The sequence below is a fragment of the Mixophyes fleayi genome, chromosome 7 (genome assembly GCF_038048845.1).
Source record: "Mixophyes fleayi isolate aMixFle1 chromosome 7, aMixFle1.hap1, whole genome shotgun sequence".
NCBI lineage: Eukaryota > Metazoa > Chordata > Amphibia > Anura > Limnodynastidae > Mixophyes > Mixophyes fleayi.
In genome coordinates, this window is record NC_134408.1 from 154,484,455 (window position 1) to 154,606,350 (window position 121,896).

General features: G+C 45.0%; 2 protein-coding genes and 1 long non-coding RNA gene across 6 annotated transcripts; 1 reads left to right on the forward strand and 2 right to left on the reverse strand.

Annotated features, from left to right (window-relative positions):
- Window positions 1-44,645: 44,645 nt before the first annotated feature.
- LOC142098414 (actin-related protein 3-B) lies at window positions 44,646-68,485 on the reverse strand. The gene is made up of 12 exons (XM_075181256.1): window positions 68,378-68,485; window positions 64,669-64,724; window positions 63,799-63,923; window positions 61,032-61,142; window positions 60,159-60,254; window positions 57,898-58,005; window positions 55,326-55,469; window positions 46,894-47,067; window positions 46,589-46,681; window positions 46,381-46,506; window positions 45,538-45,621; window positions 44,646-45,240 (listed from the first exon to the last, which is right to left on the reverse strand). Exons 1-12 carry the CDS (start codon window positions 68,419-68,421, stop codon window positions 45,145-45,147), a joined length of 1,257 nt encoding a protein of 418 aa, XP_075037357.1. The 5' UTR covers window positions 68,422-68,485; the 3' UTR covers window positions 44,646-45,144.
- Window positions 67,833-68,073, reverse strand: LOC142098415 (uncharacterized). The gene is made up of 3 exons (XR_012678351.1): window positions 68,024-68,073; window positions 67,938-67,966; window positions 67,833-67,857 (listed from the first exon to the last, which is right to left on the reverse strand). It is a non-coding gene; the product is annotated as an uncharacterized LOC142098415 (long non-coding RNA).
- A 10,976-nt stretch (window positions 68,486-79,461) lies between the features above and the next one.
- Window positions 79,462-121,292, forward strand: SLC35F5 (solute carrier family 35 member F5). 4 transcript variants are annotated; one of them, XM_075181259.1, is made up of 17 exons: window positions 79,467-79,718; window positions 80,165-80,215; window positions 80,852-80,934; window positions 81,039-81,183; window positions 84,382-84,525; window positions 85,960-86,022; window positions 87,159-87,249; window positions 101,185-101,375; window positions 104,191-104,272; window positions 105,063-105,150; window positions 105,275-105,339; window positions 111,085-111,189; window positions 112,778-112,937; window positions 113,390-113,480; window positions 120,565-120,719; window positions 120,800-120,889; window positions 121,151-121,292. In XM_075181259.1, the coding sequence occupies exons 4-16, from the start codon at window positions 81,049-81,051 to the stop codon at window positions 120,882-120,884; spliced, it is 1,455 nt and encodes a 484-aa protein (XP_075037360.1). In that variant the 5' UTR covers window positions 79,467-79,718; window positions 80,165-80,215; window positions 80,852-80,934; window positions 81,039-81,048; the 3' UTR covers window positions 120,885-120,889; window positions 121,151-121,292. The 4 variants fall into 4 exon arrangements, with proteins under 4 accessions (XP_075037362.1, XP_075037360.1, XP_075037361.1 ...); XM_075181260.1 differs by having other exon boundaries at window positions 81,042-81,183; window positions 120,800-120,904; XM_075181258.1 differs by having other exon boundaries at window positions 79,468-79,718; window positions 120,800-120,904.
- Window positions 121,293-121,896: the final 604 nt, after the last annotated feature.

The following is a 121,896-nucleotide window of genomic DNA, read 5'->3' on the forward strand; positions in this document are numbered from 1 at the left end:
CACCTCTTCAACCTGTCTCTATCCACCTCTTACTCCCACCTACAAGACTTCTCCCGTGCTGCTCTCCACTTATGGAATTCCCTACCACGCCCAATCAGGCTTTCCCACAGCATTTAAATCTTTAGACGTTTTCTAAAAACCCATCTCTTTCTCTGTTTTTTTAGTGGTGACGTTATCCCCGATAAGACTATTCACACTACTGCACCCTCACAGCTATCCCAATCTCCACTCTGAGCCACACTCGCTCCTCTTGTTCCAGCTGTGCCCTCTCCCACTTAGAATGTAAGCTCTCCAATGAGCAGGGTCCTTCATACCCTTTGTTTTCATGTCTGCATTTATTTTATCTGCCTTGTATGTCCTTGATTTATGTATGTCCTGTTTTCCCTACTGTACGGCGCTGCGGAGCACTGTGTCACCTTATAAATCTATGATAAGAATAGTAATAATAAAATCAGTCAGAGCCTCATATACAGTCATGGCCAAAAGTTTTAAGAATGACACAAATATTGGTTTTCACAACGTTTGCTGCTTCAGTGTTTTTAGACCTTTTTGTCAGATGTTGCTATGCACAATTTTGCCTAAGGACACAGCCATGAATAAAGAATGGAACCAAAACATCCTCCAAGAGCAACTTCTCCCAACCATCCAAGTACAGTTTGGAGCACCTTGACATAAGGCAAAAGTGATAACTTAGTGACTCTGGATCAAAACATCGAAATTTTGGGTCAGGAAATTCCTCAGACCTTAATCCCATTGAGAACTTGTGGTCAATCCTCAAGAATCGGATGGACAAACAAAAACAAACAAATTCTGACAAACAAGCATTGATTAGACAAGAATGGGCGGCCATCAGTCAGTATGTGGCCCAGAAGTTGATTGACAGCTGCCAGGGCGAATTGCAGAGGTCTTCAAAAAGAAGGGAAAACACTGCAAATATTGACTCTCAAAACATTCTCAAAACTTTTGTCAGTGACTGTAGACCGATCAGCCACAACTTTAAAACCACCTGCCTAATATTGTGCAGATCTACCTCATGCCGCCAAAATAGCTCTGACCCATCGAGACATGGACTCCACAAGACCTCTGAAGGTGTCCTGTGGTATCTGGCACAAAGACGTTAGCAGCAGATCCTTAAAGTCCTGTAAGGTGTGAGGTGTGAGGTGTGAGGTGGGGCCTCCGTGGCTCGGAGTTCTTTTTCCAGTACTTCCCACAGATGTTTCGATCAGACTGAGATCTGGGAATAGAGGCAAAGTCAACACTTTGATCTTTGTCATGTTCCTCAAACCATTCGGGACTATTCAGGACACACAGACACACACACTATAAGGACAAAGGTATTTGGCCACAACTGTTAATTATTGAATTGTGGTGTTTTCAATTTCCATTGCCAGAGATGTATAACATCCAGCACCAGCCATGCGGTCTCCATTTGTAAATATTTGTGATGCAAAATGGGTCGTTCTGAAGAGCTCAGTGACTTCCAGCGTTGTACTGTGATAGGATGTGTGGTACTGTGATAGGATGTGTCATACTGTGATAGGATGTGTGATGCTGTGATAGGATGTGTGATGCTGTGATAGGATGTGTGATGCTGTGATAGGATGTGTGGTGCTGTGATAGGATGTGTGGTGCTGTGATAGGATGTGTGGTGCTGTGATAGGATGTGTGGTGCTGTGATAGGATGTGTGGTGCTGTGATAGGATGTGTGATACTGTGATAGGATGTGCGGTACTGTGATAGGATGTGCGGTACTGTGATAGGATGTGCGGTACTGTGATAGGATGTGCGGTACTGTGATAGGATGTGCGGTACTGTGATAGGATGTGCGGTACTGTGATAGGATGTGTGACACTGTGATAGGATGTGTGGTACTGTGATAGGATGTGTGGTACTGTGATAGGATGTGCGGTACTGTGATAGGATGTGCGGTACTGTGATAGGATGGGTGATACTGTGATAGGATGTGTGGTACTGTGATAGGATGTGTGGTACTGTGATAGGATGTGTGGTACTGTGATAGGATGTGTGACACTGTGATAGGATGGGTGATACTGTGATAGGATGTGTGGTACTGTGATAGGATGTGTGGTACTGTGATAGGATGTGTGACACTGTGATAGGATGGGTGATACTGTGATAGGATGTGTGGTACTGTGATAGGATGTGTGGTACTGTGATAGGATGTGTGGTACTGTGATAGGATGTGTGGTACTGTGATAGATGCCACCTTTGTAATAAGACGGTTCGTGAAATATCATCCCTGCTGGATATTACATGGTCAGCTGTGATATTATTAGAAAGTGGAAGTGTTTAGGAACAACATCAACTCAGCCACGAAGCAGAAGACCACGTAAAATCACAGAGCGGGGTCAAAGACTGCTAAGGTGCATGGAGCGTAAAAGTCGCCAATGCTCCACTGATTTCATAGCTTAAGAGTTCCAACTTCCACTGACATTAATGTAAGCACAAATACTGTGTGGCCGGAGGTTAATGGATGGGTTTCCATGGCCGAGCAGCTGCATGCAGCCTCACATCACCAAGACCAATGCCAAGCGTCGGATGGAGGGGTGTAAAGCACACCGACACTGGACTGTGGAGCAGTGGAAACGTGTTCTATGCAGTGACGAATCACACTTCTCTGATTGGCAGATGGGCGAGTCTGGGTTTGGCGGATGCCGGGTGAACGTTACCTGCCTGACTGCATTATGCCAGCTGAGAAGTTTGGTGGAGGAGGGATAATGGTATGGGGCTGTTTTACAGGGTTTGGGCTGGACCCCTTATCTCCAGTGAAGGGCAATCTTAATGCTTCAGCATCCCAAGTTATTTTGGACAATGTTATGCTTCCAACTTTGTACCAACAGTTTGGGGAAGACCCTTTTCTATTCCAACATGACTGTGCCCCAGTGCACACAGCAAGGACTACAAAGACATATTTTGATGAGTTCAGTGTGGTAGAACTTGACTGGTCCGCACAGAGCCCTGACCTCAACCCCATCGAACACCTCTGGGATGACCTGGAACGGATATTGTTAGCCAGGCCTTCTCGTCCAACATCAATGCCTGACCACATAAACTCTCTACAGAATGATTGGGCATAAATTCGACACAGATAAGACCATGGTCGGGAATCGAACACATGACCCCAGTGCTGTGAGGCAGAAATGCTAACCAGTGAGCCACTGTGTTACAAGTTAATCACTATAAATTCAGGTTAATAATGCCCCTGAGGCATGTTCCTTGTCATACTAGTCTATCAAGCATTGTATATAAACTTGTATTGTGTGATTCCATGCAGTTAAGTAATGGATTTATGCCATCAGTACTCTATTATTACACTTTATGGCCCTATTTGGTATATTTGACCATGATGACATCATTTATTGATTTATATTCATATCAATTGTCCGTGGTAATATATGTAATATAATCACCATTATGCCAACTACACTTCCATTATTTTTAGCACTTTTACTATTTATTAATTTCCTTTTCTATCTATGGTTCATTACTTTATGAGTTTGTTAATATTAGAGCATTGTGTTTAATATGCTAATTACATCCTTGGTTACCTTATGTATTGGGATAATCTCACACACTCGCCTGATTAGACACACACCCCCTTTTTATCAGACCATGAATACGTAATGAACGATGTGGATATATTGTGTTTATACAATGCAAGTTCCATCTCTCTTGCACCCCATTCTTTACATTAATTAATTCTAACTTGTGTCAGGTGAGTCCCAGGTCTCCAATGGCTGCTAGTGCTTGGTAAAGACTTGTCTATAAAAGCTCTGTGCAGGTAAGCCTTAAGCCCAGAAAAAAGCATATCATCATGTTAGGACTGACAAGAAGTGGAAGACTTTGGCATGAGTCGGTCAGCTTAACATGTGTTGCAATATGTGGAACTAACATTCCCTGTTTTTAATATAGAAAAGTAGTTAGTACAGCAGTATTTGTGTGTGTGTGTGTGTGTGTGTGTGTGTGTGTGTGTGTATATGTAATATATATATATATATATATATATATATATATATATATATATATATATATATATATATATATATATATATATATATATATATATACACACACAAACACTCAGCACCACCAATTTATCCTTGAGAATGTCCCAACTATGGGTGAAACGCGTTGAATGATGCACACTTTTGCTACTTCGACACAGAACGCAGGAAGTTACAGATGGCGCGTGCATTCTGCGATGGAATGGACGCGATAGTCCTCATCGTTACAGCAAGCTGCAGTGGATCACTGGGTACCCAGCTTCATAATACCATTCGGACAAAACAGCAAGTATATTTTGTGCCATTGGATTTTTATCATTATTCCAACTTATGAGACTGTTCACTGAGGAAGATGTTACAAGGAGAGTTTGGCATTAGCAGACTTTTTTGGTGAAGTTATATGGAGCATCACCTTTCTATTAAGTAGTATTGTAGCAATCTGAATTAGGGTGAAGTACTGTTAAAATATCCGTCATCTTTGCTACTAGTCTGGTAATTGAGAAACGTAACATGGGACTTTCTGGTGCTATTTATTTCTGGTATTTATTAGCTGGGACTATGTCATTTAAGGAGTTATCACTGAATTTCACAGCAGTTCATGTGTGTACTCTCTGTTGATTGAAATATCTGTATTTACGTATAGATTTTAGTATTTTTAAGATGTTTTAAGATTTTTAAACAACATTGTTTTTACGTATTGGAGTTGTGCAATAGTTGGTCTATACTGTGCATTTTATAGTACTTTTAAATTTAGTGTAATAAAAATGTGATTTTATCCCCATATTAATTCATTTATAGAACATCACAAGGCTTCATAGTCACCAACACAAACCCAATAAGACTTCATTTAAACTATCGGGTTTGGTGTGAGCGTAGTTTTATATGTTTATCTGTAGTGACACCTCGAAATTTACCTGCTGCAACAAACTAGCATGTTGTGAGTTTTGAGCACAGATCACTAAAACAAGTAATGGATTTATATCATAAGGAAATCACCAAAAGTCCAGAAAATGCTCAGCGTTTGGTTGTGAAACCGTTTATCCAAAAATAGGATATGAAGACTTTTCTTTACAATCTCAAATAAGAACAAGAATCCCTGTCTGATTTCCTATCTGTCCTCCTAGTAATGCTGTATTTCACATGTCTGGTTTTATTCAGCTCCCGGCATTAATCACTAAAGTCAGATAAAACTATTGTCTGAGTAATTCATCAGTGTGGCAGCTGCTGACATCACGCCACATATTAAATCTTCTTTCTTCGTAGGTTTTGCGCTGTGATGATGGAAACAAATGGTTTAATTACAAAGTGGGAAAGAAAAATCCTTCAAGATAATAAAGAGAGCATAGAAGCAGATGACGATTGCACCAGATCCTGGTCTACCAATATCAGGGGCAAATCCTGGTCTACCTATATCAGGGGCAAATCCTGGTCTACCGATATCAGGGGCAAATCCTGGTCTACCGATATCAGGGGCAAATCCTGGTCTACCGATATCAGGGGCAAATCCTGGTCTACCGATATCAGGGGCAAATCCTGGTCTACCGATATCAGGGGCAAATCCTGGTCTACCGATATCAGGGGTAAATGCAGGGTTTTTAGACGGGGTTTACACATATATGTCACAGCTGCACCCTCTCATAGTTACCCTCAATCCCCTCCCCCCTTCCCTTGCACTTACTTCCCCTGTGAGCAGCCTGGGAGAAGAGCGGCCTGGGAGGGGGTAAGAACATATGACCACGAACACGTTACCACTCGAGCGTATCTAATGGATTTCGGTCCAGCTTGTACACCACACTATACGTCATGTAATAACCCAACTAATAGCCAGTCCTATAATTATTAGGTCAGCTTATAAGTGCTCCCAGATTATCAAATACCAAATAATTACATTGAAATGAAACCCGCACATGTGTTTGGGATATAGTGATCTTTAAACAACTGCTCTGGTTCTACACAGGTAGAACGAACTGGAAAATGATAACAGTAGGTGCTGATAGAGTAACACAGGAGACGTGACTGGACACTTCTGTCGCTGTAGTTCAATATGATAAATTGTACAATACTAATTGTGCTGCTCTGTGTGCTGGGTCCAATCTCACCGTGTTTTCTTATTATTTGGACTTTATGAATTAATATTTAATCAAAAGACATGTTTATGACTATAATGTACAACATAATGATTAACAGCAGGTGACAGACACAGGACACACAGAAAGTACTGAACTTACTCACACACCAGTATGTACATAAGTACCTACTGCCCCTTATGTTTACATTCAGGCTGGTCTGTCTTCCGGTTCCTGAGCATCGTACACTGCGCCCCTGTCCTCCTCTGGTCTAGTCACTTCTAAGCTTATGTTATTTTATGTAAATAAAATAATAAATAAATAATAATAAATAATAATAAATACTTAGCAATAAAAGCCATTGTTACGCAACTGGAAAAAAAAAAGAATTCTAATGTATAGAAACAAGATGGATTGAACTTTGTTTAACATAGAGATGTGTTTGAAGCCATCATGTATCAGTGTGAAAGGAGCCTCACATCCCTACTCTGTGCTGCTGGGGGATCCTGCTACTTCCACTGTATAACTCTCAGTCCGTGGCTTCCTAATATCACTACTCTGTGCTGCTGGGGGACCCTGCTACTTCCACTATATAACTCTCAGCTGATGGCCAGAATGACATCAAGGAGAAACCATCTTGGATGCTGTTCCCTGTTTGGGCGTATAATAGGCACTTCCTGGATCAGACATGTGCTTGACTATTCTGCCTGCTCAGCTCCTACTACTTGCTACACTTCTTTGCATCTGTGACTACCTGTTACTGTACCGACCCGGCAAACGTCTGACTTCCCACTTGTGTACCGACCCGGCAAACGTCTGAATACCCGCTGGTGTACCGACCCGGCAAACGTCTGAATACCCGCTGGTGTACCGACCCGGCAAACGTCTGACTACCCGCTTGTGTACCGACCCGGCAAACGCCTGAAAACCCGCTGGTGTACCGACCCGGCAAACGCCTGACTACCCGCTGGTGTACCGACCCGGCTAACGTCTGACTACCCGCTGGTGTACCGACCCGGCAAACGTCTGATTACCCGCTGGTGTACCGACCCGGCTAACGTCTGACTACCCGCTGGTGTACCGACCCGGCTAACGCCTGAAAACCCGCTGGTGTACCGACCCGGCAAACGCCTGACTACCCGCTGGTGTACCGACCCGGCTAACGTCTGAATACCCGCTTGTGTACTGACTCGGCAAACGTCTGACTACTCGCTGGATATCTACTCGGCTATTGGGCTTCATATAATACCATCAGTATCGTTACAGGATATTCAAGCCTTGAAATGGATCCTGTTGTAGATATACCTGCTAAGGGGCGCATGGCAAGTTTAACCACCGTGCTAATTGAATGCCAGGCGGAGCTGAAATTCCTGAAGGACAGTTTGTTTTAGCTCTCGAATTACAGGTGAAGCAAGAAATTCAAGTTATCTCATAAAGGCTTGTGACGCACATAATGGTTTCCAGGAATTTCTAATTAGGATCTCTCAACATGAGAACCGTATTGCACAGTTGGAGAATCACCACAAGTGCCTGTAACAATACTGGTGGTATTATCTGAAGCCCAATAGCCGAGTAGCTATCCAGTGTTTTCCGGGTCGGTACACAAGCAGGTAGTCGGACGTTTACTGGGTGGGTACACAAGCGGGTAGTCAAATGTTGTACCGGGTCACAGGTCACTGTATACCAAATACACATATTTGGTATTCCCGTAAACTTTAAAATAACAGTAAATCCCAAAATTTTAATTTTGGAATACATACCATGAGGGTAAAATAAACTGTTCCTTGTTATCTCGGCATTCAATAACAGCACAGTAAGTTAAACCTACATACACCAATACAGGTGGCTGAAGCTCCGCTCACATCTGTAGAAGATGGACCTGATGAGTTCTGACACAGGTCAAACAGCGAAGTCTGCAGCCATTTAAATTACTGTGATATATCGGCCTTACCCGATTATGTAACGACCAATCTACACATTTCTACATAACAAGTCTTCAAATATGTCACTCAAACTCTGCCTACTTCGAGAAGCTCCTCCCACCTGACTTAGCAACCTGCAGCAGAGGAGTAACAAGCCTAACAAGTATATTTAGTTCAATATAGAAACACCAGTTATTTCATCTATATTATTCAACTCACTAATGCATAGACTATGATACATTAATCTCAATTTACTCAACGTTTTATTATTATAGAATAAATAACAGTGGAATTAGTGTTGTGTGATGGAGACGTCGGAGACACAGGAAGTGGGAGTTAGTGATGGAGATGTCGGTGCACAGGAAGTGGGAATTAGTGATGGAGATGTCGGTGCACAGGAAGTGGGAATTAGTGATGGAGATATCGATGCACAGGAAGTGGGAATTAGTGATGGAGATGTCGGTGCACAGGAAGTGGGAATTAATGATGGAGATATCGATGCACAGGAAGTGGGAATTAGTGATGATGTACTGGTGTACAGGGAGTGGGAATTAGTGTTGGAGATGTCGGTGCACAGGAAGTGGGAGTTAGTGATGGAGATGTCGGTGCACAGCATGTGGGACTTAGTGATGGAGATATCAATGCACAGGAAGTGGGAATTAGTGATGATGTACTGGTGTACAGGGAGTGGGAATTAGTGTTGGAGATGTCGGTGCACAGGAAGTGGGAGTTAGTGATGGAGATGTCGGTGCACAGCATGTGGGACTTAGTGATGGAGATATCAATGTACAGGAAGTGGGAATTAGTGTTGGAGATGTCGGTGCACAGGAAGTGAGAATTAGTGATGGAGATGTCGGTGCACAGGAAGTGGGAATTAGTGATGGAGATATCGATGCACAGGAAGTGGGAATTAGTGATGGAGATATCGATGCACAGGAAGTGGGAATTAGTGATGGAGATATTGATGCACAGGAAGTGGGAATTAGTGATGATGTACTGGTGTACAGGGAGTGGGAATTAGTGATGGAGATATTGATGCACAGGAAGTGGGAATTAGTGATGGAGATATCGATGCACAGGAAGTGGGAATTAGTGATGGAGATATCGATGCACAGGAAGTGGGAATTAGTGATGGAGATATCGATGCACAGGAAGTGGGAATTAGTGATGATGTACAGGGAGTGGGAATTAGTGTTGGAGATGTCGGTGCACAGAAAGTGGGAATTAGTGATGGAGATATTGATGCACAGGAAGTGGGAATTAGTGATGGAGATATCGATGCACAGGAAGTGGGAATTAGTGATGGAGATATCGATGCACAGGAAGTGGGAATTAGTGATGATGTACAGGGAGTGGGAATTAGTGTTGGAGATGTCGGTGCACAGAAAGTGGGAATTAGTGAATGAGATATCGATGCACAGGAAGTGGGAATTAGTGATGGAGATATCGATGCACAGGAAGTGGGAATTAGTGATGGAGATATCGATGCACAGGAAGTGGGAATTAGTGATGGAGATATTGATGCACAGGAAGTGGGAATTAGTGATGATGTACTGGTGTACAGGGAGTGGGAATTAGTGATGGAGATATCGATGCACAGGAAGTGGGAATTAGTGATGGAGATATCGATGCACAGGAAGTGGGAATTAGTGATGGAGATATCGATGCACAGGAAGTGGGAATTAGTGATGGAGATATCGATGCACAGGGAGTGGGAAGTAGTGATGGAGATATTGATGCACAGGAAGTGGGAATTAGTGATGGAGATATCGATGCACAGGAAGTGGGAATTAGTGATGGAGATATCGATGCACAGGAAGTGGGAATTAGTGATGATGTACAGGGAGTGGGAATTAGTGTTGGAGATGTCGGTGCACAGAAAGTGGGAATTAGTGAATGAGATATTGATGCACAGGAAGTGGGAATTAGTGATGGAGATATCGATGCACAGGAAGTGGGAATTAGTGATGGAGATATCGATGCACAGGAAGTGGGAATTAGTGATGGAGATATTGATGCACAGGAAGTGGGAATTAGTGATGATGTACTGGTGTACAGGGAGTGGGAATTAGTGATGGAGATATTGATGCACAGGAAGTGGGAATTAGTGATGGAGATATTGATGCACAGGAAGTGGGAATTAGTGATGGAGATATCGATGGACAGGAAGTGGGAATTAGTGATGGAGATATCGATGCACAGGAAGTGGGAATTAGTGATGATGTACAGGGAGTGGGAATTAGTGTTGGAGATGTCGGTGCACAGGAAGTGAGTCTGGAGATTGATCGGACTGTTAGATACTGAGCATCTGGCTATTTTTTCAGTTTCAAATATCTTTTATGTGAATCAATGACATCTGAGTCTTTTGCTTGAAAATATGAGGTATAATTGCATTTTTCTCTTTTGCTCCTCTTTTAATCATTTGCTCCACTGAACACTAACAAGGTTAATTTCAATGAGGGGAATATGAAACATTGTTACATTGTATTCAAACGTCAACTTATGTATCTCGTTAGGGGATATAAATGTTTCATAAAATGAATTTTGACTGTTGTATGAAATTTTTTAATACACAAACTTTAGTGATATCAATCATGATCCGGTTTCTTCATGATACATAATACAAAATGACCCAGTGCTCAGGTGTTCATTGACAGCCTGTTATTGTCCTAGGTCAGTCACATAACCTTCCACCCCAATGCTGCTTTTATCAGTTTCATTCTGTAAACTGATCTAATGAAACAAAACATAAAATGTTTGCACAGATTTTCATACTGAATGAGGCTCATTTTAAAACTGTGAACTGCTTTACTTAAAAGATTCTGTCTAGCAAATTCATGCAGTTACCTGCCGTTAATAATTTATCCAGCAGGGGCGCTGTTCCTTGGAGCATTTGGGGTCTGAGTCATTAAGGAGAGAAAAGCATAAAAAAAGGGTAACTTTGCACCTGGCAAAACCACATTGCATTGGACGGGTGGTGAATTTAAAATGTGGGGAAAGATTTATAGATGGAACAGTGTATGTCCTAGATCAGCTTTAAATTTCAGTGTAATAATAAAGTTATCAAGTATCTGTGTGCTACATGAAAAAGCAGCCAGTATTTAACTTATGTGCAAAACAATAAACTAATTTGCACCCCTTGTATTGTAATATGATTTGTCCCAGAGAACATTTAGATGTATATTTACTAAACTGTGGGTTTGAAAAAGTGAAGATGCTGCCTATAGCAACCAATCAGATTCTAGCTGTCATTTTGTAGAATGTACTAAATAAATGATAACTAGTACCTGATTGGTTGCTATAGGCAACATCTGCCCTTTTTTAAACCCGCAGTTTAGTAAATCTAGCCCTTGGTCCTTTTTTTTACCTTACTTTCCTTAATGACATTATCAAGGTGGGACCCAATAATTATAAGTTGGCCCTTTATCCTGTTGACATCCCACTTATACTGATCAACCCCCAAAACACAATTCCATTAGCTTTGTAAGTGATTACGGAATATGGTAGACTTTAACATTTTAAAATTATCACTGAAACAACAGAGGCTCTTCCTCTGAATATCCCTCCACACCTTCTACAAACCCTAAAATTCAACCATTCCACTGGCAACACAAAAAATTTTGTATTGGATTAAATTGGAATTTATCTTACTAAACATTATTACCGACTATACCAAGCAAACTTTCCACCATTGACAGATGCCCTCAAAATAGATTTACGTTCATGGGCTTCTCAAAATATTTCTTGGATTGGTAGAATAACAGCAGTAAAAATGAACCTGACCCCAGACTCCTGTACCTTTTCCAAACCCTCCCAATTAAACTTCCCTCCAAGGTTCTCAAAGATCTATAAAGCAATATTACTAAATTAGTTTTGGCATTCAAGAGACCTGGGGGTAAATGTATGAAGCTCTGATTTTTTCAACTCGCCAGAAATCGGCGACTTTGCAGCTAAAATTTAAAGCGGCGATGGCTTGTAAAGGCAAACTTCGCTTTGGAATACCAACATCAGCTTTTCTACAGATTTGCCATTTTTATCACGACAAAATATAATGCAAAATTCTTCATCCCCCTTCCGTGCTCGAATCCTTTTGTCTTGGTAGGTCCTAACCCTAACCCTCTTCCAGAGGCATAATTTCAACCTTCTATTCCCTCTTTATTAAACATAATCAACCTACTAAAGAGAGATATGAGCTTAGACGGGAGGAGGACATGGGGGAGGTTCTTGGCCTGGAGGATTGGTCCCAAGACGCTGAAGCTGTTGCTAAAATCTCCATTTGTAAACAACTAAAGGAAAACGCCTATTCAGATGGTACCGAGTACCCACAAGCGTGAGAGCCATCTACCCTAATGCTTCTACCTCATACTGGAGAGGATGTGGAGGGGAAGGCTCCCTGGCCCACAGATGGTGGACTTGCCTCAAAATAGTACATTTTTGGAAAGAGGCACATCGTCTGATTAAAGCATTACTCACGTCCGACTCCATGAAAATATTTACCTTCTCCCACACAAAGCCTCCGATACTCCGAAACACACACAAAAGTTGATTGGACACATTCGTGTAAGGAGAGAAACCTAATCGCCCTTAATTGGAAGAAGACAGACTCACCCACTATTCAAACACTCATTCTAAAAATCTGGCAAACACATCATCATCATTTATTTATATAGCGCCAACATATTCCGTAGCGCTAAACACATAAAATGGAACATATCACCAGTATTATTCATAACCGTCCCCTCCAGTTTTCCACCGCTTGGAAGGCCTGGACCTCCTATTTCACAACAGACCTATAGAATAAGCCACACTCCTAACTCATTCATACACTTTCCGGTTTCCATCCCCCTACAACCCTCTACTAACAGCCCCCTGTCCTCCTCCCTCCTCTCTCATATCCTCCAATTACTTACTTTTACTCCTGACCTCTTAGGACCCTCACCCAAAGAACCTCATATCTCCTCTTTACTATATTGTTTAAGATTTATAACTATGTTTATTTGTGAATAATGCCTAAATGATGCTTATATACAAATATATTATTATCAGATTACCATTCGTCTTGATTGGACTCTGTACACCCCTTCCTTCCTTCCTTCCCTTTTATTTTTTGTATCCCTAAAATACTCAATAAACAAATTTAAAAAAATAAATACAAATCTTACAATAATGTGATCAAACCAAATGTACATAAATCATTTTATTAAGCAAAACACATTGTGCAACAAGATTTCCTACCAGAAGAATCACAGATGTGTCTATTTATATGGATTATAATCTTTACCTTATATTCTTACATTTTACCCTAAGACGTACTATGTATGAACACAGATGATCGATCCCATATAAGGTTACATGCACCAGACTGATATTTTCATCTTTCTATTGATTACTTAACAAACAATACAAACAGCTGTTAGAAAGCAGATTTTATCAAGATTTAGAAAATAATCTACAAACTACCAGATAACTAAACCAATACGTGACTGGTGATTGGCCCATCGGTGTTTATAGGTTGTACCCCAGAGTCAGTGATCCAGACGTTACTATTTCTCACAGAGAAGGACACTCACCCAGTTGCCGACAAGAGACGTTGTGTGCATCCTGCGTCTCTTCCACGTCCAGGGAAAATATCTGCAGCCAATCTGAAATAATGAAATGACTTGTATGTGAACAAATGCCCCTTAATGTTCTCCAGGCGAGACAGAACAAAGCCTCATTGTCCCAAGGTGATGGGTGGAGAGATGTGATACTGGTGATTAATATATAATGGCTGATTCCTATTCAACAGGACACTAATAACATGTCCACACACCAGCTTCGTGTAACATAAGAACAGCTCTACGTTCCGGTCCTTCTCTGTACGACAGAAACCTTTTCTAAAGCAAAGGAGCCGCGTAGGACTATTGCTCAGGACAGAAACATAGTATTTGACGGCAGATAAGAACCGCTTGGCCCATCTAGTTTGCCCATTTTTTAAACCATGGCAATCTCCAACTCTTATTTAATTCTTATTTCTATTTAAGGATATCCTTATATCTATCTCAAGCATGTTTAAATTAGAGATGAGCGGGCTCGGATATCTGAAATCCGAGCCCACCCGAACGTTGACGATCCGAGACAGATTCGGGTATTCCCGCCAATTGCAAAACTGAAACCGAGGCTCTGAGTCATAATCCCGCTGTCGGATCTCGCGATACTCGGATTTTATAAATTCCCCGCTAGTCGCCGCCATCTTCACTCGGGCATTGATCAGGGTAGAGGGAGGTTGTGTTAGGTGGTCCTCTGTCCTGCTAAATCTCGTGCTGTGCTGTTCAGTTCTGTGCTGTGCTCTGCTCAGTCCAGTGGTGCTGTGTCCTGTGCTCTGTCCTTCTGAGTTCCGTAGTGCTGCTGGGTCCTGTGCTGTGTCCTGTTCAGTCCAGTGGTGCTGTGTCCTGTGCTCTGTCCTTCTAAGGGCATTGTTATTTCCCCAATATTCCCAAGTTCAAAAATTTTTAAAAAAAAGTTATAAAAAACAAAAACAAAAAAGTAATTATAAAAAAAAAAAAAAAATTAAAAACAAAATATCCAAAAACAATCCTGCAGTATAAGTCCATTGGTACTGCAATATTACAAAGTTCACTGATTCTGCAGTATAAGTCCAGTGGTACTGCTATATTACAAAGTTCACTGATTCTGCAGTATAAGTCCAGTGCTACTCTCCTGTGCCGCATATAATTTTTAAAGGCTTTGCCGAGTGTGTGTGGCTTAGGGGTACGCTCTCTTGTGCTACATATAATGGAAAACAAAAATTTGGAGGATAAAGTAGGGAAAGATCAAGACCCACTTCCTCCTAATGCTGAAGCTGCTGCCACTAGTCATGACATAGACGATGAAATGCCATCAACGTCGTCTGGCAAGCCCGATGCCCAATCTCCTAGTACAGGGCATGTAAAATCCAAAAAGCCCAAGTTCTCAAAAAGTAGCAAAAAGAGAAACTTAAAATCATCTGAGGAGAAACGCAAAGTTGGCAATATGCCATTTACGATACGTAGTGGCAAGGAACGGCTTAGGCCCTGGCCCGTGTCCATGACTAGTGGTCCAGCTTCACCCAAGGATCTAAGCCCTCCTCCTCCTCCCCCCCCCTACAAAAAATTGAAGAGAGTTATGCTGTCAGCAATAACAACAAAACAGCAAAGAACTCTGCCTTCTAAACAGATGACATCACAAATCCCCAAGGCGAGTCCAAGGGTGTTGTTGGTTGTGAACCCTGACCTTCCCATCACTGTACGGGAAGAGGAGACTCCATCCAGCATTTGCAGCATGCCCTCTGCATATGCTGGAAGGATCACCCACAGTCCAGTTACAGATTTGGCTAATTAAGGTGTGAATGTTGTACACCGGGAGGAGGATATTGATGTAGCTGGCGCTGAGGAGGATGTTGATGATTATGATGCAGACAGATACCAAATTGCCTTTCTCAATTTCTATTTATATTCTAGATTATATAACGGCTGAATAGTTTTCTATTTTACTCCTAGTGGAGAGGGGATCTGATGCAGACAGATACCAAACTGCCTTTGTCCATTTCTTTGTATATTTGAATTTCTAGTTCTACAGTCTATGCAGGCTGCTTTTTTTATATTCAACTACAAGTGTAGGGCGGGGGGGGGCATAGATAGCCACCAAAGTAACATGGTCCATTTAATTTCGCTTTCTAGCTCCACAGTCTGTGCAGCCTGCTTTTTTTATCTTCAAAGTATTTACAAGCCTTGCAATCTAAATTAACAAGAGGTAGTGACGTGCTAGAACTCCACCCTCTATATGCTGCAGAGGATGGAGGAGCAAAAGGCCATTCAAGCCTACACAGCCACCTACGACATAGTAAAAGGAGTGGGGATGCGCCTGAGTCAAGCGCACTGGAGAATGATTGTGCAAGGTTCTGCAGCCATTTGAACTTGCCACACGAGAAGTCAGTTCCGACACTGCCAGCTTGAGTCAGGTGATTCCCCTGATCAGGCTTTTGCAGAAGCAGCTGGAGAAAGTGAGCGAGGAGCTGGTACACCATTGCGATTCCACCAAGCATGTAGCTCTTGTGGATGAAGCCCTTCGTACGCTTTGCCAGGATCCGAGGGTGGTCAGTCTTTTAAAGTCAGAGGAATACATTCTGCCCACCGTTCTCGATCCTCGGTTTAAAGCGTATGTTGTGTCTCTGTTTCCGGCGGACACAAGTCTACAGCGGTGCAAAGACCTGCTGGTCAGGAGATTGTCCTCTGAAGAGGACCGTGACATGCCACCAGCTCCACCTTCATTTTCATCACTGTTTGTGCAGTTCCAAAAAAGAGAAACTGCCATTTCTATTGCTACCTTCTTTCTTTCTGTATTTCCTGTGTCCTGTGGTCTGTTCTGATAAGGGCATTGTTATTTCCAAGTTATCCAAAAGTTCAAAAATAAATAAATTTATTTTTATAAAAAAAATTATAAAAAAATGTAAAAAAAAAAAAAATTTTTACAAAAATAATTGTAAAAAAAATATTACAAAATTTTAAAAATCTAGCTTGTACTGCTATTTAAAAGTCTAACTACGATCATTCACTGTTGCTGTACCCAAAAATAATAGGTACTGCTATTAAAGTACAGTCCAGTGGTACTCTCCTGTGCCGCAGAAAATTTGTAAAAGCTTTGCCGAGTGTGTGTAGTTATGTATCACAGGTTTTAAGAAGAGGCACAACACTGTCAACCTGTTAGAGAAACTGAGGGAAATAATCTCTCTGTGGCTCACCCCACTTAGACTCTCCTGGGGATTCGAATAACTGCCATTTCTAGTATTACCTTCTTTCTTTATTTAAAAAAAAAACAAAAAAAACTGTAATTTCTATTACTACGTTAATTGTTTGTGCAGTCACAAAAAAGAGGAACTGCGCCCTTAACTGCTATGTTGGTTTTAGACGTCCATCCGGTGTCCGCCATCTGTTCCCTGGAATTCAGACCAGTTGAGGGTTTTTTTTATTATATTGTGGCCCTGGTATCAAATTGGGTACCGGGGCCACTCCACTACGCAGTCCAGATACTTTTTTGGTGGAATTCAGACCAGTTGAGGTTTTTTTTATTATATTGTGGCCCCGGTATCAAATTGAGTACCGGGGCCACTCCACTACGCAGTCCAGATACTTTTTTGGTGGAATTCAGACCAGTTGAGGGTGATATATTGTGGCCCCGGTACCAAATTGTGTACCGGGACCACTGCACTATGCAGTCCAGAAAGCTACCTCGGTGAAACGTTTTGGACTAAAAACAATATTGTGAGGTGTGAGGTGTTCAGAATAGACTGGGAATTAGTGGAAATGATTGCTAATGAATGCTATTGAGGTTAATAATAGCGTAGGAGTGAAAATAAACCAAAAAAAAACCTTGATTTTAACACTTTTTATGTTTTTTTCAAAATAAATCCGAACCAAAACCTTTCGTCAGGTGTTTTGCGAAACAAATCCGAATCCAAAACACGAGACACCAAAAGTGGCCGGTGCACATCCCTAGTTTAAATTGCTCTACTGTATTAGCCTCTACTACCTCTGATGGGAGGCTATTCCACTTCTCCACTATCCTTTCTGTGATTTATTTTTTTGCAAATGTCAGCGATTGGCTTCTTCCTCCTCCAACGGGGCCACCCCTGGTCTCAAGGGGACGACCCTGCATATTACTGTACCCAATCAGGTTGAGGCGGGCAGCTAACAGCACATCGGATGCTGTAAGCTGCCCTGCAAGCGCGGTTGCGGTGCGCAGCTTAATGTGGTCACGTGGCATCTCATGTGACCACACTGATCACACAGAGCACTGACAGGGCAGATAAGATCATTGGATTTGCTGTTAGCTGCCTGTCAAGAAAACAGAATACCAGGAGCCTGGAGAGAAGAGGAGCAGAAGACAGCAAGGTAAGTGCAGTTTGTTAAATATCAGGGGGAAGGGGGAGGAGGAGGTGACACATTGGCCGTAGAGGGGTGGAGATAAATGGGGGGGGGGTTAATGAATTGGCTACAAGGATTTGCATTTATTTAAATAATAACATATATACAGTGGTGGAAGTGGGCTGGCAGACGGTTAGTGGGCTGGTAGACCGTTAGTGGGCTGGCAGACGGTTAGTGGGCTGGTAGACCGTTAGTGGGCTGGCAGACGGTTAGTGGGCTGGTAGACGGTTAGTGGGCTGGTAGACCGTTAGTGGGCTGGCAGACGGTTAGTGGGCTGGTAGACCGTTAGTGGGCTGGCAGACGGTTAGTGGGCTGGCAGACGGTTATTAGGCTGGCAGACGGTTAGTAGGCTGGCAGACGGGTAGTAGGCTGGCAGACGGTTAGTGGGCTGGCAGACGGTTATTAGGCTGGCAGACGGTTAGTGGGCTGGCAGACGGTTAGTGGGCTGGCAGACGGTTAGTGGGCTGGCAGACCGTATGCCATACCCACCACTTCTACTGTCTTCATTGTAAAACTATTTAAAATTTCCACTTTGACCACTGTAAGTATATATTATACAACATACAACATATTAAGATCTTTCAGTCCTTCTGGAGATATGGTCTTCAGAACTGAACACAGTTTTCCAGGTGAGACCTATACATTGGTATTATTACTTGTTTCTTTCTGCCACTGATTCCTCTCCCTATACAACCAAGCATCTGATTCGCCTTCCTCATTGCTTTGTTACATTGCATATCTGACTTTAAGACCACTGAAATAGTGACTCCTAGATCCTTTTCCTCAGCAGTTTCCAGTATACTGGTGCAGAATACCATAAATGCTTCTGTAGTACTTACCCCAATCTAAGAGGTCACCCACATTACTCCACCTGGAGAATCAGGCCAATCACAGTGCATGGTATGTACAGCAGTCGACAAGTGTCAGGGTGACAGCCGTATAGAAGCGGCTTCCAGCCTCGCACCCTCATTCTTTCTGCATTGTCTATGAACACTGATATTTATGATTGTGAATTGTAACGTGAGCTGGGACGTAGCTGCGCACATTCATCATTTCTATACCCTCATATATCATTACTGTCACAGTAACAAATATCTAAACTTAGAACCCAGCATCATGTGGGCACGATATGACGTCCAACAAGCACTGCCGGTCTATGACAACGATGCTGCCACCATCCACACATAGTATACCACCGAGCTGCAGCTAAACTACATGAAATGTCTCTATAAATATTCAGCACGATACAGCAATCCAGGCTGGGATTTGACTTCAACAAAATAGAGGACGTGTTGGACAGATAGGGTGTGGTCAGACAGGGTGTGGTCAGACGGGGTGTGGTCAGACGGGGTGTGGTCAGGTTGGATTGAGGGGGAAATTTCTCACAATGTTGGGGCATATTTGTGGCCTTTTGTGTGATAGCACCAGGATGGGGTGATTAATGCTGGGTATATGGGAATGTACTGTAAAAGTGGCATGCATGTAGTGCCCATTACTCTGCTACATCATTCTTGTTTATTTTTATACTATTTATTTGCTGTATTTCAATATGGTTGCAATCCGGCTGAATTATTTGCACTTAGTATAGATGCTGTGGGGTTTGGTTCGTAGGCTACCTCGACAGCACGAAAACTAAATATGGGAGAAAAAAAAAGTAATTATCCATCCAGTATGTGTCATGATACTGTACATGACGTTTATACACTAGTGCATGCAATAAAGCTTCCTCATTAATCATTTACAGATCCTTCTATCACCTAGGTTTTCATTTCACTATTTCCATGTTATATTGCATTATCCAATATGTGCTCTTTTTATACTATAGCTTCCCCTTCTGGCATGTTCCAGCAAAACCTATGGCTCAAGCAATGGCTTTCATGGTCCTATTTTCTCCAATGTATGCAGTTTCATGCATGTATTTCCTGAACTAGAATAAGCAGTTATTGTTTTGGCAATGGATGGTTCTGTTCCATTGCTCTGAACCTGTCCACAGTTACACAGAGCTACATGACGCAATTGATCACGTCTAGAACACATGCATTGATACACGCATGCACTGATACATGCATGCACTGATACACGCATGCATTGATACACGCATGCACTGATACACGGATGCATTGATACACACATGCATTGATAGCCAGTAAAATCCATCCCGCAGAAATGAAAATAACAATACAATTTATAAACGTGTTTTGCTTCTTTATCAGAATAATTACAACTGTTCATTGTTTTCACTTCTACATTCATTAGTAGAAATGCTTTTAATCTCATATCCTCTAATTCCACTCATCTATACATTTAATGAAAAGTTAACTGAAAGGACCATTATACATATAAAGTCAGAATTTCATTAACACTGTTTTATTACAAAGCTGAAACCAGTATCATTTTCTGTAGTTTGGTTCTCAAAAAACAAATCAGGAAAAAAAAGTACAAAGTTTTTATAATGTTTAAAATAGAACTACTCCCATTGCTGAGTCCTCACCAGTTTATTAGTATCCTGAAGACATCATATAAGGAAATGTCTCTTAGTTTATTCCCTTCCTACAAATAGATCTTCTCCAGGAATGAGGGAAAGCCGGAATTGCTGGAATGATTGTCTCCCTGCAACACCCCTGATCTCTCCCTGTATAGTGCATTCTGCTCTACTACAGAGATATATTCTCTGTAATGTGTGTAGTGTTTAGAAGTTGTATGTATGTACTGGCACAGCTATTACTATATATAATATATATATATATATATATATATATATATATATATATATATATATATATATATATATTACATATTATATCATCAGCAGCTATTTATATACTGCCACTAATTCCGCAGCGCTGTACAGAGAACTCACATCAGTCCCTGACCCATTGGAGCTTACAGTATAAATTCCCTAACACACACACACACACACACACACACACACACATACAGATAGACTAGGATTAGTTTTGATAGCAGCCAATTAACCTACTAGTATGTTTTTGGAGTGTAGGAGGAAACCGGAGCACCCGGAGGAAACCCACGCAAACACGAGGAGAATATACAAACTCCTCACAGATATGGTCTGGGTCGGGAATCAAGCTCGTGACCCCAGTGCTGTGAAGCAGGGGTGCTAACCACTGAGCCACCGTGTTTATCATAACTTTATATCGTAGCTATTCATTCCGGCTGCTGGAAGAGGGCTCTGAATACTGTAGCTATCCATTCTGGGTGGTGGAATTCGGCACTGAGTACAATAGCCATCTGTTCCGGCTGCCGGAATGGAGCGCTGAGTACCTTTACCATCCACTACACCTGCCAAAATAGGGATTTTAAACAACTTAGCACTTATACATCTTCAGACCAATAATAGGCCTCAGTTGGTGCAGAGACTGCTGTGAGAAGAGCAAGAGGTGAGATGATGGTGCTACAGGTGAGTCCAGCACATAGAAGGTGAGATGATGGTGCTACAGCCAAGTCCAGCACATAGAAGGTGAGATGATGGTGCTACAGCCAAGTCCAGCACATAGAAGGTGAGATGATGGTGCTACAGCCAAGTCCAGCACATAGAAGGTGAGATGATGGTGCTACAGCCAAGTCCAGCACATAGAAGAGGAGATGATGGTGCTACAGGTGAGTCCAGCACATAGAAGGTGAGATGATGGTGCTACAGATGAGGCCAGCACATAGAAGGTGAGATGATGGTGCTACAGATGAGGCCAGCACATAGAAGGTGAGATGATGGTGCTACAGATGAGGCCAGCACATAGAAGGTGAGATGATGGTGCTACAGGTGAGTCCAGCACATAGAAGGTGAGATGATGGTGCTACAGCCAAGTCCAGCACTTAGAAGAGGAGATGATGGTGCTACAGATGAGGCCAGCACATAGAAGGTGAGATGATGGTGCTACAGATGAGGCCAGCACATAGAAGGTGAGATGATGGTGCTACAGATGAGGCCAGCACATAGAAGGTGAGATGATGGTGCTACAGATGAGGCCAGCACATAGAAGGTGAGATGATGGTGCTACAGGTGAGTCCAGCACATAGAAGGTGAGATGATGGTGCTACAGGTGAGTCCAGCACATAGAAGGTGAGATGATGGTGCTACAGCCAAGTCCAGCACATAGAAGGTGAGATGATGGTGCTACAGATGAGGCCAGCACATAGAAGGTGAGATGATGGTGCTACAGGTGAGTCCAGCTCTTATAAGATGAGAAGGAATCCTTTGTTGGCTGTACAGTGGTGAAAATGAAAGAAATGTGAGAAGATTTTGCTTGGGAAGAAATCTTTATGTGTGTGGGATAATCCTAGCAAGTGAATGAAGAATGGACTGGTTACGGACTGTATAGAAGTGAGAAGTAGGTTGGCCATTTTGCACTAGTGAAGTGAGAGAGAACCAGGGACCATTTGAGAGGTTTATTTGTGGCTGGGGTGAGAAAGTGGTGGATTTTCACAATATTCCAGATGAAGGAATGGCAATTTATATGAAAAAAAAAGAGACAGCAACACCCTAAACAACATCCTGAATCTGCTAAATTATGTCAGTACATAAACCATAAAATTAATCTCGCTATTGGGCCACATAGGTAGAAATATTGTGAAATGAGGATTAGAAAATCTGCACTGGAAAATTATATTGACAAATTGATGTCCAAAGGTTGTTTTCAATATGTGTTATCAACAATATTATCTGCCAACCTCAATGACCTTGGGCGGTGATCCCCAAATTGTAAGGGCACAGTCGTGCCCTTATATTAAGGTCACACATTCTGCCATTGGAAATCTGTGAGAGGGGGGGGCATGGTGTTTGAGGCTCTACATCTTAAAATGTATTAAAGCTATTAAGCTGAAATTTGGCATGCAAATGGAGAACTGTCCACAGGTGCCGCATGTCAAATTTCAGAAAAAAAAAGAATAAAAAAAATGACAATTTAGGAACAATCTAAAGTTCAAAATCTCGCAGTTTTTTTCCACTTCCTGTTTTGCAAAAGTCACTGTTTTTCTGGGTTTGTTGGGAGAGTGTAACTCGGTGTACAGGGCGTTTAAAGACACGCGGTAACTTTTGTTAGAAAGCTATTAGGGCTGAGGAGTGCCTTTGAGGGTTCACAAGTTTTTTTTACAATTTGGTAAAACATGCCCCATTTTAAAGATAGGGGATTTCAGAAAAGTTCATAATGTTGCACATGTCAGATAGAGTCTTGTGCTGGGTGTAGTATATGTGGCGTCACAAATATGGCTGTGTGTTCCCCCGCATACCAATTTTGATTTGTAAACTACAGACAAATTAGAGATATTTACTGGCTGTAGGTGGGCTGGTTAGTGTTTTGGATCTGAGGGGGGGGGGGGGGGGGGCACACTGTATAATTTTTAGCCCTGGCACCGCTTTTATTTCAAAGTTTATCCCTCAGTGCGATGCCAGAGGAATGGATGGGGAATGCACTCAGCACACCATTCCAGCAGCCGGAATGGATGGCAAAGGTACGTGCAAAGACATTCCAGTATCCTGAATAAGGCCTTTATCACTTTTACATGGAGTTCTAGCAAATTGTATATGCATGTCAAAATTTAGGCTAAGCCACAATATCTTTGATTTATTCTCTATGTAAAATGGGTCTTGTATCCACACATCTTTCCTATTGCTTATTAGCCACACTGCTTACAAACGCTACTCCGAATAATACTGCTACATTTTCACTTTTAACTGCAGAACGGTTTGAAAATAGAGCTAGCGATCTTTTACAATAGAGACACTTTGGAACTCAATAGATATATAGGAAGTAGAAAATTATTGATTCCACACGCACAAGAGTGTTGGGGAGGAAATGAGCTAAGCTCATTGCGCATCAGAGCTCCTACTATGTGGGCGTGCTGTGGACATTAGGTCTATTTATAGTATTAGGGGATTTTTCCACTAGCGTCGGAAAATCCCCTAATACTATAAATAGACCTAGCGCAATGAGCGTATCGGAGCTCCTACTAGGTAGGAGCTGTTTGCGGCGGCTCCTCCCTTTTTTTAATTTTTCTTCAATCAAGAAAGATTTGTGGATCTTACAAATATGGGGCCCCCCTGGCCAAAGAACAGAAGACTGCAATCAACAATGCTAGCAAGCAGCATGTTGTATCCGGCGTGTGTGAAACCAAACTCTCCTGAGTTTGCTTCATCGCAGCTTCATACATTTGTAGACTTGTATAGCTGCAGTGACAAACAGTCGGGAGTTTGATCTCTATCGATTTTGCAAATAGCGATTTTGACAGAAGCACAACTCTGGTGATTTTACAATCTCAGCTTTATACATCTGAGTTTCAACTCTCCCGAGAAAATCGCTGGATTTGCAAAATCGCACCTTGATACATTTACCCCCAGGACTCCAGTATGACAGGTGATGGGAGTTCCTAATTTAACGTGTCAGCATGCTAGCGATTTTCTAATGGGAAATCAACTATTCTTTGGAATGCCGGAGTGACATTACTCTAATACTGTAAAAGAAACTCATTCTATTTTGTCTGGTCTGTTTTGGTACATTAGATATGGTCTAGGAGGCTTATGTTCTGCTTCCCGTGACTATCTCCGATGTATGTGTAAAACAGAGGATTGATTGATTGATCAATTACAATTCATACTCTCGTGTTAAGTGATGTATACTTAATATAACATAATACAACATTGGACATTGATGTTCTTTTGAATTAACATTTAGAATTAATAGCGCATCAGATATTACTAGATGACTTATGAAGAACATAATTGTCAGGGTAATAAGATCGGACATTTTCAACCCTCTGATTTAACAGAGATATGTAGATGACAGCAACTGATGAACTCCAAAATTTGATCTATCAGCAGGATGATATAATCATATTGGATGCATCCCCTTCCCTACTCCTCTGCCTGTCATCCGATCCCCTTCTCCTCTGCCTGTCATCCGATCCCCTGCTCCTCTGCCTGTCATCCGATCCCCTGCTCCTCTGCCTGTCATCCGATCCCCTGCTCCTCTGCCTGTCATCCGATCCCCTTCTCCTCTGCCTGTCATCCGATCCCCTGCTCCTCTGCCTGTCATCCGATCCCCTTCTCCTCTGCCTGTCATCCGATCCCCTGCTCCTCTGCCTGTCATCCGATCCCCTGCTCCTCTGCCTGTCATCCGATCCCCTGCTCCTCTGCCTGTCATCCGATCCCCTGCTCCTCTGCCTGTCATCCGATCCCCTTCTCCTTTGCCTGTCATCCGATCCCCTGCTCCTCTGCCTGTCATCCGATCCCCTGCTCCTCTGCCTGTCATCCGATCCCCTGCTCCTCTGCCTGTCATCCGATCCCCTGCTCCTCTGCCTGTCATCCGATCCCCTGCTCCTCTGCCTGTCATCCGATCCCCTGCTCCTCTGCCTGTCATCCGATCCCCTTCTCCTCTGCCTGTCATCCGATCCCCTTCTCCTCTGCCTGTCATCCGATCCCCTGCTCCTCTGCCTGTCATCCGATCCCCTTCTCCTCTGCCTGTCATCCGATCCCCTGCTCCTCTGCCTGTCATCCGATCCCCTGCTCCTCTGCCTGTCATCCGATCCCCTTCTCCTCTGCCTGTCATCCGATCCCCTTCTCCTCTGCCTGTCATCCGATCCCCTGCTCCTCTGCCTGTCATCCGATCCCCTGCTCCTCTGCCTGTCATCCGATCCCCTTCTCCTCTGCCTGTCATCCGAACCCCTTCTCCTCTGCCTGTCATCCGATCCCCTGCTCCTCTGCCTGTCATCCGATCCCCTGCTCCTCTGCCTGTCATCCGATCCCCTGCTCCTCTGCCTGTCATCCGATCCCCTGCTCCTCTGCCTGTCATCCGATCCCCTTCTCCTCTGCCTGTCATCCGATCCCCTTCTCCTCTGCCTGTCATCCGATCCCCTTCTCCTCTGCCTGTCATCCGATCCCCTTCTCCTCTGCCTGTCATCCGATCCCCTTCTCCTCTGCCTGTCATCCGATCCCCTGCTCCTCTGCCTGTCATCCGATCCCCTTCTCCTCTGCCTGTCATCCGATCCCCTGCTCCTCTGCCTGTCATCCGAACCCCTTCTCCTCTGCCTGTCATCCGATCCCCTGCTCCTCTGCCTGTCATCCGATCCCCTGCTCCTCTGCCTGTCATCCGATCCCCTTCTCCTCTGCCTGTCATCCGATCCCCTTCTCCTCTGCCTGTCATCCGATCCCCTTCTCCTCTGCTTGTCATCTGATCCCCCCTCCCGCCCCACAGCAGTGTATTTGTGATCCCTTCCGCCCCAGCACTGTGTTTGCGATCCCGATCCCCTCTCTCCCCACAGCAAATTTGGTGCACAGGGGTGACGTGAAAGAAAAGCTGCTGCAGAAGTGGTGATGTGAGATAAAATCTGGGGCATAGGCAGTGACAAGTGAGAGAAAAGCTGGTGCGCAAGGGGTGACGTGAGAATAAAGCTGGTGCAGTTGGCAATGGCATGTGATCACAAAGCTGGTGGGCATTGGGGTATGTGTGAGAGAAGCCATGCACTGGAAATGGAGGGTGCTAGGTTTAGAGGAAATCTTAGGAAAAATTACTTTATCAAAACTGTACTGGACAGGTGGGACAGTCATCCAACAGAGGTGGTAGAGGTTAGTATAATAGAGCAATATTAAAACTCGTTTTTTAGGGATTAAGAAAAATAGTGGAAATTAGATTGGCCAAGTTATTTTTAAAGGCCGTACAATTTTAGGCTTATAAATTTATTATCAATATTTTTACTTTACAAAAAGCCATGAAATTCCATAGACAAAAAACATTACGGTTAACATGTCCGATTATGGTTCCTTACACACCATCTAAAGTGTAAGAAAACTCTTGAAACTTTTCCACTCAAACTCCAAAAAGCAATGAAATTACGACGATTAAGGCAGAAACCTTAATGAAAGTGTTACTTGCGCAATACAGACATGATTTTACAACATTCGTAAAGCAGCGCCTCCGGGAATGTCCTGCGTCGGGGAGAAGGTAAGTGTATATTTTAATAAGTTTGTTCATTACATGCTTCGGTCTTGTGTAGATCTATTGGGTGTCATTATCCCCAGCATCGCGATACCGATTACCACCGGGAAATCATGCTGGAAGTTGTTGTACTGATGAATGTTAGATGACACATTTGCATCCAACTGTAAATCAGGCCCTTAAGGGAAACAGCTCTGTTACTATTGCGCTAAGGATCTGAGGGTTCAAATTGCACCAGCGACTTTCTCTACCACATTTATTCATGATCTGGGGTGTAAATGTATTAAGCTGAGAGTTTTCCGGCTGGTTTGAAAAACCAATCAGATTCTAGCTATCATTTATTTAGTACATTCTACAAAATGACAGCTAGAATCTGATTGGTTGCTGTAGGCAACATCTCCACCTTTCAAACCCACCGGAAAACTCTCAGCTTGATACATTTACCCCCTGGTGTTATTCTGATTTACAACGGGAGGCCGGTCTCCTGAGACATATTTCAGTATGGTATTAATTGATGACACTTTTCATAATATCCTTAGAAAGACTGAAAAATCTGTGATTGTCATTTACATTTTATATATGACATTCTGTAGTGCTTTCTACTTTGGCTTCTATACATTCAATATTTAGTTTTTATCTATAAAGTATGTCCAATAGAGATGATGTCTGCACTTTCTGCAGTATGTGCCTGGTATGTACTGCTGTGGATGTGTATATGTATTGTATATAGACACATAGGGTTTGATTCATTAAGGAAAGTAAGGCAAAAAAAATGAGTACTTTTTTACCTGGACAAAACCATGTTACAAAGGGGTGCAAATTAGTTTATTATTTTGCACATAAGATAAATACTGACTGTTTTATCGTGTAGGACACAAATACTTGATAGCTTATTTGTACACTGAAATCTAGAATATGCTCGGCCCCAATTATAAATTGCCCCTCACATTTTAAATTTACCTCTGCCTCCAATTCAACATGGTTTTGCCAAGGTTCAAAGTTACTCAATTTGTTTTCATTACTTTCCGTAATGAATCAGGACCATTATTACTGAGTAGCAGCAATTCAATTCTTCCTCCAGGTTTACCGGATCTTTCCAGGTAAAAGAGGTCGTTCTTGTGATCTAATAGGAGCTGCATGAATTAGTTACCTGGATGTAAAGAAGCAAAGACCCTAAAAACCCTAGAATAATAATACATTCCTGGGGTCACAGGGGCAGGGCGATTAGTTGAGGATGTTCTTTATCCTCCTCTAGCTTTATGTCGCAGTTAGTTTTATATCTGACACAGTAACCAGAGCGAAGCTTCACCAGTAATGATCTCTCAGATCTGCCTCTGACCAATCACATCGAAGCATCTGTTAAAGCGGCTCCGCAGTGCAGGTTCCGCCCTCGAAGAGGTTATCGCCTGGACCCGTAGCAGTGAATAGGAGGCTCTGTCATAGTTACACCTCTGTCTGCTTCTACAGACACCGATTCTGTCACACCCACAAATTGCTGACTAAATGGCAGAATGTCCTTTAAGCGTGTCTGAAATGCTTTGACGCTGTGCATGCGTTACTAATATGCAGGAGCGATCACTGGAATGAAAAATGGAATAAAACTTTCAAACTTATTTGAATATTGTGACAGGATGGACCGCCTACCCCCTCGCCAGTACATCTGGGCTGGTACCCCTGACCTCTTACTATGGACCAGGGTTGCTCTGGATGGACCTTCCCCCTGGCCCATCACACTGGCCAGAGCTGCTGGGTAACGGCAGAGCGGTGGTGCTGGGAAGCTGGGTCCAAAGCTCCGACAGCTGGGTACAGATTAGATTTTGGGTCTAAATCTGTAGGTCACAGGATTTTCAGCATGGAGAAGTTCTCAAGCAGGTCTTTGAAGCAAGTGATGTTTTTTTGCAGTCACACTCATTGAAGGTACCAGTGATCAGGTCAAAAGGAACAAAAATGATGATCCATTTCAGGTCTCTCTATTTATACGGTTTGGACACAGCCTCACAGGGTAAGCCAGCCCCCTGAGGTCTGAGTTATTTTTACTATCAGGATACAATATATATCTCCCAAATAGGGACCTACATGCAATGCAAAGCCAACAATATTTACACTACTCAGTTATGTGCATGCATTATCTGAGATGCAGCCACACCAGACAGCCAGGCAGTGCCCCCCCCTGCTGAGTATACAGACTAAACACGTGTTGTCACTTTATATAAAGATTTACTTAGCATTTCCTGCTAGCACCAAATAGACTTCCTCTAGCAAAGTTACAAACCCAAATAATGACACTTCCATACAAAACACATCCCAATGTAACACGATAAGTGCATTTCAAATTATACATTGGTGCCTCCACCTCTGATTGAAATACATTTCTACAATAAATTATTTCTACATGAGCCAGCCACAAATAAGTTATTTATAAGTGACCCAGTCACAAGCATTATAGGGTGTTTTTAAAATAATTAGCCAGCTACTGGCTTGTGATATGAAGTTGCCTTATATTCCACTGTGAGGAGAAAATCCCACCTGTAACATTAAAATCGTACTGGCCGTACCCGGAATATTCCTGACACATCATAACAGGATGATACAGAGGATGTAATGAAATACAATATGCGCCTAGTTTTAGAGCCACAGTGCACGGTGTATAGAGCTGTTATGGAGGATCAGAAGTTTAGGGGAGGAGGACAACAGTCAACCCTGTGGAAAGAGGTGAATTTGGAAATAAGACAAAAGCTTATAGTTCACATAGAGCATAGTATTAGCAGAAACCCATTATCACGGCGCTCGTGCTGTTATGTGCAATAGGTGTCAGCGGCATTGGTGGTAGATGTTAAACCACAAGAAGCCTTTAGACTTAACTAATGTGTTGGTTTCATTTCAGAACTTGTTGTAACAGGTGCATATATATTATATATATATATATATATATATATATATATATATATATATATATATATATATATTGTAGTATAATCAGGGAAACAGATATCATCTCCTGGGTGAACAGCAGCAGTAACACACACAAGTCCAGGAGTTTCTGAATCACAGCCAGTTTATTCACCAGCTTGAAAATAGGAACAAAACACAAATAAACTCCTAGCCATCTGGCTTCTAGCCAATACTTGTATGGAGACCCTCTCTCATGTGTCCCACACATTCACCAAACCACATGTAACTGTTGCTCCCTGCAGCCAGTGTCTCCGGGGGCAGCTCACCTCTCCCAGGTCTGAGACACTGGATGCATATCCCAGCTGCCTTATCACAGACACCACCCCGGTGCATCTCTTGATTTGTCTGTTTAACCCACAAATGACAGGAACCTGGGACTTATGTACCTGCCATTTATCACTAGCCCAGAGTTTCTGTTACATATCCTTCCCCCTTGTTTCGACCTGTGGGGCGGAACACTTGTAGTTCTTAAACAATAGATCCGGGACAATGCATCTGCATTGGCCAGTTGACTTCTTGCCTATGTTCTACAGAAAACTTAAAATTTTGGAGGGCCAAGAACCACCTAGTTATTCTCCCATTAGTTTCTTTGTTCTTAGACATCCACTTTAACGGAGCATGGTCGGTGATTAGCCTAAACTTCCGGCCCAAAACATAATTTCTTAATGTTTCTAAGGCCCATTTAATTGCCAGGGCTTCTTTTTCAATAGTGGCATAACTTCTTTCACGCGCCATTAACTTCCAGCTTAAATAAATAATAGGATGCTCTTCACAATTCTTACTTTGGGACAGGACCGCACCTATCCCTACATGTGATGCATCCGTCTGCACAACAAATTCATTTTTGAAGTCAGGTGTCACTAAACCCGGTTGCGTGCACAATGCCATCTTTAATGCCTGAAAAGCCTTCTCTGCTTCTGGACTCCACGTAATCATCACTGACTTCCTACCCTTAGTCAGGTCAGTCAATGGGACCGCAATAGTGGCAAAATTGGGAATAAACCTTCTAGAATACCCGGTGATTCCCAGGAAAGCTCTAACTTGTTTCTTCTTCAGAGGTCTTGGCCAGTTTTGTAATGCCTCAATTCTATTAAGTTGGGGCTTTATCAGACCTCTACCAATGGTATACCCCAGATATTTCACCTCCTCCATTCCTAAATAACACTTTTTTGGGTTACTGCCTGCCAGATTGAGTCCAACACTGCTTGAACCCTGGACAGATGGGACTGACAATCTGGACTATGAATAACTACATCATCAATGTAGGCTGCAGCATAATGTCTATGGGGCCTTAGTATCTTACCCATCATTCTCTGAAATGTGGCCGGCGCCCCTGGAACCCAAATGGTAACCTCTTATGGGGCAGAAAATGCTGTCTTCTCTTTGGCTCTGTCTGTCAGTGGTACCTGCCAGTACCCTTTGGTTAGGTCTAAAGTGGTTAAATAACGTGCTGCACCCAACTTTCAATAAGCTCGTCCACTCGAGGCATTGGGTATGCATTAAACTTAGACACCTTATTTAGTTTACGAAAGTCATTGCAGAAGCGTAAACTCCCATCAGGCTTCGGAATGAGCACGATAGGACTTGTGATTCACTATGTGATTCTTCAATTACATCCAATTCTAACATTTTCTTAATTTCCTTCGATACTAACTCCCGTTGGGCCTCTGGTATTCTATAGGGTTTCATATTGACCTTAATCCCCAGGTCAGTGACTATATCATGATTAATGACTGTTGTTTTACCAGGTCCATCCACAAATAAGTGTCTATTTCTTATGAGAAACTCTTTAGCATCTCTCTGTTGGGCAACTGAGAGGGTGTTGGCTACGACTACTTCCGGAACCAGCGGTAAAGCAGGTGCCGGGGTAACCGGGGGTAACTGACAGGGCTACTCTATCTTTCCAAGGTTTTATAAGGTTTACATGGTAAATTTGTTCTGGTTTTCTTTTCCCTGGCTGATATACCTTGTAGTTAACTTCCCCACTCTCCTTTTTTTAAAGGGTCCTTGCCATTTAGCCAACAATATACTTTCTGCAGTAGGCACTAAAACAAGCACCCTGTCGCCAGGAGTAATGGTGCACACTTGGGCATTACGGTTATACACCCGTTGTTGTGCCAGTTGGGCTGGCTCTAGGTGATCTCTTACTATTGGCATCACTGCAGATATTCTTTCTTGCATCTGGGAAACATATTCAATCACAGATTTATGGGGACTAGGTTGCCCCTCCCACGTCTCCTTGGTGATATCCAGTAACCCCCTAGGGTGTCTCCCATACAACATATCAAAAGGTGAGAACCCCGTGGAGGACTGGGGTACCTCTCTAACTGCCAGTAACAAGTAGGGTAAGAAACAGTCCCAATTTTTCCCATCTTTGCCCACTACCTTCTTTAGAATATGCTTTAACGTTTTATTAAACCTCTCTACTAACCCATCAGTCTGTGGGCGATACACAGAGGTCCTTAGTTGAGGGACCTTAAACAAGCGGCACAGCATAAAAGGATTACTCTGGTCAGTGAGGATTTCTTTAGGTATCACAACTCTGCTAAAGACATGTACGAGTTCCCTAGCAATAGCCTTTGTTGATGTATTACGTAATGGGATCGCCTCCGGGTACATTATAGCATAATCTAATATCACCAGAATATATTGATGCCCCCGGGCAGACTTTAGTAAAGGACCCACCAAATCCATAGCTATCCTCTCAAATGGTACTTCAATAATGGGTAACAGGACAAGCAGACTATTAAAGTGTGGCCTAGGAGCATGGTATTGACACTCTGGGCAGGATGTGCAATAATCAGATACATCTTTATGGATCCCTGGCCAGAAAAACCGCTGTAATATTCTCTGAGGTTTTTTTCTACCCCTGGATGTCCTGCAGTTATATGACCATGAGCCAAGTCCAAAACTGTTCTCCTATAAGCCTTAGGTACAATTAGCTGCTCCACAATATCTTCACCCTTTTTGGACATTTGGTACAATAACCCTTGATTCATTCCCGTGTAAGGATACGACAATCTATTATTGAGCTCTAGAGGGTTCTCCATCAACCACTTTGACATTTTCCATAGCATTTAGCAGAGTGGGGTCCTGTAACTGCTCTGAGGCAAATATATATTATCCCACTTCAAGATCAGCCATCCCATCAGCTGGTTCCACAACATTTCCTCCTTCAGTAGGAGGTACATTCTCCTGTGCTCCACTACTGCCCTCGTCACTTCCTGTCTCACCCAGCATATTTGAGAAAGGAAAGGTTTCATATTCTGGGAACACTTCCACCCTTACTACATCTGTAACATTATTTACTGGGTCTGGGCTATTTACTTGTGTAACCAACTGGGTTCCCCACAGCTCCCACAAGTGAGAGAAATCTCGCCCCAGTATTACATCGATCCCCAAACGAGGGATTAATCCCACAGTAAATATCACTGAACCAAACTGTGTTACTATGTTCACTGCAGCGGTAGCATAATGCTGTGTATCCTCATATATACAGGTTACCCCAACACCTTCCCCTAGATGCTTTACGTGGCTCACCAACCCGGCTTTCACTAGTGTCACCATGCTACCAGAATCTAGTAGAGCATTTACACTTTTGCCTTCTATTGTAATTACACACATTTGTTTGTCTGACTCAGGGTGTCGGTCTGCAGCGCAGTCCAGCTGGGCAAAGAAAGACATTCTGCGCCGTACATAAGCAGTATCACACTACATAGACTCAGAGGTAAGTGAGCAGTTAGCAGCAATATGGCCTAATTCACCACATCTAAAACATCTTATATTTCTATCAAGGCCTATACGAGGCTGGGACCTTCTTGGCATGACTGGCCAATCTCCAGGTTCCCGACCCTCAGTCTCTGGATGTTTCAGCTCATTCCACCACCCAGCACCCTTTTCCCCCTGGAACAGTCTTACCAGAGGTCACTGGAGATCGGCGTAGTGGAACTAGGGCCCGGCGAGGTACACTCGTTAGTTCTTCAGCCGCCAGATACCTCTCGGCCATCTCCACGAGCTGGTCTGCTGTTTTGGGGTCTCCATGACTTACTCAGAGTTGCAGGCAGGGCCCTTAGATATCGATCCATCACGATCCTTTCCACAATTTGGGGGCCTGTCAAAGTCTCTGGTTGTAACCACTTTTTTGTAAGGTGGATTAGGTCATGTATCTGTGTGCGGGGAGGTTTATCCTCCCGGTATCCCCAACGATGTACTCTTGGAGCACGGACAGACATTGTGACACCTAAACGGGTCAAAATTTCCGCCTTCAACTTATCGAAGTCCCTGGCACCAGTAACGCTGAGATCATAGTATGCCTTTTGTGACTCCCCAGATAGGAGGGGAGCCAGCAGGCCGTTCCACTGAACTTTAGGCCAATTTTCTCTTCAGCAGTTCTCTCGAACGTTGTTAAATAGGCCTCTATATCATCTCCCTCGGTCATCTTCTGAAGGAAATAACTAGTTGGTATAGAGCTGGAGCTATCGGTGACCTCCGGGGAAGCCTTGTCAGACCGGGACACTAGAGCCTGCACCACCTCTTTTAGGTCCTGGCGGTCTTGGTGACGTTCTCTCTGGATTTCCTGCAGAGCTGCATTAATTAGCCTGTTAGTTTCCTGCTGAGCTGTAGCAGATTGTACCAACGCTTTGAATATATCTTCCATGTTGCCTCCTTGTGCAGGAAAAGGGCGGAACATAGCCTTCTTAATAAGCTGGCGATTTCCCGGGTTAGGGTTCATAAGACTTGGTCATATAGCGTACTTTCCCAAAATTGGGTGCCTGTCTCTTTAAATTTTCACACAGTCTCTTTTTGGTTGAGACAGTAGGCTTCTGCTTGCCCACTGTAGCTGAAGTAGCCAATTTAACTTTATACCAACAAAGCACTTTCTTTGTAGAAGGAGCACCTCACTTGACTTAAAAGCTGTGGAACTACAACACCCAGCATATATCACAAACTTTTCCTTTGCAGAGCAAAAGTTTTTCCTTTTTCTCCTTTTACTTCTGCTCAATGGTTTTGCAAAAACATTTGCACATTTCTGTTGCTTCAACACAGAAAACATCCACTTTATACTGAAAAGATTTTCAATAAATTTCTCATTTTAAGGTCTCGTGTTCTTGGTTTGTGCACAGAAGAGGCCACACCCAACTTGTGCTTTGCAGACACACACTAATACTTGTTTTTTTTCAGTCTTAATGAACACACCTGTTTCCATTAATTAACACAACTTAGTCTTTCCATTGCAGAAAACATTTTTGTCTGTGCCCACAATGTGCTCATTTTCTGAGACTTCATAAACACATTTGTATTGATTCTGCTTTAGAGCAATTAACAAACACAGTCCATGAAACACTTGATTCCTTCGCCTCTCACTGGTCTTTGCAAACACTTCTGTTTTCCCAACACAAATGACCAGTTTTCACAGACAACTTAACTCTTCTCAACTCATCACATATGCAGCAAATCTGTACAGACAGCATTTCACAGTAGGATTTATTACTCACATCCACGTGGTTCTCTGGATCCACTGTTCCTGTGCATAAACAATCCAATATTTAGCTGCTTTCCTCCACATGACAAGACACGCATGTATTTCTCAATGGTGTTTGTCCCCTTTAAACTTTCCAAGCACACACAGAGCTGGTTTCTGTAAGTATCTCCAAGACTGCTGCTATTCTTGATCTGCGCAGATCTTTGCAAGCCGATTCTCCACCATATGTAGTATAATCAGGGGAACAGGTATCACCTCCTGGGTAAACAGCAGCAATAAGACACACAAGTCCAGGAGTTTCTGAATAACAGCCACTGCCAGTTTATTCACCAGCTTGTAAACAGGAACAAAACACAAATAAACTCCTAGCCGTCTGGCTTCTAGCTAATACATGTATGGAGGGTCTCTCTCATGTGTAGGACCTTATGTCCCACACATTCACCAAACCACATGTAACTGTTGCTCCCTGCAGCCAGTGTCTCCGGGGGCAGCTCACCTCTCCCAGGTCTGAGACACTGGCTGCATATCCCAGCTGCCTTATCACAGGCACCACCCGTGCATCTCTTGATTTGTCTGTTTAACCCACAAATGACAGGAACCTGGGACTTATGTACCTGCCATTTATCACTAGCCCAGAGTTTGTCACAATATGTATATATATATATATATATATTTTTTCCATATGTATATATATATATATATATATATGTGTATATATATATATATATATATATATATATATATATATATATATATATGTGTATATATAGATATATATATTTATATGTGTATACAATCAAGTGCATAAATATTAGGACATCGACACAATTCTCATATTTTGGGCTCTATACACCACCACAATGGATTTGAAATGAACCTAACAAGAGGTGCTTTAACTGCAGACTTTCAGCTTTCATTTGAGGGTATTTACATCCAAATCAGGTGAACAGTGTAGGAATTACAACGGTTTCTATATGTGCCTCCCACTTGTTAAGGGACTTTCATCCTCTTCTAATTCCAAAGTGGCATCCTCAATTTGTGCATCACCGGCTACACTCGGGCTGTTCATGCACACATCTGCAGAACTGCTAAAAGCAGCCTTCTTTATGGGTACACTGTCAGACAGGTCAGGATTACACATAGTACTCGTGGATAGACTCTCCTCAGGGATTTGTGTCATTTCTGAATTCTGAATATGAAAATACATTTTCCTCTAATGCCTTACTGTTTTCTTCCAGCTCGGCTTTTACACATAAAAGTATTTAGACACCACTTTTGGGGTCCGAATGACAAGGTCTTGCTTGGTCACGATACCTCAGTGACAGTTGCAGAACTCGCACTCATAGAGAAAGGCGAAGGCCTCATTCTTTCTTTGCCACTTTGTGTGTAGAATGACATGTTAGCAATTTTATTTTTTTCTGTAGATAATTTTGCCTGGATTACAGGTCTTTTTTTCTTGACCAAGGTAAAAGGTGTTTTTTTACATTTTTTTTCCCTGACTTAAAAACACTATGCACTTATACATAGGCTTTACCAGATGACGTAGAGGGATTACTATCATGGTGCCAGCAGCTGCTTGGTGCTCCTGCTCTTCTGTGTACTGCTGTGAATCCATTTTGATTACACCGTACACTTTTTGATGCAAATTCAGAAGAAAAGCCTGCCAGGCCTAGTATTTCTATTTCAGCAATGAGAATTAGCAATGGAGCTCTCTTCTTTGTGTGTTACCTATATAACACAATAGAATGTGACTGCAGAATTACACCAAGCCAGCCAGCACTAGGATTTGTATTTCAGCAATGACAATTAGCAATGGAGCTCTCCTGAATGTCACTGGAGACTTTGTTGAACACTGTTACCCCTCCTCTTTCTATTCTATCTATGTTGCTGCCCAACTGCTCTACAGACTGTGATACCCCTTCTGTGTCCCTCTGTGAAATGGCGCTAGATTGCCGTGGAGGGAAGTACTTATAGATTTCAAAACTCGCGAGACCCGACGACGTAACAATGACGTTTTGCCTCGTTTTCAATTCCGAAAAAGCGCGAAAGTACCGAGCCGTCTCGACTCGGTACTCGGATATGCTAAGTTCGGGTGTGTTCGGTTCTCGGGGAACCGAGCCTGAACATCTCTAATAAAGAGATGGATTTTCAGAGATTGTTTGAAAATTTGAAGAGACGAGGTGCAGGTGAGTTAGATCTACGAGGTCATCATGGAGAGTATGGTGAGGTGAGATTTGAGCTGTATCCAGGGCTGGGGTTGTTGAGGGCTTTGAATGTGAGTAATTTGAATTGGATTCTAGAGGACACAGGAAGCCAGCGAAGGGATAGTAAAGTGGGGCCGCAGATGAGAGGAAGCAAAGTAAAAAGCAGAAAATCTAACCTTTATTAGTATCTACTTACTGCACATTACAAGGGAAATAAGCCTTATTGATATAACATATTACTGCTGTTACATCTGGCGCAGTTCAATGATTTTATGATGCTGTAGAAGTTTTGAAAGGTTTTTTTATTGCTTTTTGTCTAAAATTAAACATAGTAAATGTTCTGCCGTCTTCACAATAGATGCAGAAATGTTTACAATTTCTGTCAATGGTAAAGACTATTTAATTATGGAATTATTTTACTGTAATGTTTCAGCAGATCTTAGAATTAAATATTACTGCAACATCTGTCGCGTTGTCTTGGTTTGTAAATCTCCTGCACTGTGACAATCACAGGGACTCATCAGAGCCCTTCACAGACTGTTATGTTATTGTTTATGATGAATATTCACAAAGCTGGATGTACTTTAGCGTTACTGAGAATGGACGCTGAGCGGGATTCAGTCATGTTTAGAATGATCATTTTCTTTCATTTCCCCAGAATCATATCGCCAATGGCCGTCTTCCCTCATCACCTTCCACAAAACCTGCTGTAACAGCCTCAAGATTCTGAAACAGGAAATAACAAAGAGGATAATGAAGGGTTAAGATCGGGAAGAAGCAGACTCATGATATAACAACGGGGTTCAGGTATGCGCTACAGTCCACCACCAATGGGGCCGAGTACTGCGCCACTTTACGTATCACACAGAGCATGCCCAGAAAAGTGGCTGCCCGTATATGTGTCTATTCAGATTTGGGTGATTCTGGCAGTTATGCCCACTTGCACCTGGAAAAGTTGCCCGGGGAGGTGAAGAAGCAGCTCACATAGAAATACAGTGAGGGCGTGTTTGGGGAATTGGGAACAGATGCATATACGCTTGTACAAGACATATTATTTGCAGGTGGTCAGGACAGGTGCAAGTAGCAGATGATGAAAGTCACCAGTAATAGTGAACCGCTTCTGATTGGCTGGTTACGAATGCTCCGCTTTATTCGTTGTACATGCATATATTATATTATGCATTTCATGTACATGAGACGTTGTTTTTCCAGTATTATAGAGGGTTTTGAAGTTTTTTGATGCATAATAACGAAGACATATTTTGCAAAGGAAACAAATTGTTATAAACATGGGTGTAAGTGTGTGTAATGTAACACTGGGGTGAACCAGGAGCAAATGCTACTGATGCAGACAATACTCTATAATATTTGCATTTTGCATATGCCAAAATTGCAGCCAACACCGCAAGAGGCCCAATATGTGTCATAAATACTCTGCTGTATTATACATATAAATACATATATATACAATAAGTATGGTTGAACATATAGGTGGACATAGCATAAGTGAAAGGCTCCAGTGACTGCTCCTGTAAATACATAGATGCTGGAGCACAAACCTCTTCCTCCCACAGGCGTAAGATGACCAGGAAGTCGTCTGATTTTATTTTTGTCATTATTTTTGCTTTTCTAATGACAGTTACATATTTTACATTCTCCCCACTTAATTATATATCACTTGCTCAATCCCTCTGGCACCCAGGGCCACCGAGGGGGTACGGATGATAGTGAAGAGCCTGGACAGTCCCCTCCTCCTCCACGATGCGGCTGCTCCCAGTTTCTGATAGGCTGGGAGCCGTGGCTCAGTGACATCAACACTGCGCTGCGCTCCCAGTCTGTCAGTGACCTGGAACCACTGCATCACAGAGAAGGGAAGATAATGGAGCATTAATTTGATAGGAGAGGGGAACATTTACTGTGATTGGGCGGAGGGAGAGGGGGCATTTACTGTGATTGGGGGAGGGGGCATTTACTGTGATTGGGGGAGGGAAGAGGGGAACATTTACTGTGATTGGGCGGAGGGAGAGGGGGCATTTACTGTGATTGGGGGGAGGGGAGAGGGGCCATTTACTGTGATTGGGGGGAGGGGAGAGGGGCCATTTACTGTGATTGGGGGGAGGGGAGAGGGGCCATTTACTGTGATTGAGGGGAGGGGAGAGGGGGCATTTACTGTGCTTGGGGGGGAAAGAGGGGGCATTTACAGTGAGGGAGAGGGCATTTACTGTGATTGGGGGAGGGGGCATTTACTGTGATTAGGGGAGGGGGCATTTACTGTGATTGGGGGGAGGGGAGAGGGGCCATTTACTGTGATTGGGGGAGGGAGAGGGGGTATTTACTGTGATTGGGGGAAGGGAAGACATTTACTGTGATTGAGGGGAGGGGAGAGGGGGCATTTACTGTGCTTGGGGGGGGGGAAGAGGGGGCATTTACAGTGAGGGAGAGGGCATTTACTGTGATTGGGGGGAAGGGAGGGAATTTACTGATTGAGGGGAGGGGGCATTTACTGTGATGAGGGAGGAGGCATGTATGGAGGGAGGAGGCATGTATGGAGGGGGAGGGCCCCGGCCAGATTATATAGTACTGGGCTCCACAGCTTGTGATGGCAGCCCTGCTGATACCCCATCAGAATGTTTTCTATACAGTGCATGAACACTCTACCAAATCTTACATGGGACACTAGTAAATAATCCAAATCTGTAACATCCACTGAATTACCCAGCAATTTACCCTCCGATAAAAGCAGATTGGCTCAACAAGACCGATTCCTCGCGGTATCCATCAGTAAATCTTCAGCTATTTTTCCACAGCTGATGCCAGGCTCACCAGGCTAATGTCTAGATTTTACCTTTATATATAGGTAGAACATCTGCTATGTGCCACTGGCCTTGATAGGAGGGAGTCCATAAATATAAGAACTAGTGGTCTTTTATCAAACTTAGTTCCTTAAGAACACGAGGGTGGAAACATCTGGGCCGATGCTATATCTGTCTGAGGCGGAGGTATCACCAAGTTACATCTAGTGATGTACATGGAATAAATCTACACATATTCCAGCATGTTCCTCTCTGTGAATACTCAGAAAAGGGCACAACTTTATCTCCCTGTGTGTCCGGTCTTTGTTTTATACTATTAATATACTTTAGAGTTCATTTGGATTAGACTTTGATTAGCTTTAATCAGTTTCTATTTTTTTACTTTTTCTGTATTTAATAAATGTTTTAGCTATAAAATCCTAATGTCACTGTCAGCAAGTTTATCGAGTAACACAGAACTGGCCACTGGCTGAACTCTCAGACGATGAAACATTTCTAACTGAACTGTGGTACAGCCAGCAAGATCTGGGAATCATCTAACCCAACACTGGGGCAATGCCCAGCTGAGGCTCCACAAAGACGCAGTCTATAGTGAAGTATAAAATGTCACGTTATAACCTCGGTCACTCGTTATGTGGGAAGTGATTTCTATGATGTGTCGGATGCACACATTGCTATCACCGGAATTAATCAGGTGCAACATACTCAACATAAAATGTGATCTACTCTGACTTTTTCCCATAATTCTTAATCAGCAATTAAGATTTTATGATAACACACAATACTTAAGCTGGGTACACACTACACTGTTTTCGTCCAATAATCGGCGCAATCAGCCGACATACGACCGCTCGTTCAAAAGTCGGGTCAGTGTGTACAGTTACACGATGGTCGAAAGTCTGCCCAAATGGACGATTGTCGCCTCATTTGGTTGGTCGTACCGTTTAAGATTTTTGTTCCAATCTCGTTTCCGCCGTGTAGTATGTATAGACTTCCGACAGATCCTCGACAATCCTCCAATACTTCCTCGACCTGGGGGGCGTGTGTATGTAAATTTTTATGTCAATCACAGTCCCACGTGGTGTGTAATCCGCACATCACTGTGTTCTGTATCGATGTGTATTGCACCTGTCTGGCTGTAGACCGTTACACGTGTAGAAAGCACGTGGGTTATTACCCTTTGGATGTATGGGAATGTGAATGAATGAAGGGACAGTGTAGCCTTCTGTTTTTAAGCTGTTTTGGGAGTTAACTATAGTGCAGATTCCGCCCCTTTATGCTAATGTCTTCGGTATCTCGTACATTTCCCCGCAAATGTCACTGCAGTGTGTACGAAATTAAAATCATTGCTCACGACAACATGGCTGTAAAAAGTCGCTAAAAGGACGTCCGCTCTTCCCTTTATCGTCCTAAACAAGGCTGTGTGTATGCAGTCCATGGACAGAGCGATCAGACCATTGATCGCATGTAAAATCGCTCGGCATAAATAGTTGGTCGAAATTTCTGTCGTGTGTACCCAGCTTTACAGAGGCTATTTTAAAATGACAAAATTGCAGAATCGATTCCAGGAGAAATGTGAGAACTACTAAACAACACTCTGTGTAATAGACCTGATATCACAGCCCAATAACACTGATTCTAGGACATGCGAGAACTAATCTAAAGCATTTGGAGTTTGCATTTAGACCTAAACAAACTTAGCTACATATTACCAAACTTGTCCTTTTTTCATTAAGAATAGGAATCCATATCACATTCACAATCAGTGTGTATTTGTATTAAGTGGAGTAATACCCACTAAGTGCTTTTATAGATAAAATACATTAAATTAAAGTGATTATTTGTATATTACATGGTTAGTGGCGATATTTTAATGTAGGTTGTTTAATACAAGACAATTTGTATTTATATTGATTTTTATTTCAGGTTAGTTGAATTGGAAGATTGGCTTGATGCAGAACTTTACTGCCTAACCATATAGTCTTGAACTGATGATCTGTAAAATAAGTTTAAAATTATATATATATATATATATATATATATATATATATATATATATATATATATATATATATATATATATATATATATTATTCATTTTATTTTTGACATTGGCTTTTAGAGCTGCAAATTCCTTTCTGTTTGAGACTGTGTAATGGAAGATATCACGGCCTAATAATACAGATTCCAGGAGACGGGAGAACTACTGTACAACAGACACTGTGTAATCAGCCGTGTGTTGTGACCAGCTGCTGCTCTAATACAGTCCTGGGGCTTCACAGATGAGCGACACTAACCTCCTAAAACGTTCCTTTGGTCTTCAACTTAGGCAAAAAAATTAATAAAAAGGCAAGTTGCTAGGATACTTTTTTTTACTTTAAATTTGAAATGGGAAACAAGAAACAAAAAAAAGAACAGAGAAAGGCCTTTATATTCATTGATACTGTCAAAATGAATCAAGACATTTCCACTTTCACCAACCACTTACACTAGAGCCCTCTAGTGGAGATAGAAGAGTATGACAGACGTTCCATCTATTACAGAAATCAGAATCTTATGTAAAAGCACATTTCATTATGATTCTGCATTCATACTGTACTCTTCTACATATTGTGTCACACAGAAGTACTATAAGAGAACAGTAGTATATTCCTTGGCCGTAACAGAGCCTGCATCCCACAAGCACCCTACCCAGCCGGTATACCTGCCAACGATAGCAGCACTTCACTGACTGCGAGGACTGAGTATTGAGGCTCTGGTAGGGATAGAAATAAATCCACAAAAACACAATATGACACAAATGACATTAAAACTTACTATGATTTGTGCCCAAGTGACATGTCCTCTGCCAAGAGATAATCATCATTTATATAGCGCCAACATATTCCGTAGCGCTTTACAATTGGGACAAACAGTAAACTAATAAACAAACTGGGTAAAACAGACAAAGAGGTGAGAAGACCCTGCTCGCAAGCTTACACTCTATGGGACAATGGGAGTTTCACACATGAGGCTAAGTCTATATTTTGCATAACGGCCCAGCCAGGCTGCAAAGGTAAAAGTGACTCATAAGCTAAATGATCCTGTCACACATGTTGGTCAAGGGATTGTTGTCTTGTGTGACATTGTGTAATGGGTGGTAATAGGGTAATGTAGTGAGGTTAAGGAATATTATAAGCTTGTCTGAAGAGGTGGGTTTTCAGAGAATGCTTGAAAGTTTGTAGACCAGAGGAAAGTCTTACTGTGCGAGGGAGAGAATTCCATAGAGTGGATGCAGCCCAAAAAAAGTCCTGTAACCGGGAGTGGGAGGATGTAATGAGGGTGGATGAGAGACGCAGATATTGTGCAGAATGGAGTTGCCGAGTTGGGAGATATTTTGAGACAAGAGAGGAGATGTATGTTGGTGCAGCTTTGTTGATGACATTGTAGGTTAGTAAAAGTATTTTATATTGGATTCGTTGAAATACAGGCAACCAGAGTAGATATATAGAACTGAAGTCTTCTGCTGTCACATGTATGTAATGTAAATATAAATTACATGTCAGAGCTTTGTGATCCAGTCCCAGGAAGATGCGTTTAGTACAGTTCAGTCTCTAGACTTGCTTGGACAAGAGGAGATCAGCCAGAGCTAAAGAGGGAACATTACATCTCCTAGGATAAGGGAGCAGAGGAACACCGATTATGCAGAACTGGATGATAAATTCTCTGAACTGAAAGAACCCAAAATACAATTTGACATTTTTGTTAAACATGCACAGAAGAGACGTACAATGATAACCGACAGGGTTTCATCCCTCCTCTAGCGCAGTCCCGATCAATGTACATCGCTCACTAGTCCTGTCCTGCAGACCCTTAGGGTTATATTATAGTATATAACAGGTGGGAGCGCGGCTATGGAAAGTGAATGGGGTGTAATCCAGTCTAGAGTAAGAGTAGTGTTGTGTATCACATGGACAGATGCTGAAGATCAGGTCATGTCCTAACACTTATACCTAGATAACAAGTTGTCTTTTACCTCCGTGTTTGTTTGTTAATATCCAGTTTGGTGTTAGTTCCCAAACGTAAGCGTTTCGGAGTTTGCTGGTGCTAACTAAATGTTACTGATAAAGGCATGAGAACATAAAATACAGATGCTGGAGGGTAACATCGGTTCATCCGATGATATTGTACATTGCAGTATTCTAAATGAAAAGCCAGTTCCCATGAATAAAATCCTGCAAGATTCCCTCTGGTCTTTGCCGAGATCCATAGAGAAATAGGAAACGTAAAGCTACAGAAAGAGCAGAGATTGCTTGTAAAAAAGATATGGTGGTCTTTATTGGAATAATTTTAAGCTTCACAAACCAACCGTAGCAGTTAATTATTTTAATCAAATACGACCACACATTTGCAGATATGGTCCAGCTGAGTGTGCATGAAGAACAGAACTCTGTCCGTGTCCAGAGACAGAATACAGGACAGAAGCTCTCGGTTTCCAGGTCGTACACTAAGGAACCAAAACCTACAAACTGGTCCCATTAAAAAGATACAAAAGCCAGCAAGCGAGTCCCATGACCGGTCACAGGATGCTCCATATAGATTGAGTCCGGATACAACGTGTCAACAACCAAGGGTTACATAGATGATAAAGTCCTTACAAAATACCAGGGCACAGGACTACAATCCAGAGCTTTTCTTTTATTAAACCAAAATCTGGTAATGGTCAGAGGGGACTGGGGTACCTCAATGAGCTGCACCCCAGAACCTTCTGACCACGGACGCGCTATAGGAAGCAATCTCCAGTCACCCGATTTAAGACATGACCCCAAACACCGGATTATGACGGCAAATACTCGGCCCAATCTCTTCATAGTCTTTCTTGGTGTGGCAAACCTGGTAAAACTCCGGCTGAAAGGAAACACAAGAGTTAGTTTGTGCCAGCTGGTTATCAGTAGTAATGAGAAGATGCCATTCACGAAGAAGCTCATAATATATATCATAAACCATAAAGAACTGCGCCCTACAATAAATCTCTACGTCAAACATCTGTAAATATTGAATTGTACAAGGAGAACAGATTGGTATTGGGATAGCTTCAGGCATGACAGAAATACAATACCATTATTAGAGCGATTGAAAGCAGACATTCGTTTTAAGAGATTAAGGACGGGGTACAGCCCATGATCACAGAACAGAAATACTTACTGTGGATGCCAACATTGAACCTCCGAACCAGACGGCGTATCTCTGCATGTGGTGTGTAATCACCTGCACATCAATGGGTTTGGGCTAAAAGACAAACAGAAGGTGGTGAGAAGTTCTGACATCAGTATGGCCTGTTAGCGAGTTCTCCTCTTATACCTTAGTGACATTTCCTGACATTGTAACAAAACACAAATGTTTTATTTATGGCTTGGTCAGACCAGCAGATTAGTCAGTCAAGGAAATTAGCTACCTGTTATGTTTTAAAAACTTAGCCAGAGATATATTATTAAAAGTAAAATACAGATTAATTCATCAGAAAGCACTCTGACATGGAGAGTCCCATAACATTTAACAAAGCTGCCCCAAGTACAATAAATGCAGTGGTTATATAACTTCACATGAGACGTTTATACCCAATTAAACTTTACCTTGTACAGTATACAGAAGACATTCCAATAGGTAACCTAACCTATAGATAACAAGGTAACCTAACCTATAGATAACAAGGTAACCTAACCTATAGATAACAAGGTAACCTAACCTATGTAACCGACACATAACAGAAAACTGATAAACTATAGAAAATAGCGGCTTTGGTGAGACGCTTAGAAACTGTAGATCAGAACTCGTCATGTACATTTTGTTGCAGGCATAGTATATGTTTTATTAACCCAGACAAGGGACACAAAAATCCAGGAAGATCAGCATGTACATCGCCCTGCTGTTTGCATCATATTCACATCAGTGCTCCACTCCGAACACAACATCAGGAAAAGTTGGACAATGTTCCTTAAAAACCCCAACATGACATTAATGCAGCAGACAGAGAGCTGGAGCACTCACCTTGAGCCGGCCGCCACTAAGCTCCTCACTCAACTTCAGTCTGGCGTCAACAGTCCTCTTTAAATCTCTCTGCAGACGACGGCCGAAGTCTCTGAACATGGTGGAGCCTCCAGACAGGACGATATTCTATGCAATAATAGGCACACACTTTAGTAACATACAAGTACATCTAAAGTCTGGGATATTCCCTGACAAATACTTCAATTACCTTGTAAAGTGGACGCCGCACATCAATGGGACAATTCTGGATAACCTCATCTACCACCTCCGAGATGGGCTGAGTAAAATCTGGGTTAGCGAACTAAAACAAAACATACAAAACGGTTATTAAGGAACCCCAGAAACTGAGCGCAGACCAACAATAGTGAATTACTCCCACCCCACATCTGCTGCAGGAGGACCCATCACCTGTTCTCTAGCTGGTCCGTGTCCCTATAATGTCAGTAAATCATTCAGACACAGGAGATATGGATATAAAGAAATAAGAATATCGCTCGAGTGGGGATAACTCACCTCTGGGTGGAAAAAGATCTCCGGGCCCAGGAATCTCTCATAGCCGACATCGATGCTGAATTCCTTCTTGGACACCGCATTGACCCCTGTGTACTGCTTGATCCATTTGCTGCCATCTGTGTCATACTTGGAAAACTCTTTAACTAAATCGGGGCAGACGTAGCTGAAACGTTCCTGGAAAACAAAAACTCCTCAGAAAATTTCATACAGAAAATGTGAAACAAATCTTTACTATAGAAGGAGAGAAATGTGTCCATGCTAGCAATTACCACTTGGTGAATGAATTGTGCTGCGACCTCTTGCTCAGCCCGAGCCTATAGACACAGGAGCACTGGTCCAGCGCCCGCGCACAGCCATCATCTGCCTACAAGGAGACCGCCCAGCGCCCGCACACAGCCATCATCTGCCTACAAGGAGACCGCCCAGCGCCCGCGCACAGCCATTATCTGCATACAAGAAGACCGCCCAGCGCCCGCACACAGCCATTATCTGCCTACAAGGAGACCGCCCAGCGCCCGCGCACAGCCATCATCTGCCTACAAGGAGACAGCCCAGCGCCCGCGCACAGCCATCATCTGCATACAAGGAGACAGCCCAGCGCCCGCGCACAGCCATTATCTGCATACAAGAAGACCGCCCAGCGCCCGCACACAGCCATCATCTGCCTACAAGGAGACCGCCCAGCGCCAGCGCACAGCCATTATCTGCATACAAGGAGACCCCCCAGCGCCCGCGCACAGCCATTATCTGCCTACAAGGAGACCGCCCAGCCATCATCTGCATACAAGGAGACCGCCCAGCGCCCGCGCACAGCCATCATCTGCATACAAGGAGACCGCCCAGCGCCAGCACACAGCCATCATCTGCATACAAGGAGACCGCCCAGCGCCCGCACACAGCCATCATCTGCCTACAAGGAGACCGCCCAGCGCCAGCGCACAGCCATTATCTGCATACAAGGAGACCCCCCAGCGCCCGCGCACAGCCATTATCTGCCTACAAGGAGACCGCCCAGCCATCATCTGCATACAAGGAGACCGCCCAGCGCCAGCACACTGACATTCTCTATATACAAGAAGACCGCCCAGCGCCCGCGCACAGCCATTATCTGCATACAAGGAGACCACCCAGCGCCAGCACACTGACATTCTCTATATACAAGGAGACCGCCCAGCACCCGCACACAGCCATCATCTGCCTACAAAGAGACAGCCCAGCGTCCGCGCACAGCCATCATCTGCCTACAAAGAGACAGCCCAGCGTCCGCGCACAGCCATCATCTGCCTACAAAGAGACAGCCCAGCGTCCGCGCACAGCCATCATCTGCCTACAAAGAGACAGCCCAGCGCCCGCGCACAGCCATCATCTGCATACAAAGAGACAGCCCAGCGCCCGCACACAGCCATCATCTGCCTACAAGACGACCAGCGCCCGCACACAGCCATCATCTGCATACAAAGAGACAGCCCAGCGCCCACACACAGCCATCATCTGCCTACAAGACGACCAGCGCCAGCGCACAGCCATCATCTGCATACAAAGAGACAGCCCAGCGCCCGCGCACAGCCATCATCTGCATACAAAGAGACAGCCCAGCGCCCACACACAGCCATCATCTGCATACAAAGAGACAGCCCAGCGCCCGCGCACAGCCATCATCTGCATACAAAGAGACAGCCCAGCGCCCGCGCACAGCCATCATCTGCATACAAAGAGACAGCCCAGCGCCCGCGCACAGCCATCATCTGCCTACAAAGAGACAGCCCAGCGCCCGCGCACAGCCATCATCTGCCTACAAAGAGACAGCCCAGCGCCCGCGCACAGCCATCATCTGCATACAAAGAGACAGCCCAGCGCCCGCGCACTGCCATCATCTGCATACAAGACGACCAGCACCCGCGCACAGCCATCATCTGCATACAAAGAGACAGCCCAGCGCCCGCACACAGCCATCATCTGCCTACAAGGAGACCGCCCAGCGCCCGCGCACAGCCATTATCTGCCTACAAGGAGACCGCCCAGCGCCCGCGCACAGCCATCATCTGCCTACAAGAAGACCGCCCAGCGCCCGCGCACAGCCATCATCTGCCTACAAGGAGACCGCCCAGCGCCCGCACACAGCCATCATCTGCCTACAAGGAGACCGCCCAGCGCCAGCGCACAGCCATTATCTGCCTACAAGGAGACCCCCCAGCGCCCGCGCACAGCCATTATCTGCCTACAAGGAGACCGCTCAGCGCCAGCACACAGCCATCATCTGCATACAAGGAGACAGCCCAGCGCCCGCGCACAGCCATCATCTGCATACAAGAAGACCGCCCAGCGCCCAGCCATCATCTGCATACAAAGAGACAGCCCAGCGCCCGCGCACAGCCATCATCTGCATACAAGAAGACCGCCCAGCGCCCAGCCATCATCTGCATACAAAGAGACAGCCCAGCGCCCGCGCACAGCCATCATCTGCATACAAGGAGACCGCCCAGCGCCCGCGCACAGCCATTATCTGCCTACAAGGAGACCACCCAGCGCCAGCACACTGACATTCTCTATATACAAGGAGACCGCCCAGCACCTGCACACAGCCATCATCTGCCTACAAAGAGACAGCCCAGCGCCCGCGCACAGCCATCATCTGCCTACAAGACGACCAGCGCCCACGCACAGCCATCATCTGCATACAAGACGACCGCCTAGCGCCCGCGCACAGCCATCATCTGCATACAAGACGACCGCCTAGCGCCCGCACACAGCCATCATCTGCCTACAAAGAGACAGCCCAGCGCCCGCGCACAGCCATCATCTGCATACAAGACGACCAGCGCCCGCGCACAGCCATCATCTGCATACAAGACGACCGCCTAGCGCCCGCGCACAGCCATCATCTGCATACAAGACGACCGCCTAGCGCCCGCACACAGCCATCATCTGCCTACAAAGAGACAGCCCAGCGCCCACACACAGCCATCATCTGCATACAAGAAGACCACCCAGCGCCCGCGCACAGCCATTATCTGCATACAAGGAGACCACCCAGCGCCCACACACAGCCATCATCTGCATACAAAGAGACAGCCCAGCACCCGCGCACAGCCATCATCTGCATACAAGACGACCAGCGCCCGCGCACAGCCATCATCTGCATACAAAGAGACAGCCCAGCGCCCACACACAGCCATCATCTGCATACAAGAAGACCACCCAGCGCCCGCGCACAGCCATTATCTGCATACAAAGAGACAGCCCAGCGCCCACACACAGCCATCATCTGCATACAAGAAGACCGCCCAGCGCCCACACACAGCCATCATCTGCATACAAGAAGACCACCCAGCGCCCGCGCACAGCCATCATCTGCATACAAAGAGACAGCCCAGCGCCCACACACAGCCATCATCTGCATACAAGAAGACCACCCAGCGCCCACACACAGCCATCATCTGCATACAAGAAGACCACCCAGCGCCCACACACAGCCATCATCTGCATACAAAGAGACAGCCCAGCGCCCGCGCACAGCCATCATCTGCATACAAGACGACCAGCGCCCGCGCACAGCCATCATCTGCATACAAAGAGACCGCCCAGCACCCGCACACAGCCATCATCTGCATACAAAGAGACAGCCCAGCGCCCACACACAGCCATTATCTGCATACAAAGAGACAGCCCAGCGCCCGCGCACAGCCATCATCTGCATACAAGAAGACCACCCAGCGCCCGCGCACAGCCATTATCTGCATACAAGGAGACCGCCCAGCGCCCGCGCACAGCCATTATCTGCATACAAAGAGACAGCCCAGCGCCCGCGCACAGCCATCATCTGCATACAAGGAGACCGCCCAGCGCCCGCGCACAGCCATCATCTGCCTACAAAGAGACAGCCCAGCGCCCGCGCACAGCCATCATCTGCCTACAAAGAGACAGCCCAGCGCCCGCGCACAGCCATTATCTGCATACAAAGAGACAGCCCAGCGCCCGCGCACAGCCATTATCTGCATACAAAGAGACAGCCCAGCGCCCGCGCACAGCCATTATCTGCATACAAGGAGACCGCCCAGCGCCCGCGCACAGCCATTATCTGCCTACAAAGAGACAGCCCAGCGCCCGCACACAGCCATTATCTGCCTACAAAGAGACAGCCCAGCGCCCGCGCACAGCCATTATCTGCATACAAGAAGACCGCCCAGCACCCGCACACTGACATTCTCTATATACAAGGAGACCGCCCAGCACCCGCGCACAGCCATCATCTGCATACAAGGAGACCGCCCAGCGCCCGCGCACAGCCATTATCTGCATACAAGGAGACCGCCCAGCGCCCGCGCACAGCCATCATCTGCATACAAAGAGACAGCCCAGCGCCAGCACACTGACATTCTCTATATACAAGGAGACCGCCCAGCACCCGCGCACAGCCATCATCTGCCTACAAAGAGACAGCCCAGCGTCCGCGCACAGCCATCATCTGCCTACAAAGAGACAGCCCAGCGCCCGCGCACAGCCATCATCTGCCTACAAGGAGACCGCCCAGCGCCCGCGCACAGCCATCATCTGCCTACAAAGAGACAGCCCAGCACCCGCACACTGACATTCTCTATATACAAGGAGACCGCCCAGCACCCGCGCACAGCCATTATCTGCATACAAGAAGACCACCCAGCGCCCACACACAGCCATCATCTGCATACAAGAAGACCACCCAGCGCCCGCGCACAGCCATCATCTGCATACAAAGAGACAGCCCAGCGCCCGCGCACAGCCATTATCTGCATACAAAGAGACAGCCCAGCGCCCGCGCACAGCCATCATCTGCCTACAAAGAGACAGCCCAGCGCCCGCGCACAGCCATTATCTGCATACAAGAAGACCGCCCAGCGCCCGCACACTGACATTCTCTATATACAAGGAGACCGCCCAGCACCCGCGCACAGCCATTATCTGCATACAAGAAGACCGCCCAGCGCCCGCACACTGACATTCTCTATATACAAGGAGACCGCCCAGCACCCGCGCACAGCCATCATCTGCATACAAGAAGACCGCCCAGCACCCGCACACTGACATTCTCTATATACAAGGAGACCGCCCAGCACCCGCGCACAGCCATCATCTGCATACAAGAAGACCGCCCAGCACCCGCGCACAGCCATTATCTGCATACAAGGAGACCGCCCAGCGCCCGCGCACAGCCATCATCTGCATACAAAGAGACAGCCCAGCACCCGCGCACAGCCATCATCTGCATACAAGAAGACCGCCCAGCACCCGCGCACAGCCATTATCTGCCTACAAGAAGACCGCCCAGCACCCGCGCACAGCCATCATCTGCATACAAGACCGCCCAGCACCCGCGCACAGCCATCATCTGCATACAAGAAGACCGCCCAGCACCCGCACACTGACATTCTCTATATACAAGAAGACCACCCAGCGCCCGCGCACAGCCATTATCTGCATACAAGGAGACCGCCCAGCGCCCGCGCACAGCCATCATCTGCATACAAAGAGACAGCCCAGCGCCAGCACACTGACATTCTCTATATACAAGGAGACCGCCCAGCGCCCGCGCACAGCCATTATCTGCATACAAGGAGACCGCCCAGCGCCCGCGCACAGCCATCATCTGCATACAAAGAGACAGCCCAGCGCCAGCACACTGACATTCTCTATATACAAGGAGACCGCCCAGCACCCGCGCACAGCCATCATCTGCCTACAAGACGACCAGCGCCCGCGCACAGCCATCATCTGCCTACAAAGAGACAGCCCAGCGCCCGCGCACAGCCATCATCTGCCTACAAGAAGACCGCCCAGCACCCGCACACAGCCATCATCTGCCTACAAAGAGACAGCCCAGCGCCCGCGCACAGCCATCATCTGCCTACAAGAAGACCGCCCAGCACCCGCACACAGCCATCATCTGCCTACAAAGAGACAGCCCAGCACCCGCACACAGCCATCATCTGCCTACAAAGAGACAGCCCAGCACCCGCGCACAGCCATCATCTGCATACAAGACCGCCCAGCACCCGCGCACAGCCATCATCTGCATACAAGAAGACCGCCCAGCACCCGCACACTGACATTCTCTATATACAAGGAGACCGCCCAGCACCCGCGCACAGCCATCATCTGCATACAAGAAGACCGCCCAGCGCCCGCGCACAGCCATCATCTGCATACAAAGAGACAGCCCAGCGCCAGCACACTGACATTCTCTATATACAAGGAGACCGCCCAGCACCCGCGCACAGCCATCATCTGCCTACAAGGAGACAGCCCAGCGCCCGCGCACAGCCATCATCTGCATACAAGAAGACCGCCCAGCGCCCGCGCACAGCCATCATCTGCCTACAAAGGGACAGCCCAGCGCCCGCGCACAGCCATCATCTGCCTACAAAGGGACAGCCCAGCGCCCGCGCACAGCCATTATCTGCATACAAAGAGACCGCCCAGCACCCGCGCACAGCCATTATCTGCCTACAAAGGGACAGCCCAGCGCCCGCGCACAGCCATCATCTGCCTACAAAGAGACAGCCCAGCGCCCGCGCACAGCCATTATCTGCATACAAAGAGACCGCCCAGCGCCCGCGCACAGCCATCATCTGCCTACAAAGGGACAGCCCAGCGCCCGCGCACAGCCATCATCTGCCTACAAAGAGACAGCCCAGCGCCCGCGCACAGCCATCATCTGCATACAAAGAGACAGCCCAGCGCCCGCGCACAGCCATTATCTGCATACAAAGAGACAGCCCAGCGCCCGCGCACAGCCATTATCTGCATACAAAGAGACAGCCCAGCGCCCGCGCACAGCCATCATCTGCATACAAAGAGACCGCCCAGCGCCCGCGCACAGCCATCATCTGCATACAAAGAGACAGCCCAGCGCCCGCGCACAGCCATCATCTGCATACAAAGAGACAGCCCAGCGCCCGCGCACAGCCATCATCTGCATACAAAGAGACAGCCCAGCGCCCGCGCACAGCCATCATCTGCATACAAAGAGACAGCCCAGCGCCCGCGCACAGCCATCATCTGCATACAAAGAGACAGCCCAGCGCCCGCGCACAGCCATCATCTGCCTACAAAGAGACAGCCCAGCGCCCGCGCACAGCCATCATCTGCCTACAAAGAGACAGCCCAGCGCCCGCGCACAGCCATCATCTGCATACAAAGAGACAGCCCAGCGCCCGCGCACTGCCATCATCTGCATACAAGACGACCAGCACCCGCGCACAGCCATCATCTGCATACAAAGAGACAGCCCAGCGCCCGCGCACAGCCATCATCTGCATACAAAGAGACAGCCCAGCGCCCGCGCACAGCCATCTTCTGCATACAAAGAGACAGCCCAGCGCCCGCGCACAGCCATCATCTGCATACAAAGAGACAGCCCAGCGCCCGCGCACAGCCATCATCTGCATACAAAGAGACAGCCCAGCGCCCGCGCACAGCCATCATCTGCATACAAAGAGACAGCCCAGCGCCCGCGCACAGCCATCATCTGCCTACAAAGAGACAGCCCAGCGCCCGCGCACAGCCATCATCTGCATACAAAGAGACAGCCCAGCGCCCGCGCACAGCCATCATCTGCATACAAAGAGACAGCCCAGCGCCCGCGCACAGCCATCATCTGCTTACAAAGAGACAGCCCAGCGCCCGCGCACAGCCATCATCTGCCTACAAAGAGACAGCCCAGCGCCCGCGCACAGCCATCATCTGCATACAAAGAGACAGCCCAGCGCCCGCGCACTGCCATCATCTGCATACAAGACGACCAGCACCCGCGCACAGCCATCATCTGCATACAAAGAGACAGCCCAGCGCCCGCGCACAGCCATCATCTGCATACAAAGAGACAGCCCAGCGCCCGCGCACAGCCATCATCTGCATACAAAGAGACAGCCCAGCGCCTGCGCACAGCCATCATCTGCCTACAAAGAGACAGCCCAGCGCCCACACACAGCCATCATCTGCATACAAAGAGACAGCCCAGCGCCCGCGCACAGCCATCATCTGCATACAAAGAGACAGCCCAGCGCCCGTGCACAGCGATCATCTGCATACAAAGAGACAGCCCAGCGCCTGCGCACAGCCATCATCTGCCTACAAAGAGACAGCCCAGCGCCCACACACAGCCATCATCTGCATACAAAGAGACAGCCCAGCGCCTGCGCACAGCCATCATCTGCCTACAAAGAGACAGCCCAGCGCCCACACACAGCCATCATCTGCATACAAAGAGACAGCCCAGCGCCCACACACAGCCATCATCTGCATACAAAGAGACAGCCCAGCGCCCACACACAGCCATCATCTGCCTACAAAGAGACAGCCCAGCGCCCGCGCACAGCCATTATCTGCCTACAAGGAGACCGCCCAGCGCCCGCGCACAGCCATTATCTGCATACAAGACGACCAGCATCCGCTACCTTTACAGCCTTTGCTGTTTCCAAGGATTGTTCAGGAGGAATACCGACTTCCCGGTCTCTGAGTAACTGCTGAATGAAGTAGGTGATATCTCTGCCAGCGATGGGAATGTGTTTAATGCAGCTTCCGATGACATAGCCTTCAGCCTGAAAGACACCAGGAAATATATGAAATGTTAACACTATATACATAAATTGGCCATTAGTCAACTAATGCAAAAAGTCTACTTTGTAGGCAAACAACTGCTTTAATAAGGAAGCTATTAATGGCTTGGATCAGCACGAGGCAATCATCAGTTATTTATATTCAGATCAGTCCATGCATCATCATCACCATTTATTTATATAGCGCCACTGATTTTGCAGCGCTGTACAGAGAACTCACTCACATCAGTCCCTGCCCCATTGGAGCTTACAGTCTAAATTCCCCAACATACACACAGACTAGGGTCAAATTTGTTAGCAGACAATTAACCTACCAGTATATTTTTGGAGTGTGGGAGGAAACCAGAGCACCCGGAGGAAACCCACGCAAACACGGGGAGAACATACAAACTCCACACAGATAAGGTTGTTTTGTTAAAGGCAGGAAAGCAATGTAAGTCACCTGAAATAGTGACTGCAAGATCGCTTTCCCCCTCAGTAGTTTCCATTATTATGCCGTTAATACTATATTAAGCCTCTGGGTTTTTGAGACCCAAGTGCATGATTTCCATTTCTTTGGCATTAAAATGTATTTGCCACTCTTGACCATTCCTCTAGTCTACCTAAACCATCAATCATTTGTTTTACCCCTCCTTGTGTGCCTACCCTGTTGCATATCTTTGTGTCACCTGCAGTAACACATACTTCCCTTCAATACCATTTGCAATGTCTCCAATAAAGATATTAAGCAGCACTGGTCCAAGTACAGATCCGTGGGGTTCTCCACTGGTAACCTTTCCCTCCAGTGAATGTACTCCATTTACTAGAACTCTGTCTTCCATCCTGCAGCCAAGATCTTATCCATTCAACCATCTTAGAATCCATGTAAACATGTGGAATATGTGAACATGAAGTTTGGAAAAGAAGAAAAGGACGAGACCAGACGATGGAGACGTGGAGCGTAGGGTTTATTAAGGGTTTGATAGCAGCAGGTAAGATAAATATGTACCAAAGAGACGTGAAGTGTTGTCTAGATTGTAGTTAGAGGAGGCTCTCATTAAATACTTGTGCACAATGCAATACATATTCTGATCACATGGTGGCAGCAGAGTGCTATAAGAACGTGCATATGCTAACCTTACGTCTCACTAATACAGTATAAAAGTATTATAGTGGGGAAGGGAGGGGGCTCTGGAAACACCCCTCAAAGCCTGGGGCATTATATAAATGAGGACCCTGCCCCTGGGACCAGCCACTTTGCAGCTTGTGTGCAGATAGTTTCTGTCTGCACTGTTCACAGCCATTCTTTCCCTGCCGCGTCTCCCCCCCCCCCCCTGCTGTGTGTGTTGATCACTTTTAATTTATTGGTGGGGTGAAGGTTGGGGAAATTTAATTTAGTAGTTGAGTTATGGCGGACCTATTAAGGGTGGGATGATGGGACTATTCATTTAATGCTGGGGTGGTTTGGGTATTATTACTTGAATGTTTGGCTGAGTTTGGGGAGAAGAATTGTTATTTCTTAAAAGTGAATGCTAATTATTTAAGGTGTAGGAGGAAATAGGTTTATTTATTAAATGTAAATACGATTAATTTAATGTTGGGGTTTTTTACTGTCCAGGTTGCTTGCTGGGATGCCTAATTATTAAACGTGAGTGCTTTTGACTTAATACCGGGCTGATTTGGGGGAGGAGGCCTACTGTGTTCGCGCATAGGTACTTGTCCTTTTTCCAAAACAGGGACCCCAACATTCCAGGATCCAGACAAGCAGCAACTGAGCTTAGGACACGAACAGCAGCAACAAGTAGTGAAAGCAGCAAGAACAGGTAGGAGAGAGCAGGACAGTCTGACAACTGTTCCGACACTCAGTTAGGACTTTGTCCTGACTGTAGGGACAGTAGGGAGGTATGTCCTGCTTAGCACGCCTCTGCTCGAAAAGAGAGCTGTGTGCATCTAACAGCATTGCCCATGTATATTATGGGGATAGGAAGAGTTGGAGAGCAGCCAAGCACTGTCTAAAATTAGAGCCACGCCTGCATGCATGCTGGCCACGCCCACTGACTGCGTGGCATGGAAACCCCTCTCTACAAATCCTCTGTTTGCCCCCGGGGAGGGAGATAATACATACAATAGGGAGAGATCTATACCCTACCTAGAATTGAATTTTACATTAGTCTTAGATTAGGACAATCTCTGTTTTTGTCACTTCTGGTGTTCATAATCCACTGGTATTTTATATTATAAAGTCTATGGCCACTTGTTGCCATCTGTGGCATTACCTGTCCACCTATATACACCTGTGGCTTTAAGCAGCATTAGTCCAGCGGCTCTAGCGTAGGCTGATGTGATCTTTTGTCCTTCAGGTGCAATTATTTGTTAATCAAACAAACATGGTCTCCCCTCTCCTCTACCAGTTCTTGTAGGTGGCACTTACCACAGGAATGACGTGAGTGACACCATCCCCGCTGTCTATCACCGTACCGGTAAGTGTACGCTCGCCCACCTGTCTGGAAGTCCAAGATGCTGCCAAAGCAAGTACAGCCTGGGGGGAAAAAAACATAAATATGCTTCATATGGAGTGATGTCTCCGCAGCACGAATGGAGCAGATATATATTATAACTAGCAGAATACCCGGCGTTGCCCGGGATTTAAAGAATGTTTATTTACAAAAATCAATCTAAATATTAAACATACATGTAAATATCATGTTAAAATTGGAGCAGTAGAAGGTGAAAAGTGAAAATGTCAAACTGTAGTTGAACTGTATATGTTGGAACGAACCGATAAACAATTACTTCAAAACAGCTTGATAAACTATATTTCTTGTTTCTTCATTTGGGGCAAATACATACAAATTTCTTGGTGATCCAACTCTTGAGCACACAACGTAAAACTGTCCATGAGAAAAGCAAGGTGATTCCAAGTTGACTCCAGCTACATGTAAATATTGTCCTTGGGCCTTATAGATAGACATGGCAAAAGCTAAACGAACTGGAAATTGTAGACGCTTAAATTGAAATGGCATATCAGATGGAATGAGAGGTATGCGTGGAATGAAAGCATTGTCACCTTTTGCACAGCCTGTCAAAATAGTTGCTTCAATGACATGAGAATGGAGCTTTTGGACTAGTAATCTTGTACCGTTACAAAGTCTTGGAGGATTTAAATTTCTGAGAAGCATAATGGGTGATCCAATCTTCAGTACCATGTTATGCGGTGGCATTCCGGGAGGTTGTAGAGTTTAAAAATTCAGTAGGATAGTGCACAGCCTAATTTACTTCAACAACGGTATCTATTGATTTGTATAATATGGCTTCTCCAGGCAACTCTTCTTGAATCTTTAAGTTGATGTTGTTTACACAATTATTTTTTGGTGCAAGAATCGCACGTTCGCAAAGCCACTTATGCTCTGTAAAATGTTGCTGAATATTTGGAAATACTTTTGCCTTGAGTTCTTCAACAGACACAACTGTGTTACAAAGTGTTTCTCTGAGTTTGAAGAGACCAGTTACTGGATGAAGCGGCATTAAACCATTCCCAATATTTAACAAATGATCAGCAAACTGACCTTCCATTGTGTTCCATGCAGAGAAACGCTCATATTTGTGGTTAGTCGCAAAGTGCGAACATGCCTCCAAAGATGTGATGATTTAAGGCATGCATTAATTTCATCCGCCATTGTTCCTTTTGGAATGACCGGCAATGTATTGGCTGAAGATTTTCGACAAACAGTGACTCCACCCATTAGTAAATCATTGCCTCTTAAAAATTGAAGTGTTTGATTGAGGGCCTGTAAAGCATTTGTGTGTGACATGGTGCATTCATCCCATACAATGACCTGACATTCCTGCAGAATCTGAGCTTTTTCTGTTCGTTTAGTGATATTGCAGACGGGAGTTTCACTTCGGGCCAGATTAAGCGGTAACTTGAAAGCTGAATGTGCTGTTCTTCCACCAGGGAGCAAAGTTGCAGCAATTCCAGAAGAGGCCACAGCAATAGCTATCTTGGAATGTACTCAAATTTTAGCAAGTAACAACTTGATGAGAAACGTCTTACCTGTTCCTCCGGGTGCATCCAGAATAAATATATTTCCCCTTTTTTTTTGGAACTTATTCCAAGACATTGTTCTAGACATTCCAGAGTTATGGTCGTTTTCGATGATTTTTAGGTGTTACCCCACTCGCCACCCCCACCCCGTAATGAATTTCAATTTTAAATTTTTTTAGTTGCCTCCGTCATGTTTTAATACACTCGTATGCAAAATTTCATGATCTTCGCTTGAAAAATGTGGATTTGTATAGAAAGACAGACAGAAGGACAAATTTTCTCTTTTATATATTAGAGATATATAAACATATACAGTGTGTCCTTGGACATTTCTATACTTGGTCCTTATGTCATTCTAACACCTCTGCTCATAGAATCGCAGTGTCTTGCAGGATGGAGCTTAGTGACCTATATGACCATTACATTACCACTCTGTGCTTGGGAGTCATGTGACAAGTAGGTGGTCTATTGTCCAATCAGATGGTTCATACTGCACACATAATGTGCAATCCCCAGCACGGTGATAATGTGCCGTCCATTAGGCTGAGAAATCCATCATCTATTTCACCCAAACAGAACAAATCCTAGCTAATGTCTGTGAGAGACTGCAGCATGTCTGCCTACAGACTATATGCTGAATGACGTACCTGTACAGCTATGTACAATCCTGGGACATTGAATGACTCAAACATGATCTCTGCAGTGTATTCCCTGTTTTCTGGCGTGTTCAGAGGAGGCTCAGTCTGTGTGGGAAAAGTCAGACAGTTAGACGAGTTCCTATGACAGATAATACATCTAGTTTACTTCACATCGCGCACTTTAGGGTGGGGTCATGGTAGGAATCCTATGTTCCTCAGCTTTCCATGGAGACCCGGATTGTTTAACATTCACAGCTGTGGGGCCTTAAAGTGTGTTCAGAGCCTCACTCAAGATTCATAGGAGGCCAGACTATAGTAAATGTGCAATGTGTGTCCTAGTGATAACCATGTATATAATAATAGGGGGGTCCATGTATCACGGCTCGGTCCTGGTAATATCAGGGCAGGAAGGACTGAGGTACTATGTAACTACTGCACAGGTTTACTGATGAACCACCTGTGACCTGCTAGTTACTAATCGCTGGTCAATGGGGCACAGGCTGGTATAAATCCCACGAGATCACAGTATAATATGCTGGACCTGCTAAATAAACACACATACTTTTTTTTTTTTTACATTATCCTGATGGCAATGGGTAACTACTTTTGAATGGTGTATGCAACTGGCTGCAAAATGGATTTTTCGGAACATGCACATGGATGAAGAGGTCATGCTTACATTTAAATGAACATTCTACCTATTACCAATTTTAGATATTGAAATGTGAAATTGTAACATTGAAATCTATGGGAGGAACCAGTCAGCTCCATCAGTGATGTAATAATGGACATCTCCTATATGTTATCAGGGACCTCATGCATTCGATCACTGTGGGTGCGTTCTGTTTAGTTATACAGCAGAGTAATGAAAGAAGAACTCACCAGGAGGAAGTAATGATCTTCAGGCTCAGCTCTTAGATACTTGAATATAACCTGCTCCATAAACCGTTCCATCAGGTCCCAATCTTCCACAATTCCATGGCGAATCGGCCACTATCAGGGAAAGAGGACAGTAAGTACCACAGTGGGGGCCCTAGAACAGGTTATATAATATAAACACACTCCACTATATATATATATATATATATATATATATATATTATCTAATATATAAATGTCTAGTGGCGTGTGTTAGTCTGTGTGGAAAAAATAAAACCAAGCTGCAGCGCCACCTGCTGGGCGGAGTTATACACTGACCTACTAAATTCTTAGTGTGTGTGGAAAAAAACCCTCAAAAAGGGCTGAAATTTGGTATACTGACATTATTGACGAGTTGAGGGGTCAAACTCATTTTCGTGAGGTAATTTTACCTCATGAACACACATGTGTACAGTGGCGGATCCAGGGGGGTGCGATCGGGGCAATCGCCCCCCCCTAGCAGGGGTTTGCTGCCGACGGCTGCACAGTATGTGCAGGTCCGTTCGGCAGTGACAGTGTGCTGCCCGGCTGCTCTGATTGTGTTTTAAACACACTGTCCCTGCCTGTCACTGCCGAGCGGACCTGCACATACTGTGCAGCCCCCGGCAGCCTCAGAAGTCGGAAAGGGGCGGGGCCTAAATCGCCCCGCCCTAACATCCCCCCGGGGAACAAACATTTTCTAGATCCGCCCCTGCATGTGTAGCGGCGTGTGTTAGTGTGTGTGTGTGTGTGTTAGTGTGTGTGTGTGTGTGTCTGTGGAAAAAACTATTTTCTCAGAAAGGGCTCATCCGAATGACCTGAAATTTGGTATACTGACATTATTTGACAAAAAAAATGCATGAGTATCATGCACGGGTTAACTTGTGTATATATATATATATATATAATCTCTCTCACTGGAACGTACTATCAAAGACTCCCCCATAATCTAGGTAATAAATGTAGGGAACACTAATGATCCTCTATTGGCTCTTGGGCTCAGTATAAAGAGGACAGTGACACCTAATAACTCTTCTTATATACGATAAATACAAAACATAATACACGGTGTATAATCAAGTATTAGTAAACAGATATAGTGTGAATAGTTGCTGTCCTTTTTCTCAGTCTAACCCTGAATATGGTTTGAATACTACAAGTACTTTGGAAACACTCCATAATTACTATACAATAGATCCTTGCTCTGCAGTATTCGTTCGGTTTGTTACCAAGGGTTCTTTGTTTTTAAATTTTGCACCCACCATGTTTACACTAACACTTCTTTTAAATATTTCACCACATTTATATCTGGAATAGATTTATTTCAATAAAATAGAGCAATAATTTTTAAATAAAACGGAATTGTTGACCCAGTAGTGGACGCAGTGCCTTTGAGCTTTTCTGCAACGTGTCTTTCTTCCTATAAATTATACTTAATCCGCAGCCCAGAAAACACAAAGACAATTTTGCAGCATACAAGTCACTGTAGACCTGAAGCTTCTCATCCTCAGCAGATTCCTGCAGCTAATACCGCAGGGTGCGGACGTCTTATGATCACATGTGGATAAACCAACGGAAAGACACCTTTTATGTAAGTGTGCGACACTTCGCAGCAACACACTTTAGCAGGATTCTTCCCATTGTTAACCCAATTAAGGAAACCCCTTCCTCAGATATTAATGAGCTTGTTGTAGGGAGACTATGTGTACTTCATGTATGGTACAACGGAGACGTCACATCTGGGGGGAATTAAATTGTGAATTGTCGCTGAAACCTCACACAATGATGCTCCACAACGATATCCGAGCAAAGAGCAAATATTTCAGTACTGTATTAACAAAGTGCGCATCACACCAGTGTCCAGCAGCAAGTTAAAGACTTTTTAAAATTTGATGCAACCTACTAATATAACACAGATTAAGGGTGTTACCTTAATGTAATTCTAATACTCATCAGCTATAGATTAGCAAAGTATCTTACTGAACGGTCATATAGATACCGCAGCTAACCCTAGACGTCTAGGGATCACGTTAAAGTAACACCCCGAGTAGCATTTTATAGTAATTGCGGTTGGACAACTCTGGATTTCACTAGCTCCAATGAATCCTAATGGGGCCGCGAGCGCGTAACCTATACCTGACAGCTGATGGAGATCAGTGACATCACGTCATAGGAACATACCAGATCACAGCTGAATGTATAGTGTCATGGCCTCTGACAAGTCAGCAGAACGGCAGAATACAGTCCCATCGCGGCCACTATTATGAATATGGCAATAAATGCAACAATATACTTTATTACTTGGCTGCAGGGTGGCACAGTGGTTAGCATTGCTGCCATGGATCCGAGTCTGTGCGTAGTTTGTATGTATTCCCTGTGAATGCATGGGTTTCCTCTTACACTGTACTGTGAGGTTAACTGTGTGTGGAAGAGGATTCCACAATTCATTCCAATCATGCAATGCAGCTCTCCGTGGCCGCTAGCCCATCAGCAACGCAAATCCTATTGCTGCAACGTTTCTGGTTTATATCAGAGATCGAACATATGAAGGTCAGAGACAAAGATCAGCAGAAGAAAGTAATGGTCAGATCTTCAGACTCCATCATCGATAAACTAGATGTAATATATGTGCTTCTCTATGTATAATCTGATGTACAAGACTTAGAAAGATGATGGAGGTATGGTTTTATTGTGTTCTCTAGAAACCTTCCACATCCCACTTCTCTAAGCCATGGGCTAAACACCCCAGTACCTTTGTTGCATATGTTGGTTTGTCTATTGCCTCATCTCCAATAAAGAAGTCCAGGTCATCCACACCCTTCATGAGACGTCTTTGAGCTTGGTCTCCAACCTTCGCCGACTCCTTGATGGCAATACCTGAGAGACAGCATAGAGATCACTATGCAGCCTGCATACAGCCCATGAAGAAGCAAGTACATGACCCAGCCCTTCGCGACCAGCCCCACGCGCCCGACCAGCCCCTTCGCAACCAGCCCCACACGCCCGGCTCGCCCCCTCGCAACCAGCCCCACGCGCCCGAGCAGCCCCTTTGCAACCATCCCCAAGCACCCGACTAGCCCCCTCGCAACCATCCCCACGCGCCCGGCTCGCCCCCTCGCAACCAGCCCCACGCGCCCGGCCCGCTTCATCGCAACCAGCCCCACGCGCCCGGCCCGCCCCCTCGCAACCAGCCCCACACGCCCGGCTCGCCCCTTCGCAACCAGCCCCACACGCCCGACCAGCCCCTTTGCAACCATCCCCAAGTGCCCGACTAGCCCCTTCGCAACCAGCCCCACGCGCCCGACTAGCCCCTTCGCAACATCCCCACGCGCCCGGCCCGCTTCATCGCAACCAGCCCCACGCGCCCGGCCCGCTTCATCGCAACCAGCCCCACGCGCCCGCCTCACAACCAGCCCCACGCGCCCGCCTCTCAACCAGCCCCACGCGCCCGGCCCGCCTCCTCGCAACCAGCCCCACGCGCCCGGCCCGCCCCCTCGCAACCAGCCCCACGCGCCCTGCCTGCTTCATCGCAACCAGCCCGACACACCCGGCCCGCTTCATCGCAACCAGACCCATGTCACACATTGCCCCAAACGATGGTAAATCTATAACAACCACTTACATGACGGTATGATAAACTGCGGTTCTGTATTTCCAGCATATCCAAGTTTAGTATATCTGAAATAGACAGAGTAAAACACATTGTATAACGTTTGTATCAATTATAAGTGTGCTTTAAGTAGCTGCCTCCTCCTAATGCTTTAACTCAGAGCTCCAGCTTCACTCTAATCTAGAAAGGAGCCTTCTGTAGCCCGACAGAGAAAACATCAGGAATATACGTAACAACCAGAGGAGAGCCCCAATGTGGTTCTGTAGGGAGAGATCAGCATCCGAATGTCACATACATGAAAGCGGACACGTGACTGGGTAGGCGGCTCCAGGAATGTATTCTGGATAAACCCGAGAGACTCTCTGCCTGCTGATACTTGTTTTACAATGTGATCATTCTCCAGGACAAATATCTGCCTAACGTTGGAGTGTACAGGCTAAAAACACACAGACTAAATGATTCTATCCTGTGACTAAGCCTACTGTACTATCCCACCATATTCACCACTTATCTTAGTTTTTAAAGGACATGTCCACCTTCAGAGTCTGCCATTAAACATACATGTGCCAATATAGGACTATGCATATTTTGGAGTAATCCTGTGTATTACAGGTCCAGGGAAGAGACTACTGCCCAGTCTGTGCTCCCCCCTGTCAAGCTGTATCCGCTGTTACCGTCTGTTTAGATAGGACTCTATACCTAAATGATCCAGCTGTCGCAACATAGTACCAGATACCGTTAAAGGCAATGCACTATGGGATGTGTAGTATTCTGCCACCAAGTCCACCACCCCTGCCCCCCACAATAAACTGCTACTGAGATTTAATGATACCCATGTAAATATTTCTAGGGGGTCACAATAATATCACACACAGACACTTCTTGGAGATATATTACCTCTAATACATATATTATTCCTAGATGGACTTGTCCCGTATTTACTACACCCACATGCAGAGCTAATGTGCCATTTACTCAGAAAGCATCACTGATCGCAATCTACGGAAATATCATATCATTGATATAGGCGATATGAACTAAAACCCAAAATGTGTATTTTTAGCAACGAGAGTTAGTGACACATCTGTGCTTTAATCCACCAAATACAGTGAATTACTGCAAAGCAAGACTGCCAAGCTGTCAATCACTCACTGCTTTCTGTATTAGATTAGTCCCTCCCACTTACATATGCAGGAACACGGTCTATAAATATCCTGCTTGTCTATGTGATCTGTTTTGAAGAATGAATTCAGTATTCTGGCACTTAAAATGCACATCATAAAACTACTCAGCAAAAAAAAACAAAAAAAAAAAAACAACCAAAAGTAACCCTCTTCTATTTGTCGGTAGAATATAACTGTTGGGTTAAGAGTAGCAACTGAGAGCTGTGATAATGGAAGTGCCCATGATATATAATATATAAGACACTACATCCCACAATGGGACTATTGGAAGATCATTGGCCAGTCCTGATCTGCTCTTGTATGTGTACCTGGCACAAACACTAAGAAGCATCTACAGCCAGAGCTCGACCTATAAGGAGAACTAGTATATAAACTAGTGTCTGCTATACTTACCTGAAGGCTCTAACGTGTCCATATCTCTTTTACAGTACAACTCCTTCAGCGGTTGGTCAGTAAACATCTCCCTGCACAGCTATTACAAGTACATGAGCTGTGGTGAATGTAAATGAGGAACTGCTGACTATGACTCACATCCACTTTTAACATCAGCAAAGCAGAAACACATTAATATGTGCAGACACAAGAACACTAGGCCAGTGTTCCCACAAGCAGACAATGTCTATGCTCTCCCCTATTTCATCCACCGGGTGTGTATGTAAGGAGTCACACCGAAGCAATCCATAGCCCTGCACTGGACCTCAGCAAATGTTCATGTTGCACAGGGATGTGGGGAATTATAAACCTTTTAAAATACCTAAAACCAATTTTTTGTTTCTTCTAATTTGTTTTTAATAATTATTACAGCTCAGGTAGATTACATTAATTTGTACAGTGCTCAATGCCAGCCCTGCCGTGCACACTCACTGCATACAATGCCAGCCCTGCCGTGCACACACTCTGCATACAGAATACAAGCTCTGCCTTGCACAATCAGTGAGCAGAATATGGAACTGCAGCTAAGGTCTGCACACTTCCTGTCACCAAATGTACAGAAGGTTGAGAGAAAACTTCCTTATATGTAGAGGACAGAAAAAGCAGGAAGTTGTCCTAGGTCTCCACCCACCACACACCTGAAATGCACACTGCACCCAGACCGGAGGATCAATAACCAACACAGGGAGTGCTTGTACACTCTGGTACACAGTTCTCACAATGCTGCATAAGTCCCCCCATCATTTATGTTCTGCCCCAAATTCAAACACAGCACAGAGTAGAAGGAAGAGACCACCATCAGCCCAGTTCTGCTTACAGATTAGAAATCCAGGGAAGAATTCACATATACTGTGCAGAATGGGCAGCTCAACTGGTAGAAAATCCAGCCTCAACTTCTCTCGTCAATCCCCACAATCTCTTATACCCCTCACCTTCACAGGTGGCCCAACACCATTCTTAGGTGTGCACGGCTGATTGTGCCCTATACACACCCCTAGTGCTATAATCAGCCAGGACTGGTGCAATGCTGCCCTGGGCTCACAGCATGAATAACACACTGCACACATATATATGTATTATTATTTTAATTATTCCTAGCCCACCAAACACTCAGCAGCGTATCTGTGAAACGCAGCCTGACTAATGTGTTGTAAGTGTGGGGACAAACCAGGATCAACCTGAAGAGACCGGCACAATCCTACGTATAGAATAACACTACTTACAACCCACCACCATCAGTGCCCCCCATCCTGGTGTGTGCCCACCGCAGCAAGCATTCACCTGTGAGCCTCACTATGAACACATTTATACAATGCTCAGCAGTCATCCTACCAATGTGTACCCACCTTAAACCCACCTCACCCGACACACACCCACCATACATACACCCACCTCAGCCTCATCTCACCCATCATACACCCACCTCACCCATCATACACCCATCTCAGCCTCATCTCACCCATCATACACCCACCTCAGCCTCACCCATCATACATACACCCACCTCAGCCTCATCTCACCCATCATACACCCACCTCACCCATCATACACCCACCTCAGCCTCACCCATCATACATACACCCACCTCAGCCTCACCCATCATACATACACCCACCTCACCTCACCCATCATACACCCACCTCACCTCACCCATCATACACCCACCTCAGCCATCATACATACACCCACCTCACCTCACCCATCATACACCCACCTCACCCTCACCCATCATACACCCACCTCAGCCTCACCCATCATACATACACCCACCTCAGCCTCACCCATCATACATACACCCACCTCACCTCACCCATCATACATCCACCTCACCTCACCCATCATACACCCACCTCACCTCACCCATCATACATACACCCACCTCACCCATCATACACCCACCTCAGCCTCACCCATCATACACCCACCTCACCCATCATACATACACCCACCTCACCCATCATACATACACCTCAGCCTCACCTCACCCATCATACACCCACCTCAGCCTCACCCATCATACACCCACCTCAGCCTCACCCATCATACACCCACCTCACCCCTACACATGCCGCTTGCAGAAGCCCCAGCGAGCGGTAATATCTCACCCCGTGCCGCAGTCTACCACACAGGCCGGGAGCCGGGCAGCCATGACCGATATCGGGAGCGGCTTCCGCACACACTGACAGCAAGATGGCGGCCAATACCCGGACGGAGGAAACCAGGAGGGAGAGAAAACCAATCAAAACTAATAGCTGATCACGAACAGCCAATCAACGCCGTGACAGTAATACGCGATGGCTAATCAGTGAGAGGCGTTGTAACCAACCAAAGTAGTAAACTGGGGAACTGTAGCCAATCACAGGCGACAGCTGAGCCGCTAAAGCCAATCACAGGAGGCAGCTAAGCGGCTGTAGCGAATCACAGAACACGGGAGGCAGCAGGGCCGCTGTCACAGGGAAATACTGGATGATCAATCACATCGACAACATGCGGGGGCGGGAGCCAATCAGAAATAAGTATCTGTCAGAGAGGGGACAGGACTAACAATAGTTCTTATTATTACTATTATATCCCTATAATACACAAGGTAGGCATAATACACATAAATATAAATATAAATATATTTATATATATATATATATATATATATATATATACATTGGGACATGGCTCCCAACTTTCCCACCATGGGCCAGAGCTGTTAAATGAGGACTGTCCCGCCTACATCGCGACACTTGGGTGGAATGCCATATTTCACAGCACTCCTGTCCGACCGCTTTGTCCAGTGGGTTGGAGAGCTGGATGGTATGTAGAGGAGAGGAAAGTTACAGTGTTGGCAATGAATGGTTGTTAGGAGGGAAGGGGCACACCCTTGGGGTGACCACACCCTCATCCCAACATGACCATGTACCCCCTTTTTTATGTGGCCACGCCCCATCCCGATTTCTGGCACAAAAGTTTGGAGCTATGGTTACTTACAAATAGTTGGTCAGTAAGATACTAGTATATAAGAGAGATGTTAATCAGTCACTTACAGATTGTCATTTAATCAGTCAGTATTGGAACTAATCACTTGTAGCCGGTCAGCCATTATTATTATTATTATCATTTATTTGTTAGGCGCTACAAGGTATCCGCAGGGCCGCACACAGTACTAACAGTAGACTATACAGGGTGAAACCATACAGAACAATGAACAAAAAGTACCAATACTTCAGAAACTCCGGCCAGTCATATGCAGTAAAGACGGAGCGGAAGAACAGGTATGGAGACAGGAGGGGAGGGGGCCCTGCTCATACGAGCTTACATCCTAAGGGAGGGTAAACAGACCAGGCACAAGAGGAGCCAGTTGAGGCAAGAGGAGAGAAGGGAGGACGAGCAAAGGGAGGAGATGGGGGTTAAGTAGATGGTTGGTAGGCTTTGAGGAAGAGGTGAGTTTTGAGTGCACGTTTGAAGGAGCACAGAGTAGGAGAGAGACGGATGGAACGAGGGAGGTCGCTCCAGAGAAGGGGGCTGCACGGTCTTGGATTCTGGAGTGGGAAGAGGTGATAAGGGTAGAGGAGAGGTGGCGGTCGTTGGCCGAGCGCAGGGAGCGGGCAGAAGTGTGAATGGAGAGGAGGTTAGAGTTATAAGGAGCAGTAGAGTTGGATAGAGCCTTGTAAGTGGTGGTGAGGAGTTTGAAAAGGATTCTGTAGGGGAAGGGGAGGCAGAGGAGGAGCGGCGTGAGAGGAAGATGAGTCTTGCGGCCGCATTGAGTATAGAGCGGAGGGGGGAGAGACGGGAGTGGGGGAGGCCAGTAAGGAGGAGGTTACAATAATCAAGGCGGGAGATGATGAGTGCGTGGATGATAGTTTTGGTGGCATCCTGAGAGAAAAGGACGGATGCGGGCGATGTTGCGTAGTTGGAGGCGACAGGCTTGGGCAAGGGAATGAATGTGGGGGGCAAAAGAGAAAGAGGAGTCGAGGGTGACACCCAGACAGCGAAGTTGGGTGACAGAGGAGATGGTGTTGTTGACGACAATAGAGAGGTCATCGTGGGATGGGAGTCTGGGCGGAGGAAAGACAATGAGTTCAGTTTTAGAGATATTGATTTTGAGAAAGCGCTCGGACATCCAGGAGGAGATGGCGGAGAGGCAGTCGGATCCCCGAGCGAGGAGTTTGGAGGAAAGATCAGGAGAGGAGATATAGAGTTGAATGTCGTCAGCATAAAGGTGATACTGAAGACCGAAGGAGGAGATGAGAGCACCAAGGGAGGAAGTGTAGAGCGAAAAGAGTAGAGGGCCAAGAACAGAGCCCTGCGGGACTTCTACGGTGAGAGGGTAGGGGGAGGAGGAAGAAACAGACGTGGATACAGAGAAGGAGCGATTAGCGAGGTATGAGGCGAACCAGGCATGGACAGAACCAGAGAGGCCGAGAGAGAGGAGTTTGCAGCAGAAGGTGGTGGTCCATGGTGTCAAAGGCTGCAGAGAGGTCAAGGAGGATGAGTACGGAGAAGTGACCCTTGGATTTGGCTGATAAGAGATCATTAGTAACCTTGGCCAGGGCAGTTTCGGTAGAATGGAGGGGGCGGTAGCCAGATTGGAGGGTCAAGGAGGGAATTGTCCGCGAGGTGGCTGGTTAGGCGGCTGCAGACAATCCGCTCAAGTAATTTGGAGGCATAGGGAAGAAGAGAGATAGGGCGATAATTAGCAAGAGAGGTGGGGTCAAGATTGGGTTTTTTGAGGATAGGAGAGATAAGAGTGTGTTTAAAAGAGGAGAGTACTACACCAGAGGAGAGTGATAGGTTGAAAATGTGTGCTAGGTAAGAGCAGGCCATTGGAGAGAGAGAGCGAAGGAGGTGGGAGGGGATGGGATCGAGAGGGCAGGTAGAGGGTGGAGAGGATAGAATAAGGGAGCGAACTTCTTCACCGGTTGTAGGGCTGAAGGAGCACCAGAGTTGGTTGATGGGGGGAGGTGAAGCGATGAGGGTGGCGGGAGAAGGGGAGGAGGAGATGTTCAGTCTGATGGCCTCAGTTTTGGAAGAGAAGAAAGTGGCGAAGTCAGAAGTGGAGAGGGAAGGCGGGACAGAGGGGGAGGGGGGAGAGGAGGGAGCTGAACGTGGCAAAGAGGCGGTGGGGATTGGAGGACTGAGAAGAAATGAGGGACTTAAAGAAGGATTGTTTAGCGAGGGAGAGGGCAGAGGAGAAAGAAGAGAGTATGAATTTAAAGTGGAGGAAGTCAGCCAGGGAGCGAGATTTCCTCCAGAGGCGTTCAGCAGTGCGAGAGCATCTTTGGAGGAAGCGGGTGAGTTTTGAGTGCCAGGGTTGGGGAATAATGCGGCGTCGGCAGATAGAAGAGGCCGGGGCAACAGCGTCCAGGGCAGTGGTGAGGGAGTGATTATAGAGAGAGGAGGCCTGGTTGGGACAAGCCAGGGAGGGAAGGGGTGAAAGGAGAGTTTTGAGAGAGGAGGAGAAGGAGGTGGGGTCAATAGCATCCAGGTTACGTCTAGTGAGGGTGGCTTTGGGCAAGGCAGGGGAGGAGGACAGAGTGAAGGAGAGGAGGTGGTGGTCAGATAGTGGGAAGGGAGAGTTGGAGAAGTCAGAGAGATCACAGAGATGAGAGAAGACAAGGTCAAGGGAGTGACCAAGACAGTGGGTGGGGGAAGAAGTCCACTGAGTAAGGCCTAGGGAGGAGGAAAGGGCGAGAAGTTTAATGGTGGCGGGGTCAGAACAGTTGTCAATAGGGATATTAAAGTCGCCAAGTATGATGGAGGGAAGGTCAGAGGAAAGGTAGTGGGGGAGCCAGGCAGCGAAGTTGTCAAGGAAAAGGGAGGAGGGGCCTGGGGGACGGTAGATGACGGAGACACGGAGGTGGATGGGGGAGAAGAGACGGATGGAGTGTACTTCAAAGGAGGAGAAGGAGAGGGAAGGTAAAGTAGGAATGACACGAAAAGTGCAGTTAGGGGATAGGAGGAGGCCCACTCCGCCTCCTGGACGCTCGTCTGGTCTGTTAGCCAGAGTGGGCCAGAGTGGTCGAGTTAGATATGGGCTGACAAAGCAGAGTAAGTCAAGAACCAAGGAAGGACTGCAGAGAACAATGAAGTGGAGCAGGAACAAACGGCAGTGGCAAACACAGTTTAAAGTGCCGTAAAGATAAAATAAAATGGAGATAAATTAATTAAAGTGCAAATACAATAGCCATGTGAGTCTTAGTGGTCTATTAACCAGTCAGTCACTTGGCATAAGGCAGTCCATCGCCAATGTTACCAGTCCGAGTAACAGGAGAGTGAAGATAGGAAGGGATATAGGAGGAGAGTTAAGGCTAAGAGACATGTTACCACATGTTACCAGCCCGAGTAACAGGAGAGACAGGGATAGTCCGTAGGAGCAGGAACACGTCCTCCATCAGTGATTCATAAGGCTGAGCAGGTTCTCCTTCTGGATGGGCATTCATCTGTCTGAGGACAAGGCCAGGGCAATACTGAGCCCCATTATGCGATTTGTTGTGGATATCATAATATGTTATATGACTGAAATAATGACGTTATATCTGCCGGGTGAATCCTCTCAGACAAAATCAATGACTAGTTGCCAGACCAAATAATCTATTACAAATAGCAAAGGGAAGAAGCATGCAGATCAAACTTTGGGTGCCACCACAGTTGCGATAAGGCCTCTAGGTGAACCCACATGGCAACTCATGATCATACAAAGAGTCCTATTTGTTTCTGCTGTCACCAGTCTTGCTTTTCCTTTAGTAAACTCCCAACAGGAGGTAATCATCTGCGTGATGGAGTTCCTTGGAGCATATGCACCTAGCACGGTCAATGAAATTGCAGCTTAGATTTTAAGAAATTTACCAGGAGTGCAGCCTAAACCCATTTCACAAATAAGAGGGGCCACTAGGCAAGGATGAGTGAAAGTCACATGAGAGTGCATTATACATAGGTCATGTGACTGTATACTGAGCTAGTGAGGCTTTACTATTCTTATAAAGTAGAAAGTGCAAATATTTTAAGCATAGCTATACAAAACATGGAGACATTTCGTGCAAGCGCAAAATAAAACATTGGCCATAGATGGGAAGAGCTTTAACTTCTCTGACAAGTGAGATTTTAGTCGCCTCGAATGTTGAGAAACTGGAGGATGGAGTGAGATAGAGATTCCCAATAACCTCTTCTGCCTTCTGATTGTATCAGTGCTGGTGGCAGGCTGTCTGTGGGACTTTCCTTTCTAATTCTTTATTACTCCCATACTATAATGTCCTATCCTATTCAGCATCTGCTCCACCTTCACTATCCCTTCTTACGGACCTTGGTGAGTGGCTGTGCACTGGCTAAGTCTAGTTGCTCACCCCTATTGGGCCGCTATATACGAATATCCCTCATCAAAAGGGGATTGAGGTCATTAGTACGGACCTTGCAACAGAGTGTGGGAGGTTTATCACAGATGTCATCACTTTTATTTTGGCACGTAACTATTTTTTGTTTGACCACAGCTACTACCAACAGGTGATGGGAACGGCTATGGGGACACTATTCGCCCGAGCTACGCCAACTTATTTGTGTGCGACTTTGAGCCGACCTATGTGTGGAGCGGCAAACTTGGGGTGGTTTTAGCCTTCTATGGTCATTACATGGATGATTTGTCTATTATTTCGAGAGGTGGTGAGTCATCACTAAAACATAAAATTCCCTCACAAAGTTCACAAGGCCTCCATGGAATTTCTACCACAAGCAAGTTCATTCTAATAAATACTTGCACTTTTGCATTCATTATTTTAAATTGAAAAGTAACATACCGAAGGGACAATTTAAACGTTTACAGCGCAACTCTTCCACAGAGACATTGTTCCTTGATCAGGCCAATGAGATGTTGAAGAATATTTTAGATGGAGGGTATTCATATAAATTGGTCAAACAAGCACTAGATGAAGTGAATCTGATGGGCATATGTGTACTCTTGGATCCAAAAATAGAAAATAAAAACACTAATGAAATTATGGATAAGATTGAAAAAGATGCAGATAATAGATTCAAATGGGCTTTTATTTCCAAATACAATAGATTATCATGTTAAAATGAATGTGCATGTCCTATGATGCAGATCCAAGAAAAAATGTGAGTGAAATGAGGCATGTAGTAAGGCAAAATGGACTTTCCTCTAAATTAACTTAAAATGTTGTGTTCTTGATGGTAATTTTATTGAGTCCCCTAAAATCAATACAGGATCGCAGGCTTCCATCTTTTTTAGAAACAAAGAAAAACCTGCTCCAGCAGGTGACTTGGATTGACTCAGGTTTTCCTCAATTTATGCTTCTATGGCCTTATTTTCAGAAGCCAATGCATAATGTCTCCCTTTATGCAGTCTGCTCCCTGGAACTAAATCAATGGCACAGTCATAGATTTGGTGTATGGGCAGCGTATCAGCTGCTTCTTTGGATGGGTAAAAACAGACCAGAGGCAGAACAATTAGAACACCAACGAATGATTTCGCCCAGTCAACAAGAGGATTATGATTATATAACCACGGATGACCTAAAATGAGAATAACCTTGGGGCAATTGATTAGGAATAGCGACTGTCAGGATTCACTAGGATGAGTGGGATCCTTTTGTTCTGCCTGGGATTGATGGTACTTCACCCAGAGGTGTGGAATCTAACAGAGTGGAAGGTTCTCACCAGAGGTTCCTGCAAGGGAATTTGGGCTTGGCAGCTTCAACCCTGCAGGTCGTGGCCCTCTAGGGGAGTTCCCAGTGAGCGGTGATAGAGAACCTAGTACAGAGAAGAATGTAGGCACTTGATAGCCACAAATGAGTAGGATTACTGAGTGATGCTCAGTGATACTCCACACAGAGATAGTAGGTGATTTTCAGCAGCACACTTGGAGAGATGATATCATCATCATCATGACCATTTATTTATATAGCGCCACTAATTCTGCAGCGCTGTACAGAGAACTCACTCACATCAGTCCCTGCCCCATTGGGGCTTACAGTCTAAATTCCCTAACCCACACACATACACAGACTAGGGTCAATTTTGTTAGCAGCCAATTAACCTACCAGTATGTTTTTGGAGTGTGGGAGGAAACCGGAGCACCCGGAGGAAACCCATGCAAACACGGGGAGAACATACAAACTCCACACAGATAAGGCCATGGTCGGGAATTGAACTCATGACCCCAGTGCTGTAAGGCGTAAGTGCTAACCAATACACCACCGTGCTGCCCCACAGCGATGATCTGCAGTAGTTACCACTAATGAGTGGAGCAGGCAATAGGTGATTGCAGCAATACACTTGGAGAGATAGTAGCAATGATCTGCAGTAGTTATCACTAATGAGTGGAGCAGGTAATAGGTGAGTTGCAGCAGCACACTTGGAGAGATGATAGCGATGATCTGCAGTAGTTATCACTAATGAGTGGAGCAGGTAATAGGTGATTGCAGCAGCACACTTGGAGAGATGATAGCGATGATCTGCAGTAGTTACCGCTAACGAGTGGAGCAGGTAATAGGTGATTGCAGCAGCAGAGTGCATGAGCTGCTTCCAGGCCAAGAGTCTGACGAGAAGAACCAGCACTGAGAGGTGCTGGGAGGAGCCTTATAAATGAGAGGTAACCAATGTATGAGCGGGACAGGTGAATACAGGTGAGATGATTACCTGCGCATGTGCAGAGCTGATTGCTGGCCTGACAGCCAGGGAAGAAGCAGGTAATGAGGAATAAATGATATTCAGGTTATCGGGTGGCAGCCGTGGTTGAGTGGCGTGTGATGTACCTCCACCTTTAAAGGTGGTCACCGAACACCTAGTACCAGGTTTCTTGGAAAATTTAGAATGATATTTCTGCAATAATAACGATGCTTTGACGTCAGAGAAACGCACCCAAGAACGCTCCTCAGGACCGAAGCCCTTCCAGTCCACGAGATATTTGATACCGTCCTTATACTTCTTGGGAGTCCAGAATCTGTTTGATCTCCAATTCATCAGATTGCTGAAGCTCGGGAAGGCGAGACAGAGTCACATGAGATGAGAAGCGATTGATGACGAGAGGTCTTAATAGAGAAATGTGGAAAGCATTAGAAATGCGAAGAGCAGAGGGTAGCTGAAGGGATTGATGGTACTTCACCCAGAGGTGCGGAATCTAACAGAGTGGAAGGTTTTTACCAGAGGTTCCCGCAAAGGAATTTGGGCTTGGCAGCTTCCACCCTGCAGGTCACAGCCCTCTAGGGGAGTTCCCAGTGAGCGGTGATAAAGAACCTAGTACAGAGAAGAATGTAGGCACTAGATAGATGCTCAGTGATAGTCCACACAGAGATAGTAGGTGATTTGTAGTAGCACACTTGGAGAGATGATAGCGATGATCTGCAGTAGTTACCGCTAACGAGTGGAGCAGGTAATAGGTGATTGCAGCAGCAGAGTGCATGAGCTGCTTCCAGGCCAAGAGTCTGACGAGAAGAACCAGCACTGAGAGGTGCTGGGAGGAGCCTTATAAATGAGAGGTAACCAATGGATGAGCGGACAGGTGAATACATGTGAGATGATTACCTGCACATGTGCAGAGCTGATTCCTGGCCTGACAGCCAGGAAACAAGCAGGGAATGAGGAATGAATGATATTCTGGTTACCGGGTAGCAGCCGTGGATAAGCGGCATGTGACAGGGACAACTGTTTCGAATGCAGACTCGTAAAGGTGGAGTCTTGTCCAGAAACCTTCCGCCTACTAGGGGATTACCATCTAGACCACAAGCTGTAATAACCAAATTTATTTTGAGGAAGGAAATTTTAAGGGCTTTAGCTAGCCCAATGTCCAAAAGATTTCCTACTACGTCACTATCCAGGAAGGCAGAGACATCCGAAACTTGATAACCAAAACATAAACAAACAGGAACTAGTAGAGTTTCTGAAAGAGACTCGTTGTACGTCTAAGTGGACCTCTTCCAAATCCACTAGGCTTGGTCTTTTCCCAGGTTAATGATGAGATGCGTGCCATATAACCCTTGCATTCCCAGTATAAACAAAGACCCTATGAGCAAGCAAGGAAGGTCTAAGGCCTCCCTGCCATTTAAACTATTGAGGACCAATCCTCCCAGGAAGCCCACTGAGGCAACAGCCAGGACAGAAGAAAAGAACAGCGTCATGCCTGCTAGCAACAGCCGGGACAGAAGAGGCAGTGTAAGCGTCCCAGCTGTTAACATTTTCAATACCTCTTTATTGTACCACGTTTGCTACCAAAGGGTAGCCAGTCCTTCTCTTCGGCTTGTACCAGTAGGGGTACACACTTGTAGGTAGCCCTTATACACACAAAAATATCAACAAACTACTACCTGTCCTCTCTAACTTTAGCTAGAGAAAGGAAAGGACACAAGGGAGAGGAGGATCTGAATTACATACTACCTGGGGGCATTTCTGATTTCCTGTCTCTACTTATGGAACTAACCCATTGTAATGGCTGGCAAGGAGGATGGAAGAGGAATAAGCATTTTCCTATCTGACGTTACTGGTCCCAACAAATGCTGACAACAATAAATGACAAGAAAACCAAGATATACCACATACTCTCCAAAGCTAAATTTCATCACTTTCTCAAATGAAATTTGACTTTGGAATATGGAGTCACTATTTAGTATCCTGGATAGGCCGCATCAATGTATATTCCTCAAATTAACCCAACACACCAGCATGCAATTCATTGGGGTCAGTAAATACAGAGTCAGACTGTGTGTGCTACAGGTCAGGGGATCCTGAACATGTGTCGTAGCCTGACATAGTGTGACTGGTAACCTGTAGAGTAGCATGACTGTAACATGTGTCATAGTCTGACTGTAATATGTAGTGTAGCATGACTGTAACATGTGTCATAGTCTGACTGGTAACATATAGTGTAGCATGACTGTAACATGTGTCATAGTCTGACTGGTAACATGTAGTGTAGCATTACTGTAACATGTGTCATAGTCTGACTGGTAACATATAGTGTAGCATGATTGTAACGTGTCATAGTCTGACTGGTAACATATAGTGTAGCATGACTGTGACATGTGTCATAGTCTGACTGGTAACATGTAGTGTAGCATTACTGTAACATGTGTCATAGTCTGACTGGTAACATATAGTGTAGCATGACTGTAACGTGTCATAGTCTGACTGTAACATGCAGTGTAGCATGACTGTAACATGTGTCATAGTCTGACTGCTAACATGTAGTGTTGCAAGACTGAATTATGTGTCATAGTCTGACTGTAACATGCAGTGTAGCATGACTGTAACCTGTGGCATAGTCTGACGGGTAACATGTAGCGTAGCATGACTGTATCATGTGTCATAGTCTGACTGTTAACATGTAGTGTTGCATGACTGTATCATGTGTCATAGTCTGACTGTAACATGCAGTGTAGCATGACTGTAACCTGTGGCATAGTCTGACGGGTAACATGTAGCGTAGCATGACTGTTTCACGTGTCATAGTCTGACTGTAACATGCAGTGTAGCATGACTGTAAAATGTGTCATAGTCTGACGGGTAACATGTGGCGTAGCATGACTGTATCATGTGTCATAGTCTGACTGTAACATGCAGTGTAGCATGACTGTAACATGTGTCATATTCTGACTGTAACATGCAGTGTAGCATGACTGTAACATGTGTCATAGTCTGACTGGTAACATGTAGTGTAGCATGACTGTAACATGTGTCAAAGTCTGACAGGTAACATGTAGTGTAGCATGACTGTAACATGTCATAGTCTGACTGTAACATGTAGTGTAGCATGACTGTAACCTGTCATAGTCTGACTGTAACATGTAGTGTAGCATTACTGTAACATGTCATAGTCTGATAGGCAACATGCTGTGTAGCATGACTGTAACATGTAGTGTAGCATTACTGTAACATGTCATAGTCTGATAGGCAACATGCAGTGTAGCATGACTGTAACATGTGTCACAGTGTGACTGTAACATGCAGTGTAGCATGACTGTAACATGTAGTGTAGCATGACTGTAACATGTGTCACAGTCTGACTGTAACATGCAGTGTAGCATGACTGTAACATGTGTCATAGTCTGACTGTAACATGTAGTGTAGCAGGACTGTAACATGTGTCATATTCTGACTGTAACATGTAGTGTAGCATGACTGTAACATGTAGTGTAGCATGACTGTAACATGTGTCATAGTCTGACAGGTAACAAGTGTGGTGTGATGCAGGTCACGTGAGTCTATACCCTGTAACCCGAGACATCACGTGATCACACAGGTTCTGCGCATGCGCTAAGCTTTAACTCTCACGTGATCTCTACGTCTCGCGGCACTGTCTCCTGGACAGATACCCGGAAGTATCTCTGTAACCGGACATTATCCGTCCCGGTGACCGGAGCCTCCTTATAGGGGTATATATCATCTCTGCCGGGAGACTGCTCAGCGCCTCCTCTGTATTCCCCAGCTCACCTGACAGGAGCCTGAGCCCAGGTGAGTGTCACCTGAGCCAAATACTGTGTATACTATGTCCCCCCCCCCTGTATACTGTGCCCCCTCCCTTTGTACTGTGTATACTGTGTCCCCCCCCTGTATACAGTGTGTCCCCCCCCTGTATACAGTGTGTCCCCCCCCTGTATACAGTGTGTCCCCCCCCTGTATACAGTGTGTCCCCCCCCCTGTATACAGTGTGTCCCCCCCTGTATACTGTGTCCCCCCCTGTATACTGTGCCCCCCTCCCTTTGTACTGTGTATACTGTGCCCCCCTCCCTTTGTACTGTGTATACTGTGCCTTCCCCCCCCCTGTGTCTCCTGTAAACTGTGTTTCTTCCCAGTAGTTCTTTTCCTTTATATTGCTATACTAAATGGTCAAAAGTTTGTGGACACTCGAGCAGTATATTAGTCTCCTCATTGATGCTTCTTCTCATTTTTCTTTGAAGGCGTTGAAGTGGACAGATTTCTCACAGCTATGAAATAGTATATAGGAAAAGGTAAAACAATTACTATAAGAAGCTACTAAACGTCCTATATTCTGACGAAGCAATGTGAAAATGCTAGATGTGAGGTAACGCACCCCCTGCAAGGCTTCAGTCTCATAGTAATAAAAGCCTCCTCTCTAGAACCATGAGAAGAGTTGAGGGGAATTCAGGCTGTGCTCCTTGATGAAACATTCAAATCATTCTGTAGGCAGAAGAGCCATTTATGTGGCAGCCTGTGAGTCGCCTGCTGGGTGTTAGAACACCAGAAGTCAATGCCCTGCTATATGTCCTCCTGTGAGACCTAATCATCATCATCAGCTATTTATATAGCACCACTAATTCCACTGTGCTGTTCAGAAAGCTCACTAACTTCAGTCCCTGCCCCATTGGAGCTTGCACTCTTAAAACACACACACACACACACACACACGGGTCAATTTTTGATAGCAGCCAATTTATACTAGTATGTTTTTGGAGTGTGGGAGGAAACCCACGCATACTCCGGGAGAACATACAAACTCCACACGGACAATGTAGGGAGTCAAATTGTTTTCGCTGAAGGCCCCTCTGCTTTTGGAGATAATTATTTACATGTTAATAAAAGTGGTCGTGCAGATTTAAATAATCTTATATAATGTTGCTTTCTAGATGTTTTGCCAACAGTGAGAAAGGAATGAGAGGTTCCATGCAAAGACACCAGACATTCCTGTTACCACTCTGTCTACGAACAGGTAGGTTAGGTTACCTGGCGCGGTTTATTAGATGCCGATAGCGAGTTGTTACTCTGTTTATATTATGCTGATACTGGCTGCTTACACTCTGTTCTTTTACGTAGCAGGTTACACATGGGCTGGATTGTCATTATGAATCGAATGAACTCTCCTGGAAACTCCACATCACAGCGCAGACGTCTGGTATTCGGGATACTGATCTTGCTGCTGGTGGATGTGATCTGGGTTGCTTCTTCCGAGTTGACTTCAGTGAGTAGCAAAACTAAATCCCTGTGTCGGCAGCATCTTTTTTTGTGCCAGATATACAACTATCAGCCACAACATTAAAACAACCTGTCTAATATTGTATAGGTCCCCCTCATGCCACCAAAACAGCTCTAACCCATAGTGGCATGGACTCCACAAGACATCTGAAGGTGTCTTGTAGTATCTTGCATGTTGGCAGCACATCCTTTCAGTCCTGTAAGTTGTAAGGTGGGGCTTCCATGGCTCGGACTTGTTTTTCCAGTACATCCCACGGATGCTTATTCAGATTGAGATCTGGGGAATTTGGGGGCCAAGTCAACATTTTGAACTGTCATGTTCCTCAAACCATTCCTGAACAAGTCTTGCAGTGTGTCAGGGTGCATTATCCTGCTGAAAGAGGCAACTGCCATCAGGGAATATCGTTGCCATGAAGGGGTGTACTTTGGTCTACAACAATGTTTAGGTAGGTGGTACATGTCAAAGTAACATCCACATGAATGTCAGGAACCAAGGCTTCCCAGCAGATCATGCACATGCACACGGCCGTCCACATGATGTAAAAGAAAATGTGATTCATCAGACCAGGCCACCTTCTTTCATTGCTCCATGGTCCAGTTCTGGCACTCATCTGCCCATTGTAGGCACTTTCAGTGGTGGACAGGGGACAGCATGGGCACTCTGACGGGTCTGTGGCTACGTAACCCCGTACGCAGCAAGCTGCGATGCTCTGTGTGTTCTGACACCTTTCTATCATATTGTAAAAGTAAGGACAGGGAAAGAGGGAGTGGTCACACCAATTGTTTAGGGAGTGATTATACCCTTCTAATATGGAAAGTAGTATTTGGATGATTATATCCTTAATATCCTTAGTATCTTATTTTAAAGGGGTGTCCCTAACTATTTAGAATTATTCAAACAAGTGGAGTGCTTAGTGCATCTTATCAAACCAATTTTCTTTTCTCTCTCCTTTTCATACCTTTCTATCATAACCAGCATTAACTTTTCCAGAAATTTGTGCTACAGTAGCTCCTCTGTGGAATTGGACCTGACAGGCGCCTTCACTCCCCATGTGCATCAATGAGCCTGTCGCTGGTTCACTGATCTCCTTGGACCACTTTTGGTAGGTTCTTGTCATTGAGTTAGGGTCAGAAGACTGCCCGTACAGCCGGCTCACGTGATATTACCTCCCGAGAGGCGCGGAGTCTAACGGTGAGGGAGGTTCGCCAGGGACTTCCGCAAGAGAGTTTGGAGTTAGCTGCTCCCAGACCGCAGGTCGCGGCCCTCTTAGTTAGGTGATTAGCGAGGCTGTATTGAGAACCAAGATAATAACTGAAGATGCCAAGGATGAGAAGTAGCTCAATGACAGAGACTAAGAGGCCGCTTCCCAGGGCAGCGGTAGAGCCAATGTACAGAGTAAGGAACAGCAGGTTATACTGGAGACTGGTAGCGATGATCTGCGGATAGATATGCTGGAGTTTAAGGGAACAGGTAGCAATAATCTGAGAAAGACGGATGGAGCGAGGGAGGTCGTTCCAGTGAAGGGGGGCAGCACGGGAGAAATCTTGGATTCTGGAGTGGGAAGAGGTGATTAGAGGAGAGGCGACGGTCATTGGCCGAGTGCAGGGAGCGGGCAGGGGTGTGAATGGTGAGGTGGTTAGAGATATAAGGGGGCAGTAGACTGGGAGAGAGCCTTGTAAGTGACGGTCAGGAGTTTGAAAAGGATTCTGTAAGGAATGGGGAGCCAGTGTAGGGCAAGGCAGACGACTAGCGGCGAAAAAGGAAGATGAGTCTTGCAGCGGGTTTGAAAAAGTGGAGATGTTGCCTATAGCAATCATTCAGATTCTAGTTACAATTTATTTAGTACATTCTACAAAATGATAACTAGAATCCGATTGGTTGCTAATCGGATTCTAGTTATCATTTTGTAGAATGTACTAAATAAATTGTAACTAGAATCTGATTGGTTGCTATAGCAACATCTCCACTTTTTCAAACCCGCAGTTTAGTAAATATACCCCCAGGTGTGTGCCAGCCCAGTTCAGACCAGCAAGTGAATGCAGAAAGAGGGAACCTGGTGCAGTGTGACCGTTCTAATGACTGCATACCGGGAACACCCCACAGGACCGGCTGTTTTGGAGATGCTGTGACCCAGCCGTCTAGACATCATGATTTGGCCCTTGTCAGAGTCACTCAGATCCTTACGTTGCCCATTTTTCCTGCTTACAACACATCAAGTTCAAGAACTGACTGTTCACTCGCAGCCTAATATATCCCACCCCTGACAGGTGCCGATGTAACCAGATAATCAATGTTATTCACTTCACTTGTCAGTAATTTTAATGTTGTGTCTGATTGGTATGTGTATATATATATTTTATTATATGGCAGCAATATGTATCACCCATGTACCCCCCCATCACTAAGTCTTCATTGCCTTGGCCAGGAAGCTTTATGTTTGGCACATAGAGCTCTCAGGCACTGTTTGCTATTAGAGCTGCACTTGTGCATGGATGGCCGCTTAACTCAGAGTGTATGTGACAGTCCGTGATGGCCGATGCCACGGAGAGACGGCTTTATGGATGGGGGAGACATGCTCGGTAGAACACACTTTCTGTGATGTGATGACCTGGTGAATATGCTACATGTATGATGTAGAGACTTACACTATACTCTTGAAAAATAGAAAGTGGGGGCAAATTGTCCTTGCACAGGTGTTAAATTAAGTTAATATTTTTTTTTAAACGTGGTGGTTTTATGACTTTTTTTTTTTTTTTTTTAATCTCCAGTTTTTTCTTTACTCCAAAATGATGTTCTGTTTTGTTTATAAAAAAAAAAGAAAGAAAAGAGTCAATTTACCACCATTTTATTATTTAGCTCCACTTTTCCAGAATACTGGCTGACTCTGGACCTGTCCGTACAGCAGACAGGTCCATATATGTTTCCTGCATATGTGATTATTTAAACTGCTTTAAATATATTTGTTTCATTCTACAAAGAGAATGCACCAATAGGTTTGGGGTCCCTCCTAGTTCTGTACTAGTGACGGCTGTCAGAATGCTGATCTTTGTTTGGGAGGGAGGGGGGGGGTACGGAGTTGCTGTGCTCTGTAGAATTTGTTATGTATTTACTATATAACTATATTTCTGCATTGTAGCCTCACGTGCATATTATTATACACAAATGTTTCTATTTCTTTTCCAGTACATATTCCAGGAGTTCAACAAACCATTTTTCAGCACATTCGCAAAAACCTCCATGTTTGTGTTGTATCTTCTGGGGTTTGCTGTGTGGCGGCCGTGGAGACAGCAGTGTAGTAAACGTCTGCGCGGGAGACGCACCACTCTTGTGAGTTTCTGTCTGTGGTTGGTTGGTGGGGAAAAGAATTGCTGGATGTTTATCCTGGTGCTGTGTCTCTTCCCTATAGATTAGCATTTGTATCATCCAGGGTTGTAGTCAGGTGAATTGGGCAGTGTTTTTTTTTCTTTTTTCTTTTCTTTTGCTTTTACCCTTTTTATTTTATTTTTTTCCAGCAAGGTTCATATAAAGTTGGGAAAGTCCTGGAATGGCCATTAATTAATTTATTGTCTTCTGCAGTCATTCGTTCCCTGTCTAACATCTGTGGCGTGAGATGGAATGAGTGATCTGGGGTATGAACACATTAAGTCCAAAGGTTAAATGAAGAAAAAGAAGATGTCCATCATGAGACATCATATTGACCTTTTCTTTTAAATTTTCCATGTCGTGGTGCTGAAAGCAAACACAGACCTCCTAAGATGAATAAATCACCCCTACCGTTCGCAAAAGCTTGAATGAGACTTTTTTTCATGAGCTTGTGTTCTCGTGTTACAAAGCTGGTGAGGTGTCGGTAGTCCCACCTTCTACTGCTGCTCGGGAAGAGGCTTTTGTGGTCAAAACCACTTGAAAGCTGTCATTGCTCTATTTTGCTATTCTTATAGATGACGTTTCCTGCGTCTGAAACACAGACAGTAAAGGTCTCTGGTAAGGGAATAAAGAAAGGTGTAGAGAACATTGTGTTTAGTGTAAGGGTTGCGTTTTTTAGCATCTGGAAAGAATCTGTAGTAAAAAGGTGATATGGGGGGGGGGGGGGGGGCGCAGTGTTGGTAATCTCACTATAATGTCTTCATGAAATCTCTTCTCTCACCTGATCTGTACCATCCAGGCCTCCTCACCTGGGCTTTTGACACTTTTCTCCACACCCTGTTCTTCAAGTGCAAGCTCTTGTGTGCAGTGTCCTCATTCCTTACCCCATGCATTATAATTGTTCTAGTGCCCTATATACTTTATTTGCTCTGTACAGCGCTGCAGGAGATGTTGGAATTATATAATCTATGATGCTCATCACAAAATACAACATGCCATTGCTTTCACTTGTATGTATTGCAATAGTTGTTATTGATACTGAATAAGTTCAATAATCCAGAAATCTCATACTGTACCCACATGGAGGAGCTATCGCCAAATACAAATTCCTGTTCATCTCTTCACCTTGTATCCGCACAGAGTTCAGAGTTAGGGCTAAATCCAGCTACAATGAAGTGATAACACTTTGCGCCTTCTAGCTGGATTTCCTCCTGATTCTGAATAAAGTGATCACTGTGCTAATAATGTGATGCCTCAGAACTGTAAAATTATTACACGTATTACTAATTATACAGTATTCTGCAAGCTATGTTTTACCTGCCTAATTACTTCATTGCCTTGGAAATCCCATTCGCTCAGTTGATGTGATGGTTCCTTATATCTGAATTTCCTTCTCAGTTTGCAGATGCTGAAGGTTATTTTGCTGCATGTTCTGCAGACAACACTCTGAACCATACCCTGGTAAGGACATAACTCAGTCTCTATCTCCCTGCCGTTCTGCAGTGTTTACTGTACAACACAGACCACTAGCACAAGTGTTGCTCTTTCTCCTACGGGGCTGTATGATATAGGCTATTATACAATGACTTCCTGCCAGCTCTTTGCTGTCACTATTCGTACAGGAAGTAGCGGATTGCTGGGGGCATCTCTGGGGTAGAGTCTACTCCACCGGTTGTTTCCAAACATTGGTCTTCAGTGCCTTGCTGGTCTGGAGCTAAGGTAACATCGCAGTTTCCCAGAGAGGGTGCAAAGGGCACTGGATGGTACTAGTAATGATGTGCAAAAGCCTCCAGGCAACAAGTGCACACAGAGGGCATTATAAAGTGAGCAACCCTGCTTTGTACAGGAGTCCCCATAAGCATCTCCAAATGGTTGTTGTAATTAGTAAATGGCAACAATCATACAAAATAATAAATGAAGAGAGACAGTCTGGTGTAATAATTTTATGACCAATAAGATAGATATATATTAGTGAATAAATGTTAGATGTTTTAATTCTTTTGGTGTAATATTGGTGTTTAAATTATGTGTATGGTCAGGAATTGGATGAGATTATATGCAGTGCTTCTATAGACACCTTCACCATCAGATAGAATAATATATAATCCTCCTCGCCATAAATCCTTGTCTGGACAAGTGAGCTTGTTGGGATTCTGAGGTTGTACTATGCGGCATTATTAGGTAATGAGACATATTCTGGTAAATCTGAATAGAAAGCATCTGACCTGTATTAGTTGGTAGCTCTGTGTTTTGCACCATGTACTATGGGAACAGCACCGGGAAAGGGGAGATAAGGGCCCTGTAACATAACGGGATATTCTGTCCTCACAACAACCGGTATAGAGGGAGAAGCTCTGAGTCAGCAGAACAGCTGGTAACTGTGATCCATTCATATCTCTAGTGCAGAAATCATGGAACAATTCGCTAAAATGCTGCTAATAAGTTAGTTTCCAGCCAGTCTGTGTTTACTGCACTACATAATATGAATAAAGGATAATCTACCTTTGTTGTCTCCATATTCCTTGTGTCTGCAGCCACGATTCCCCTTATTCCCCCGACTCCCTTTGTACCCCAAGTAACTCTGCCTTTCCTTATAGAGTGAACCTCTCTACGTTCCAGTAAAGTTTCATGACTTACAGAATGACAAAGTCCTGATGTCACCTTGTCAGAATAATGAGAAACAAAAGGGTAAGTTCTAACGAAAATGTAATATAACAATATATTTTGTAACGCCATTGTTTTATTTATGTCTGTCCGGCTCTGTGGTTTTATATACCCCGATCGACCGCAGCATTAAAACCACCTGCCTAATATAATGTAGGTCCCCCTCGTGCCACTAAAACGGCTCTGACCTGTCAAGGACTCCACAAGACCTCTGAAGTTGTCTTGTATCTAGCACCAAGATGTTGGCAGCAGATCCTTTAAGTCTTGTAAGTTGTGAGGTGGGGCCTCCATGGCTCGGACTTGTTTTTCCAGCTCATCCCACAGAGGATCAGTCGGTTTGAGATCTGGGGTATTTAGAGTCAACACTTTGAACTCTTTTGTCTTATTCCTCAAACGATTCCTGAACAATATTTGCACTGTGACAGGGCATATACTCCTATAAAACAGAGGCCACTGCCATCAGGGAATACCGCTGGCATGAGGGGCTGTACTTGGTCTGTAATGTTTAGGTAGGTGGTAAGTATCATAGTAGCATCCACATGAATGCCAGGACCTGGGGTTTCCCAACAGAGCATCGCACTGTCACACCGTCCTTCGTTACACTGTGTGTACTGACCCCTTTCTATTATATCCAGCAATTTGTGCTAAAGTAGCTCTTCTGTGGAATTGGACCAGACGGGCGCCTTCGCTCCCCGCCTACTACCTACTCTTATAATTCGGCTCAGTTACAGTTATGTGAGGGTTTTTTGAAGGCTGGAGAACAGGTCTTAATTTTTACATTTATTTTAGGCCAAGGCTCTCGCAATCAGGGAAAACCCCTTATCCTGAAAGCGGAAGTCTTGAGTGTTTTGGATAATGGATGCTGTACCTTTTGGTTGTGATTTCTCTCTAAGAGTAGAAGCAGCTCACATCAGTAGAGTAGCCTCACTATACCAGTAAGGTTACCAGCCGCATCCAGTCCTAGGGTGAGCAGTGTGTGCGCCCTTATTGCCTACACATGGAGGTTCCCTGTTTCCAGAGCCTCTCTGTGAGCACCCACATTGTGTTAAAGAAGCGCACTGTAGTCTTACTTTAGAGGCTAGGGATTACTCTGAGGTAGATCCCAGCCACGGACATCCAGGCTCTGGGGGGGTTCCCCTGAGGTAGGTGTGTATGTGTGTATGTGTATGTGTGTGTATATAATATATATATATATATATATATATAATTAGTATCTATATATCTATTAGTATCTATATATCCATGTAACCTACACACACTGGCTGTACTTGTTTTTTTAATATGTGAATATACAATGTGTTTAGGCTGAGCTGCAGCATTCTGAGGCTTATTCTGGTTAAACATCTACATCCTCCCTAGTGGAAGAGAATGGCAGCACTGTGGGGTTTGTCTGCATGTCTCTGGTACTTATGCTGGCTGTTTATATACCACCACCTTATAATAGTGAGGTCCAGCAGAAATGCAGCGAATTTATGAAGCTATTTCCTGACTCTCCTGTTGTCTGTGTTGGAGATTTCAATGATATGATAAAGAAGAGCATTAATAGATGGTCAACGAATTGTGGTTAGTTGATGTTTGGAGTTTGAGGCATCCTAACTCTACGCAATTTTCCTGCTTTTCCACTTCTTAAAATGTGTTTTCCAGAATAAACCTCACATTTGTTTGTCACAAACTGGTACATGCTGTACGGAAAGTAGAATATAAACCTGATGGATGGGGGGGGGGGTCCCTGACCACTCCCCTCCTTCTGTTTTCTGTGGACTTTAATATTACCGAGGGAGAGTATATACCGGCTCCCCTGGTTATCTGGGCTAACTGGGAGCAGTTTTAAGGACACAGTCCCGAGCCTCCGACCAGAAAGTATTAATGACTGGGCAGTCCCATAGAAGACGCTAACAATCGCCCTGTGGGGAGCGGCATTTTGAACACGACGGATCATTCCTCCTAATTAAGTGACTTTTGGCACAAAAGAATGGTCTATTATCTATTGGACAAATTCAAATGCAATTTACTTTTTTCTAAACACATCCGCTCTGCGCAGGCAGGATTAACAGTGTCTTTAGTGTATATAACCCGTCAGGGGGGTACGGCCAGTACTGCTGTGAGGGGCCCGGACCGACCGTGCTGCCCCTTTTTTTTTTTTTTCTTACCTTCTCCGCGATGCTGCAGCTCTGCCTCCCAAACTCTGATAAGCTGGGAGCTCGGTGACGTCATCACCACGCGCCGCACTCCCAGTGTATCAATGACCGGGAGGCAGAGCTGCAGCATCGCGAAGGAGAAGGTAAGTTAATGAGCTATAATTTTTTTTGAGGGGGGGGAGAGGGAGAGCCTGGGGGATCATTACTGTGGAGGGAGGGGGGAGAGGGAGAGCCTGGGGGACCATAATTGTGGAGGGAGGGAGGGGGGGGGGAACAGGGAGAGCCTGGGGGGACCTGATCTGTGGAGGGAGAGGGGGGAAGAGAGGGACCTTAACTGTGGAAGGGGGACCTTAATTGTAAAGGGGGACCTTAATTGTAGAGGGGGGGAGGGGGACCTTAACTGTGATTGGGGGGGAGAGGAGGACATTAAATATGGGGGTGTGGTGGAGGGGGACATTAACCGTGGGGGGGAGAGAGGGGGACATTAACTGTGGGGGGAGAGGGGGACATTAACTGTGGGATGGAGAGAGGAGGGGGGGGACATTTATTGTGATTGCGGAGAGGGGGGAGGGGAACATTTACTGTTATGAGGGAGTGGGGGGGAATGTACTGTGATGAGGGATTGGAGGCGCATGTATGGTGAAGATGGAGGGGTGCACATGTATGGAAAAGGGTGCACATGTATGGGGAGGGGGGGCCCCGCCAGATTAATTAGTACTGGACCAAGGAGGGTCGCGGGGCGCCACAGTAATTGGTACGGGGCCCCACAGTTTCTGATGGCAGCCCTGTAGCCTGTGCTAGTGCAGCTGTTCTTGTGATTATGGATGAGGGATTGGGGGTGAGAAGCAGTTTCCAACTCCTGACATAAATGAAGTTTTCCAAAGTGGTGATGGACAATACACAACATGACACGAGGGAGATGTTGGCATATTTAAATACAGTTTGTCTTCTCAAACTCTCAATGGACTGTAATTCCATCTTGGCTTCTCCAATCGCCCTGGAGGAGTAGATTAAGCTATAATGTCCTTCCTAAGTAGTAAAGCCCCCGCCATGGACTGTCTTCTGGTAGAACTGCAGAAACAACACAGAGCTTTTTATGTTCCTAAGTGTACCAGACTCTTAGAGATAGTTGCTGGAAACCTTTAATTATCTTGTTCTATGTCTGAAGCATTGATAGTGGTATCACTGCAACCAGGTAAAGAGGACCTGCACCTTGATGAATACAGACCTATATCCCTTCTGTCAACAAATGTGGAAATCCTGGTTAAATTATTAGCCCTCAGGCTTATTAAGAAATCGTTCATCCGGACCAAAAAGGGTTCATGCCAGAAAGTCCACCTCCCTGAATCTTGGGCCCTTGTTCACATCTTTTGAGCATTCAATCTCTAGTAGGTTGATCTCCCCAGATACCGCTAAGGTGTTCCACTCAATTGAGTGGCGTCATTTGTGGGAGTTGATGGATCGATTGGGGTTGGTCCCCTCGTATATAAAATGGATTAGGCGTCTGTATTCTAGCACTGCAGCGAAAGGATTATATATCGTACTCCCTTAAGTTGGGTAGAGGTACTAGGCAGGGTATCCACTATCCCCCACTCGCTTCTTTTCCTACCTCCAGGTTAGACACGCTCTGATGGGACAGTTTGAAAATGGAATCCCAAACCTTTGTGGTAGCTCCTGTTAAAAATCTTCATCAGCCTCTGGATTCTTGCAATGTCCAAAAATTAAAACCTTCTGGTCTAAAGTTATCAGATGTATTAGGTGTGACAGTGTCTTTGTACTCTCTGGCCACATGCATGTTTGGGTTAAAATGAAAAGATATGACAAATGGAGTCACACAGCAATATCTAATGAATCTACTATAGTTGGATCAGCTCTGTATAGCAAGGACATGACTGGCACCGGCAGTCCAAAGATTCAAAATTGGATCAGGTTGGTCAGTGAAACAATAGGACATGAAAGATTTGTGTACACTAGCAGGAAAGCCTTAAGCTGGGTACACACTATAGGCTTTCATCCAATTATCAGGCTGATTACACAACAAACCACCGTTGGGTCCGTTAGCGCTTTAGTGTGTACACTTGAACAATCATATTTTATTGTACCAAAGCACATTGTATCGTTGTTTTGATTATATACCCGGACTAAAAATATCTATTGGTGATGGAACAATGTTGTGTCAATTCTGCAGTATGTACGTAGTCGGGATCATCTGTCCGACAATCTCCCAATAGTTCCTCCAACAGGGACGCCTCTCTGGGCGTTCATATTAGCGTTCATATGCTGTGTTGTCTAATCGTGAAGCACATGGAAATAGTGTTCTTTTCATAGCAAATCAATAATAAACATTTTTCATTCTCTATATGTCATCTATATGTTCATGTATGCGTATACAGCATCAATTAACACGTGAAAATACATACTCTTGATAAAGTCTTATTGATTTACTCATGTCCACTTCTTCAATTCTGTATCATCCACCCTACCGTGCGCCTGTGTATCCAGTCCATAAGTAGGAACCTATATAAAAAAAAAAAAAAAAAAGAGCCACAACAAGTGACCACACGTGTGGAATTGTTTGAGAGTATTTATTCACAACAGCAGTTAAAACCGCTTACAAGAATAAAATAGTATTATTTATCTGAACAACCATATCTTATGGAAAGTTGCAACATCTCTGGACCAAACAGTATCAGCAGGGTTCAGTGATTGACGCAAACACGGCGTGCAAAAAGACCACCCTATGTGTTTAATGATAGCACTTCGTCAGTGGTGTGTGGTCTAATTGAATCGAAAACTCGTTTATAATGCACAAAGTTAAAAAATGTAAATCCATCTTTTGATTAGACTCCGGAAAGCGTCATCTTTGCTGCAAGTGATGATGAAATCGGTCACCACCTTACCCGGTGTGAAAAACACCACATCCAAGATGACCACATAATCATGTGATAACTATAATTATTGAATCCCACCAAAAAGATGGCCAACGCCAATAGAGTCAAATAATTTCCACAAAGACAATGGCCACCGCCATTGTAAATACATCCAAGTGCAGAATCAATAAAACGATCAATTAATCAAACACCTCATGACGATTTTCAAATCTACATAAAAATTATTGAAATTAAACACAATTTAAGCAATTAATAAAAAATAAAATCATTACATAATACATGAACGCAAATCCATAATATGTATCGTCAAATGGAAAATACATACAATTATTAAAAAAATAAAATACATAACGTTTAATCATTGCAGAAATAAAATTCTACAAAAGAGCAGAAAAATAGAAAATATAAAAAAAGAAAAGGAAAAAATGGGTCACAGATATATACTGAATGATCAACCAGAATATATCTGTGGTCCAAAAACAGAAAAGAAATGATATCAAAAATCTCATTCAATCCTGCTTGAACCATCTCATAGATCCAGAAGGACTCCTTTATAGAGAGCTGTAATTAATGGGTATTTGTTCAATATCATTAAAGATAAATGAATCTATATTGTTGTGATTGTTGTGATGAAAAACACTAAAGTGTCTTGGAAGACTATGGACTACAACATTATTTTTTTTATATTGCGTAGATGTTCCTGTATCCTGATCTTCAACATTCTTTTTGTTTTCCCTATATCATCAACTTCATCATCATTTATCATTTACGCTTTACAATGTGGGACAAACACAGTAATAAACAAACTGGTAAAACAGACAGAGGTGAGAAGGTCCTGGCCGCAAGGTTACAATCTATGGGACAATAGGAGTTTGATCTATGAGGTCCAACCAGATTGCAAGGGTAAAAAAATAAATAAAAAAAATCAGATTGCAACTACACCTAATCATATAAATAATAAGTCAAACTTTTAATTTTGTACTCACCCTTTTTTGTAAAGATGTCGTTTTTCTTAGCCATATATTTACAAACATTGCAGCGTTGACATGGATAACATCCATTCATAACGTGCCAAAAAATGACTGTCATCAGTCTATCTCTTCTCTCAATAAACTTTTATTGATTTTAAATTATTTGCCCTTCTCTATATCACTTTTGGCTTAGTTGGTAAATGGAACCTTAAAATGGGATCACATAACGGTATACTCCAATGTTTTTTAAGAGTTTTTAGTCAATTTTTTTCTATGATTATTACAGCTATTATTAAAACAAATGTCACAGTCCCGACTAGTCTTACCAGCATTACTGATTAATTTAGGCTGTAAAAAAATTATTCCTACTAATAAAAGAAGCCCTTTAATTGCTGTTTCTAACATACTTTCATTATAACCTCTATCTATAAATGTTTGTTTCAAAAACAGGCACTGTTAGAAAAAATTGTAGCAATTTTCAGGGTTTTTTTCAAGTCTCAAAAATTGAATGTGGAACATTTTTCTTCCACAGATCAAGATGGCAACTATTAGAGAGAACAAAACCGTTCGCAATCCACTTTCTTAAAATACGTTTTGGTTTCAATATTACCAGATTACCTAAAACTCAATCTAGAAAGTCAATAGAAGTAACACTTATTTTAAAAGTGAATGTTAGATTCCAATCATTTATATTAAGTTGAGCCACAAACTTTTCAACCTCATGAATAGTACCATCCCAGATTAATATTTTATCATCACCATAATGTTGGTAAATTTTAATGTTGACAGACATATCAGAAGAATTATAAATGTAATCACACTCCCAATTATTTATATTTTTTATATATATATATATATATATATATATATATATATGCATATGCAGAGCTAGGGGCAAATTTTGACCCCATAGCTGTGCTGCATAACTGTAAATAAAAACTGTTGTTCAAATAAGAGAATTATTGGTAGGCATATATTGTATCCCTTACATTAGAAATTTCCTATTCCGTATTGCAAAATTCTTATCTCTGATTAACAAATTATTAACATCACTTATACCTTCAATTGTGACCCAAAGTAAACCATCTTGCCACTTATATTTATCTAATAATTGTAAAACTGAGGTTGAGTCCCTCAAATAAGACTTCAAAACATATGGTTGTATATTCCCACTCTGAAGCTAAATGTTATAACCTCTTATGTCCATTATCAAAAATTTGGTCCACAGTTTCAATACATCTGTCTACACCCTGGACAAAATTGTATTTATTAATCATGTAGGTGCAGTTTTATTTTATATATATATATATATATATATATATATATATATATATATATATATATATATATATATATATATATATATATATATATATATATATATATATATAATATATTACACATACATACATACATACACACTCTCTCTACTATGGCCATTATGAAACGCATGTTTACAAAATCCTTTTTTTTTTTTTTTTTTTAACCTTAATAAAGATATCTAGTAGGTGGGTGTGAAATAAGAATTCCCCACACTAGAGCAGGATGATATACTAATTACTATGATTATAACTACATATTTTAACTTTTCAGCTGGTTTCAGCAGGCTCCAAGCAACAATTTTTTTTCTTTTTTTATATATGTGAATCAAATCAAGATAATTTCTCTCCAGTTTGAGGAATTTCTTTTTGGCATCATTTATGTTTTCCCTCAGTTTGTTAAAATATTCGTTTGGCTTTGCCATTTTCTTGGCCACACCTGTTACATCACCGGAAGCCAGAGAACTATTGATCCTCGGATCTACCTTCTCTTCTGCCAAACTTTCGTCTGAAATGACGATGGTACCTAAATGTAGAACGGAAAACCGAAATTTTGGCTCACCTTGGACGCTGCTGGCAATCACTTTGTGCTGATGTCCCCCTTGGGTTTGTCCAGGCAACTGAAATAATATAGGCATCGGATACACCTTACACTTTTGTTTTACTTTTTAATGACGCAAGCTTTTTTGTTTGTTTGAAGGTGTGATCATTATATTTCAATAAATCGTAACAGTTGTGGACAGAGTTGCTGGATGTACACCAGGCTCAAAGCTGAACCTTGGAATGAATGGCGATTATGGTATTTCCTGTTTCTGGATGTATGTCTGTGGGTGTTGCGTGCTCTTGGGTTCAGCCCTTTATTTAAATTAATTTAGCTAATTGCTGCTGGGACGGTATATATCTGTACAGGGAGTATGGAGTCACAATCTTTTCAGCCGATAGTTATGACAGATGGAAATCTGACAGTAAAATGTGTATAGTGTGTACACCTGAATCAGCTGCTGATCGGGACTTTCAGTTGTTAATCATATGGCATCGGGAGAAATGTGCCGTAGTGCGCACCCAGCTTTAATAAAACGTCAGAATATTTGGAACAGGTGGTTTCAGTCCTCTTGCACGTTAGGTTCAATGAGAGGACCCAGTTTTGATGACTGACCCCTCGGGCACCCAAGCCATTAATAGATGCATGGTTTTTCTTATTTTTTAATTTGATATATGGAGTTGTACAATGTTATTGTGAAGCCAGATATACTGCAAACGTTATACTCTATATGCTTTCAAGTGCTGTTTATTTGGATTTGTATTTTTGTTTGTTTTATAGATCATAAATAGGCCGTAATATGTGAACAAAAGAAGTGATAGTCCGGTGCTCTGAAACAAACCTATAAATCCTTATGTGTCGGCATATACTGTAGACAGATAGTTTTGTGCACAATATAGTGGGATAAGCTAACATGCTTATCTCAAGGCATCTCCCATAGGTAAGTGCCCAGCCTGTGTTGTAACAAGTGTACTCAGTGAGTCACATTTAAAACCTTCCTGAGGCTCCATTTCTCCATGTAATGTTTATAGTTATATTCAAAAATCATAATAAAAAATAATGTATTAAAAAAAAAAGAGCTTGAACAGACAAAGATTAAAGATGAAAACTCGTGTCCTTGTGTATTGCAGATTGTGTGAGAGACACTTCTAGATAATGGTTTTATCTTCCTCGTCTCTCTGTGACTTGCTCCTTGATCCTTGCAGCGTTTATTACTTGTAATTATTTCTCCCTCAGCATGATCTGGATAGAACAAATATTTTGCCTACATCAGCAATTTCCTTATCTTAATATCTGCTTTCCCATTTTATCCTCGTAATGCTCAATATTTTCATTCTTAAAACTCTTTCCCACTGATTTTTAAATGTACTTTTTACCCAGCTTCATCTTTTACTTTTATTACAAGGTTTTGAGTTTATTCATGTGATCTGCTCCCTGGTTAACATATATGTTTGAGCTGGAATGGATTTTGATATCCCTGTTTATGCTGATTAGTTTGTGGTGTGACAGAGGTTAGGGTCATTCCACATCAAATCAACACAATTTTAGAAAAAATTCTACCGTATGTTCTCTAATTTCAATTAAATTTGGTATAAATGCTGCCATGGGTGTAAAGAAAACCCCAAAGTCTTATGCTGATCTGTGCGCTGGATTTGAAGTTATACACCTTTTAAAGCTGCAATTTTTTAAGTAAAAATATGCTTTTAACATTTCTTCAAATTGCATTTGTAGCTCACCTGATTGAGCTGGAGAGTTGCACAAGGTCTCATTTTAAAACTGTTTATGTCTGCTCCCACTTGTGCACAGGCGTGTAAACTAAAGTGGAAAGATACTGTACGTGGAAAGACACTTCCATTGTGTTGGATAGGCCCTTCTTTTACAGGGACAGGGTAGGTTTGGGTGGGCTTTAATTGGTGAAGAAAGGCCTCTTGTTCACTAATTTTAGCCCACTCAAACCTAACCTGACCCTGGACCATTTGTGTCACATTTGAAAAAGCAGAGTGTTTAATTACAGGGGAGTATCAGACTGGGAAAATGTGTTCTGGGGGGGAGAGACCCAGCAGACTGGGAGAATGTGTTCTGGGAGGGAGAGACCCAGCAGACTGGGAGAGTGTGTTCTGGGAGGGAGAGACCCAGCAGACTGGGAGAGTGTGTTCTGGGAGGTAGAGACCCAGCAGACTGGGAGAATGTGTTCTGGGAGGGAGAGACCCAGCAGACTGGGAGAATGTGTTCTGGGAGGGAGAGACCCAGCAGACTGGGAGAGTGTGTTCTGGGAGGGAGAGACCCAGCAGACTGGGAGAGTGTGTTCTGGGAGGGAGAGACCCAGCAGACTGGGAGAGTGTGTTCTGGGAGGGAGAGACCCAGCAGACTGGGAGAATGTGTTCTGGGAGGGAGAGACCCAGCAGACTGGGAGAGTGTGTTCTGGGAGGGAGAGACCCAGCAGACTGGGAGAGTGTGTTCTGGGAGGGAGAGACCCAGCAGACTGGGAGAATGTGTTCTGGGAGGGAGAGACCCAGCAGACTGGGAGAATGTGTTCTGGGAGGGAGAGACCCAGCAGACTGGGAGAATGTGTTCTGGGAGGGAGAGACCCAGCAGACTGGGAGAATGTGTTCTGGGAGGGAGAGACCCAGCAGACTGGGAGAATGTGTTCTGGGAGGGAGAGACCCAGCAGACTGGGAGAATGTGTTCTGGGAGGGAGAGACCCAGCAGACTGGGAGAATGTGTTCTGGGAGGGAGAGACCCAGCAGACTGGGAGAATGTGTTCTGGGAGGGAGAGACCCAGCAGACTGGGAGAATGTGTTCTGGGAGGGAGAGACCCAGCAGACTGGGAGAATGTGTTCTGGGAGGGAGAGACCCAGCAGACTGGGAGAATGTGTTCTGGGAGGGAGAGACCCAGCAGACTGGGAGAGTGTGTTCTGGAAGCAGGGAGAGACCCAGCAGACTGGGAGAGTGTGTTCTGGAAGCAGGGAGAGACCCAGCAGACTGGGAGAGTGTGTTCTGGAAGCAGGGAGAGACCCAGCAGACTGGGAGAGTGTGTTCTGGAAGCAGGGAGAGACCCAGCAGACTGGGAGAGTGTGTTCTGGAAGCAGGGAGAGACCCAGCAGACTGGGAGAGTGTGTTCTGGAAGCAGGGAGAGACCCAGCAGACTGGGAGAGTGTGTTCTGGAAGCAGGGAGAGACCCAGCAGACTGGGAGAGTGTGTTCTGGGAGGGAGAGACCCAGCAGACTGGGAGAGTGTGTTCTGGGAGGGAGAGACCCAGCAGACTGGGAGAGTGTGTTCTGGGAGGGAGAGACCCAGCAGACTGGGAGAGTGTGTTCTGGGAGGGAGAGACCCAGCAGACTGGGAGAATGTGTTCTGGGAGGGAGAGACCCAGCAGACTGGGAGAATGTGTTCTGGGAGGGAGAGACCCAGCAGACTGGGAGAATGTGTTCTGGGGGGGAGAGACCCAGCAGACTGGGAGAATGTGTTCTGGGAGGGAGAGACCCAGCAGACTGGGAGAGTGTGTTCTGGGAGGGAGAGACCCAGCAGACTGGGAGAGTGTGTTCTGGGAGGGAGAGACCCAGCAGACTGGGAGAGTGTGTTCTGGGAGGGAGAGACCCAGCAGACTGGGAGAATGTGTTCTGGGAGGGAGAGACCCAGCAGACTGGGAGAATGTGTTCTGGGAGGGAGAGACCCAGCAGACTGGGAGAATGTGTTCTGGGAGGGAGAGACCCAGCAGACTGGGAGAGTGTGTTCTGGGAGGGAGAGACCCAGCAGACTGGGAGAGTGTGTTCTGGGGGGGGAGAGACCCAGCAGACTGGGAGAGTGTGTTCTGGGGGGGGAGAGACCCAGCAGACTGGGAGAGTGTGTTCTGCGAGGGAGAGACCCAGCAGACTGGGAGAATGTGTTCTGGGAGGGAGAGACCCAGCAGACTGGAAGAATGTGTTCTGGGAGGGAGAGACCCAGCAGACTGGGAGAGTGTGTTCTGGGGGGGAGAGACCCAGCAGACTGGGAGAATGTGTTCTGGGGGGGAGAGACCCAGCAGACTGGGAGAATGTGTTCTGGGAGGGAGAGACCCAGCAGACTGGGAGAATGTGTTCTGGGAGGGAGAGACCCAGCAGACTGGGAGAGTGTGTTCTGGGAGGGAGAGACCCAGCAGACTGGGAGAGTGTGTTCTGGGAGGGAGAGACCCAGCAGACTGGGAGAGTGTGTTCTGGGAGGGAGAGACCCAGCAGACTGGGAGAATGTGTTCTGGGAGGGAGAGACCCAGCAGACTGGGAGAGTGTGTTCTGGGAGGGAGAGACCCAGCAGACTGGGAGAGTGTGTTCTGGGAGGGAGAGACCCAGCAGACTGGGAGAGTGTGTTCTGGGAGGGAGAGACCCAGCAGACTGGGAGAATGTGTTCTGGGGGGGGAGAGACCCAGCAGACTGGGAGAGTGTGTTCTGGGAGGGAGAGACCCAGCAGACTGGGAGAGTGTGTTCTGGGAGGGAGAGACCCAGCAGACTGGGAGAGTGTGTTCTGGGAGGGAGAGACCCAGCAGACTGGGAGAGTGTGTTCTGGAAGCAGGGAGGGACAGCAGCTTGTAGAAGGGGTGCTGGGAGGGAGCACCCTTCTAGGCACCCCTAAGCCCAAATAATAACCAAGTAGTTCCCCCCGGCTTACCACTGGCCCTGGCCGAGGCACCCCTGTGAGATGGCCGAGGCACCCCAGGGTACCTAGGCGCACAGTTTGGGAACCACTGGTTCAACCAATTTAAAAAGGTTTAAGGTTCTCAAATGGATCGGACTCTCACGCTCTCAACGGGGCCGGGACTAATAGTGAATTCTCTGTACACCGCTGTGGAATTAGTGGTGCTATAGAAACATAAATGTTATCTTGCTTATGCGGCTACTGAAGTGTGGAGTTAGTCTGTATTAAAATAATTCATGATGTCTGAGAGATTCCTATATTCAGTCTGAGGTTTGTTGGTCAGGCAGAGAGGCGTTCTGAGGTAACTTGTCGCACACTTTCAGCACTGTTTAAAGTTCCTTTTAAGGTCGTAAAGTTTATAGTTTTACGACTTAGGATTTATGCTGTTGTGCATAAGGGTCATTTGTTGTAGGAAATATTGTATATGACCTAATGTCACAATAAGGCCCATCTGGGCATGTATGACGTGGATGTGAAAGGGTTAATCACAAAAACTGAGTAAAACCACTAAAAAAAATCCTCTCCCACTCATTATTAAAAACAAACCACTGCCATCATTAAGATCTAGTTCAAGAGCTGACACTCTTAGGAAGTCTTCAGTTACTCTCTGACTACCTTCTAAATACAATCAATCTATCTGACAAATTAATTATTTTAAGAACCCAACAACTGCACATAATTGAATATGAGAAGTCCCAATGCTTACTGATTAAAATTCAGATATATGTATGCAAATTCCAGAACTACTCATTCAAATCTCAGGTGAAATCTGTGGCCAGAGGAAAGGGTAGAAGATTTGGACAATTTCTTCCCAAAAAGACAATTTACATTATTTCATTGTATTTTAAATCTTTTTGCTCCTTGTCCAAAACCTCCTTGTGTGACCTCCCAGACAGAGGTGTGCTGGTCTGTTTATCAGTTTTATAACCATTTATGTGCCCTCTTTTTAAAAAATCTTTCTTTTAATTGCCCCAAAAAATATGCCATTACCCCCTGCATATCGCATAGATATGTCATTTCTCTAAACCTGGTAAAATTTTATGCACATATACATATGAAACATGGTTTGGTTATATAGATTCATAAGCCTGGTATATCATCCCTATAGGTTCCTTATGGGGAATTTGTATATAATTTATACATGTTCTCTTGTTGCTTTCATAGGTCATACATTTATATAGGGGTCTTCACGAACATTTATTATGGGAACTATTCCTTCGACAAGTTTTGTTTCCTATAAAAAATATGTTGAACTTGACTTTACCAAAAACCTTAAAACTAAACTGTTTTCTACCAAACTTGGTCCTGTCCAAGAGGTTGTAAACTAATTTTGAATTTATCCATTTGATCAAACAGATCAAGAACATGAGATGAGAAACTAAAGATACATTTAAGTCACAAATTGCTGTTATTTCTTATTTCAATTTTCAGTTGAGAAAAAGCCACGTGTCCGATTCAGTAATCTGATGGAGGTCAGACAGCTCCCGTCAAGTCAAGCTTTAGAAGCCAAATTATCCCGCATGTCGCACCCACCAGTCCGAGATAGTGAGTCTGGCCTGAGAACAAGCGGAAAATTCACAGTCTGCCAAGTAGCAAAGATTAGTTTCTTGTTCTGCTTTGTGGTAAGATACTTGTGTGTTACTCTGACCTGTGACTGAGCCATCGGGCACGCTACTGACTGATGCTGCTGCAGAGTGACTGGCTTCTTATTGGTTCTCTCTCTGAGTGACTGGCTTCTTATTGGTTCTCTCTCTGAGTGACTGGCTTCTTATTGGTTCTCTCTCTGAGTGACTGGCTTCTTATTGGTTCTCTCTCTGAGTGACTGGCTTCTTATTGGTTCTCTCTCTGAGTGACTGGCTTCTTATTGGTTCTCTCTCTGAGTGACTGGCTTCTTATTGGTTCTCTCTCTGAGTGACTGGCTTCTTATTGGTTCTCTCTCTGAGTGACTGGCTTCTTATTGGTTCTCTCTCTCTGAGTGACTGGCTTCTTATTGGTTCTCTCTCTCTGAGTGACTGGCTTCTTATTGGTTCTCTCTCTCTCTGAGTGACTGGCTTCTTATTGGTTCTCTCTCTCTCTGAGTGACTGGCTTCTTATTGGTTCTCTCTCTCTCTGAGTGACTGGCTTCTTATTGGTTCTCTCTCTCTCTGAGTGACTGGCTTCTTATTGGTTCTCTCTCTCTCTGAGTGACTGGCTTCTTATTGGTTCTCTCTCTCTCTGAGTGACTGGCTTCTTATTGGTTCTCTCTCTCTCTCTCTCTCTCTGAGTGACTGGCTTCTTATTGGTTCTCTCTCTCTCTCTCTCTCTCTCTGAGTGACTGGCTTCTTATTGGTTCTCTCTCTCTCTGAGTGACTGGCTCCTTATTGGTTCTCTCTCTCTCTGAGTGACTGGCTTCTTATTGGTTCTCTCTCTCTCTCTCTGAGTGACTGGCTTCTTATTGGTTCTCTCTCTCTCTCTCTCTCTGAGTGACTGGCTTCTTATTGGTTCTCTCTCTCTCTGAGTGACTGGCTCCTTATTGGTTCTCTCTCTCTCTCTGAGTGACTGGCTCCTTATTGGTTCTCTCTCTCTCTCTGAGTGACTGGCTCCTTATTGGTTCTCTCTCTCTCTCTGAGTGACTGGCTCCTTATTGGTTCTCTCTCTCTCTGAGTGACTGGCTTCTTATTGGTTCTCTCTCTCTCTCTGAGTGACTGGCTTCTTATTGGTTCTCTCTCTCTCTCTCTCTCTCTCTCTCTGAGTGACTGGCTTCTTATTGGTTCTCTCTCTCTGAGTGACTGGCTTCTTATTGGTTCTCTCTCTCTCTGAGTGACATGCTTGCTTCCGCTTAGTGCTGGCTCCTGATTGGCTCACTCTTTGGCCGAATCTTGCGCTGAGTGACTGATTCCTAACTGTGAAAATTTTTGTGACTCCATTTTAAAAAGAATCCACATTTCCTCTCTGATTGAGAGAACCAGGCTATGATTTCACTGGTTGATAGGCTGCCCTGTTGGAAGTAAAGAGCGTTTGCTGTGGATTTTGTAGATTATACTGCTAATTAGGTTTGTGGTAACTCTGGGTAAAGCTGGCAACCTGGGACAATCCTACTGCAATGGCCGAGCACTGCCATCCGGCCACACAGGTAAGAGAGGGATCCAGACTCTTGTGGCCAGATCGCTGTCATCACCACCGGCGTTATAACGGAGGGTAAGTGTGTCACTTAGTGCTGCTTTGCACACTATCTGGTACAAACCCTGGTATAGTAAAAGTAAGGGTTACATACAGGTAGTGACAAGATGATGGTAACTCCTAGGTAAAGGAGGTACTCCGAGCATAGTGAAAGCATGTTACCCAGCATGGTCAGGGTCCTGTATATAAATACTGGACTTCCCTGGGTGCCTAGGATGATAGCTAGCATGGCTGCAAAACATCTCGTTGACTTTGAAATTGGGGTGACTGTTGGGGTGTGTGGCTGGTTATCAGTTTGCTGATGTTTTGTAATCCAGTGATGTCTACGGCGATGTCGGTAGGGATTCTGATTGGGAAAACAACATCAGCAGCGGGAAACTGTTTATGAAAGTGCGTGATCCAGGCACAACAGGTGACCGTCTGTAGATCATGTGACCCATGGTACGAGCAGCCAGTGTCCAGAGCACGATATCTTAGCCTGGTAGCAGTACATATACCGCTCATCACGTCGGGCAGTGCACGTTTGTGCGTTCAGCGAAGAGCACAGGCAGCTGTTTTCCAGGATGACAATGTCTTGGCCACAGAGCACATGGGGTCAGTGGCTGTTGGTGGAAGTGCAGAGATTTGTCTCAGTCGGAACCGCTCCAGGAGGTATATTTGTGATGCGGCTGTGTATCTGTCTGGGAAGCTGTGGAACGCATGCCGTGTCTGTATGGACCCCCCCCCCAGCGGTTAGTAAGCTGCTCATCAGAGGACGGAGCTGGTATTAACCCCTCAGGTGAAGGTGCACTGTGGTCAGGGGAAAGTGCTGTGATAATCCGTATAGGAGTTTGCAGACACTACAGCAAGAGTATAAATGGTGATTGTAAATGCAGTATAAAGTACGCTGGTTACTGTGTTTATTATTACTGCTGTGTGAGGTTATTTACTGATCTTCAGCCTTTACCAAGATTCATAGTAATGATTATTATTGGCATCTCTGTAGTTTTTGGGGGAGCACATTTGGCTGTTATCACCCTGATTTCACCCTCTAATCCTTCATAAGAACGTCCTCAATAGATTGTAGTAAGGAACACAAACTACTTATACAATAGATTAATAGCAGCTGTTAGTAACATTTGCAAATGTTTCAGGAACTGGACAGAACTAAATATTTGATATATTTGTTATCATTAGCGATCTAAGATGATGATGTGTAGATTTGTACATCAGAATAGTGTGAACGGACCTTTTGGCTGCATTCTGCCTATTGCACATCTACTATTTTCATCTTCCTAGTGGTTCTTGGCCAATTATTCCTATCAAGAGGCACTTTCGGACACACAAGTCGCAATAGTGAACATCATTTCCTCCACTTCGGGTAAGTTTATTTGTGGTTATTTTTCGGTAGTTACAGGCAGAGTTCTCGGTTCTTAGTAGTATCAGCTAATGTTCAGTATCAGACATATCAATTAATGTTCCACTTAAGTTGTGATATTGTGTTTGATTCTCTATGCTTTGTAATATCAGCAGTTTCTCTGAATGTACTTACTAACGTACAAAAGCCTGGATATTGGGCACAGCAGCCAATAGGACACTTGCTTATATTGTCAGATAAATGCGTTGTCACTCAGTAATGTACTTTCCATGCTACATTCCATGCACCATCATCTTATTGGGTGCACACCCATGCATAAGGCCGTCCTTTATTGTAGGTGCAGGATTGTGGTAAGATTGACACCGAAGGATAAAGAGAACTGTGTGCTGAACACTCCTCCACAAGAATGAGTAGAGAGGGGTAGACATAGGTGAAGCAGTAACACCACTAAGTACTCTCCCTTGAAGCAGGGAATACAGAGTTTACAGTTGTCATCTGCTGATAGATCACTTTGTACAGAGATCTAGTGAGGTCCAGTAAATAGCAGCTGCACAGATCGGTCACGTAGGGTCTGTTCATGTGCTGAGAAATCTGTCTGCCCATTTGTAGGGGTTCTACTTGTTGCACTCGTCAGTCAATGTCCACAACTTGGTAAAGACTTACAATAATGGAGCATATTCAAAATAACTGAAACTTCTAGATGTTGTATGATTATAACGAGAATAACACAAATTACATTCTATAATACCCAAACATTGTCATTGTGATTTGTCATGTTTTTATTTTGTCTCAGGTCTGTTCACGTTGATCCTGGCCTCCGTCTTTCCAAGCAACAGTGGGGACCGGTTCACACTGTCCAAACTATTGGCTGTTGTTTTGAGGTAAATGTTTGCCAGACAGTCATTACTGTATATATCTGAGTCCCCTCTCTAGGTCTATACCCAAACTCTGCTCTATAGAAATATTTGTTATATCTTACATATCTTCATTTTATTTCTGTTTCAGCATTGGAGGCGTGGTACTTGTTAGTTTGTCTGGCTCTGATAATTCAAGAAATAAAGACACTATAGGTAAATGTCCGGTTATAGTGTTTGCTTTATGAATGGTAGAACTTGTAGATTGTGTTGGCTTTGTTATGGATGGAAGAACTGGTACAGTGCGGCTTGTAGTGAAGGAGGGGTCTATGTGTTGGCGCTGTATGTTAGTCTGTGTCTCTATGTCTTGTAGTGAAGGAGGGGGCTGTGTCTGTTGCTGTATGTTAGTCTGTGTCTCTATGTCTTGTAGTGAAGGAGGGGGCTGTGTGTTGGTGCTGTATGTTAGTCTGTGTCTCTATGTCTTGTAGTGAAGGAGGGGGCTGTGTGTTGGTGCTGTATGTTAGTCTGTGTCTCTGTCTTGTAGTGAAGGTGGGGGCTGTGTGTTGGCGCTGTATGTTAGTCTGTGTCTTGTAGTGAAGGAGGGGGCTGTGTCTGTTGCTGTATGTTAGTCTGTGTCTCTATGTCTTGTAGTGAAGGTGGGGGCTGTGTGTTGGTGCTGTATGTTAGTCTGTGTCTCTATGTCTTGTAGTGAAGGAGGGGGCTGTGTGTTGGTGCTGTATGTTAGTCTGTGTCTCTATGTCTTGTAGTGAAGGAGGGGGCTGTGTCTGTTGCTGTATGTTAGTCTGTGTCTCTATGTCTTGTAGTGAAGGAGGGGGCTGTGTGTTGGTGCTGTATGTTAGTCTGTGTCTCTATGTCTTGTAGTGAAGGAGGGGGCTGTGTGTTGGTGCTGTATGTTAGTCTGTGTCTCTGTCTTGTAGTGAAGGTGGGGGCTGTGTGTTGGCGCTGTATGTTAGTCTGTGTCTTGTAGTGAAGGAGGGGGCTGTGTCTGTTGCTGTATGTTAGTCTGTGTCTCTATGTCTTGTAGTGAAGGAGGGGGCTGTGTCTATGTGTTGGTGCTGTATGTTAGTCTGTCTCTATGTCTTGTAGTGAAGGTGGGGGCTGTGTGTTGGTGCTGTATGTTAGTCTGTGTCTATGTCTTGTAGGGAAGGAGGGGGCTGTGTGTTGGTGCTGTATGTTAGTCTGTGTCTCTATGTCTTGTAGTGAAGGAGGGGGCTGTGTGTTGGCGCTGTATGTTAGTCTGTGTCTCTATGTCTTGTAGTGAAGGAGGGGGCTGTGTGTTGGCGCTGTATGTTAGTCTGTGTCTCTATGTCTTGTAGTGAAGGAGGGGGCTGTGTGTTGGCGCTGTATGTTAGTCTGTGTCTCTATGTCTTGTAGTGAAGGTGGGGGCTGTGTGTTGATGCTGTATGTTAGTCTGTGTCTCTATGTCTTGTAGTGAAGGTGGGGGCTGTGTGTTGATGCTGTATGTTAGTCTGTGTCTCTATGTCTTGTGAAGGAGGGGGCTGTGTGTTGGTGCTGTATGTTAGTCTGTGTCTCTATGTCTTGTAGTGAAGGTGGGGGCTGTGTGTTATCGCTGTATGTTAGTCTGTGTCTCTATGTCTTGTAGTGAACGAGGGGGCTGTGTGTTGGTGCTGTATGTTAGTCTGTGTCTCTATGTCTTGTAGTGAACGAGGGGGCTGTGTGTTGGTGCTGTATGTTAGTCTGTGTCTCTATATCTTGTAGTGAAGGAGGGGGCTGTGTGTTGGTGCTGTATGTTAGTCTGTGTCTCTATGTCTTGTAGTGAAGGAGGGGGATGTGTCTGTGTGTTGGTGCTGTATGTTAGTCTGTGTCTCTATGTCTTGCAGTGAAGGAGGGGGCTGTGTGTTGGTGCTGTATGTTAGTCTGTGTCTCTATGTCTTGTAGTGAAGGAGGGGGCTGTGTGTTGGTGCTGTATGTTAGTCTGTGTCTCTATGTCTTGTAGTGAAGGAGGGGGATGGGGTCTTTGTACTAACAATAACTTAGCTGCTGACTGATTGAATAGACGTTTCAGGCTCTCAATGGCTTCTTGTGGTCCATGTAATATAATGTATCATTTCTTGATTGGAACAAACACTTATTGGCTTTCAGCAGCATATAAATAAGAAGTAAAACCAAGTATACTGTAAAACATCACAACTAGTTTTTAATATTTAGGACAGACTCTCTTAAAATGTGGTTTTAGAATGAATTTCCCACCCTTTCCATGCAATGCCAGCCTGCCCCCACCTCCTCATTACACCACCCTTCCAGCTGCATATCAGAGGACAAAATCACTAATTTGGCACAGAGAAAGGGGTCCTGGGGAGGGAGGGGAGACCCGTAATTTAGGTTAGGGGGCTATGAATTCTTTTAGAAAGTAAAATAAGACTTTATATAACATTTTTTTACTCCTTTTCTGGTGGTATTTTTAATTGTAGTAGTTACTTGTAGTTAATACATAAAAACTGATTGTAGCTAATGCTACATGACAGACACAATTTATTAATTCTCCGGTTAAGTCTTCTATGTAATAATAATCTTTGTTAAAGGAATTAAGCTCTTCATTGTTCTAGTTACATTGCAGGGTTTTATGACGAATTTATAAGCAGTAATATGCGTGGTTACTAATTATACCAGATACAATTACACATTATAGATTATTATATTATATATTTCACAGAACTGAAATAAGTTGATTAAAAAAAAATATATATATATATTCTCCTGCTCTCCTTTGAAAGCTTTGCACTAACAGCACCAGGCTCTCCATGACCCGCTCATTGCCTGGTACTCACTGCTAGCGAGTGTTCTGTATTCTACTAGTAGCGCCAGGCTCTCCATGACCCGCTCATTGCCTGGTGCTCGCCGCTAGTGAGTGATCTGTATTATACTAGTAGCGCCAGGCTCTCCATGACCCGCTCATTGCCTGGTACTCGCCGCTAGTGAGTGATCTGTATTATACTAGTAGCGCCAGGCTCTCCATGACCCGCTCATTGCCTGGTGCTCACCGCTAGTGAGTGATCTGTATTATACTAGTAGCGCCAGGCTCTCCATGACCTGCTCATTGCCTGGTGCTCGCCGCTAGTGAGTGATCTGTATTATACTAGTAGCGCCAGGCTCTCCATGACCCGCTCATTGCCTGGTACTCGCCGCTAGCGAGTGATCTGTATTATACTAGTAGCGCTAGGCTCTCCATGACCCGCTCATTGCCTGGTACTCACTGCTAGCGAGTGTTCTGTATTATACTAGTAGCGCCAGGCTCTTCATGACCCGCTAATTGCCTGGTACTCGCTGCTAGTGAGTGATCTGTATTATACTAGTAGCGCCAGGCTCTCCATGACCCGCTCATTGCCTGGTACTCACAGCTAGTGAGTGATCTGTATTATATTAATAGCGCCAGGCTCTCCATGACCCGCTCATTGCCTGGTACTCACTGCTAGCGAGTGTTCTGTATTATACTAGTGGCGCCAGGATCTCCATGACCTGCTCATTGCCTGGTACTCGCTGCTAGCGAGTGATCTGTATTATACTAGTAGCGCCAGGCTCTCCATGACCCGCTCATTGCCTGGTGCTCGCCGCTAGTGAGTGATCTGTATTATACTAGTAGCGCCAGGCTCTCCATGACCCGCTCATTGCCTGGTACTCGCCGCTAGTGAGTGATCTGTATTATACTAGTAGCGCCAGGCTCTCCATGACCCGCTCATTGCCTGGTGCTCGCCGCTAGTGAGTGATCTGTATTATACTAGTAGCGCCAGGCTCTCCATGACCTGCTCATTGCCTGGTGCTCGCCGCTAGTGAGTGATCTGTATTATACTAGTAGCGCCAGGCTCTCCATGACCCGCTCATTGCCTGGTACTCGCCGCTAGCGAGTGATCTGTATTATACTAGTAGCGCTAGGCTCTCCATGACCCGCTCATTGCCTGGTACTCGCTGCTAGTGAGTGATCTGTATTATACTAGTAGCGCCAGGCTCTCCATGACCCGCTCATTGCCTGGTACTCACTGCTAGCGAGTGTTCTGTATTATACTAGTGGCGCCAGGATCTCCATGACCCGCTCATTGCCTGGTACTCGCTGCTAGCGAGTGATCTGTATTATACTAGTAGCGCCAGGCTCTCCATGACCCGCTCATTGCCTGGTACTCGCCGCTAGTGAGTGATCTGTATTATACTAGTAGCGCCAGGCTCTCCATGACCCGCTCATTGCCTGGTACTCGCTGCTAGCGAGTGATCTGTATTATACTAGTAGCGCCAGGCTCTCCATGACCCGCTCATTGCCTGGTACTCACTGCTAGCGAGTGATCGGTATTATACTAGTAGTGCCAGGCTCTCCATGACCCGCTCATTGCCTGGTACTCGCCGCTAGTGAGTGATCTGTATTATATTAATAGCGCCAGGCTCTCCATGACCCGCTCATTGCCTGGTACTCACTGCTAGCGAGTGTTCTGTATTATACTCGTAGCGCCAGGATCTCCATGACCCGCTCATTGCCTGGTACTCGCCGCTAGTGAGTGTTCTGTATTATACTAGTGGCGCCAGGATCTCCATGACCCGCTCATTGCCTGGTACTCGCCGCTAGCGAGTGTTCTGTATTATACTAGTGGCGCCAGGATCTCCATGACCCGCTCATTGCCTGGTACTCGCTGCTAGCGAGTGATCTGTATTATACTAGTAGCGCCAGGCTCTCCATGACCCGCTCATTGCCTGGTACTCGCTGCTAGTGAGTGATCTGTGTTATACTAGTAGCGCCAGGCTCTCCATGACCCGCTCATTGCCTGGTACTCACTGCTAGTGAGTGATCTGTATTATACTAGTAGCGCCAGGCTCTCCATGACCCGCTCATTGCCTGGTACTCACCGCTAGCGAGTGTTCTGTATTATACTAGTAGCGCCAGGCTCTCCATGACCCGCTCATTGCCTGGTACTCGCCGCTAGTGAGTGATCTGTATTATACTAGTAGCGCCAGGCTCTCCATGACCCGCTCATTGCCTGGTACTCGCCGCTAGCGAGTGATCGGTATTATACTAGTAGCGCCAGGCTCTCCATGACCCGCTCATTGCCTGGTACTCGCCGCTAGCGAGTGTTCTGTATTATACTCGTAGCGCCAGGCTCTCCATGACCCGCTCATTGCCTGGTACTCGCCGCTAGTGAGTGATCTGTATTATACTCGTAGCGCCAGGCTCTCCATGACCCGCTCATTGCCTGGTACTCGCTGCTAGCGAGTGATCTGTATTATACTAGTAGCGCCAGGCTCTCCATGACCCGCTCATTGCCTGGTACTCGCCGCTAGTGAGTGATCTGTATTATACTAGTAGCGCCAGGCTCTCCATGACCCGCTCATTGCCTGGTACTCGCCGCTAGTGAGTGATCTGTATTATACTAGTAGCGCCAGGCTCTCCATGACCCGCTAATTGCCTGGTACTCGCCGCTAGTGAGTGATCTGTATTATACTCGTAGCGCCAGGCTCTCCATGACCCGCTCATTGCCTGGTACTCACCGCCGTCCCCAGTGCACCGTCCGCTAGTGAGTAATATGTGTTAGGTGGTTGAGCACTATTTTGGGACACACTGTTCTCTCTTCCTATGGTAGAAAGGGAAATTGTTTGATATGAAATTTGTTTTGTTTGGTTCACCAGCGGAGTGGGAGGTGCAGGTGCGGGCACTTGGCCCTATGGATGGCTTTCTGAGGCGGATTTGATGTATTTTTTTCTCTCTTGGTTAAGTATTAAGTATTAAGTGAAATTCTGAATCCATGAAAAGCGCAAAACAATAAACCATCACCCTGTTACCTTATTGTGCATTGATCAAGACCCCATTAATTTGAGTTCTATTTAATGCATAAAAAATGTAATCCCAATGTCACTAATGCTGAGCGTATAAAGTGAGTAATTTGCTTTGTTTCCATGTATTATAGGCAGAATAGTTTATAATAATCTTGTACTTCCCGTTAGGTTGTCTGTGGTCCCTGCTCGGGGCAATGCTTTATGCTGTCTACATTGTCATGATAAAGAGGAAAGTAGATCGGGAGGACAAGCTGGACATACCCATGTTTTTTGGTGAGTATGATAGGTTTTATGTTGCTTATAATTTATATGAAGGGATAAGTGGGTGCAGAGATCTCCGGCAGGGATCTGCGTCTCTTCCTCCCAATATGTCAATAGATTTTGGGTTATTTATTAGGTAAAGAGCGAGTCGCCCCTCTGGGATGTTGATCTATATTTATCTGTATTATGTATATTTATATACATGCCTTTATGTCTGCTACACTTGTATCTATCTAATATGGAGAGCAGCGGTGTGCAGACATTCTGTATAGCCCTGTGTGTGTATCTTCAGGGGGCTGTCTGTGGCGGTCAGCCCCCCTCCCCTCTAAGATAACACAGCTGAAGAGGAATCGTGAGAGTTGTGGGAGAGGTAAGTGCTCCATACACTGTCTATTGCGGACCCCCTTCCATCCTCCTCTGCCTTTTGCTGACTGTCCATAGTTACCCCAGCAGGCACTTACTGAACCCCTTAATCAAAAGTGATTATATAGATTATAATGGAGATGAGGGTATTGGATTCAGGCGTTTCCATTGTTCCATGACCCGAGAGCTTTCACATAGTAACGGGAAGTGCCAGGGACATCATGCAAGGATCTACTAGTAACCAGTGGAGACCCGTTGGATCTCTCTATAATGACTCCTAAAAGATTCTCCGGAATAAAGGAAAAATAAAACCAAACAAAGCCAAGATAAAGACATCCACGTTTCTGTGCTTAAGACCTTGGTTAAACATTACAGTATTGTCTTCTGGGATTGCTCTGAATGTATAACATGGGAAAATCCTGCAAAACTTTTATTTTATGTAGCGTTTGTTTGGTTTTACATAGGTAATGAGTGGAAAATAAAAAGTCTGTTTCAATGTCTTACTAAAACAAACCCCTATATGTCCAGAAAAAAATAATATAACATTTTCGTGGGTAGAAATAATTCCTGTTGAAACTTACACCATGAAAATGAAAGGGGCTAATCCGGTGCCACTCTCGGTTCTCTCCCCACGTTCCGGGGTCTCTCTCCTCCCCACGGGGTCTTTCTCCTCTCCACGGGGGTCTTTCTCCTCTCCACGGGGTCTTTCTCCCCCCCACGGGGTCTTTCTCCTAGTGTCAGCAGATTCATAGTCCTGAGTTCTGGGTCCTGTTAGTTTTGCAGACGATGTTGTGGTTTTTGTCCTGTATGGGCGATGTTTGTGCTAGAAGTGTATTTTGTTTGTGATGTGTGGTGAGGACAGACTGAGCGGAGCATCTTAAATTGATGCTTCATATATTAAAGAAAGTGGTTAGTTGTACTTTATATGTAGCTCTCCATACTCTCAGATTACATGTTCTAAGCATGTGGCTAATTAGATGGAATTATCTGGTCCATTTAGAACTTTTACTGTACGAGTGGCTCAAAGACCCACAGGAGCATATCTGTAATGTGGAAAAGGAAAGAGAATACAACTAAAATGTCTGCACAGAGAGATGTGGGAATAATCCCCCAATTACACAGGTCCAGAACCTCTGTCCTTGCTGGCGGCCACTTGTCTGTATCTAGACCTGTGACCATCAGGATCTGACTAACGACGCTCTCCTCATGTCTGACACTTCTGCTTCATGTCTTCCAGGGTTTGTCGGACTCTTTAATCTCCTCCTGCTATGGCCAGGATTTTTTTTGCTGCACTACACAGACTTTGAGGCCTTTGAGTTTCCTAATAAATTAGTCTGGATGTACCTGGTCATCAATGGTCTTGTAGGCACTGTGTTGTCCGAGTTCCTGTGGTTATGGTGAGTGTCTTGCACTGCAGATATCATATTATAAATGCACCTACATGGAGAAGAAGGAAGCAGTGTGGGTCGTCTAGTTGTGTAAAGTAACATTTTACTATTGTAATAGAGCCTGTTCCTTTAACGTTACAGTGCATTGTGGGTTGGGGAGAAACGTTGCTAGTAAGGAACTTAGAGGAAAACTGCACTGTGTGGTATAATATCTCCAGTGTATATAATCAATGTTGTCTATGCTGCCGTCTGTCCACTAGATGGCGATGAAGACTCTGCGTTTCCATCCTTTGCTCCAGTATGTTCAGGGTGGCTGACGGAATGCATTTATCTGTTCAGCATGCTGGACCCATCTGTCCACATTGCCCAGAACTTCTCTGGGTTATTTTAGTGCTGACGTGACTAAATGCAGCAGCTGCTTTTTTCTACATTAAATGTTTTATCTTTTTCTTGTGTTTTAGGGGCTGTTTCCTGACCTCCTCTCTTATTGGCACTCTGGCTCTGAGCCTCACGATCCCTCTCTCCATCATTGCAGATATCTGCATGCAGAAGGTACATTCAGCTGTTATTATGGCTTTACATTTGGAAGTGCCGTTCTGTAAACGACTTGCTAATTGCAGTGTAGTGTAAATTGCTAAACTTCAGCTGGCGTTGTAATGCCTTTCAGCAATCCTCATGTTTATATGATTATCTCAGTAAATTCCTACTCGTCCTGAGAGAAAGTGCTGACATAATACCACAGCACGAGGGGTGAGAGAGACACAAGTACTGACATAATACCACAGCAGGAAGTGAGAGAGACACAAGTACTGACATAATACCACAGCACGAGGGGTGAGAGAGACACAAGTACTGACATAATACCTCAGCACGAGGGGTGAGAGAGACACAAGTACTGACACTAATACCACAGCACGAGGTGGTGAGAGAGACACAAGTACTGACATAATACCACAACACGAGGGCTGAGAGAGACACAAGTACTGACATAATACCACAGCATGAGGGGTGAGAGAGACACAAGTACTGACATAATACCACAGCATGAGGGGTGAGAGAGACGCAAGTACTGACACTAATACCACAGCACGAGGGCTGAGAGAAACACAAGTACTGACATAATACCACAGCATGAGGGGTGAGAGAGACACAAGTACTGACATAATACCACAGCACGAGGGGGTGAGAGAGACACAAGTACTGACATAATACCACAGCACGAGGGGTGAGAGAGACACAAGTACTGACATAATACCACAGCAGGAAGTGAGAGACACACAAGTACTGACATAATACCACAGCACGAGGGGTGAGAGAGACACAAGTACTGACATAATACCACAGCAGGAAGTGAGAGAGACACAAGTACTGACATAATACCACAGCACGAGGGGTGAGAGAGACACAAGTACTGACATAATACCTCAGCACGAGGGGTGAGAGAGACACAAGTACTGACACTAATACCATAGCACGAGGAGTGAGAGAGACACAAGTACTGACATAATACCACAGCACGAGGGGTGAGAGAGACACAAGTACTGACATAATACCACAGCATGAGGGGTGAGAGAGACACAAGTACTGACATAATACCACAGCACGAGGAGTGAGAGACACAAGTACTGACACTAATACCACAGCACGAGGGGGTGAGAGAGACACAAGTACTGACATAATACCACAGCACGAGGGCTGAGAGACACAAGTACTGACACTAATACCACAGCACGAGGGGGTGAGAGAGACACAAGTACTGACACTAATACCACAGCACGAGGGGGTGAGAGAGACACAAGTACTGACATAATACCACAGCACGAGGGGTGAGAGAGACACAAGTACTGACATAATACCACAGCACGAGGGCTGAGAGAGACACAAGTACTGACATAATACCACAGCACGAGGGGTGAGAGAGACACAAGTACTGACATAATACCACAGCATGAGGGGTGAGAGAGACACAAGTACTGACACTAATACCACAGCACGAGGGCTGAGGGGGACACAAGTACTGACATAATACCACAGCACGAGGGGGTGAGAGAGACACAAGTACTGACATAATACCACAGCAGGAAGTGAGAGAGACACAAGTACTGACATAATACCACAGCACGAGGGGTGAGAGAGACACAAGTACTGACATAATACCTCAGCACGAGGGGTGAGAGAGACACAAGTACTGACACTAATACCACAGCACGAGGAGTGAGAGACACAAGTACTGACATAATACCACAGCACGAGGGCTGAGAGAGACACAAGTACTGACATAATACCACAGCACGAGGGGTGAGAGAGACACAAGTACTGACATAATACCACAGCATGAGGGGTGAGAGAGACACAAGTACTGACATAATACCACAGCACGAGGGGTGAGAGAGACACAAGTACTGACACTAATACCACAGCACGAGGGGTGAGAGAGACACAAGTACTGACATAATACCACAGCATGAGGAGTGAGAGAGACACAAGTACTGACATAATACCACAGCACGAGGGCTGAGAGAGACACGAGTACTGACATAATACCACAGCATGAGGGCTGAGAGAGACACAAGTACTGACATAATACCACAGCATGAGGGGTGAGAGAGACACAAGTACTGACATAATACCTCAGCACGAGGGGGTGAGAGAGACACAAGTACTGACATAATACCACAGCACGAGGGCTGAGAGAGACACAAGTACTGACATAATACCACAGCACGAGGGGTGAGAGAGACACAAGTACTGACATAATACCACAGCAGGAAGTGAGAGAGACACAAGTACTGACATAATACCACAGCACGAGGGGTGAGAGAGACACAAGTACTGACATAATACCACAGCAGGAAGTGAGAGAGACACAAGTACTGACATAATACCACAGCACGAGGGGTGAGAGAGACACAAGTACTGACATAATACCACAGCATGAGGGGTGAGAGAGACACAAGTACTGACACTAATACCACAGCACGAGGGCTGAGAGAGACACAAGTACTGACATAATACCACAGCACGAGGGGGTGAGAGAGACACAAGTACTGACACTAATACCACAGCACGAGGGCTGAGAGAGACACAAGTACTGACATAATACCACAGCACGAGGGGTGAGAGAGACACAAGTACTGACATAATACCACAGCAGGAAGTGAGAGAGACACAAGTACTGACATAATACCACAGCACGAGGGGTGAGAGAGACACAAGTACTGACACTAATACCACAGCACGAGGTGGTGAGAGAGACACAAGTACTGACATAATACCACAACACGAGGGCTGAGAGAGACACAAGTACTGACATAATACCACAGCATGAGGGGTGAGAGAGACACAAGTACTGACATAATACCACAGCATGAGGGGTGAGAGAGACACAAGTACTGACATAATACCACAACACGAGGGCTGAGAGAGACACAAGTACTGACATAATACCACAGCACGAGGGGGTGAGAGAGACACAAGTACTGACATAATACCACAGCACGAGGGGTGAGAGAGACACAAGTACTGACATAATACCACAGCATGAGGGGTGAGAGAGACACAAGTACTGACATAATACCACAGCACGAGGGCTGAGAGAGACACAAGTACTGACATAATACCACAGCACGAGGGCTGAGAGACACAAGTACTGACATAATACCACAGCATGAGGGGTGAGAGAGACACAAGTACTGACACTAATACCACAGCACGAGGGCTGAGGGGGACACAAGTACTGACATAATACCACAGCATGAGGGGTGAGAGAGACACAAGTACTGACATAATACCACAGCATGAGGGGTGAGAGAGACACAAGTACTGACATAATACCACAGCATGAGGGCTGAGAGAGACACAAGTACTGACATAATACCACAGCACGAGGGGTGAGAGAGACACAAGTACTGACATAATACCACAGCATGAGGGGTGAGAGAGACACAAGTACTGACACTAATACCACAGCACGAGGGCTGAGAGGGACACAAGTACTGACATAATACCACAGCACGAGGGCTGAGAGGGACACAAGTACTGACATAATACCACAGCATGAGGGGTGAGAGAGACACAAGTACTGACACTAATACCACAGCACGAGGGCTGAGAGAGACACAAGTACTGACATAATACCACAGCACGAGGGGGTGAGAGAGACACAAGTACTGACATAATACCACAGCACGAGGGCTGAGACACACAAGTACTGACATAATACCTCAGCACGAGGGGTGAGAGAGACACAAGTACTGACATAATACCACAGCACGAGGGGTGAGAGAGACACAAGTACTGACATAATACCACAGCACGAGGGGTGAGAGAGACACAAGTACTGACATAATACCACAGCACGAGGGGGGAGAGAGACACAAGTACTGACATAATACCACAGCATGAGGGGTGAGAGAGACACAAGTACTGACATAATACCACAGCACGAGGGGGGAGAGAGACACAAGTACTGACATAATACCACAGCACGAGGGCTGAGAGAGACACAAGTACTGACATAATACCACAGCATGAGGGGTGAGAGAGACACAAGTACTGACATAATACCACAGCACGAGGGGGTGAGAGAGACACAAGTACTGACATAATACCACAGCACGAGGGCTGAGAGAGACACAAGTACTGACATAATACCACAGCACGAGGGGGTGAGAGAGACACAAGTACTGACATAATACCACAGCACGAGGGCTGAGACACACAAGTACTGACATAATACCTCAGCACGAGGGGGTGAGAGAGACACAAGTACTGACATAATACCACAGCACGAGGAGTGAGAGACACAAGTACTGACACTAATACCACAGCACGAGGGCTGAGAGAGACACAAGTACTGACATAATACCACAGCACGAGGGGGTGAGAGAGACACAAGTACTGACATAATACCACAGCACGAGGGCTGAGACACACAAGTACTGACATAATACCTCAGCACGAGGGGGTGAGAGAGACACAAGTACTGACATAATACCACAGCACGAGGAGTGAGAGACACAAGTACTGACACTAATACCACAGCACGAGGTGGTGAGAGAGACACAAGTACTGACATAATACCACAACACGAGGGCTGAGAGAGACACAAGTACTGACATAATACCACAGCACGAGGGCTGAGAGAGACACAAGTACTGACATAATACCACAGCACGAGGGGTGAGAGAGACACAAGTACTGACACTAATACCACAGCACGAGGGGGTGAGAGAGACACAAGTACTGACATAATACCACAGCACGAGGGGTGAGAGAGACACAAGTACTGACACTAATACCACAGCATGAGGGGTGAGAGAGACACAAGTACTGACATAATACCACAGCACGAGGGCTGAGACACACAAGTACTGACATAATACCACAGCACGAGGGGTGAGAGAGACACAAGTACTGACATAATACCACAGCACGAGGGGTGAGAGAGACACAAGTACTGACACTAATACCACAGCACGAGGGCTGAGAGAGACACAAGTACTGACATAATACCACAGCACGAGGGGGTGAGAGAGACACAAGTACTGACATAATACCACAGCACGAGGGGGTGAGAGAGACACAAGTACTGACATAATACCACAGCACGAGGAGTGAGAGAGACACAAGTACTGACATAATACCACAGCACGAGGGGTGAGAGAGACACAAGTACTGACATAATACCACAGCACGAGGAGTGAGAGAGACACAAGTACTGACATAATACCACAGCACGAGGGGTGAGAGAGACACAAGTACTGACATAATACCACAGCACGAGGGGTGAGAGAGACACAAGTACTGACACTAATACCACAGCACGAGGGGTGAGAGAGACATAAGTACTGACACTAATACCACAGCATGAGGGGGTGAGAGAGACACAAGTACTGACATAATACCACAGCACGAGGGGGTGAGAGAGACACAAGTACTGACATAATACCACAGCACGAGGGGGTGAGAGAGACACAAGTACTGACATAATACCACAGCACGAGGGCTGAGAGAGACACAAGTACTGACATAATACCACAGCACGAGGGCTGAGAGAGACACAAGTACTGACATAATACCACAGCACGAGGGCTGAGAGAGACACAAGTACTGACACTAATACCACAGCACGAGGGATGAGAGAGACACAAGTACTGACACTAATACCACAGCACGAGGGGGGAGAGAGACACAAGTACTGACATAATACCACAGCACAAGGGGTGAGAGACACAAGTACTGACATAATACCACAGCACGAGGGATGAGAGAGACACAAGTACTGACACTAATACCACAGCATGAGGAGTGAGAGACACAAGTACTGACACTAATACCACAGCACGAGGGCTGAGAGAGACACAAGTACTGACATAATACCACAGCACGAGGGGGGGGAGAGAGACACAAGTACTGACATAATACCACAGCACGAGGGCTGAGAGAGACACAAGTACTGACATAATACCACAGCACGAGGGCTGAGAGAGACACAAGTACTGACATAATACCACAGCACGAGGGGGGGGAGAGAGACACAAGTACTGACATAATACCACAGCACGAGGGCTGAGAGAGACACAAGTACTGACATAATACCACAGCACGAGGGGTGAGAGAGACACAAGTACTGACATAATACCACAGCACGAGGAGTGAGAGAGACACAAGTACTGACATAATACCACAGCATGAGGGGTGAGAGACACAAGTACTGACACTAATACCACAGCACGAGGGGTGAGAGAGACACAAGTACTGACATAATACCACAGCACGAGGAGTGAGAGAGACACAAGTACTGACATAATACCACAGCATGAGGGGTGAGAGAGACACGAGTACTGACATAATACCACAGCACGAGGGGTGAGAGAGACACAAGTACTGACATAATACCAAAGCACGAGGGCTGAGAGAGACACAAGTACTGACATAATACCACAGCACGAGGGGGGAGAGAGACACAAGTACTGACATAATACCACAGCACGAGGAGTGAGAGACACAAGTACTGACATAATACCACAGCACGAGGGGTGAGAGAGACACAAGTACTGACACTAATACCACAGCACGAGGGGTGAGAGAGACATAAGTACTGACACTAATACCACAGCACGAGGGGTGAGAGAGACACAAGTACTGACATAATACCACAGCATGAGGGGTGAGAGAGACACAAGTAATGACATAATACCACAGCACGAGGGGGTGAGAGAGAGTTACTGTAACCTATAGGACTGACAGTACATGAACAGTGGATGGATGTGCTCAAGTTCTAACCCTTGATCTGCCCCAAGGAGGGGTAAGACTTCACAGCATGAAGCGCAGATCATATCTCTACATCAGGCCCGGCCAACCTGTGGCTCTCCAGGTGTTGTATAACTACAAGCCCCAGCATGCTTTGCCAGTAGATAGCCAGGCATGGCTGGCAAGGTATGCTGGGAGTTGTAGTAGTTTGGCTAAGCCTGCTCTACGTGTTAGTATTACATGTAACGTGTTCTATAATGTGCGGCATACTTGGGTGTTTTGTGCCATATCGCCGTGTTTCAAGCTGTACAATCTGTCATGTTACATGGTCTTACATGTTACACACTGTAATTTTACATGTTCTCTTTATTCCGTGTAACAGGTGAGCTTCTCTTGGGTGTTCTTTGCCGGCGCTCTGCCGGTATTTGTGTCGTTCTTCATTGTCACCCTCCTCTGCCATTATAATAACTGGGATCCAGTCATGGTCGGAGTGCGCAGGATATTTGCTTTTATCTGCAGGAAGCATCGTATTCCCAGGTACGTCCTGTCAGACAGATGTGATGATTATCTGGTCACTGCAGCGCGGGGAAACCTCTGATCTGATTCCTGCATTCTAGGACCTCAGAAGACACCGAGCAGAGTGAGAGCCTGATCCCCCTGCACAGCGTCTGCCCCGAGGACGATGCAAGTAGCTGCTCCTAGAGCAGGTATGTGCCCTGCAGGTAAGTGTGTATAATATATACACAGAGTGCTCCCTGGAGCATCAGACAAGGTGTAATTCCTATATTGTGAGTAGGGTTCATGACTGGGGAGCGAAGGTCTGATCTAAGGATATAGTCTGTCTATATTTATCTGATATGTCCATAAATAGATGATAAAACCTCCACAAATCTATCTGACATTGAGAATATTCCACAACGTTATAACGCGTCCGCTCCATCTAATACGTTGTCTCTCTCACCTGACAGGCTGACAATCTGCAAGGACTCCAGCATCCACCTGCCTTAATGAGCCGTGTGGCAGCTGCTTTATATCATTGCTTTTGTCTTTGGTTGGTTGCTGTTCTGTACAGCTGTATATCAAGTGTAAAGTATTATATTAATCATGTCATATTGGGCTCTGAATGTGTCATGTACAAGTCTCATGTTCTCGTCACCTTACTCTTCCTCCCAGCTCACTGCTGTTTTATTCTTAGCGCGCGTGTGTGTGTGTGTGTGTGTGTGTGTGTGTGTGTGTGTGTGTGTGTGTGTGTGCGTCATTCTCTCTCCCTGGAGTGTGCAGGCGTTTGTCATTTTATTCCTGGCCATTGTATCTTTATTTTCAAGTGTGAGCGACTGGTTAGTCTTTTAAGTGTCTTTTAGCTCAGTATCAGCGTCCTCATGTGGAGCAGCATTAATAATATCCAAAACATAAAAGGGTTATTAAAACTCCTGCAAGCAATTTGATAATGGAAGCAACAAGTGAAGGAGCCGCTGTGGTCGGAGACGAAGAAGCCAGGATGTGTAGACATATAGAAGGGAGGCAGCGATCACCAGTAGGGGCTGGAGTGGGAATAAACGGGGCAGAAGAATCAGTAAGTGAAACAATTGCTGCACCTCTGACAAAGTTCAGATTGTTGTTGTAAAGGGTTAAACTGGTTGACACCATATATGTATGTATGTATGATATTCCCCTCCACATTACCTTGTATAGCAGAGCTCCTCAGAGTGACTAC

Bases quoted from the DNA above. Each gene is read 5' to 3' on its own strand.
- LOC142098414 (XM_075181256.1), bottom strand. From the start codon at position 68,421: ATGGCTGCCCGGCTCCCGGCCTGTGTGGTAGACTGCGGCACGGG. The intron at 58,006-60,158 runs GTACGTCATTCA...TTTTCCCCCCAG, and splicing joins GATTGTACATAGCTGTACAG to GCTGTACTTGCTTTGGCAGC. The intron at 45,241-45,537 runs GTAAGTATTTCT...GTTTCCTTTCAG, and splicing joins GTTCAATGTTGGCATCCACA to CCGGAGTTTTACCAGGTTTG.
- SLC35F5 (XM_075181259.1), top strand. From the start codon at position 81,049: ATGGGCTGGATTGTCATTATGAATCGAATGAACTCTCCTGGAAACTCC. The intron at 84,526-85,959 runs GTGAGTTTCTGT...TTTCCTTCTCAG, and splicing joins GCGGGAGACGCACCACTCTT to TTTGCAGATGCTGAAGGTTA. The intron at 105,151-105,274 runs GTAAATGTTTGC...TTTCTGTTTCAG, and splicing joins CTATTGGCTGTTGTTTTGAG to CATTGGAGGCGTGGTACTTG.